The 130165-nt window shown below is 49.8% G+C and overlaps 6 protein-coding genes and 1 non-coding gene across 8 annotated transcripts; 4 read left to right on the top strand and 3 right to left on the bottom strand.

The window, feature by feature from the left end:
- The first annotated feature begins 13785 nt into the window (after window positions 1–13785).
- On the top strand, window positions 13786–13892 carry LOC130038642 (U6 spliceosomal RNA). The gene has a single exon (XR_008794746.1). It is a non-coding gene; the product is annotated as a U6 spliceosomal RNA (small nuclear RNA).
- A 13618-nt stretch (window positions 13893–27510) lies between these two features.
- NOTO (notochord homeobox) lies at window positions 27511–33354 on the top strand. The gene is made up of 3 exons (XM_056126479.1): window positions 27511–27793; window positions 30378–30592; window positions 33205–33354. Exons 1-3 carry the CDS (start codon window positions 27511–27513, stop codon window positions 33352–33354), a joined length of 648 nt encoding a protein of 215 aa, XP_055982454.1.
- Window positions 33355–35863: 2509 nt separating this feature from the next.
- On the top strand, window positions 35864–47678 carry SMYD5 (SMYD family member 5). The gene is made up of 13 exons (XM_056122508.1): window positions 35864–35991; window positions 40635–40743; window positions 41641–41780; window positions 42368–42489; window positions 42853–42922; window positions 43622–43726; window positions 44426–44488; window positions 44596–44666; window positions 45087–45193; window positions 45595–45651; window positions 46374–46468; window positions 47055–47125; window positions 47233–47678. The coding sequence occupies exons 1-13, from the start codon at window positions 35896–35898 to the stop codon at window positions 47366–47368; spliced, it is 1242 nt and encodes a 413-aa protein (XP_055978483.1). The 5' UTR covers window positions 35864–35895; the 3' UTR covers window positions 47369–47678.
- A 1207-nt stretch (window positions 47679–48885) lies between these two features.
- On the bottom strand, window positions 48886–53599 carry PRADC1 (protease associated domain containing 1). The gene is made up of 5 exons (XM_056122537.1): window positions 53443–53599; window positions 50626–50726; window positions 50078–50187; window positions 49652–49819; window positions 48886–49427 (listed from the first exon to the last, which is right to left on the bottom strand). Exons 1-5 carry the CDS (start codon window positions 53507–53509, stop codon window positions 49307–49309), a joined length of 567 nt encoding a protein of 188 aa, XP_055978512.1. The 5' UTR covers window positions 53510–53599; the 3' UTR covers window positions 48886–49306.
- A 1390-nt stretch (window positions 53600–54989) lies between these two features.
- CCT7 (chaperonin containing TCP1 subunit 7) lies at window positions 54990–71941 on the top strand. The gene is made up of 12 exons (XM_056122498.1): window positions 54990–55128; window positions 59515–59668; window positions 60977–61083; window positions 64275–64400; window positions 65272–65324; window positions 65961–66132; window positions 67293–67457; window positions 68053–68241; window positions 69518–69615; window positions 70023–70155; window positions 70622–70828; window positions 71555–71941. Exons 1-12 carry the CDS (start codon window positions 55123–55125, stop codon window positions 71774–71776), a joined length of 1632 nt encoding a protein of 543 aa, XP_055978473.1. The 5' UTR covers window positions 54990–55122; the 3' UTR covers window positions 71777–71941.
- A 4130-nt stretch (window positions 71942–76071) lies between these two features.
- On the bottom strand, window positions 76072–102755 carry FBXO41 (F-box protein 41). Its single transcript, XM_056122476.1, has 13 exons — window positions 102733–102755; window positions 84806–85856; window positions 82904–83129; window positions 82410–82477; window positions 81836–82194; window positions 81004–81245; window positions 80720–80835; window positions 80479–80631; window positions 80236–80331; window positions 78735–78853; window positions 78411–78569; window positions 76501–76616; window positions 76072–76345 (listed from the first exon to the last, which is right to left on the bottom strand). The coding sequence occupies exons 2-13, from the start codon at window positions 85687–85689 to the stop codon at window positions 76283–76285; spliced, it is 2601 nt and encodes an 866-aa protein (XP_055978451.1). The 5' UTR covers window positions 85690–85856; window positions 102733–102755; the 3' UTR covers window positions 76072–76282.
- Window positions 102756–111813: 9058 nt separating this feature from the next.
- On the bottom strand, window positions 111814–114365 carry EGR4 (early growth response 4). 2 transcript variants are annotated; one of them, XM_056122485.1, is made up of 2 exons: window positions 113917–114365; window positions 111814–113484 (listed from the first exon to the last, which is right to left on the bottom strand). In XM_056122485.1, exons 1-2 carry the CDS (start codon window positions 114356–114358, stop codon window positions 112163–112165), a joined length of 1764 nt encoding a protein of 587 aa, XP_055978460.1. In that variant the 5' UTR covers window positions 114359–114365; the 3' UTR covers window positions 111814–112162. The 2 variants fall into 2 exon arrangements, with proteins under 2 accessions (XP_055978460.1, XP_055978467.1); XM_056122492.1 differs by having other exon boundaries at window positions 111814–113481.
- Between the last annotated feature and the right edge of the window lie 15800 nt (window positions 114366–130165).

Raw genomic sequence — 130165 nt, 5'->3', positions numbered from 1 at the left:
CACACGGTCACAGACACACACACACACACACACACACACACACACAGACTCGCAGACACCAGCATACGGCAAGTGTGACTTCCACCAAGGCCTGCCCCCAGCCCTTCTGTAGTCTGAGAAGGGGGATATGTGTCTTTTCTTAGTTTGGAGTGCACACTGGATACTCCAGGTGGAAGAGGTGGGAACTTGGTGGGAGCTGGGGAGGAAGGGGCTGTTCATTGGGCCGACCTGCCCATTTCCAGGGCAGTCTCTTCTACAGCTGGATGGGATTGAGCAAAGTGTGTGTGTGTGTGTGTGTGTGTGTGAGAGAGAGAGAGAGAGAGAGAGAGAGAGAGAGAGAGAGAGAGAGAGAGAGAGAAAGGAGGGAGGGGGTGCATAAAACAGAAACAAATAAAGAGTTCAAATGTGAAACGATTAAAAAAATAAATCGAAGGGAGTGAGATAAGGCCGCCGAGCCTCTGCTCCCTAGTTAACATTCATTGGATTGAATAATCAGGCTTCATTATCTCAAATTGTCTGCATATTTGCCCTCAAAATGCTAATTTACAGTTGGCTGGGAGCAGTCTAGGCCTATTTTGACTAAAATATTATTTCACTTTATTGAACATTGTTCTTAGCTGTCGGGCATCTTGGGTTTGCGAGGGGAAGGAGCAGAGGGAGAGAGGGAAACATTTTCTATCAAAGCTCCGGCCCCGCTCACGTCTGATTATGGGCTCCCTGTTTTGCGTAGAAATGGCATTTCTAAGCCTCCCAGTAAAATTAGAGTCTTTATCATTTTCTGTTAGGGGATAGGCAGTTTATCATTAATCGCAGAAAAGAAAATAGAAGAAATAATTTTTTGTTGTTGTTTTACTGAAGGGGAGGAAAATCTTTCAGCTCTTTCCTCGCCCGCATGCAGAGGCTGCCCCCTACCTCCGCTCCTCCACCTTCTCCGTCACCTCCAGAGGTCCAGCGTCCTCTGCCTCTTGCCCTTCTCTGTCCTTCGGCCCCAGTGACAAGTCCACGGTCCCACTTCAGCCCTGGAGTATGACAGGAACTCCCTGGAAGCCAAGCAAGGAAGGCTGCAAGCCTCGTTGGGGAATTGGGACGGGGAGGCCACTCGGTCCCGGTCCAGCCGCCTCGGTCCCCACCAGAGCTCAGGGTTCCAGGCGCCAAGATGGGGCTCTTGGTGTTCGGTGGGGAGATCGAAGCCTTTCTTCTTGCCCTCCTACCCCACCCAGACTCTCGCAAATGAGGATGGGGCTGATGGATCCAGTGTCGTATGGGCCAGTGCAAGGCCAGGCCAGCCACAGGGAAATGGACTTAAAATCATCTTCATTCCAGTCCACAGTTCGGAAAGGCCAGACAGATGATGTTCTTGCAGATGACAATTTTTCAGAGGTCACCTTGGTGATTCCTGTCTCAGACCAGGATCGGGAGGGGTTATCCAATTCCTTTCTAAAGACCCATCTGGTGGGGGCGGGTCAAATCTTCTGCCTTTTTTGTTCTCTCCTCCCCCTGAGCAATGGTTCTGGAATCTCGGAAGGTTCTGGATTGCAGGGGGTCCTTCTGCCCCACAGTCCCAGCCAAGGAGAGCTAGGACCCGGGAGACGGCATGCCCCACCGGCTCCAAAGCCCCTCCCTGGTCAGCCAGCTCGGCCCTCTCCTTCAAGGTCACTTGGCACTGCCCAGCCGGAAGTAGAGATCCCAGGTTCACCCTGCACAGGTGGGCAGGTTGCACAGCAAGGTGGGAAGGGGGTTGAGGTCCAGTTCCTGTTTCCTTCCCCGGCTCCCAACTCCTGGCCCCATTATGGGGGATTTCGGGGTGCCAACCCCACCCATCCTCTGTGGGTGCTCTGCACCCCCTCCCTCACCAGGCTAAGGACAGCATGACGAGGGACTGCCTTGGTGCAGGGTGGGAGGGGGGTGGCATATGGGCTAACCTGGGCCCTTTGGAGCTGGCCTTACTTCTCTCCGCACCTCCCAGAGGACTGCGCTCGCCATCACTCTTCTGAATCTGACTTGAATTCTCTTAGGGAGAATTCAGGACTCCCCGCCGATTCTGCACTGTCCCACTGTCCTCCCATTGGTCATCGATTTGCTCGAGCGGACCCAGTAATGTGTCCATTGTGAGACTTGTTGTTACTGTGTTTGGCATATCGAATACATCACGGGGAGCTTGCCAGGCTTTGCTGTGCGGGCGAGATACTCTCAGTAGCTCGCCGGGCTCTCTGAGAGGGGCGCTGGAATCGAACCCGGCTTGGCCAGGCTGGCCGAGTGCAAGACAAACGCCCTACTGTGCTATGGCTCCAGCCCGATTCTGATGCATGCTAGATGGAGACTCCGGCTTGACCCCCCCCACCACATCCCTGCCCTGATCTCTGCCATACAATACAGGGGGCGCTGCCGTCTGTGTTCAAGAGGGTTAAAAACCTTCGAGATTCCGACATGGTCTGCCCCCTGCCCACAGCAATTAATTGATGCCCTGCCTGTTTCTACAGTCCTAGTGGTTCCTGCCATCACTCAGCCTCCCGACTTCCTGAGACCTTCTGTCTGCCCCAGGCTTGGGCACAGCCTCTCTTGCAGGGCTGAAGTTCACCGTGGGGCACTACCCCCACTGTACCCCCCAACCTCACCACCCCACAAGCATTTATTTACTTATCCATGACTGTTTGGGGGGGGTCACACCCAGCGATGCTCAGGGGTTCCTCCTGGCTCTGCACTCAGGAATTTCTCTTGGTGGTGCTCAGGGGACCATATGGATGCTGGGGATTGAACCTGAGTCTGTCGTGTGCAAGGCAAACACCCTACCTGCTGTACTACTGCTCCGCCCCCCTCAACAAGCAATTAGAACACAGAGTCATGATAGCCTGCAGGCATTCCAGCCACCTGGATCCCACCCTCTGCTTCTTGGACCCCTGCGGAAAGAGACACTGGGCCAAGCATTGCCCAGGCCCAAAGAACCCGCCACTCCTACCCTACCCCCAACCCCTCCACCCACAATGTTCAGTGGTTGAATGCCGGGTCCTGGCCAAGACACGGAAGCAGCCGGTTCCCAGCTAGGTGGGCACTCCGGGTGGTTGTCAATCCCACCCATTCTCTGCACCCCTCCTTCACCACACCTAAGGACAGTGTGACCTGGGTGAGGTATCTCATGTCCACTGCCTGGAATAAGCCTGGACAAATCTGCTGGAAGCCCCTCTCCCACCTCCACCTCTCACCATCTTTTCCGTGGCAATCTGGTGCCTTTTCCAGGGCCGTTCCCCGTGTCCACACTCCCCTAGTTCAGCCGAACCACTACTAGGGGGTGTTGGAGGGTCTTGACCACTTCCCCTCCAGGCGCCCGCCTAAACCTTTGGCTCCCGCCCTAATCAATGGGCCGCAGGAGGCGGGAGGGGTCCAGGCCGGAGGATTAGGGGCGAAGATGGGCAATTACAGCCCGTGGGCCACGTCCGGCTGGCCGGAGCAGCGCCTGCAAAGCCCCATTTCGGATGCGGCGTCTCGCTCATCCTGTTTGCTAGGGAGCCCGGTTGGGGGCAGGAAGCCAACTTGCAAGTGTATCAGAGATTAGGGCCGCGGGCGAGGGACGCTGCGCAAACACGGGGGGCGGGGGAGGGGTGCAGCGGAGCCCGGAGAGGGACCCCCACCGCCTGGCTTTCCAGACTGAACAGGAAGAAAGGAAGGAAGGAAGGAAGGAAGGAAGGAAGGAGGGAGGGAGGGAGGGAGGGAGGGAGGGAAGGAAGGAAGGAAGGAAGGAAGGAAGGAAGGAAGGAAGGAAGGAAGGAAGGAAGGAAGGAAATGGAAGGAGGAAGGAAGGACAGAGAGCAGAGAGGGAGGGAGGCAGGAAGGACAGGGAGGGAGGGAAGAAGGACAGGGAGGGAGGGAGGGAGGGAGGGAAGGACGGCGGGCGCTTGTCTCACATGCGGTCCAGCTGGTTCAATTCTCAGCATCCGGTATGATCCCGGCTGACCACCATGAGTAATCCTGAGCACCGCCAGACGTGGTACCCCCGCAATGATAAAAAGCTAAAGCGGGGGGGGGGGGGGGGGAGGGCTGGAGGGCTAGCACAGCGGGTAGGGCCTTTGCCTTGCACGCCGTCAACCTGGGTTCGATTCCCAGCATCCTATATGGTCCCCTGAGCACCGCCAGGAGTAATTTCTGAGTGCATGAGCCAGGAGTAACCCCTGTGCATCGCCGGGTGTAATCCAAAAAACAAAAAACAAAAAAAAACAAAAACCAAAAAAAAACCTAAAGGGGGTTGCCGTCTAGGAAGCCCTCTGTCAATGTCACGGGCACTGTGCAGGATGGGTGTTTTTGCTGTGTTACTGATGCCCACAACCGTGCTGCTTTTCCATTGTGGAGGAGCGGAGGGAGCCCGAGGATGCGAGAATGGTGTCCAGAACCCCCGGTGCTCGTCCTCTCACCCTCCAATCCAGCTGACGCGGAGCTCTCCCGAGCCTGGGAAGAACTGTCTGGGAATGGGGCTGGGAAAGGAGCCTCGGCGGCGGGGCAGTGCGCACCTGGGGGGCGCGGGGTCGCAGAGGAGCAGCCGCGAGCCGCATGGCGTGGGCGCAGCGCCCCCTGGTGTCCGCGCCGGCTCTGAGTCCGCTGCGGAGAGGACGCAGGTTTGGCCGGGATTCCAGACTGGTTCACAGTCTTTTTTTCTTTTCTTTTTTTTTTTTCGCTTTTTGGATCACACCCAGCGATTCACAGGGGTTACTCCTGGCTCATGCACTCAGGAATTACTCCTGGCGATGCTCAGGGGACCATATGGGATGCTGGGAATCGAATCCGGGTTGGCCACGTGCAAGGCAAACGCCCTACCTGCTGTGCTATCGACCCAGCCCCTGGTCCACAGTCTTAAATCAGATCTTCCGGGGCTCCAGAAGTTACTGGGACCGTTCAGGACTTGGGCACAAACTCCTTTTCTGGGCCCCCTGGACGTCCCAGCGCTGGCTTCTTTCACACCCTCAGCTAGATAGCGCTCACTTCTGCCCTGACCCTTTAACTCAGCCCCGGTTGATGCTGCCAAATCTTGCCCACGGACCAAGGCAAGTCTAGCTCCCCTACCTCTTCCTCCAGGAAACCGTCAGGTCCCCTGCTCAAGTCTATTTTGGTTTTGACCTTGGAGGGTCTCCTGCAAGTGCTTCAGAAATGTTTTAAATAGAGGTACAAGGTCGCAGTGTAGATAGTGCTTAGGGCACCATGAGGTGCAGGGACGGATATATACTAGGGCATGCGGATAGAGCATGGACACATGCTAGGGCATGAATACATGGTAGGCATACAGTTCATTGCTTCTGTATTTCCCCAGGCCTGCCCCCACCCCCTCCCCCAGCAGTAAAGAAGGGCCAGAGAACAGCGATGGTCCACCGTAGTGTCTCTCCTTTCCGGCTCCACATTCTACTGACGTCAGGCGACAGCTCCGCACCACCTCTCTGAGCTGCTCAGGGGTCTGCAAGTCAAGCAGACCCCAGACTTAGAGCGTGCTGTCCCGCCCTGGGCTGGGCTGGGTTACTGATATAGGAGCGAAGAACCAGGACGCCTGGTGCCCACTTCACACGGTATGCGGGCGCCCCCTGCCGTCCGTCTTTAGAAACGACATCTTTCTGCCACAGCCGGGGCCCCCTGGGTGCCTTGCTTTCCCTGGTCTGCTCCCTTGAAGGGACAGCATCCAGGAGGGAGAGACACTTTAAAACTGGGGGTGCCAATAGGAGGGAGAGAGAGAGAGAGAGAGTAAAGGGAATGTGCCTGCCACAGAGGCTGGGGGTGTGGGTGGGGGGGTTGGCGGGAGGGATACTGGAAACATAGGTGGTGGAATGGGCACCGATGGAGGGATGGGTACTCGATCATTGTATCACTGAAACGTTATCATGAAAGTTTGCAAGTCTGTAACTGTATCTCAAGGTGATTAATTTTTTTAAAGCCTTATTATTATTATTATCATTTTTTATTTTGGGGGTCACACCCAGCGATGCTCAGGGGTTATTCCTGGCTCTGCACTCAGGAATTACTCCTGGCAGTGCTTGGGGGACCATATAGGATTCTGGGGATTGAATCCAGGTCGGCTGCATGCAAGGCAAACACCCTACCCGCTATGCTATCGTTCCGGCCCCCAAGGTGATTAATTTTTTAATTAATAAAATTAAAAAATGAAACTGGGGATGCACTTCTGAATGGGTCCAGCACCCCCAGAGGATATCAGCCCAGCTTCAAGGAATCCTTAAACAACTTTCTTATTTCACATCATGTGATATCAGACCAGACTAGAGCTACATTTTCTTTTCTTTTATAAAAAATTGTTTATTTTTAAATTTTATTTTTATAAAGTTGTTGATAATAATTCATTACATTTACCATTCAAACACCAATCCCACCACCATTGCACCATAAGATGGAAGTGTGTGAAGATTGTTGTTTTTCATCCTGGAGCCATTAAGCCCTTGTAGAAGAGATTACAAACGTGTATATTAAACCTAAAGAAATGTGTGCTACTCTTGGTGCATCAGTGGGGTAGAGTACTAGAGGTCGCTCCAGGAATTGTGAAATTTAGAACACGATTATAGAGCAGATTCACCCATGGGTAAGGCCTATGTTGCTCTCTTCCAGGAGGGAGCTTTATTTCTTTTATTTCTGAGTCTCTGGATCTCAGCAGTTGATGATGAGATTATATGGTGCGGGGTGGGGGGGGGGAGGCAGTTTGTGGGTGTGACTGTGTGACTGCAAAGCTACTGGAAAACTTGGGAGGTTGGGGAGGAGGTTCAGTCTTGCTCCGAGCAAGCCTGGAGATTTCAGTGCCACAGGTCCCGCATACTGGGTTTTACTGCAGGTTTCCTCATGGGTGAGGCTCATCCAAGCCTGTGGAGAGTGGCTGTGAGCATGGTGGCAGTTGGGTTCTGGAGGTTTTTGGTTTCTGGAGCTCTGCTGGGGCAAGGAGGGTAACTCAACCTGCCTTCCTCCAAGTTGCCCCAGTGAAGACAGCCTGGAGCAGGGTCAGGACATTCTATCTATTTGTTTTTTAAATAACTTTATCAAGTCATTAGGTTAGTTACGGCTGGAGCGATAGCACAGCGGGTAGGGCGTCTGCCTTGCACGCAGCCAACATGGCCGACCCGAGTTCGATTCCTCCGCCCCTCTCGGAGAGCCCGACAAGCTACCGAGAGTATTCGATATGCCAGACACAGTAACAACAAAGTCTCCAATGGAGACGTTACTGGGCCCGCTCGAGCAAATCGATGATCAACGGGAGGGCCTTTTACTTTAGGTTAGTTACAGACATTCAATATTCCAACACCAATCCTATTGTGCCTTCCCATCACCATTTTTTCCAATTTTCACAACCACCCCTTGAGCCTGCCCCCGTAGCAGGCCCTCATTGCTTGTTATACATAATATATACATAATTTATACACATTTTACATTGCTTGTTATAAATAATTTGCTAAAAGGTAAAGGTAAAAGGCCCTCCTGTTGATCGTCGATTTGCTCGAGCGGGCCCAGTAACGTCTCCATTGGAGACTTTGTTGTTACTGTGTCTGGCATATCGAATACTCGGTAGCTTGCCGGGCTCTCCGAGAGGGGCGGAGGAATCGAACTCGGGTCGGCCATGTTGGCCGCGTGTAAGGCGAACGCCCTGCCCGCTGTGCTATCGCTCCAGCCCTTGCTAAAAGGATGATCAAAAAATGTTTCCTTAGAAGAAAGTTAGTGAAGACTATTGTATCTCACCATGGAGCCCTTAAGCCCTTGTATAAGAGATTACCAAAATGCTGTTACGGGTTAAGCCTTCGGTGTTGATGTTTTTGTTCCTCGAGATTGGTTGCCTTCTACATTACACCCCATCCAATCTGGTGTGCTACTCCCGGCTTATCATGTTATAGTTTGAGATGTTGCATGGCCGAAATCTCAGTCACGGCAGAGCTACATTTTCTGAGAGGAAGAGGAATCCCCACAATCTACTGATTTAAATTCCCTAGGCCACATAGGAAGAGCTCTGTGGAGACTGAGGAAATGAGATTCTTCCTCGCAAGCTAAGAGAGAGAGAGAGAGAGAGAGAGATACAGGCCCAATCTGTGTCCTTTCAGCTGCCCTCATGGTGAGCACCCTTGTTCTGTGGCCTGTTCTGTGGCAGGACCACAAGGCGCTGGTGGGACCCTCCCAGCCCTAAGTCAAATGTGTCCCCCAGGGAGAGTCATGCATCAGCACAGGAAAGTTCCAGAAGCAACTGCCCACCTCCACAACACACACACACACACACACACACACACACACACACACACACACTCCCCAGGCAGAGGCTGTGAGTTCCTCAAGGAGGAAGGAGCTCAGGGTCCAGGCAGAAGGCCTAGGCGGGGCCTGAGTCATATCCTTTCTGCCATGTCCTTGCTCTGCTACCCTTTCTGAGCCCCTAGTTCCTAAAAAAGTATTGATATGGGCTGGAGAGATAGTACAGTGGGCAGGGCACTTGCCTTGCATGTGATCAACCTGGATTTGATCCTTGGCATTCTATTTGGTCTCCAGAGCACCTCCAGGAGTAATTTCCAAGTACAGAGCCAGGAGTAACCTCTGAGAACTGCCAGGGGTGGCCCCCCGAGCCCTCCAAAAAAACAGAAAATTGGATTTTTATACAGATCATGAGGATTCTGTGCTGTGACTTTGTAGAAGATCCATGAAACCCTTAGATCCCCAAAGCATCTCCAGTTAGTCCCCAGTACTGGCTGAGAGTGGCCATTAGCTCTGAGCAGCCAGTGCTGTCTTTACTTCTCTCTGGAATGTTCTATAGCAACAAAAATAAACAAACCAGGCATACAATGCTTGCAAACATGGTGCTGAGCCAGAGGCAAGCAGAAGAATGACAAGTGCAGAATTATGCCAGATGTATAAAGTTTAAGCATATGTGGAAACACTTCGTGCTATGTGCTGCTTATGAATAATACCATAGGTTTAATTGTATAAGACAGGAAATAGAAACAGTAAGATAAATTAGACCAGCAGTTAGCTCTGATGAATTGGAATGGAGAAAACCAAAGGGGCAGCAAACATCTGCAAGTGCTTTTATTTAGCACAACAATGCTGCCGTGTGCCACCAGTGGCTCACACTTAAATGTGGTACAAACTATCACGCCAACATTGATGTATAATACAAAAAGCTAGTAGCACTAGCACTATCCTAGCACTGTCTTCCCGTTGCTCATCGATTTGCTCGAGCAGACAACAAATTGTGAGACTTGTTGTTACTGTTTTTGGCATATCAAATACATCACGGGTAGCTTGCCAGGCTTTGCCGTGCGGGCGAGATACTCTAGGTAGCTTGCCAGAATCTCCGAGAGGGGCAGAGGGATCAAACCCAGGTAGGCCGCATTCAAGGTAAACGCCCTATCCGCTGTGCTATCGCTCCAGTCCAAAAAGCTAGGAAGGTGGCAAAAGCAACAGTTGATAAAGTCAGATGGTGAATTCTTTAATTCCCTTACAGTTTGAAATATTTTATTAGAATAAAAAGAAAGGAGAGGAAAACAGTGGCCCACTTACTAGATCAGCCCACTCATGTACCGTATTGCCTTTGGCCTCATCCACTCACATTTTCCTTTTCAAACTTGAGTCCAAATGCAAGTATTCCCAATTCAACCTCGAGTCTAGACACTTTCCTGAAAGGAAGCTTCACAGAAGTGCTTCTCCAACATCTCATGCTCAAGGTCTCTCTAACTCCCTCTTCCAACTAAGTCTTGTAACTGGAACCGGGAGACATTCTGAGAGAAGCTATAACTGACATCTCATTGAACATTTCCATGCCAATGGTAAAGAGAGCTTTCAAACTTTTTAACAACCCAGTAAGACTTTCTAAAAAAAAAATCAACTTAAGAGAAGACTTTTTCCATCATCTCTGTGAAAAAACTACTGGAAGCAATGAAACTTAAATTCATCCAGCTTCAGAATGATACCTTTAAAATAGTTTTGAACAGATCGCATATCCTTCTCTCCCGAAAGGGAGCATAACATGACGCTCGCCATAACCATGCCGGCAGACCCCTCACCAGGCTGTTTCATTCAGGGCACCCTGGAGGGGGCAGCTGAGAACCCTCCCCGCCGCAGGGGACCCAGCCTCAGCAGCCGAAAACCTCCGGAACTTAACTGCTGCTATGCACGAGGCCGCTCTCAGCATGCTCAGGCTCAGGCTGAGCCTCGCCCACGAGTGAATCTATATCTGGACCACAAATGTGGACACGCAACACTTCATAGGACACACCCTACCCATACTCCAAGAGTATCACACCACATTTGATGGAGTTTAAAGTAGGAGGCAACCAATCTTGGAAATATTTTTTTTTTACAGATATATTTTTTTATCACTATCTATGGCACTGTCCTCCCGTTGTTCATCAATTTGCTTGAGCAGGCACCGGTAATGTCTCCACTGTGAGACTTGTTACTGTTTTTGGCATATCAAATACTTCACAGGGAGTTTGCCAGGCTCTGCTGTGTGGGCAGGATATTCTCGGTAGCTTGCCGGGCTCTCCGAGAGGGACGAAGGAATCGAACCCAGGTGGGCCATGTGCAAGGCAAATGTCCTACCCACTGTGCTATCGCTCCAGCCCTAGATAATGAAAATGAAGGTTGTCAGGTATATCCCTTTACCTACTTCCAGCACTCAGTTCTTGTCCACAGGGATCATTTCTATTATTGTCATACTGGTCCCTTCTCTATCCTAATTGCCTTGTGACCCTCACACACTTGCGGCAAGCTTCCAACCATTGACCAGTGTGGGCCCTTGTTTTTCCTGGTCTTGGATATTAGTCTCATACTATTTTTTTAATAGCCCACATAATTCAGGTTCTTTAAAAATGACTTCATTGTGTATAATTCCAAGGTAAAAGTGTACGCACACAATGTAAGATTCTTGTTTCACATTCATTAGCATTTTCTGATTACTAGGAATTAACTTTTAGAGAGATAAAATATACTTTACCCCTGTTTGAAGATTAACTACACACAGCAGCACACTGAAAAGTATGAGAATTTTGGCACAAAAATAACAAACAATACAAAATATATTATTTCCCTGCTTTGGGGCAAGGATTAGGGTTCAGGAAGGAAACACTTGAAATATGGTGGTGGAAAGGTGTAATGGTGGTGGGATTGGTGTTTGAGTATTAAATGTAATGAAACATTGTGAACTACTTAATAAAAATTTAAAAATTGTTTTTAAAAAAAGAAATATTTGGGAAATAACTAATTAAACTCACAGTTTTATTTACAAAAAAAATTTTTTTTTAACAAAATAGTTTTGGAAAAGCTCCATAACAGTCACAGTGTCTCTTGGTACACAGCTGTCCACAAGGTCATGAACAAGCTCACATTTGATTGTTTGTGGGAGGTGGCCGGCTTCTCGCTGGTCATCGGACATCAGCTCCTGGATTTTGATTGACTGCCAGTTCATCGTCACAGTGAGGGGAGAGTTTCGAAGAGCAGTCAGACTTCCCTCGGCACATGGGCACACGACACTTTGTGGGAAGATTGTATTTTCCGTCTTGAAGGGAAAAACTCTGAACATCTCCACAGGCAGCACACAGAAAAGCCATCTTGGTGCACAGTGGCTTTATGTTACTGACATCGACCACTGTCCCCCTCAGGGCAATGTATTTCCCATAGGAATTTGCTTGGACATTTTTGAATGAATGAATGAATGACTCTGCGCCAGGCTATGGGGCAGGTGAGAGCCCTCCGCGCCCCAAGGGACCCTACCCGGCAGCCGACCTCCACTACCCAACTACCGCCATGCTCTAGCTGCTTTCCGGACACATTATAAGACACTTCCTACCCATTTATGCCTCTCGGAGAACCTGACAAGCTACCGAGAGTATCCCGTCCACGTGGGCAGAGCTTGGCAAGCTCCCCATGGCATATTCGATATGCCAAAATACAGTAACGACAATAGGTCTCATTCCCCTTACCCTGAAAGTGCCTCCGACCGTTGGGAAAAGACAAGTAAGAAGAGGCTGCTAAAATCTCAGGGCTGGGAGCAACAGAGACATTACTGGTGCCTGCTCGAGTAATTCGACAATGAAATGACAGTGACACAGTGATACAGTGAAAAAGCCAAAGAGATAGTACAGTGGGTAGAGTATTTGCTTTGCAGTGACTGACTGGGTTCAAACTCAGTATGGTTCCCCAGATTCTGCTAGGAGTGATACCTGAGCACAGCCAGGTGTGACAAGCACAAAACAAAAACCATAAACATTCACACTATAGTAATAATGTTACTTAAACTACAATACAAATTTAAAATAATTTAAAAATCTCTGCCCTTGGGGGTATGGTGCCGTCAGCAGGTCAATCTGTACCTGTGAGGCGAGCACATCAGCAGCCTGATGGCGCCTTCAGACTTCCAGATACCCCCAAATTGCTGCTGTTCCTTTGGCCAGATCCCAAAAACTTAGGGCAAAGTTTACCAAGAAAGTAAACGGCCAAAAGTTAGGTATGTGAGAGACACACCCACAAACCACCTCCGGCTCAGCTATATAATTGGAGGCATGGCCTCTCTGGTTCCTGATTGAACCACTTAATGGCCATGATCCCAGAGACTCAGAAACAAATCTCAAAACCCAGCAGCTTCTGGCAGAAATGCATCCAGTCCCTGGAGTGGGTTACTGGTGCTGGGCAACCCAGGTGGGAATAGGTTTCGTGCCTTGGCCTATTCCCCCTGGCGGCCCAGTGACCACCATCCTCCAGAGGCCACTGGACAGTCAGGTTTGGGCCCGCAGTGACGAGATACACAGGGCCTCATGGGATGGGGGTGTAGCCAGCCCTTTCCTCCCCATCCCAACGAGACCCCAAGTCATTGCCCATGAATGGCCTCTCTGTCTCCTGATCAAGCTGCTTAATGGTCATAATCCCAGAGACTCAGAAACAAATCTCAAAACCCAGCGGCTTTTGGCAGAAATGCGTCCGGACCCTGCAGTAGGTTACTGTTGCCGGGCCACGCCAGGGGGGAAAAGGGTGTTGTCCCTCCGCCTGCTCCCCCTTGGTGGCTCGGTGGCCGCCATCCCCAGAGGCCACTGGACAGTCAGGCTTGGGCCCACAGTGACGAGACACGCAGGGCCTCACGGGATGGGGGTGGAGCCAGTCCTTTCCTCCCCATCCCAACGAGACCCTGAGTCACCGCCCATGAACAGCCTTTCTGGCTTCTGATCAAGCTGCTTAACAGCATGATCTCAGAGATTCAGGAGCAAATCTCAGAACCCAGCAGGTTTTGGCAGAAATCCCTTCAGATTTAAGTGTTAAAATTTCGGAATTTCAAAATCGTGTAGCCACTACTGCAGCCGCGTGACATCATATGTTATTCATAACCAGCAATAGAAAATAAATTGTCTACTGTTGCCTTTTCAGCAGATGAGTGTTGGGGTAAAATCTCAAATAATAATGGTGGGTCTGGTGTCAAGATATTGAATATGATCAAAGTAGAGAGAGAGTAATGTAGAAATCATTTGCCCCACAGGTAGGGGGAGGGTGTGGGATGGGGGTATACTGGGGTTTTTGGTGGTGGAGAATGGGCACTGGGGAAGGTACGGGTATTTCATTTTATGACTGAGACTTAGACCTGAAAGTTTTGTAACTGCTCTCACAGTGATTCAATAAATAAAATTATAAAAAATGAAAAAAAAAAGTAAGGTGGAGTTTATGCCCAATTCAATCAGCTAATCAGTGGCTGAATAAATAGCAGTACTCCTACATTAAATAAATAAATAAATAAATAAATAAAAATCTCTGCCCTTGAAGAGTTTACATTATTTTAATAATAAAAGAATAAAATTAGTGCTTGCTTTGGCAGCACATATACTAAAATTGGAACGATACAGAGAAGATTAGCATGGCCCCTGCGCAAGGATGACACGCAAATTCGTGAAGTGTTCCATATTTAAAAGAAAAAAAAAGTACAAAAAAAAGAAACAATAATATTAAGTAAGTAAATTATGCCTGCTAAGTAGTAAAAGGTGCTACAGATGAAAATCAGGACATACTTAGTAATAAGGAAGGCTAATGCCAAAGTAATTGGGTCAGAGAAGGCTTCCTTAAAAAAGATGACATTTTTTGAAGTTTAAGCATTTCAGGCAGAAAGAACGGCAAAAACAAAGACATTGAGCAGAAGTGTAACTGGCCAAGAAAGAACCAGAAGGGGGCTGGAGGGATAACACAGCAGGCAGGGCGTTTGTCTTGCACATGGCCAACCCAGGTTCGATTCCCAGCATCCCATATGGTCCTCCAGGCACCGCCAAGGTAATTCCTGAGTGCATGAGCCAGGAGTAATCCCTGTGCACTGCTGGGTGTGACCCCAAAAGCAAAAGAGAGAGAGAGAGAGAGAGAGAGAGAGAGAGAGAGAGAGAGAGAACCAGAAGGCCAGTGCTGGACAGAGTAAATAAGCTTAGAGAAACACGGAGTAGAACGCTTTACCTGGTCCTTACAGCTGGGGTCTTGCATGTAAGAGTGACCTGAGCTGTTCCTGCTTTCTAGAATCCCTCTGGCTGCTGGGTGGAAGAGAGCAGATGAGCAGGGGAGTGGAGAGGTTGAAACTGCGGTAACTGGAGCAAGACAGCAGAGGCCTTACCCTCAGTGGGATTCTAGGCGAGGCCTGCCTGGCTACATTTTGAAGACGGAGCCTTAAGAGAATCAAGAAGATGGATTTAACGTGAGGGAAAGAAAAAGAGTGAATTCAAGGATGATTCCAAGTTTTTTTGTATGATAGCCAGGACAAAATAAAATACCATTTTTCTGGGAAAGGAAGGATGGGGAGGAGTGGGGGGGGGACTGAGGAGGTGGTTAGAGATCCCCACTTACCATATTAATTTGCACAAGCCCAGTGCACTCCTCAATCTGTCGGATTCCAAAGACCTTTCTATGTTCCTCCATGCTGATTTCCCAAAGGAAAAAGCCAAGCAATAGGGGTCCTGTCCTTGTATTCAATAGGGCAGCATCACCCAGGAAAATTGGAATGGCAAGTACTAGACTGCAGCCCGGTTTACTGAAAACTGTCTTCATCTTCAAAGATTCATTCGTTTAGCTAACAAGCATTATCATCTGGCGTTAGTATTAGCCCATGAGATTCTGACATCAAAGAGTTCCCATTCTACGTGAGTCAGACCATGCAATGTGTTTTCGTTCTCTGCTCTTGTATAACAACCCTCCACCCCCACCCCCACCCCCTAAACTCTGTGCTTTAAAGAGCATCTTTTTTATTTGCTCACATATCTGGAGGACAGGAATTCAGCCAAGGCTCAGGTGGAATGTTTTTGTTTCATATGATATCATGAAGGGTGAAGATTGATGCCTTACAGGTGTGTAAGTTGTGTGTAAGCTAGGCAGTTTGAGAGTTCCCCACTTAGAGAGCACATTGGTTCAACAGTACACAGTTGTTTTGATGCACTTCTGTTGTTATCTTGAAACTTTACCTTTTTCGAACAATGAACCCTGTGTTTTCATTTGACACTGAGCTCTGCAAAATTATGCAGCTGGTTTCAGTTGCAATCAGATGGTTAGTGAGGTTGGATCACCCAAGATAGTTTCATTCACAGATCTAGTTTCTTGGACTAGGAGGGTGAGGGGGAATACAGGGAGCTAGTATAGTGGGTAAGGAGTTTGCCTTGCACATGGCTGAGTGTTTGAACCCCAGCATCCCACAGTCCCCCCAATCCCACCAGGAATGACCCCTGAGCACCACCTAGTATGGTCCCAAAACAACAACAACAAAATATATTGGTCTCAGCAGGCTTGGCTAGGAGGCTGAAACAGCTCTCATTCTCTCACCATGATGAACTTAGGTTTCTTCACACAGCACCTGGGTCCCAACAGCAGCTTCCTGTGATGGGGCCAGGTTGGAAGAGAACTGGTACGGGAAGGACCCTGAATGTCTTGGGATCCTCATTATCCTATCCAGGTGCAGAGGCTGTGCCTTGCCACCAGCTGGGGGTCTTGAAGTGGGGCAGGGGCCCCTGGCTGGCTGTTTGTTCAGCACAGAACTGAGGTTCCTGTAAGGAAGTGCACTTGTTTGTGGCTGCATTGATTTGTTTGCTGTTCACACTTGCATGGAGAACTGTCCCCTTGGAGTCCTGGCTTCAAACACAGGGGTGGGCATGGGAAGGATGAGCGCACACTGAACTCAGAGGATGCGGGGTTCAGAAAACAACTGAGAAAATCAACATCTATAAACATCTGATGAGGAGGAGAGTGGAGGGCTGGGCACCTCTAGAAGCTCAGTCCTGGGTCCTGCTTTACAGAGGAGAGCTGTGTTAGGGCTCTGCAGTTTGACCCTTGCTGTGCCAGAAAGGATTTGGAATATTATTTCCTCATATACAACCCCCCCAGAAAAGAACAAAATATTAATGTATGGATTAATGTCAGTATGAATGCCTCTTCTGTGATTCTGAACTATTATTGTTATTGTTATTATTATTATTATCATTTTGATTTAGGGACACATCTGGCATTGCTCTGGGATTACTCCTGGCTCTGCACTCAGGAATCATTCCTAGTAGGGCTCAGGGGACTAAATGGGACGCCAGGGAGGAAACCCAAGTCAAGTCATTTGCAAGCAAGGCAAATGCCCTATCCAATGCACTACCGTTTTGCCCATTTTGTGATTCTGATTTAGTTGATTTGGATGTGGCCAGGAATCTGGGACTCAGAAGTCCTGGGTGCTTTTACTATGTGACTAAGGAGAGAATCATTATTAGAGAAGCTCCCAGGCTCTCAGACATTTTCAGACCTTTTATCCCCCTACTGTTTTTGGGTCACACCAGCGATGCTCAGAGCTTAGTCCTGGCTTCACATTCAGGGATCTCTCCGGGCAGGGTTCAGGGGACCTTATTACTTCCTATTACTTCCAAACAGAAAGTAAAAAAGAAAACCAAATGGCAAGACAAGCAATGCAACTAAGGAAAATGTACCATCACAGACCCAATATCCCCAGCCTTCGTAGGTGGGGGAAAAGGCTTGCTGACCATCCCAGAAACCCATCTCTGGAAGAACTTCCTAAAGGGAACAAGGGAGACAATGAAAGGTATGGACTGGCAGGTAGGGGGTGTGAAAAGTCTGTCCTCTTCATGTTGCCCAATGGCACCCAACATCACGCTACCTGAAAAATACACATAGACATCCCCATTACCAATACCATAATTATTACCATACCACCACCATCATCCCTTCCACCATCACCCTCATCTTCATTATTACCCCTATAATCACTAAAACCATCATCACCGTCACCACCCACAACACCAAGACCAGCACCATCACTACCACAATCACAACCATTATCACCACAATCATCACCACCTACCACATCAACACCAACACCACCACCATCATCATCACCATCTCTATCTTATTCCCTTTTGAGCAAAAGTCTTTTTCTAGGTTTCACCTTTATGTTTACAAATCTCTTGGGAATTTCATAAACATCATGACTCTGCTCTTTGTATCTATTTTCATTTCAATAATGTCCTTAAGTTTCTGGACTCTCAGGCAAAGTATGAATGTTGATCATGATAAGCAGGGACATTTTAAATTTAAAATGTTTTGTTTGTTATATTTTGCAGTGCTGGTGATTACACTCAGGGCCTCACACTTATAATTAGGTAAGTACTCTGCCACTAAACTATATCTAAGGCCCAAACTCTGGAGGTTGATTTGTCTTGGGGGTCACTCAGCACAATGCTTGGAAGTTGCTCCCAGCAGTGCTCGGAGCCAATGCAGAACTGGTGAGTGGATAGGGGACTCCTTGATGTGAAGTTCATGCTTCAGTGCTTTGAGTTGTCTCCCAGCAGTGTCGATAATTTTGAAAATAATTAATATCTTTGCTCACTTCTCTGCTATTAGGAGTTCGGTCAGTTGTAAGTAGTTAGATCTAGCTGGTCCTGAAAAGGATGTTCTATCTTTAGCTTTTTTGGGGGATGGAGAGTTGGGTCACACCCAGAGGTACTCTCAGTGCTTACTCATAGCTCTGTGCTCAGGGACAACTCCTGGCAGTGCTTGGAAGACCATATGTGATACTAGAAATTGAACCTGTCTTGGCTGTGTGCTGAATGCAAGACAAGCCCCTTATACACTGTACTATCTTTCTGGCCCCAAGTATCCCTCTTTGTTGTTCATTTCTTCAGAAACTGGGGGAACAAGGAAGAAAAAGAATTCAATGCAGCAAATATGAGTGTGTCTACTGTGCTAGGCTCTGGGTCATGGCTGGTGAAACAAATGATCAACGTTGACTTGGATATTGGATTGTCACAGAGGGAAGGTGCAGAAGGAGCCACAAACTCAAAGTCTAGTACCCCGTTTGCCTATTGGTCAAGTTACTTCTCTTTAAACTGTGTTTCAACGTCCTTCCTTTTCAATACAGCCTCAAGCTTTCACTAGTTTGCTGCTGACCTCCCAACCAGCTCTACAGTACTTCAAGTAGGTAGGAAATACGTTAATCTCACTGCAAAGGGTTGCTTGCTCTGGTCCTCATCTTCATTCTGCTTATTCCTTCTTCCCTGTCTTTGTCTGTCCTTAAAGTGGAGTGTCCCCAAAGGATCCATCAGCCCTTCCCATTTTTCTCATAGCACCCCCATTCCACCAACTTTCAAGTCCCCATAGATTTTCCTCTTTGAAGTTACCTGCAAAGCAAATCCTCCTCCAAGGGCCCTTCCAATTGTGAGACCACACCCAGAAAAGCTCAGGAATAACTCTTGATTCTGTGCTTAGGGATCACCCCAGCGGTGCTCGGGAACCATATACATGCTAGAGATCAAACCAGTGGTGCCCAGCAAGGCAAGGCAAGCACCTTACCACCTGTACTACCTCTCCAGCCCAGATCCCCTGAAGTTCTAACTAGTTTCTATCCCCATCCTTTGACAGACTCTAACTCAAACTTCCTTTACTTTGACAGCTCCATCAGTTGTAGGTGAATCCTTCTCCTTCCCCCTCCTCCACTGTAAGATTGTGAATTCCTCGTGGGAAGAAACTGTATTCATCCCTCTTTTGTGCTCCTCATAAACTTAGCACATAAAAAGGGCCTCAAACAAATAGATGTTTGTTTGCTCCCACTTAATTAAAGAGCAAAGCAGTTCAGAGAAGGTCCTGAAAGCAGCATACATAAGCCAAAATTAGGAAACACAGGATAACTGCGAAGTGCAAAGTGGGTTAACATACATGGCGCCTCCTCTGTCACTGTGTGTCCTGGGGGTGGGGGAGAAGGAACAAACATCCTTGTTTGCTTTGAGCCTGTCAGGTGCAAGGGGGTGCAGAAAGGGTGAGGAGAAGAGGCACACGTGTGGGCTAGTGCTGAGCTAGCCAGGCAGGAGAAGAGGTGTAGGTCCTCCCACATTGGAAGCCCCTGGACTTCTCTTGCTATAGGTTGGGTTTGACATGAGGGCTGATAAAAGCACCATACATAGTAGCACCCAAACACCATTGTGTGAGCCCCGCACGACACACAAAAATTTTAAAGTTTGTTGTTTAATTGTTTACAATTTTGTGCCTTTTCCAATATAACTAATTTCATCCTACTGTGGTCAGAGTAGATCATTTATATAAAATCTACCATTTTGGGGTGCTAGAGATATCACACAACAGGTAGGTCACTTGCCTTACCAAAAAATAACACATTTCACTAAATGCCACATGGCAAGGTCATCTAAACCTAGGTGTGCCATTAACCTCTCTTGCTCTATTTACTTATATGTTAATTGGGGTGCTAATGCCTAACCTTGGGAACTTACCATCTAAAGGAGAATAAGTGGAAAAAAAACACAAAACAGATAATTATGTATTAAAATATAGTAAATTATGCACTGGAGATCTAGAGATAGAGTGGATGTCACACTCACACATATTTTATATATATATATGTGTGTGTGTGTGTATACATATATATGCAGTGGAATATGATGCAGCTTCAAAGAACCATGAAATCATGCAATTAGCAGCAATTTGGATGAAATTGGAGGATATCATGTTAAGTCAGAAGAAGAACAAATACTGGATGATCTCACTTATCTGTGGTCTAGAAGATAAAACAGGATGAGGGAATGCAATGTATCAAAAGGTGTATAGCTAGGTTATCCTGGTACCTAGAACTGGGAAGGTAAGAAATCTAGGAAGGAAAGAAAGAATAGGTAGACGGGAGAATACAGGGGCAAGGGCCAGGGTCCTCTAGCACTTGGGTGGTGTATATGTAGATACACACACGTAATATGTACATATCTAAACCACAGTGACAACTAGACTGAAAGCATGAAATCCAAACTACAACAACTAAACTTAAAAATGTCCCTGTCAAGGAGGCAGTCTGGCAGGGGTTGGTGGAGACAGGGTTTGTACCCGGAAGCAATGGTGGAGGAAAGTTGACATTGGAAGTTGAAGAAATCTCAATCTGCCAACAAGGCTCAGTTTGCCCTGGAGACAGTATCCTTTCTTTCTAGACCCATTTCAACTGCCCTCCTGCCATTCTTGAAAAAAGAGCAAACCAATTGATTGGTCATATATGTGAAGTGTGGGTGGCCTCCTCCATGTCAATTCATCTGTCTGTCTGTCTGTCTGTCTGTGGAGTCTTGAAACAGTCAAGCCAGAATAGGATCAGAACTAGAAATAATCTTCAAGTACAGACCTGGTCTAACCAGTCAACAAGTTGAGCAAACTGTATCCTTGCTGAAAAACCAAACAAAAACCAGCAATGTGTTAGCTACAATTTCCAAAACCTAAATGTTCCTTAACTAGAAAAATTGAGTTCTACCCACCTCAAGACCCTCTCCCCATGACTCTGGTGGCAGGCGGTGGTGGTGTCAATGAGGTGTTTAATATGTGGGTCATCGAGGGTAGCTTGTAAGATGGACATGCCACAGCATCTGTCTCTTTCATTCTTTGCAGTTAATTCTGCTGGATAAAACGTGAAAAAATAATAGTTAACTGATGGGACAACAGTGACATCAGTCAGGCAAAACCATCGATTGAATATGATGTGGTCTATTTCGTGTGGAACCGTCCACCGGGACACTCCCCTGTCCAATGTTTAGATTTGGCCTTCTGGAACTGTGAGTTACCATGGATGGTCTTGGTCGACATGATGAACTCAGACAGTCTCTCACCCTGTTCGTTCCATTCTAGGCCATGGGTCCCGATGTGGAGTTCTTCGGCTGATCTTCTCAGTCCTATCTTGGCATTAAAATCACCCACAATGATCTTGTAGAAGGTGTGGTCTTCTTTATAGAACTTCTCCAGCTCCATGTAGAACTTTTCATTTCTCCTTCATCATAATTGGATGTTGGTGCATAGACAATGAAGATAGAAACTGCCGACAGTGAGCCACATTTATTCAAATGTAAACGTCTGATTCGGGTTGTTAGGCATTTGAATGAATCAAGCTCATGGCCAAGTTCGTGTTGACAAGGACACCAACACCTTCAACACCTCTTTTATCCCATGTTCCGAGGAACAATTCTTCTCCAGTATCAAAAACGGTGTGATGAGATTGGTGCCTTCTTGTCTTGGTCAGACCAATGATGTCATACTTGATTTTTCGCGCTTGTACCATCAGGTCCTTGATGGATGCATCTGATGCTAGCGTACGTGCATTGAAAGTACAGATGATCATTTTTGTCTTCCTGCATTGTGGCAGCCTAGTTCGGCCTTGAGATTTTATCAGCCTCTCCTTCCTCATCCTTCTCAATGCTGCCATATTGATGACGCCTTCAGGGTCAGGGAAATGAAACCCATTGTAATTACTGGTTTTGGCATATCGATTACACAACGGATAACTTGCGAGGTTCTGCCATGCGGGAGGAATACTCTCGGTAACTTGCCTCCAATAGAGATAGAGGCTTTTGGGGTGGCCTCTAATCGCCCTTGTAGGTGTTCCTATGGTTCAAACCATATTTGAACCCTATCAAATATGGTACAGCAATTCTGGAAGATGGATATTAAGTGTCTTATAATGTATCCAGAAAGCGTCCTGTTGTCCCAAAATTCCAAATGGGATCGGACCACCATCTCCTTCGTGCAAAATTCTATTTCACAGAGCGGGGATAAAGGGCTGCAAAGTTTAAGAAAAGAACTCCGAGAACAACCACCAACTGGGAGCTCTTTGGCACTATTGCAGCAACATGGGAAATTACCATTGTCGACAACATTGATGAGGAATATGATTGACTGATTCAGCACCTCCATGATTGTGTGAGGAATGCCAAGGGAGAGATAGCCACAAAAAAAGCCTGTCTCCGAAAACTCTTGAGCTTATTTGCCAACATGGTTTGGCGCAAGCCTCAGGCAACCGCAAGTGAATGTCCAAGCTCGCAAAGCAGTGCAGAGATGCGATCAAGGAAGACCTCAAAGAGAGAAGAGCAGAAGTGCTGGTAGATGCGGCAGAAGCCGGGAAAAGTATTCATAACGCCCGCCTGTCCTTCGCCAACTACAAGACCAAGATGACTGCCCTTCGACATCCTGATGGATCTATCACATCTTCCAGAAGGGCAATGGAGAAGATTATCCATGACTTCTACTCAGATCTCTTCGATAGCCATGTCCACCCGCTGACATCCCAAATTCCGCAGGATGGATATGTCGTTCCCAATGTTCTCCCTTCCGAAATCCGACACGCCATTTCATCGGTAAAGAAACGAACAGCACCTGGCCCAGACAAGGTCAGACCTGAACACCTGAAGAACCTGCCTTCAGTACTCATAAGGTCCGTCAGACCTGGACCTTATGCAAACAGGATAAGAACGCTATTCGGGTCTCCCAAAGAGGAATTGAAAGAGCTATGCTTGAAGTATCACATTTCACTCAAATGAGAGAAAAAATCCGTAGTTCCGACCTCCATCGACGATCAAGAATCAGGGACGCTGTCTCGTTTGCCATCAATACACTGGCTCAGCTCTTCACACGCTACCTGTCTGAATGTAAGGTTCCGTCCCAATGGAAAACCAGCATGACTGTACTACTGTACAGGAAGAGAGACATCCACGACATTGGCAACTATTGCCCGATCTGCCTATTGTCTGTCATCTACAAGTTGTTCACTCGAGTCATCCTGAATAGGATTGGCAGAACACTAGATGAAGGACAACCATTCAAGCAAGCCGGGTTCCACAAAGGATTCAGCATCATTGACCATATCCACACGGTAACCAAGCTCATTGAGGTTTCTCAGGAGTTCAAGATGCCACTCTGTCTAACGTTCATTGATTTAAAGAAGGACTTTGATTCTGTTGAGACGGAAGCGGTCATTGAAGCCCTAGCCAATCAGGGCATTCAAACTCAATACATCAGTATCCTCCGTGAGCTGTATTACGGATTCACTACCAGGATCTCAACATTCTACAAAGAAGTAATCATTGATGTCAAGAGAAGGGTTCGGCAGGGTGATACCATTTCACCGAAAACTCTTCAGTGCCACCCTCAAGAACATCCTGCGACGACTGGAATGGGAAGGAATAGGAGTGAAGATAGATGGTTGGCAACTACACCACCTCCGCTTTGCTGATGACATTGTTCTAATAACAGCAAACATTAGCCAAGCAGCACAAATGCTGGCCGACTTCGACTGTGAGTGTGGAAAGGTCGAACTACAGCTGAATCTTACAAAGACAATGTTTATGAGAAACAGCCTCGTTCCTGACGCTCCATTCACTCTCAATGGAACAACCATCTCCAAATACAACAGTTATGTGTACCTAGGTCGAGGAGTCAACATGACAAATGACTTGGCACCTGAATTGCACAGGAGAAAGAGAGCAGCTTGGAATGCTTTCAAGAGCGTTGAAGAAATACCTAAGAGGATGAAGAACCTCCGGCTCCAGGCACATCTCTTTGATTCCACTGTTCTTCCTGCATTAACATATGCCTCAGAGACCTGGACCTTATGCAAACAGGATAAGAACGCTATTCGGGTCTCCCAAAGAGGAATTGAAAGAGCTATGCTTGAAGTATCACATTTCACTCAAATGAGAGAAAGAATCCATAGTTCCGACCTCCATCGACGATCAAGAATCAGGGACGCTGTCTCGTTTGCCAAGTCATCAAAAATCAGATAGGCTGGTCACATAATGAGATTTAGAGATGGCCGCTGGACTAGAGCCATTACCGACTGTGTTCCATGTGATGTCAAAAGACCACGTGGCCGCCCACCTACCAGATGGTCAGACTTCTTCATCAAGATCCTGAACGATCGGTTTGAGGCTCTTCGTTTTCCTAGAACGAACAGACGCCATTGGGCTACACTAGCACGTGACAGGGACAAATGGAGACATTACTGGCGCCCGCTTGAGCAAATTGACGATTAACGGGAAGTCAAGTGATCAAGTGATCAACTGATGGGATTATTACAAGAACGAAGTGAGACTGTATTTTTAATCAACTGGTAGCTAAGGTACATTGCCAATCCAATTGGCTTTATTGTGGTCACTCTCCATGGTGGAGGGACTGGTCTGGGAATATTGCATGCCTGGAACTCAATTATGAATAACTTTGTAAATTATGGTGCCTTAATTTTAAAAATCTTTAAAAAAAAACAGCACAATGGGGGCAAGAGCAATAGTACAGCAGGTAGGGTGCTTGTCTTGCATGCAGCTGACCCAGGTTTGATTCCTGGCATCCAACATGGTCCCCCAAGCACCATTAGGAGTAATTCCTGTGTATAGAGCCAGGAGTAATCCATGAGCATCACTGGATGTCATCTCAAAACAAAAGCAAACAAATGGCACAAATGGATCCACCAATGTTTATGAATCTTCTACCTTAAAATTTTTGTCTGGGGCTGGAGTGATAGCAGAGCGGGTAGAGTATTTGCCTTGCACACAGCCGACCTGGGTTCGATTCCCAGCATCCCATATAGGTCCTCCAAGCACAGCCAGGAGTGATTCCTGAATGCAGAGCCAGGAGTAACCCCTGATCATCGCTGGGTGTGACCCAACGGGCAAAAAAAAAATTGTCTTTGTCTTCTCTCTCTGACTTCAGGGTGCCAGGGTGTATGTTGTTGATTAGCCCAAGAATCTTAGTAGGTGCCTAAAGGACAGATTGATCACTTCATCTCAGCTTTATAAATCTGACCCATCTTATCTCTCACCGAACTTTTAAAAAAAATTTTTATTAGTGAGACATCATGAGGTACAGTTGTAGACTTACAAATTTTTGTGCTTGGGTTTCAGTTATACAATGATCAAATACCCATCCCTCCACCAGTGCCCATTTCCCACCACCACGGATCCCGGTATCCCTCCCACCCCCCACCCCCCATCCCACCCTGCCTCCGTGGCAGGGCATTCCTTTTTGTTCTCTCTCTCTCTCATACTGGATGTTGTGGTTTTCAAGAGAGGCAATGGGTGACAATCATGTTTGGTCTATAGTCTACCTTTAAGCATGCTTCTCCCATCCTGGGAGGATCCTCCCAACACCCTTTATTTGGACTCACCGAATTTTTTAAAGAAGGTTAGCCAGTTCACCTATTATTATAAATATAGCCTGTCTCCACCCAACCTTTGCTACCACTTGACTACAAATAAGAATGAACTACAACTTCATTTTTATAATAATATCATCAGTTAACTATTATTTTCTCACCTAAGAAATTATTCCCATTGTCAAGAAACTGAAACTTTGAAGAAGCCACTTATCTGAGTCACAGAAATGTTCACCAACAAAAGCTGAGATTTGAAGGTTATTAATTTTGAAATGCACATTTTCTGTCACTGTGCTCTATTGTCCCCAACAGTATAAACTGTTACCCTTAGGATCCCCCAATCCTTCCCCACACAAGTTGTACTATGGATCTTGGTATTGCAGTCTTGGGAACCCCTTCCTTTCAGGATCCCTTCCTCCAAGAGAAGCTGAGAAATGAAGGGGTGTGGGAGGATTTGGGAGTGAAGGAGAAGCATTTCCAGAACTTTCATCTAAAGCCCCACAATTCCCAGTGGGTCTCAGTCTCTCTTGTATTCAAATCCCACCCAAACCCCTCCCTGGGGTTTTCCATGGTGGTCCTTCATTCCGGACCCAGCATTTGGCCTAAACAAAGCAAAAGCCTAGTCCTGGGACCAGTGAGATCACCCATCACTCACTTCACCTGTGGTTTCAGATCTAGGATGCCTGGAGAGATGCACAGAAGGTCAGGCCGGTGTCCGCTGGCATGGGAAGGAGGGTGGGACAGATGCCCATCCCAGCAAGGGTCTTCACCCACCCACATACACACCTGGCAGAGGATACTTGTTTGTGGGTCCTGAACAGACATGGAAGCTTCCTGAACCTGAGAAGTTTTAGCGTTAGAAGTTGCTTTGGGGAGGCAAAGGCATTGGGGTCCCTTTGATTTCTGCAATCACGGCTTCATGCTCATTCTGTATGAGATCAGGTCTAAGTATTTTTCAAGCATCTCGGAGAGCCTGGCAAGCTACCGAGAGTATTCGATATGCCAAACACAGTAACAACAAAGTCTCCAATGGAGACGTTACTGGGCCCGCTCGAGCAAATCGACGATCAACGGGAGGGCCTTTACCTTTACCTTTACCTTAAGAAATGCACAATCCTAGCAACTTATAAGGAAGATTCTATTTTCATCTATTCTGCAGGTGAGGAAGTACAGTAAGTTGTCACTTGTCCAAGTGACAGTAGGTACTGACGCTCTCCCCTCAGGGCTATCAAAGTGTGACCAGCACCTACACACTGTGCAGTTTTGTAGGCCACCAACTCCTTTACACTGGCTTTTCTATAAATAAATGAGTATTTCTTATAAATGAGTATCTCTTATATAAAGAAATGAAAACTTATTTTTCTTTAAAGAAATGAATAGTTCTTTATGTGGAACCATTCCTTTTACTCCCTGACATCTTTTTGAATAGAGGAAGGATTTTTCCAGTGTGGCCGAGTTAATGTGGATGCAGTTGAAACTTGCTAAAGAGTCATTGGTAACCAAAGGCGACAGGAGGTGGAATAATTTTGTACATCAGCACCGTAAACTTTGAAACTATTTCAACCACATTACCTAAATTATTATGTTTAAAGCCTTTAAAAATAACATCACAAAACCTAATAAAATAACAAAACAAAAAAAAAATAGTCTTGAAAATGAAAGAAAGGAAAGGGAGAGAAAAGGACAGAAAAGAAAAAGAGTTGGTAACACAATAGGGTAACCAGGTAGGAAAGTGTGGGGGTGGGGAGGCAGAGTGGGAATTTACTTGGAACTTTGACTCCTCTGCGTCTTCTGCTTCAAAGAGAGCGCTCGGGACCACCTGCGACCCTTAGGGGTCCTTTCCCTGAGCGCACCAGGTGGCCAGTTTAAAGGCGGGAGGAATGAGTGGGGGGGGGGGGGGAACGCATCCGGGCCCCACGCCCCCCTTCAATGCCCTCAAACTGGGTGAGGTCTGGGGCAGACACCGGCCTCAGAGTCCTCGGACCCCCCTCGCCCCTCCCGCCCCGCCCGATTTAAACCCCGCTGGGGACCCGGGCGGCTCGCTCCGTCGTGCCAGATCCTCACTGGCTCCCGCGCCTTCCCGCACCGCCCTGAGTGCGTCCGTGAAGGGCTTTGCCATGCCCGTTGCGGGGCCGCGCGGTGTCCGGGCCCAGCCCCCGGGGTCCCCCGCAGCCCCGGCCCCGAGCGCCCGGCCCCGACGCCTCGTGTCCTCCTTCTCCGTCGAGGCGCTGCTGGCCCGGCCCGGCCCCCCCGCGCGCGCCGCTGGTCCCTGGACCGCTGCCCTCTGCGCTCCCACCCCGGCGCTGCCCGCCTACCTGGGTCTGGGTCTCTACCCGCCGGGCCCCGGGTGCCCCTTACTGGGGCTGCGCCTGGCTCACGTCTGCGGTCTCGGTGTCACAGGTAGGGGGATGGGCTGCGCTCGCGACCAGGGGTACGGAAAAGAGAAGTAAGTCCCCGGGACTTGAAAACCAAACGCGGTCGGGTTTTGCAAAAGGTCTGCCGGGCCTCAGGTTCCACGCTCGCGGCTAAGGTGGAAGAAGCGCGTGTGTGCTGGCAGTCGGTGATGCGGGTGGCCCCGGGGAAGAAGACTGCAGAGGTCAGCGGCGCTGGGTTGGTTTGCCCGGGAATCCAGCCCTGCTACTGGCGTCCTCTGCCCCGTGTCCCTTGCCTGCTCGGATAAACGTTTGGCGGCGCAGACTCTTGTCAGAGCCGCTCACCTTGGGGACTCAGTGGGAAAGCGACGCTGCGCTGGAGCCGGTCAGCGAGGAGCCGCTAGCAGGAGGTGGTCAGCGCCCCAGGCCCGGTGACCGCTTCCACCGCCCGTGTCTCCCCAAACTTAGGCCCCACACCTAGCGTTTCTGAGCTTGCTGGCTTCTAGGCTCTCAGAACTGGATCTTAAGGCCTCTTGACCTCAGGCACTTAAAATCCCTGTGGGAATTTAGCTTTCTTCTCCTGGCGAAGAAGCTTGTGCTGATTTTTGTGTTGGGCTATCTGGTCCGTGCCTCCCCTTGCATGAGAACAGGAGTTAATGCAAGTTTTACCATCCTGTACCTGGATCCTACGCACACAACTGCCTACTCCCTGGGCTCCCTATAACCTTTTAGCTGAGTCTTCTTCACACCTACCTGTGTTGGAGAGGAACCCTGGGCTTCCTACCCGGTGCTCAATCATCCCATTGCACCCAAGAGCCACTAGGCACCCCGACCCTCATTTTTTCCTACTCCCCCTAGGTCTGGGCACTTGCACTTCTTTATGTGTTCTCTCTCTCTCTCTCTCTCTCTCTCTCTCTCTCTCTCTCTCTCTCTCTCCCACCCGACCTTTGTTTTGGGTGCCATATCTGGCAGTGCTCAAAGGCTATTCCTGGCTCTGTGCTCAGGGACTACTCCCGGTGATGTTCCGGGCACCGTATGAGGTGCAAGAGATTTAACTGGTCAATGCAAGGCAAGTGCCTTAACTCCTGCAATCTCTCCAGTCCCTAGCTATCTTATTTTAAAGATAGATTTTTGCTTTCTTTAGCCACACCTGGTGGTGCTCTGAGCTTATTCCTGACTCTGTGCCCAGGGATCACTTCTGGGAGTGCTCAGGGGACCCTATGAGGTGCCAGGCATTGAACCAGGTCAATGTGCAGGGCAAGCACCTTTCTTACCCCTTGTAAGTAATGGAGGCTTTGAATGGAAATTACATCGACACCATTCAAATGTCAAGAGGTTTACTAAAGACATATGGAAAAAAGTTTCTTTGAGAACTCCTGCCCCCAGTGACCTGGTTATGCAACCCAGGAAGCAGCTAATGATTAAATTGCTCCAGTAGTACTTTATGTATATTTAATGCCGAAACACACATATGTATATATGGGTGTGTTTTTCCCTATCCCACTTATAAGACATACGGCTCTACTGTTAATTTATCTTGTATATATATATTTTTCATATCAGTTCCGGCCTTCTCACACCACAGAGTGGTCCACTCTAAGGATGACCACCATCATTTACTCAGACCCCATTGCTTCTTGTCTTTTGCTCTTATGCTCACCATAAGCCTTGTGAGCTCAGTGATTGGGTTATTGAACAGCCTGCTCTGCGTCTTACCCTTTACAGGTAGATGCCCACAGTCCTGAAGCCTCCCCAGGCTGATGAGACCTCTGGAGTCATAACCCCACATTTGCCTTTCCTCGGTCTGTGGAGACTATGTCGGCGTGCTTCCACCTCCCTTTCAAGTTATGTCTCAGGAACTGTCCCTGACGGGTGGCACTCTGTCTCCACTGGCTCCTGGCTTGGTGGGCAGAACAGTCTCTTCTTATGGGTTAGAAGAGGACACTCCCTTCTCCAGGTAGAGAAGCACCATCAGAATTGGCCCAAAGAATGTGGGCAGTATTTCACGTTCCACTTAACTCCCTCTGCTGGATGCCCTTGTTCACAGTACAAGCTATATAGTGGCCCTGTTTAATATCACCTCAGTGAGGTGGTGACCCTGTATAAAGCTGAAAGTTATTCCCCCCACCCCCCACTCCCATATGCATACAATGACCTTGGTCCTTCCCTGATTTATTCTTCACACAAATGAGAGGCACTTTTGGACATGTACCCAGTCTTTAACGTATTATCCCTTAAAAAATAGAGATTTTTCTGTTTGTCCTGGAACCATGCCTAATGCATAATAGGCATTAAACAGGTCTTTGCTGAATGTTGACAAAGTGTGAATCCAAGGAGTCCCTTCTCTGCGCCTCCTATGGGATTTCTTAAGTTGTCAAGGAAAGATGCGGAGGGCAAGGAGAGTGGCAAGCCTCTGAGAGACAGGGTTAGACCTCTCAGCTGGAGAACAACAGAGGCAGGCAGGCGGCATGTAACATTAGCCCTTCTTTCTCACTTGCTTGATTTCTCTGCACTCTCTTCCTACTCTGCCTCTTGCTCTGTTGCCTGGCCATGTGTTGGTTCTCTCCTCCAAGGATGCTCACTAACCTTCCCTCCTGCTGGTTGCTCTCTAGGCTTGGAGCTGACTCACTGCCCAGGTTTCTGGAGCCCCCCTCACTGGGCCTTTGCCCAGAACCTTCAGGAGATTGAGAAACCCCAAAAGAGAGTTCGGACTATGTTCAACCTGGAGCAGTTAGAAGAGTTGGAGAAAGTGTTTGCTCAACAGCACAATCTGGTGGGAAAGAAGAGAGCCCAGCTGGCAGCAAGGCTCAACCTCACAGAGAACCAGGTGGGAGTGGGTATACCTGCGGGGGTCCAGTCTACACTGGGGATGCCTCTGTGCAAGGCTCAGGTGGGGCTTGGTGGGGAAGACTTGGGCCCTCTTTACTTTGTGCCAGGCTTTTGAGGAGACAGGCACTAAGGCTCACTCCTGTATGTTGAGATAAGTAGTTCTATTTGAAAATCACATTATGGCACAGCACACAATGTTAGTTTAGAACCTTATAATAGATTTCCATGCTAAATAGGCTGACAGTGAAATTAATAGGCATTCAGGGATTTTTAGATATTAAAAATGGTAATTAACATTCCCTTTACCCTATAACCCCCTCCAGCTGCTAAACTATTCCTATACTCCCTTTTCAGAGGCAAACTTCTCGGGAGCTATGTTCTCTCCATATCCTCACTTCTCATCTACGACTTAACTCATGCCAACATGATTTCTTTTCATTCCAAGAAAACCTCATTGAGGTCTCTTAGGAGCTCTATGTTGCCAAAGTCAACAGATGCTTTTCTTTCCTCATTCCACCATACGCCAGCAATCAGGACAGTCGGTCACTCTTGTTGAAGATATTCTTGCTTTTGGCTGCCAAGAGCCACACTCTCGGTTTTCCCTTCCAGCTGTCTGACCCCATCTTCTCTATTCCTCTGTGAGTATACTCTTCTCTTTTTGACCTTGACATTTTCCACTCAACAGATGACATCTATACTCTAGATTCTTTTCTAATTTGTACAGGAAAACCCCATTGTATGGACTTCACATGGATGCCTTTTTTTTTTTTTTTTTTTGCAGAGGAGTGGGGACATGGCTAGGCCACACCTAGTCATACTCAGTGGTTACTCCTGGCTCTGAACTTACTCCTAGTGGTGCTCAGGGGACTAAAAGGGATGCCAGGGATTGAAACCCAGGCTGGCTCCATTCAAGACTGTATTACCACTATATTATCACTGTCCTGTTACACAAGTCCTCCACTTGGATGTCTTACTTCACATTTAAATTTCAATTCTTGAACTTCTCTCCTTCCCAATCCCCACTGTCCACTCAAAATACCTAGATATCCTAGATTCCTCCTTCTCTCACTCTTCCAAATCACCAGCAAGCAAGCCTGGTCACCTCTCTCTCTTAAATTGCTACTAGAATGGCTTCCCTCCTCTGGTACTTGCCCATACCACGTTCCACCAGACCCAGCTCCAGAACAGTCACCACAGTTGCCTTCCTGCTCTCTCTCTGCCCCCGCTCTCATCCGTGCTTCACTCAGTAATGAGACATACAATTCACTTGAGATGTAAATAGGATGATGTCACATCCCATTTTTAAAAAATTTTTATTAGTGAAACACCATGAGGTACAGTTGTAGACTTACAAACTTTTGTGCTTGGGTTTCAGTTATACAATGATCGAGTACCCATCCCTCCACCAGTGCCCATTCTCCACCACCACTGATTCCAGTATCCCTCCCACCCTCTATTCCCCCATCATTCCCTTTTGTTCTTTCTCTCCTTTGGGGTACTGTGGTTTGCAAAAGAGGCATTGAGTGGCAATCATGTTCGGTCTAGAGTCTACTTTCAGCATGCTTCTCCCATCCTGGGAGGATCCTCCCAACACCCTTTATTTGGTGCTCCCTTCTCTATCTGAGCTGCCTTTTCCCCTAGCGTGTGCGGTTGGCCTCCAAGCCATGGAGTAAACCTCCTGCTACTTATCTCGGCTATTCTTGGGTGTTAGTCTCCTATTTTGTTACTTTATGTTTCCCAGATGAATGCAATCTTTTCATGCAATCTTTTTTCCTTCATTTGTATAACTGGTGTGTTGATCACACAGACCTCCCTTGGCTGAAATGACATGTGTAAAGCACTTGAGGTAGGCGGGGGGCGGGGGGGGGGGGAGATGTTTCTCTTAGAAAGACGAGAACATCTTTCTCTCTGACTCACTTCGCTTAGCATGATACTTTCCATGTAGTGCCACTTTATCACATCCCATTTTAATGTTCTAAAGCTAATGTTTCTCATCCATGGCTTTCATAGTCCTAGGGTGAACTGACCCCCACAAAAACTCTCCTTCCTGCCCTTCCACCCTTTTCTTACCTTCCTGATGCTACCCTCCTCTCCTCTTTTCTTGTCCTGAAACACTTCAAACCTCATTCCACCTCGGAGCTTTCCTGAAGGTCATTCCCTGCCCTGGCCTGTTTTGTTTTGGCCCCACCAGGCTGGGCCCTCCACCCCTAAGCCTTGGCTTAAGTGCTGATTCTCAGTGAGGCTCAACCTTCCTGTTAATACTCCCCATTTGTATTTATGTATTTGCTTGCCTATTTTTAATTGGACCCTTCCCACTAGTTGGTAAGCTCCAAGAGGGAAGGGACCATCCCTCTATGCTCACCACTCATAGTACCATCACTCAGGGTGGTGCTTCATAATGTAACAGGAGCTCAGTAGGCACTAGTTGGATGAATGAATGGCAACTACAGTTATAAGGAAGAATGTCTGGGAGGCGGTGGGGGGGGGGGGGGAATGTTTCCCTTAGAAAGACGAGAACATTTTGGCCAGAGAGGGGTGGGCACTGTGGGAATGGGGGAGCAGTGGGAATGGCTGGTCCCATTCTGATCACTTGTCTCCACTGCTTTCCAGGTGAGGGTCTGGTTCCAAAACCGCAGGGTCAAGTATCAGAAGCAGCAAAGGCTGAAACTGCCAGTAGAGTCTGCCTTGAGTGCATCACCAGACGAGCCATCCAGCACCAGCATCCAGAGAGATGAAGACGCATCAGGCACGGACAGCTGAGGACTTGGACACAGCGCAGTGCTGGCTGTTTGGACTCGTTCTTCCTGGAATCACCCCCTGGATGGACCTCCCTGCCCCACATCCTAATGAAGAGCCTTTTCAGGGCCAAAGGGCACTGGAGGAAAGTGAACTGTCAAGCAGAGGCTCCTTTTTCTATCTGGACCCCTGGTAGCTAGAATGATGTAAGGTCAGAGGCAAAGACTTTAGCCTTCAACCCTGTTCTTACATAAGTTACTGGATGTCAGAACCTTTTTTCCTTCGTTTGTATAATTGGTGTGTTGATCACGTAGATCTCCTTTGGCTGAAATGACATCTGTAAAGCACTTGAGGTAGGCCCAGCACGAAGTGTGCAGTGGGTATTGAAGATGACAGGCCTTTCATCCTGGGGGATGCCAGCACAGCTCTGACTTCTTTAGAGGTTAAGGATTCCTTCCCCTGTCTATGAAGGAAGATGGTAGAGTTCAGAACTAAGAGGAGGGAAGGGGAGACCATTTAGCCCTCCTTCTCTCAGAGGTTCCTAAAGTTTTCTTCTTTGGTCTGGAAGGTCTTAGCCCCAGCTGTCTCTTGCAGCAGTCATGCTCTCTTGGTCACTCCTATTTCCTTCTTTCCAATTTCATACAGAAAAACTTGTTCTTTTGCAGGGCTGACATGTTTTCATAAACTTCGGTATTTATAAAAGTTTAGTTACCACTCCCTTTTGCAACCCTAACCTTGGTTCCTTTTTCCTTCCCAAGAATCTGCTTATTTTCTAAGAAGCAGTGTGTGTGTGTGTGTGTGTGTGTGTAGCATTTTTTTCCTAATAAAGCATTTGCCTTGCACATGGCTAACCCAGATTACATCAGCATTGGGTTGGGTTGGGCAGAGGGGCGATGTAGCCATACTTCTCTTATGTAGTGTCGGACTGAACCAAGGTCAGCCATGTGCAAGGCCAGCACCTTAATCACTGTACTGTCTCACCAGCTCCTCCAATGGCATTTTAAAGACATATCTCTATAGGGCCCAGTGAGAGTACAGCAGCTAGAATGTTTGCCTTGCAGGCTGCAGACTGAGGTTCAATCCTTGGCACCTCATAGGGTGCCCCAAACCCTGCCAGGAGTGATTCTTGAGCACAGAGCCCGAAATAGGCCCTCAGTATCACTAGCTGTGGCCCAAAACACAAACTACCCCCTCCCCCCAAAAAAACAACAAATATCATGCCCCACATTATAGGGCCAACCTCCACTGGAGGTATCCATTTAATCTAGGTCTTTTGGGTGGTGGATGAGCACGAGGTGGTGCTCTGTCACCCATTGGCAAGAGGGTAAGAGTTCCCAGCTGCTTTCCATAGGATTTTGTGGAAGAAGGAGCAGAGATCAGCAGCGGATCACCCTGACACCAGGCTACAGGCCTGAGGGAAGCCAAAGTCCCAACATCAAGAGCCCACTCTATGTCTGTCGGCAGGGAAATATTTCTGAGCCCAAAGTCAACTCTATTAATCAAGGAATCAATTACACTGTCTATTTCTCCCTCATCTCTTCCTCACTTGCCCTCTCTTTAAAAAGAATCAACAGAATCAACAGTACGTTGCCTACTCTACAGTTATTGGACTCTACCCAATCCCATATGTCACCAGAAAACTTAGCAAGTGCAGATACCTTTCCTTTTCTAGGCGCACAGAATCAATGGGGAGGAAAACACAAGGTCAAGCAGGGCTATGAGAATAGAAGTAATATGTCAGTGCTTTGCACTGTGGGGGGTGAGAACTGGGTCCAGGAGAGAACAAGCCCCCCTCCAGTTTGTCAGAAAAATATGCACATGCAACTCCTACACACAATTTCAGGGGCTCTCAGACTTGAACTCTGCTACGGACCCCCTCCCCGTCCAGGCTACAAGGTACCCAAAGTCCTGGGTAGTCTGAGAAAGGTACAGGTCCACCCTGACCCTTGGAAAGCCTATCTGCACCTCTGCCAGATGGCATCGGGTGAAGGGAAATCTTGTCCTGGCTCCTGGAGGATGGGCAGGTGGGTGAGCATCAGATACCAACCTACCCCAAGGTTGGTCAGCTGCCAACCTACCCCAAGCTGGGTCCAAGGTGCTGATTTCTCTGGTGCTCTGCATCCCCTGGACCAGCCTCCATTGACTGTGGAGCGCTCAGAGTGAGCACTTGACTTGAGATGGGCCTCTCTGAGTGGACAGAGACAACAAAAAAGCGCAAACACGAACTCACCCGGAGAAACACACACACGGGTTCCCAGGGACCTACGAGGCGTGAAACTAGGTACAGGCAGACAGATACAAAAGGAACACGGGGCGTGAAGAAGACACGAACATGAAACTGCACGGACCCACGAGCACAAAAGGCGGGCCCGGGCGACAGGAACGCGGAGCACGCCGATGCACCGGGACACGCGCGCACAGACCGGCAGGCTCCGGCGTGGGTCCCGCCAGTGCGCACGCCCACGCAGACTCAGACGCTCGCTCGCGCCGGGCGCGCGGCCGGAGGGGGCGGGGCCGGCCGGGTCGGGGCGGGGTCAAGGGTCAGCGAGCGGAGGCGCGCCCAAGATGGCGGCCTCCATGGGCGACGTGTTCTCGTTCTGCGTGGGCGTGGCGGGCCGGGCCCGGGGAACCGTGGAAGTCCGTTTCGTGAGCAGCGCCAAGGTGAGGCCGGGGCGGGCCAAGCGGGCCTGGGAGACAGCCCCGCGGGACCCCATTTCCCGAGCCTCGGGACGCCCCCCGCCGCTCGGACACTGCGGCCCGGGCCGCTGCGGGGTCTGCGGGCTTCCTGCGCACGTGCTTTGCGCTTAATTGCGGGGTGCACGGGGGCCACTGGGGAGTCAGTGCGTGGCCCCCCTCCCCGTCAGCGGCGCTTTCACGGTCCATCCAGGCGGGGGTTGAGGCGGGGCGGGTGGGGACCGGGCCTGGAGATCTGGGCCAAGGACCTAAAAATCTAATTTTGGCCCCGGGAGAGCTGGGCTAGGCGAGGAGGAGATGATCAGTTCCCTTGGGAACTGTGGTATCAGGGAGGGGAGGGTCCTCTGGGAACTTTTCTGATTGAGTTGGGGGAGGCGGGCGAGCGGGGAACCGGGGATCGTTGGATTAAGGGGGCCTTGGGGTGTGAATGAGTTTGGGTCGAGAACTGTAGATTGGAGTAATCTATCTACACTTACGCTTTGAAGCCTCCGAGGCATACACCGAAGAGTGGTGCTTTTGTTTCATTTATTAGCGTGTTTTTTTTAAAGTTCGTCGCAAAAATATGTTGGAAATGCGTGTGAAGAAAGGAGGTAAAAGTCATTGCGTCTCGCACTTGTACACATAGGTGAAAATTTAAATGACATTTTTAGAAACTGCTGTTTTTTTGACGTAGCAGTAAATCAATAGCAACAAACCTATTTACGCATGAATTTTTTAGAGCCGAGTAATGGTCTGTTTCATGGGAAGGCGGCTCATCCAACTCCTCACTTAGGAGCCCTTGTCTTTCTTTTAATCCCTGAGGTCATAACTCTGGGAGCTCAATTTCTATTGTACATTATCCTTTCTCTCCAGCACCAAGTATTTTCTTGCTTCATTCTGTTTGCCAGTTGATAGGTGCAAAATGCTGTTACTGTTTCCCATTTACAGCTCACTGTTTCCTAGCAAAGGATGAAGGAATGTTTATAGGTGTGGTGGTTTGGAAGTTTCTGTTTGTATGGTGACTGAGGTATGCTTGACTGTTGATGAAGATGTCTGTCTCATCCAATAAATCTTATTCCTGCACTCTTCGTCTTCATATTGATCCAGCTCCACCGCACAACGTATACTGGTGCTCTTTGCACTTCTGAGACCCTAGGAATTCCCTCTCCTTCTGTACATAAACCAGCCCCACTAACATTCTTGGTTCCTCACATCTCCATCTCCACCCCAGAGCCCCTAGTGCTCTTGGTTTGCTCACAACTTGATGGTCTCTTAATTGCATCACTGCCCATGTGCAAGGATATTATTCACCTTTACCTAGTGCCATCCCCCATCTTTCAGCCTCTCTCCTCTTCACTTCTTCCCTCCCATTTTGTCACCTCAACCAGAGACTTTCCTTGCCCAGCTGACCTGTCCAAACTGTCTGAAATACATTGGCTTTGGGGCTGAAGAGATAATACAACAGGTAGAGCACTTGCCTTGTATTTGGCCAGGTTCGCACCCCACCTGGTCCCTAAGCACTTCCAGGAGTAATTCCTGAGTTCAGAACCAGTCTAGCCCCTTTGCGTAGCCGGGTGTGACCCCCAAAACAAAACAAAAAACATTTGCTTTGGAAGGACAAGTTCGCTCTCCTCCCCACGCCTACACCTGAAAGAAGAGAGTCCCATACCCATTGATGTGATGAGGGATGTTGGGCTTTTCACATCTGTATTCATCAAGTGAAATTAGTTTGTGATTTTTTTTTTTTAACATTGTGCTGTCTTGCCTCGAGTACCAAAGACTTGGGCTTGCTTTCTATCTTTATTTCAAGAAGCTTTTCATTTTTCCTGTTACTGAATAAATAGTATGAAAATTGTTTGTTCAGTTTTGACAGTTGGCTTATGAAACCATAGATACTAAGGACCTTACTAGTGGGAAATTTTTGAACATTTTCTCTATCGTGTCTATAGACGTTGGCAGTAATGGTGTTCAAAGTTTTACCGACTATTAATGATAGAGACATGACCAGTTAACGGCAATGGACCGTCACTACCATTCATATGGTAGTGATCATATATGGTAGAGACCAACCCAGATGCCACACTGGCACTCACTAGTCAGATTTCAGCACTCCTTGTTAGTCTAAACTTTCTTCCTTTAGAATATCAGTTTTGATGATTTCTATTTTTCAAGAAAATCATCCATCTAATAAACATTTAAAAATTCACTGTGTAGTCATAGAATTTCTTTGTCGTCATGTTTTCTGTTGATTCTGTTCTGGAGCCATGAAGTGCCCCAGGATCAGACATTCTTTGCACACAACACCTGCACCACATTCCTGGCCCTTTACAGTTTTGTAGTTTTGTAATGGTCTTTAAAAAAAAAAATCAAGGGGCTGTAGTGATAGTACAGTGTTTAGGGTGCTTGCCTTGCATATGGCCAGCCAGGGTTCAATCATTAGTGCCATATGTGGTTCCCTGAACCAACTAGGAGTGATTCCTGAGCTCAGGAGTAAGCCCTAAGCAACGGCGGATGTGGCCAAAAAAAATTTTTGTTTTGGCTTTCAAATTGGTAGAAACAGAGAGATGGTACTGAGAACAAGGTATTTGCTTTTGTATGGCTGACCCTGGTTCAGTTCCCAGCACTTCATTTGTTACCCCAGAAAATGAATGACCCCTGAGCTCTCCCGGGTGATTCCCTCCCCCAACTTGAAAAGCTGCATAATTTGTGCCCTTTCTGTTCAGCTTCATTTTGTCCTGAGCATCTTTGTAATATGAATTAGAGTTGTGTTTCTTGCAAAGGAGATGAATGGTTTCACAGAGCAGTTCTACTTGTTTTTGGTTTTTGTTTGGGAACTACTTCAGCCACAGTGCTCAGAGGTCACTCCCAGAGGGAGTTGGAGGGGGCGCACATATGTTCATATGTTTCTTGGGCATTGAACTTGGGGCTCTAACAAGCAAAGCCTATGCTTGCTTCAGCCCTTTGAACTATCCCCTGTCACCACCATTCCGCTTTCCCCCCACCAATTCTGATTCCTTTTTTTGTTTGTTCGGTTTTTGGGTCACACCCGGCAGTGCTTAGGGCTTACTCTTGGCTCTGCACTCAGGGATTACTCCTGGCGATTCTGGGGGGACCTATAGGATACCAGGAATTGAAACGAGATCTGCTGTCTGCAAGGCAAGCACCCTTCTTGCTGTTCTATTGCTCTGGCCCCCCATCTCTGATTCTGATTCTTTATCCTTTTCACTACTAAGTATTTCTGCATTTGATCCTCCAGGTGGGGTGGGGGAGATTGATTAAAATTTAGCCGGATTGAGATGAGATCATCAGAGGTAACTTGCGCCCCCAGGATCCTATTTTTTGGTCCCATAGAAGAAAGCCAGATTTTCACATTCTGCCAATTTGGGGTTCAGGGGCTGCTGGCCCTGGGGGCGGGGCTTCCAGGAAGATAGTCAGTCTTGCGTCCCAGCTGTGCCCAGTGACTTTGTGCCAGCACCGGGCGCACTGTTATGAGTGCTTCCCGAATTGCTGTGTGACTCATAGGTTGTTCCGGGCCTGTGCTGGTCCACACGGCCCTGCTGCTCTGACTTTGGGGCATGCCCCTCCCTCAGCTAGAGAGTGCCAAGGCTAAAAGAAAACCCAGAGTGCTAGAAGGCCACGTGGCAGTCATTTTACTGCCATGTCAGCCTTTTTTCCCCATCTCTCCCTTACTGCGACATTTCAGTACTGACCGGGGGCACCATCCCTCACCTCTGCGAACAAGCAGTGAGAGTGAGTGCCTGGCAGGCCCAGCGCCAGGGCTCCCAAGTTGTCTCCTGAGTCCACTTGCCTGATGAAAGATGGTTAGTTTAGTGACTGTTTTCTCCTCCTTCATTCCCTACGGGCTGTGTATGGGGCTTAACACTAGCGCTTCTCAAACTAGAGCGTGCGTGTGAATCAGCCTCCCAAGATAGGCCCATGCTGCTGGGTAGTAAGGATCAAGCTGTCACAAGCTGTACCAGATCCTCGTGTCCTGAAAACTACCTGGTGGGTATTACAGTGTTGGCTTTTCATGCAGGAAACATGTACAAAGAGAGGCAACTGGCTTAAAGGTTCTCGGCCAGTTGGCGCGAGGTTCTAAGCCAGTCTAGACCAGTGGGTTAATCATGCTTTCAGAGTAACACCTGACAGTGTGTTGGGTGCCGGGTCCCATAGAGTGGGACACCCAGTGGTGGGACATCTTCTCCCCAAGCCTGGCCTGCTTTTCCCTGCAGGAAAAGTAGTGATGCTCCAGCATCCCTGCCAGGATCCCGGAGCCAGGTATGGGTGATGGGAGCAGCCCTCCCTGTCAGTACCAGCTCCCAGGAGGAGGCTCTAGCTTTCCCTGAGCCCCTTCTCTGGTCCTTCCAAAAACTCTTCCCTCGAGAAGAAGTCTGGGGTCCTGGATGTGGACGCAGTCGTTGGCTCTCCCAGGCCCTCTGTCCTGCTTCAGGAAACAGCGGAAAAGGTGCTTCCCAAGGAGGCGATTTTGGAAGGCGCTGACTGGCTCCATGACCATCCCACGAGGCCTCTGCTGAGAGGGAAGCATCTGGGGTGGAGATGGTGGCACATGGGAGCCAGTGGAACTGTGCCCTCCTCTCCTCTGACCGCCCTCTTATTTCTCTGCCCTCCAGGGAAAGGGGCTGTTCGCCACCCAGCTGATCCGGAAGGGGGAGACCATCTTTGTAGAGCGGCCCCTGGTGGCCGCACAGTTTCTGTGGAATGCACTTTACCGCTACCGAGGTGACCACCTGCCTGGCTGCTATCTCTGGGCCCCGGGTGTGGGAAAGAGCTGATCGGCCCCCGGAGACCCTCGCCTGGGACTGTGCCTCTGTCTCTCCGCATCTGGGCTGTGAGCCTGTGGTGGAGATGCTCTCGGGGAGGGTTTCCCTCAGGTGGAAACAGCCCGGCCCACGGGGGAAGGGAGTGGACCTCATGCTGAAGGGCTCTGTGCTAGAGCAGGGTCCCGAGAGGAGGCAGCATGCCCCTGGCCCAAAAGGCCGAGTGAGGGGTCAGAAGCAAGGAGGGTGGCCTTCGCCTGTGCCAGCCTTGTGCTTTTTTTTCTAGTTGATTTTTTTTTTGTTGTTATTTACATCTTTCTGAGGCTAGAGAATTATTGACATTATTGACAGGAGGGTGAGTTCCAGAATGTATGAAATCTCAGGCAGGTGAGGAGAGGAGCCCCATGGGCTGTCCCATTTAAAAAAAAAAAAGGCTGATAGGAGGGGTGAGGACTCCAGAGGCAGAAGATGGAATCGTAGACCTCAAATGTATGTGACACTCAGTCCTTTCATTCGGTAGCATGGTCAGTCATTTACTTGCTTTAGCAAACTTTTTGTGTTTTTTTTGGGGGGGGACTGGGGAGGGGGACATGGCACACCCAGCAGTATTCAGGGCTTACTGGAGGCTCTGTGCTCAGGGATCATTCCTGGCAAGCTCGGAGAACCTTACGCGGTGCTGGGGATTGAACCCAGGGTGACCGCATGCAAAGCAAAGGCCCTACCCGCTGTACTATTGCTCTGGCCCCAGCGGACTTGTATTGAGCACCTGCTGCTTGCCTGGTACTATCCTCACCCTGAGGGTACTGCTGTGGCCCCCACTCTCACAACACTGACCTCGAGGTGTTTGGCTCTCCCTCAGCCTGTGACCACTGCCTGCGGGCCCTGGAGAAGGCCGAGGAGAACGCTCAGAGGCTGACAGGGAAGCCTGGCCAGGTGTTGCCTCACCCTGAGCTGTGCCCGGTGCGCAAGGACCTCCACCAGCACTGCCCCCACTGCCAGGTGAGCGCCTCGGGAGCCCGGGCAGCCCGGAGGGAGATGACTGTGAGGACAGACCCTGCCAGGAGCCTTGAGAGCCACGCCTGAACCACACTGCCAAGGCTCTGCCACGGCTCCACTTTTACCCGCCTTGGCCCAGGGTTGCTGCCCAGAAACCAGGTTGGCCGGGAGCTGTAGCTCCTTTCCTGCCCGTGGTGACTGGCCCAGCCCGGAGGCGCCTCCCACACACGCCCAGAGTGCACTATACTCCTTCCGGCCCTCGTCCCCCTAAGCTGCCACTCGGGCTGTGTGTGGCGGGAACGCATTCAGTGGGGTAAGTTCCAGGCTGCGGAGGCAGCTCCAAGCGCTGCAGTGTCTGACTGTGTCCGGGAACCTCAGGTCCTATCCCCAGCACCACCTGGTCCCCCTAGCACTTTGGAAGTGTTGTTGGCCTCATCCCTCCAAAAATAAGGGCAGGGATGTGACTCAGGGGTGTGAACACCTCAAAAACACACGGTGGAGGTGAGTGCCTCACCAAAGGGCAGGTCTCTGGCAGCGTTTGTCTCACCAAATCTCACCAGATCTCAGCGCTGCCCTCCCCCTCCCCGCAGGTGATGTACTGCAGTGCAGAATGCCGGCTGGCGGCCGCTGAGCAGTACCACCAGGTCCTGTGCCCGGGCCCCTCCCAGGATGACCCCCTGCACCCTCTCAATAAACTGCAGGAGGCCTGGAGGTAGGTAACCTTTCACCTCTTCTTCCCTTCATCCTTCCTTGCTGCCTACCTGCCAGGGTCCAGAGGATGCGGCTTCTCTTCAGTTACCGTTGCCCAGAGGCTCCCTCTATTCGTAGGGCTAAAAGGGTCACGTAAGCCTTTACTTTAAACTGTCAATCCCACCCGCCTCAGCGTTTCCAGGTGGAGCCCCTGTGAAAGCCTACCGGGTTGTAAAATCCTGCCCACATCATAGCTTGTAACTTTCTATCTTTAATAATAAATGGGATCTATAAGAAGGCTTTTCTATAGCAGTCGAAGTAGGTTTCCAGTCTGGAGGGTAGGGAGGGAATTCCAGTCTAAACCTTTTTCTCCCCCTCCCCCCAGGAGTGTTCACTACCCCCCTGAGACGGCCAGCATCATGTTGATGGCCCGGATGGTGGCCACCGTGAAGCAGGTGAGCCCACCTTGGCCCTCCCCGGGGAGCTGACGCCTCATTAAGCCCTGGCTTTGGTCTCCCAGTCGTGGCCTGGGCTGGCATGCAGAGCCCCTCCTGGGCTTGTGAGGGGAGACTGGCTCGCTCCCTGGCCTAAGAGTGGCTGAGAGGCTTTTCTAGTGTATAGACCGTGATCTCTCATTGGGCTGCTTCTGCAGTTTACTAAGCACCTCCTTTTCAATTGTGCATTTCTCTTACATGGAGTGAATCTACTTTTGTTTTGTGAGGCCAACACCCAGCAGTGCTGGGATGGAGAGGTTGGGAGTTGCCCTGGGAGGTGCTTGGGGGACCATGTGGTGCTGGGAATTGAACCCGGGTCTCCTGCTACCAAATATGCACTCAGGCCATGGAGCTCTCTTAAATGTCCTTAAATTCTTGTGTAAGTATCATCACTCTTCAGCCACATTCTGATTTCCCTGGTGCTGTTCACTTAGCTAGCTTGGGAGAAGGTGGGTATGGGTGGGAGGGTGGGAGGATGTCCCCAGCAGGAATTGTCTCACCTCGGAGCTCTGTGTGTGTCCTGAGAGCAGAGACCTTGGGACCTGCTTCCCCTTCCATGTGGGTAGGATTGGCAGTAAGTAGGTGCCAGGACAGGAGTCCATATGAGCACTCAGTGTGAATGCGTGTACGTGGCCTTGAAGTATGTTTTGTTTATTGCAGGCTAAGGATAAGGACCGTTGGATCAGGCTGTTCTCCCAGTTCTGTAATAAAACAGCCAATGAGGAGGAAGAAATTGTCCACAAACTCCTGGGGGACAAATTCAAGGTCTGTCTTCTCTACTGCCCTTCTCTTCTTGTGTTCTGAGCTACCCGAGAGATCATCACATTTGGTCCCTTCCCCACCACTGAAAAAATGGGCAGCCTCTGATCAGAGAGCAGTCGATGCGAGGACTTAGATTCCTGCTGCTGTTTAACTCTTTGACCTAACATGGACCTAAAATCAAGGAGGCTGGGGGGGGGGGGTGCCCCAGTGTGGGAAAGCAGGACCCCGAGATAGGACAGCAGCAGGCAAATCAGGTATAGTAAGGAATGAAGGGTTGAGCATCCAACAGGGTCAGGAACAGTGAAAACTAGGATTGGCAGATGTCCAGGATGCCCTAGGACAGAAGGCCTCCATGCAGCAGCTGGCAGGAGGAGCAGGCAGGAGGGTGACCGGGTGTCTGGGCTGGCCTTCCTGTATGGAATTCAGAGGAGAGGAGGGACAGAGCAAGCTTAGAGGCCTGCAGGGTGGGGGTAAGGACGGACAGCGCTGGAAACGGAGGAACTGGCTGTCGCTGCCCTGGGCTGTGACATCAAGCAGGTCCTGGACTCTGAAGATGCCGGTTCTGTGGCTTCCCTCTGTGCCCGGGCAGAGCGCGGTCCCCTTCCCTTCCCTCTCCTCTCCCTCTGCATCTTCTGCACCCTGCCTGGGTGGTGATGGGAAATCCCTAGGGATGCACACCTCTCCCTGCTTCCCCCAAACCAGGGCCAGCTGGAGCTCCTGAGGAGACTCTTCACAGAGGCACTTTATGAGGAAGCGCTCAGTCAGGTGAGCCTGGGGAAGGGGGCCAGTGGCCTTTCAGGCACTCAAGCTCTGCAGGAGCCAGTGGCCGAGCATCTACTGAGCCTGAGTGCACATCTCTTTCTCACCCACAGTGGTTCACTCCAGATGGATTCCGCTCTCTCTTTGCTCTTGTTGGGACCAACGGCCAAGGAATTGGGACCAGGTTAGGAGAGAATATTCCAGAGCTATGGGGTTTATCCCTCTGGGGCCTGAATGGGAGATTCCACGGGGCACTACATTGCCCAGATCTTTTTTTTTTTTTTCCGGTTGTTTGGTTTGGAGGCCACACCTGGTGGTGCTCAGAGGTTACTCCTGCCTCTGCACTCAGGAATCACTCCTGGTGGTATTCTGGGGACCATATGGGATGCCAAGCTGGGGAATGAATCCAGGTTGGCTGCATGCAAGACAAACGCCCTTCCCACTGTACTATCACTCCCACCCCTGTCCAGGTCTGCTTAAGGCTAGAAGGGGTTGGTCTTCTGGGGAAAATGGAGAAAGAAATAGGCTTAACCTGCCTAGAGTTGGAGGGCCCTGTGAGCTGGGCCCCCTCCTCCCCAACCATGGCTGCCTGGGACGCCCCCAGCTCTCTAAGCCAGTGGGTTCATGCCTGTGATGCTCTGGAGCTGAAACCGCAGGACCGTGAGAAGCTGGACACCTTCATTGACCAGCTCTACAAGGACATCGAGTCAGGTTGGTGAGCTAGCGCTCTCCCCTTCCCTCAACCCCTCACTGCTGCCAGTGCCCGAGTTTGAAGCCAGACACAGCCTTCCCCCAGGAGCTGAGCTTGCGGTTGGGGAGTGGAAGCCCTGTGTGCCGGGGGAAGTTTCAGGTCTGGCTCCAGGGTACACGGATAAGAAATGGCCCTGGGATCCAGACACTCCCGGCTGGGGTGGGGAGTGGACAGAGAGTGATCATTTGTTACAGAAAAGCAGAACTCATGCCTTGAAGAAGCAACTCCAGGTAAAATAGTTGAGATTGGGGAGATTAGTTTGGTAGCATGGCAGGACATGGAGCCAAGGTCTGTCCTTGTGAGCTTGCTTTTTCCCACCTATAAAATGATAGAATAACACCCGCATGTTACTCCCTTCCAGCCACGGGCGAGTTTCTTAACTGCGAAGGATCTGGCCTGTTTGTGCTTCAGAGCTGCTGTAAGTGACTGCACTGGGGAGGGCAGAGTTCGTGTCTCTTAATGAACCTCTTGTAGGCCAGTCGAGTTGAGTCTTAGTTCTGGATTTCTTGGGATTCCCCTGAGCCCTTTCTATTGTATATGTTTTCAGTCAGTGGATTGCTCCTCCTTTAATATAGTTCTAAACATAAAGCCTTCCATGGAGCCAGGCCCTGTGCTGAGGCTGGGACATACCTCTGGTTCTTGAAAGGGGCAGCGTGCACTCTGCACCACCAACCCCCTGTGATTCTCAAGAGGGGCAATCAGGAGAGTGCTGGAGACCCTGGGGACCCCGGCAGGGAGGAGAAGCAGAGCCGGCTAAGACTGTCCGCTCTCTGATCCCTTGGTGCAAACGGTTGCTCTGCCCTCCTAGATTTGGCTCTGGGGGTGCCTGGCTCAGCCGTTAGCAGCTGTCCAGTAGCCCACCAGACTGAGTGAAATGGTTTGGCCTGGGCATCCCTTTGCAGCCCTGTTCCCTGCTTTGTGAGGGAACTTCAGGATCGCAGATGAGAACCAAGGCGCCCAGGGTGAAGCCATGAGGCGGGGCAAGGAGTGGGTGGGAGGCGCTGCTGCCCATATGCTGTGGTTTCCAGGAAAACACACTGCACAGGGGGGCAGGGAACCTGGCAGGCCCGAGGACGAGGAGAGCACTGCCGGGTTGAAGCTGTTCTTGCCAGCACTCATAACCTGCCTCTCGTGACCCAGGCAACCACAGCTGTGTCCCCAATGCAGAGACCTCCTTCCCAGAAAACAACTTCCTTTTGCATATCACCGCCCTGGAGGATATTAAGCCAGGAGAGGTGAGGGGGAGCCCAGGCACTGTGGGGGCGGGTGGGCCCTGGGCACTGCAAGGGATCAGGAGCACCAGTGGCTGGGCCCCCCAAGTCCAGACTGTTTGGGTAGAATCTCCACCTTCCTCGAACCAGTGAACCCATGGGTCTGCTCTAATCCCCTTTTTTGTTCAAAAAAGTGACACTCCAGAAAGCCTCACTCAGACCAGCTTTTTGAGGAGCTGGTTCTGGTCCCGGCCACCTTTTGCCTAACAGATGTGAAGCTTCTAAGGAACCTGGGCAGGGGGTGGGGGGTGGGGTGGGGTTGGGGAGGGAGGCTTTTGGTGGTCAGGGCTGTGTGGGACCAGGGTAGGTTTGGGGGCTCTGACTGAGCACAGCTCACACACGGCCTGCCTGCCTCTCGCACCTCCGCACACGCCTGGGCCTTTCCCTTTAAACCACCGCCCTTGGCTGAGTACCTCCCACGGCAGACACCGGTGGTCCCCCACCCCCCAACTGAGGGCTGGGAGATGGGGGACACAGCGCAGGGTGCCTCCTCTCCTCTTTCGGCGAGCACACACCTTTGTCCTTCCCCGCTCCTCTCTCTGCCCTCTAGGAAATCTGTATCAGCTACTTGGACTGCTGTCAGCGGGAGCGCAGCCGTCACAGCCGCCATAAGATCCTCAGGTGCCAGCGGGGGGCATCAGGGTGGGCAGCCGGGCGCCGGGTCAGGTCCTCTCTCCTGGCGGCCACTTCCCCTTCCACCCTCACCACTGCCCTCCCGCCCCCTGCAGGGAGAATTACCTGTTTGTCTGCTCCTGCCCCAAATGCCTGGCAGAGGCAGATGAGCCCAACGTGACCTCAGAGGAGGAGGACGATGACGACGACGAGGAGGATGCCGAGCTGGGGGATGAGATGACCGATGTGTGATGGTGCCCAGGCCCTGCGGGGAGAGTGGGCTTCTCCCGGAGAAGTGGCTGGGAAGGAGCCCCCCCCACCTCTCCTGTTGCCTGCTTTCCTTCCTTCTAGCTGTTTCTGCCGGAGGGGAGGGCGGAGGCTGGCCTCAGGCCCCTTGCCCCCTGCCTGGCCTCAGGCCCTGGTCAGTGCAGCTGAGTGTCCGGCTTGGGACCACCACTGAGCCTTTCAGAACTGCCCTCCAGCGCAGTTGACCCAGAAGTGAGTCAGGGAACCCTGTCAGGGCCCAGCTGTGTTTCTTCCACCTGGGGCGTCTCTCCACCTGCTCGAGTGGCCACTCTGAGCAGCCTGGCCTCACTGAAGAAGGAAGGGGGCGGGGGGCGCCCTCACTTACCTCCCGCCATCATAGCTGAGAAGGCAGCTGCTTGTCCAGAGCACAGCCGTGAGGGCCAGAAAGGAGGAACTGGGGGTCCAGGGCACCTTCCATGCAGCTTTGTGCTGGGGGGACGCGGGGCGAGCACGGTGACCTCTCTCTCCCCACCCCCCACTCTCCTGTTTGGACACCTGGGAGGTAGTGATGAACCCTGGTGCAGACTAGACTCTCGACTTTGTGCCTTGCCTCTGGCACAGTTACTGGCCCCTGAGGATGTGGGAGAGGCCTTCGGGGGGGTTCATCGTCCCTTCCTCACATCTGTCCCCAGTGCATGGCTGAGATAAGGAGACGGCAGGTCTGTGCTCCTCCACTCATGCTGCTCCTTGGGCCAGTTTAACCTGGTCCACGGTGGCTCTCCTGGCCTCGGGATTCCCACAGACGAGCACTGACAGTCTTCCAGGAGCCTCGGGGAGCTGGACCCGTGACTCCGAGATTAGGCTTGACTGTGTCCCTCTCCCCAGATTAGCACTGTCCCTCAGTCTTTGCTGTGAGAGTTATAACCTGTCATTCAGAACTCCCTCCCACCTACCTTGCGAGTCTGCCACATCCCCTCCATGGGAGAGTCTTCCCCCGGACACCCCCTGCCTGTCTGGCCTGTGGGTCTCGTTCTTCTCTGCCGTGACCAGCTACCCCTCCATCCCTGCCTGCCCACTGTTCTCAATAAAATGTGAGTGGTGACAGGCCTCCGCAGAAATGCTTTGTGGAGTGTGGCTTGGTTGGCTGTCGGCGCATGTAGTCGTCAGGTAGGGCCTACAGAGGGACAGTTGGGTGGGCCGGGGGGATGGGTGCTGCAGGTTCTGAGTGTGGGCTCAGCACATGCTTCTAAGCCTAAGAACAAGGCTCTAGGAAGCCTACTGTGGACCCCCTGTTCCATGGGTCTCCCCAAGAAACTGAATGGAGGCTTCCTGAGCACTCGACCAAAGGTGGTGTTGGGATCTGAGATTAGCAGTCGACACTGGCGCTAGAGGATCTAGCTAATCATCCCTCCCCCTGGGCCTCAGTGTCCTCCCCGCCAAACAGCATGAGCTCAGCTGACTGAGTCTGAAGGACTTCCCCCACCCCCGCCTCTGGTGCTTTGATTCTAGGACACAGTCGCAACCCTGATGAGAGGCTTTATTGCTAAAAAGAGGGTCATGGAGTCCCCAGACACCAGCTCCTTAAACTACTCCAGCAACTGCTGAAGGACATTGTGAGGTGACCCTCAGTGGGGGAGGCTGGAGCCAGGTGCGATTTGACAGGTCACCGATGACCCTCAGGTCACTGCCTTTTGTGTTCCAGATGCTAAACAAGTTCTGAGGTCTGGCTCTTGCTGCTTCTCTGAGCATGACAAACCCTGGAGAGCCCAGGAAAGGGAAGGGCAGCCCTGCTGCTTCCCATAGCCTACCCAGGCTCAAGCCTGTGTCTTCTACCTGGCTTCCCCTTCCCCAAATGCGATTTCCCAAAGCTCAGATGGCAGAACGCCTGGGTTTCCTTCTTCCCAGCCCAGAGTTGCTTATGGCTGGAATGTGGGCCCAACTCTTCTACCAGAAGGTCCAGGGCGGCTGCAGCAGCTCAAAGGTGGGGATGCTGGTGACATTGACTGGAATGGAAATGATGGCCCATGGCAGCCCATGCTGTTCCAGGGAGCGGCGGATCATGTAGCTGGGAGGGCATGAAGAGAGGTGGTGATGGTCATTTTCTCAGCATCCCATCATGCCCTGCTGTCCCCATCATCCTGGGAGTTTCAGAACCCAAGGGACTTTGGTTGCCCTCTGCCTGGGCCACCCAAGATGAGGCTGTGGGAAGGGACTGGTGATTACCCTTGACCTCCCCGAATCACGGCACCCAGCCCGGTGCTGATCCAGCGAGAGACAAGGAGCTCTCACCCATCTCGGCCGAGCAGGAAGAGGGCAGGGATGTCAGCTGTGCGCTGGGTACTGTCCTGGATCATCTCCACATAGAAGCTGTCATTGTCAACTGCGTTGTCAGAGATGATCACTGCCCGCCCGCCGTACTCCTGGACCACCCGGGTCTTGGAGAGGAAGGAGCAGCCCCTGGTGGGAATGAGACCAAGGAAGGAGGGTCCTAGCTACTATCCCCCAGACCATAGCCCTGGAAGGATGAAAGGATCATAGATACCTTTTTCTCTTTTTAAATAAGACTCTTAAGTAAATGGCCAACAGGCAAGTATAACCCTAAAACATTTCTGGAAGACATTAAGGAATCATTTCAAAGCATCACCACTCACACTGGTTGCTGAGTCTGCCTTCTCCCTTCTCCCTGCCCTCCCCTTGTGCCAATGTGCTCCTTACCCTCTCTCCACCAGAGCAATCTGGTCCTGGATGAAGAAACCGTTGCTGAGTTCCCCACAGGCCTCAGGAGGTTCAGCGGGAACAAGGTGGATCTGCTCATACCTTGTATGCTGAAAGACATTTTGGGAGGCAAGAATGCAAGGAGATAGGAGCTGACAATTCCATCCCAGCAGCGTGAAGGAAGCATGGAGTGCTGTCCAGGGGCTGGGAACTTGGGCATTTTTATTTTTTTCTGCACAAAGGCCTGCCCATTGTTCAACCCCACCCTGCCTTTCCACGGGACAGGGGAGTTGGTGTGGAGCCAGAGGGGGGACGTTATTTAAGTCACACTGTTTGGGGGCAGACCTAGTTGAACCCTTGTTTTTTCACTAACTTGGGGGCCCCCAAAGAAAAAAACAAGCTTCTCACTGGTGCCCAGGTGTATATTATCCTCAGGGGGCAGGTAGAAGCCCTTCATACAGATACTGACCGAAGAATGATTGGGTCACCTGGGTTTGGTAGGGAGAAGGTGGAGACATGATCAGAGATGGGGGACCTCCTGAACTTACAAAAATACCACCAAAGTCCTTGGCAGGTGTGGCTGTGAAGATGTATCGAATGTCCCCTGGACTCAGGACTTGAAAATATAAATAATCATGGATGCGTAAGCCTGAAAGAGAAAGGGTAATAGGTAAGACAGGCTCGGATTCAGATCTCGTTCAGGTTCAGATCACGGGTCACATGTCTTCCATTGACCTGGCCAGTAAATCAGGTACTCCAGGTGGGTGGGGTAGCTGGCCTCTGCCCTACAGAGAGAGTTGGTGAAGAGTTAGTAACCCTGAGATTTTATAGCTGCTGTTTACATGGGTAAAGCCAGGAAGATAGAACTCAAGTGTTCTGTCTCTTAAAGGTCGAGTCATCTTCGGACCTGAAAGCTTCAAGTTGGAGATGTGAGAGCCTGGGTACACCGTTGATTCTGGGTCCACTGCCACCCCCTAGTCCAACCACTATCCTTTCTAGTCCTGACTGGTACTGATTAACTGCTGTCTGTGCTCTTGGCCCTTAAAGTCCATGTCCATTCCCCAAATAGCCAGAGATCTGAGTATCTTTTTTTTTCTTTTTCCTTTTCACTCACCAGAGCTCCTCATAGTGGGGTTTAGGCAGAAATGAAGATAGCTTTAGGAGATTAAGCTCACTTGTCCTAAATGCTTTTATTTTCATCTAAATCACTCACCCATCTAGGCCCTTTGTCAGAGCATCAGAGCTGTCAGGGTTGCAAATTACCATGAAGGAAGGATTTGAACTCACCTCCTTGCACTTGTGGGCAAGTGCCTTAAAGCCACTAAGCCATCTTCCATGTTTGCCTTTAACTGTCTTTGTTTTGGGACACCCACCTTTGCTAGACTTACTCCTGGCTCTGAGATGACAGATCACTTGGTGGGTCTCAGGGGACCATGTGATACTACCCAGGATTAAACCTGGATTGGCTGCATGTAAGGTGAGCGCCCTTCCCACTCTATTAACCCGCTAGCAGTTCCCTTAAAATGTCTTAAAAGTATGGTCATGTTCATTTCTGTGGTTCTAGACCTTCTCAATGACTTCCCCTTGCATGTAAATTTAAATTTTAAACCATGGCTTAAAAGAGTGGCTTTGTCCAGCCCTCCACTACCGCTCCAACCACAGCTCCTCCGACATTCAAGCCACCCTGCTACCTCTTGTTTTATCACTCCCTGAATCTTTTTGCAAGCACGTCTCTCTGGAGGCTTCTTAATGCCTTCCCACCTTTCAGCCCTACCTCTTCATCTTGGTTCACTCCTACTTATCTGTGGGGATATAACTTCAGGCCAGAGAGACTGCTTTGCATGTAGGCAGCCTGAGCTCAATCCGCAGTACTGCATGGTCTGTCAAGCACCATTGGGTGTGGCTCCACCCAGCTGTATTCAGGGATTATTCCTGATTCTGAATTTGGGGATCACTCCTAGCAGGGTTCAGGAGACCATATGGGGTGCTGGGGATCAGCCCCAGGTGGGTGGCATGCAAGGCAAGCACCGTGGCCGCTTGTACTACTACTCCGGTCTCCCCCCAATTTTTTTTTAATGTACAAGCGATAGCACTAGCGGGTAGGACATGTGCCTTGCATGCGGCCGGGTTCGATTTCTCCGTCCCTCTTGGAGAGCCCGGCAAGCTACCGAGGGTATCCCGCCCGCACGGCAGAGCCTGCCAAGCTCCCCGTGGCATATTCGATATGCCAAAAACAGTAACAACAAGTCTCACAATAGAGACGTAACTGGTGCCCGCTGGAGCAAATCGATGAACAACGGGAGAACAGTGCTACATTGCTACATACTCTTTAAGTCATAAATGTCATTTTCTCAGAGACACGTGCCCTTTGATGGGCTCTCCCCTCATACCTCATTCACATGTACTTTTACTCCAGTGATAACTGTTAACATAATGTGTAATGATACAGAACTCATCATTATTTAATGCTTGTTCATAGCTTTCTTATATGCCATATCCATAGTACCTAAAATAGTGCCCAGGAAAGAGTGAAACGAGGGGGGCTGAGAAATAGTACAGCAAACAGGGCACTTGCCTTGCATAAGGCTGACCAAAGTTCAACCCTCAGTATTCTATTCCCTGAACCCCTCCAGGGGTGATTCCTGAGTACAAAGCCCTGAGCATTGTCAGGTGTGCCCCCAACCCCGACCAAAAAAAAAAAAAAAAGCAAAATGAATTAACTCCTATTTCCCACTCAACAGCACAGGGGAAAAAGGCAGAACAATCAAATTTGCTTTATGGGGAATACTTCCTCAGCAAAATGTTATAAGTTTCACCTAGGAAACCTTCTAGCCTTCTAGATTAACACTAAACTTTTCCTTCTTACACATATCATCATATCATTTGTCAGCCCCTTGTATCAACTGATCTATGAAAATTCAGGGTGGAGACAGCATTTTTGTACTTGTGTGGATGCAAGCTGTGTGCGTGCGCGCGCGTGTGTGTGTGTGTGAGTGATTCTGTCTGCGACTGTGCCCACAGGTAGGAAAGTGTGCTCCTGTACAGTACATGAGTGCTCTTGCACATTTCTACAGTTCGCACTATTCCCTAGTAGCCCGCTCAGCCGCCAGAATCCCAGGCAGTGGAAGGTGGCGTCCAGTGGGAGGTGAAATCATGCCCAGCTCTGGGAAGCCGAGAACTTTAGCCTCAAGCCGAGTCCAGCCCCCAAATGACTGGGAGCCAGCACCCACCGGCCCTGCCCTGCCCTGCCCTGCCCAGAACTGGCGGGGTTCCCCAAGGTGACCCGTGGCCCCCCAGCCCTAGACGCGCGCAAGCTGGACGGCTAGCCCCGCCCCCGCTGCGCAGCCCCACCCGATGCCGCTCACCATGGGCCACGACGCACGCGGGGAGCCAGAGCACGAGACACCACCAGCCCGCGGCGCCGGGGACCATCTCCAGGGCCCGGTCCGGCGCCGCGCTTCCTCCAGTCACCCCGGCCGCGCGTCGCTGTCTGGACTTCAGCCTGACAGCTGCGGTGGCCTCCCGCCCACAGACCCGCTCTAGCCTCCAGTAGGCGGACGGGACAGAGGCCCGCCGCTGATTGGCTCTGACGCCTGCTCACGTAACCACACTTCCCGCCCCTGCCGCCTCACCCACTTCCTATTGGCTGGGGCAAGTAGGGCCGAGGGTTGATTGGTGTATATTCTTAATACCAACTGCCAACCCGCCCCCGCCCCCAGCCTCAGCCCCGCCCCTGCGTTTCGCAGTTCGCTGTCGACCAGGTCGGCTGGACCACGCTCTCCGGTGGGCGGGCTGGGCGCTGTGGGAACTAACTGGAGGGTGCACCCAGGTGCCGCACGACTCGCTTCAGCAGCCGAGGGTCTAGCCGTTAGCTGTCGGGGCGTGGGCCGCGCTTTCCGGGAGGATGCTTCTTCCTTACTTCCCATGCTCCCCCGCCCCCGGCGGCGCTTTTTAATCTAACGTTCAAGTGGTTTCCCGCGCTCCTCATTCTATCCGTCCTGTGTCCAGTTAGTTCCACAGCAAGGGCATCCTCGAGGACTCGGCCTTGGCCATCGCAGAGCCAGGAAACCGGACGGTTGGGTACCCGCTTCTGTGCCATTCGTTGTCCAACTGTGACTTTGGATGATCACCTTTGTGGACCTCCTCAGACTCAATACCCTCCCCTGTAAAAAGGAGCTTGATGATAATACCAACGCTGTCGACTTGTGAAAATTAAATTAGATCACTCACACTAAGGAAATAAGATCATTCACATAATTACTTAACCTAAGCCTGTCTTACAGTTAACATTTATTTTATTTTTTTTTTAAGTATGTTTGTCTGGAGCTGGAGCAATAGCACAGCGGGTTGGGCATTTGCCTTGCACGCGGCCGACCTGGGTTCGATTCCCAGCATCCCATATGGTCCCCTGAGCACCGCCAGGGGTAATTCCTGAGTGCAGAGCCAGGAGTAACCCCTGTGCATCGCCAGATGTGACCCAAAAAGCCAAAAAAAAAAAAGTATGTCTTTCTAAATTTATTTTATTTTTTGAGTCACACCCGGCTGTACTCAGGACATAACCCTGGTGGTCGCGGGAGACATTCTGGGGTGCTGGGGATTGAACCTGGGCTGGACACGAGCAAGGCAAGAAAGCCCCTCATGCTATCTGTCCGGCCCTAAAAGCATATATTATTATACTCTTCGGCCTGGAATTCGGGGAGAGATGTAAAATAAAATAAGGTTAAGCACTGACACGGGTCTTGCAAGAAAATACACGCTATGGAAAACAAACAAACAAACAAACAAACAAACAAAAACCATGCCCGAGTTCGGGTGACAGAAGCCAAACACTCCAGACGGCCTCCCTAGGCCCGCCTCCGTCCCTTCTAGCCACACCGACTCTGTGGTAGCGAACCATAGAGTACCGGAAGTGGTTCTTCCTCTTCCTCTCCCGGGCTAACGGCTTCCCAGAGCTTCTGGGACCTTCGGCGGCGCGGGGCATTGTGGGCTTGCTGGGCAGCCCGGCCACGGAGGAGTGAGAGCGGGCCACTGCAGAAGCTTCCAAGATGATGGTGAGTGGCGGCTCGCGCATCCAAGACCATCCGTTGCCATCGAGGTCGTGGCCGGCGCCGCCTGGCTGTGGCCGGCTCGGGAGGGGCCTCCCCTGCTTTATTCATTCGTTTTTTTGTCCTGAAGCCTCTGCATTTCGGGACCCCGGCCCGCTTCAGTCTGGGTTGATCTAAACCCTCGAGGGGCCTTCGGGTGGGTGGGTGGGGGGCGGGGAGCGTGCTGGTCCGGCCGACTTGGGCGCTGCGAGCCCCACGTCGCTTCGGCGCCGAGAAGCCGCCGCCGAGACGGGGTGGTTTTTGGAGACCCCCCCCCGCCCCCCGCCCCCAGTCGGGGCGTGCGTTAGGCCCGTGCGGGTGGGTCGGCCGCTTGGCCGGGAAGCTCTGCTTCTCCTCCGGGTGCTGGAGGGTGGGGACTGGGCCAAGATGGACGCCGCGTGTGGCCGGGCCGAAGCCGCGTGGGGGCTGTGCCGTGGGAGGGGGGCCCCACGCCCTAACCCGTGCTCATCTCCGTCGAGACACTCATTCAGGAAACGCAGCGTTTCGCGCGCCCCTCTCCCCCGAAGGTGCCTTGCCCAGCTGGTGGTGGTTGGGGGGAGGGGGCTCAGCCTTTGACCTAGTCTGGCCCTCCAAAATGTGCCTTCAGACCCGGCTCTCCCCGCCCCCCCCCCCCCCCGTCCCTAATTCTGGGTCTGGCTTTGAATGGAGGGAGGATGCTGAGCTTGGCACGCCCCCCCCCCCCCTTCCTAGCCCAGCCCCTCTACTTCTAATAAGCAGGTACTTTGCATTGGTCCCAAGCTTCCCTTGGATTCGTAACCCCCTCCCCCTCCTTCCCCCCCCCCCCCCCAGTACCTGCCTAGCAGCCCTGTTGATAAGGAGGTATTTATTTGAGGCAAAACCTTCCCGTGCTGTTGGTGTCACTCACTTGGCCCTCTTCATCCTAGTGGGTTCTGTTAGTTTTCCTGCGTCCTGAGGCTTTCTCCCTGTCGGGGTAGCTACCAGACTGGCACCTGTAAGGTTCTGCAGCCCTGTGCATGCCCTGTGCATCCAGGTTGTACCCAGGAAGGAAGCTGGCGTTTGTCTGCCTCTGTTCTCTTTGAACCATGCCCTCACAAGTCTTCACTGTGTCTCTGTCACTGAAGTTATCTTCATCTGCCCAGTAGCCACATTGGGTAACAGTTGAGAGTGTGACTTGTCTCTGCCACTTGGCATGTGACTTTGAACATGTTAGTAACAGTTACTAAGTTAGTCTTGTAGAAGGGATAGCAATAAGAGATTGTTTGTGGGATGAAGTGAATTGCAGCCAGTGAAGTGCCCAGCATATAGTAGCCTAGTAAAAGTCAGCCAGTCTGCAGGATAGGTGCTTGGTTCCTCCACTGTCATCCATCCTCTCTGCCAAGGAGACTATCATGGTTTCTTTTAGGTGGCATTTGGAGGAATAAGGATCAGAAGCAGGGTTCTTCTGTTGAGTGGAAAAAAAAAAGAAAAAGCTCCACCATTGGGCTCCAGACATTGTGTTTGACTCTTTCTTGGTGTGTAGACTTATCTCTTCTTTATCAGAATGTGAAACTTCTATCACAGAGAATCCTTACTAGCCTCAAATTGATGCCTGGTATTCTAGAAGCCTTTTGACATTGAAGAGGTAATAAGAACCCCCTAAAAGCTCTAGTCCTATGACTTTGGCACAGTTTGTAGAGAATATATATCCTTGCCTTTGTAGGTTGAATTTGTTGCTGTCAGGCCCATCCTACTTACTCTTTTGTTGGGGTGACCAGGGGTCACACACTCATGAGTTTCAATGTGCTCATAATTGAATCTTGCCAGGGAGCTTTATTTTTTATTGTGATTCAGCAGTGTCACCGAATCATACGTGGGCGGGTGGTGGAGATTGAATTTAAGGCCTCAGACCTACAAGCCTTTACCATTGAACTATCCCTGGACCCTCCAACATCTGAGTTTATAGAAAAGCTTAATAGAAACTCTATGGTTTTTTTGTTTGTTTTTTGGGTCACACCTGGTGATGCTCAAGGGTTACTCCTGGCTCTGCATTCAGGAATCACTCCTGGAGGTGCTTGGGGGACCGTATGGGATTCCTGGGATCAAACCCGGGTTGGCTGCATGCGTGGCGGCCCTTCCCACTGCGTTATCACCACCCTCCTTAATGCAAACTCTTAAGGAGGAAGATCAGTAAGTTGAAATTCTCAAGCTTTCCATGATATCCCTGGCATTCTGTGTTAAGAAAGAAAAAAAACAGGTGAGATTGGTTAAGTAACTCGGGCACAGGACTTGGACTTTTGTAGCAGTGCCTGCTCTGAATGTGCAGCCTGTTTGTGGGCTTGTCAGCTCAGTCCAACCGTGTTGCCTTAACTTTCCCCATGGACTTACTCCTTTTCTGTAAATTAGGCAATTTACAGACTGTTTGCTAACCACTTCCAAGTGTTACTGCTTTGTACTTAAAAATTTACTGCAAGTTTTTTCCAAAAAGAAAAAAAAAGTGCTGTGGCTGGACAGTAGGTATGTCACTTGCCTTGCATGGGCCCAACCTGGGCTTGATCCCCAGCATCCCATATGGTCCCCTGAGCACCGTTAGGAATAATTCCTGAGTGCAGAGCCAGGAGTAAGCCCTGAGCATCACTAGGTGTGGCCCCCCAAAAAGAAAAGTGAAAGGAAAAATCCCAGTTCTGTTTTTATTTTAGGGCTTATCTCAAAACACTTGAGTTATGTGTAGCAGTGAATTTTCAGCAGCCAAAGCTAATGTACACACACACAGCCAAATTCACACATTCTGCAGGTTACCGTGATCACTTTTGGGAGACTTATACTTTCCACAGGATGGATAGGCGATGGCAATTAATATAAAAGTGTCCAGGGCCAGAAGAGGTAATAACAGTGTAAGGCACATGCTTTGCATACCACCATCCCCGGTTAGATCTCCAGCACTGGAGTCCCCCCTAGCATCACCAGATGTACCCTGAAGGTCTTGAACACTGCTGGGGTAGCCCAGGAAGTCCCTGGCATTGAGGCCAGCGCAGCACAGCATCCTCAGAGACCCTTGCGTTGAACTTCTAGACCACTAGGCCTGATTGTGGTGTGATAAGCCCATAAGGCTTGCGTGGTGGACCGAATGTGACTGGCAGGGGTCCTATTTTGCGGGGTTGGGAGGGGCAGCTAGAGAAAATAAGAGGTCAAGATGTTAATATGCAGAAGCATAGAGCGGTTTACTCTAAGGAGGAAGAGTGGTAATTTTCACACTTGGGGTTTTGTTTCAATGTTTTTCTTTTTGTCTGCACCCTTGCAGTGCTTGGGGGCTTTTCTATGCACCATGGGGATTCTCCCCACACTTGTCATGTCAGAAATGCTTGCCATTTCTACATAGGCTCCTGGAAACCAGTTAACCATTTAGATCCTTCATATTCTATTACCTGCGTTAATGTTAAATCACTTTTTCCTCAAATCACACATCATTTATATATAGAATTAGTATAGTCATTGTGCATTTTCTTTGGGATATTTGACTGGTGATTAGTTACCAGGAGCTTAGAGTCAAAGTGGGAGATGAAGACACTGCTGTATGATTTGTTGTCATTTTGCAAGGAAAAATAAATGTAGCATTTTCGCCTCTACCTGTTTTCCCATGTTCCAGATAAACATCGTTTATTGTAGTTCACATGTCTGGGCATCTTTTGGTGCTCTTGGCACCACATGGTTGGCTTCAGTTTTCCATCCCCCTTAGCATTAAGCCATAAGGGTGTGGGGTGAGAGAAGTGGCTGATTCGCTGGAAGGTATTCCTGAGCGTGATCAGCTGTTTCCTCCTGCATGTAATCGGATTGATTTTTTCAACATGGGAAATAGGGTCAGAATTTGGTAAGACTGTTCACCAGAGAATCATTCATTATTAGGGGCAGGATAGCTGGCTTCCAAGCAGGGTTCAGGGGTTTGTATTGTTTGAAGTGCTACTCAGCTCACTCTGTGAATGGTTCAATGCCAGGGTCTGGTGATGCAGCATTGTTTGGGACCAGTGGTTCAGGGGACCATGCAATATTGCATGCTGTGGATTGAATTTGATCCCTGCAGTGTGCATGGCATGCCCCCCTGATCACTGAACTGGACCCCCAGAGAATAGTTTTTTCTTTTAGATTAAACCAGTGCTTCTCACACAATTTTCTAGCAGTTCCTGTTAGGTATACTATAGTCTTGGCAGTGTCAGGGGATATAGAGTCTTGTTAAGGATTGAAAGGGGTAGACCATGGAGGAGAATGTGATTTTAAAAGGCCTTCAGCAATTTCTGTTCAGGGGACATACGACTCTTTTTTTTCCTCTCCCTTCTTCATTGAGCTTCGTTGTAATAGGTGTTTGTTAAATTTACTCAATTACTTTCTCTTTCTCTCTAGCCCACACCAGTTATCCTGTTGAAAGAGGGGACTGATAGCTCCCAAGGCATTCCCCAGCTTGTAAGTAACATCAGCGCTTGCCAGGTAATTGCTGAGGCTGTTAGGACCACACTGGGCCCTCGTGGCATGGACAAGCTCATTGTGGATGGCCGAGGTAAGTTTACAGGGTTCCTTGGGCCATTGTGCAGTAGAAGGGAACCTAGAGTGTTTGGGCTGGCAAAGGTTGGCATCAGAAATGTCTGCTGTGAAGTAGTTGCATTTCATACATTATTCTGAATGCTGAACTTGGAGGGACTGTGAGGGAAACTAAGCTTAGGAGCTGGCTGCCTTGCAGAGAGATTTAGTCAGAGTTGTCTATAGTCCTTTCCATTTAAGGGTGGTGGGTGTGTTAATGTGTCTGGCGTCACTTTGATGATTTTTGTACAGCTCAGCTATCAGTTCAGTTCTCAGCCAGGGGATATAGTGCCTCTTGGACCCTATGGTCCAGGAATTACCTGGATAACTCCAGTGGCTCCTAGGGGCCTCTCGGGCTGCACCTGGCAATGCTTGGGGGAGACCATGGGTGGGAATTAAGCACCACAGTTGGCTGCAGGCAAGCACTCTTAACTGTGCCCTGCACATACTCTCCCGTTTTAGTATAGTAGTTAACAAGTTGAATACTAGTGTATTGTGTTAAAACTATCAAGCACTGGGGGCCATATACCTGTGATGAAGAGTACACTGCCGAATGTGGTCTCCATAACAATTACAGAGCCCCAAAAATGTTTTTTGGGGATCCCTCCTAGTGGTGCACAGGGGACTGTTTCACTTGGGATCAAATTTGGTTGCACACGTGTAAGACATATGCCTTACCTCCTCTGCTATCTCTATGAGCCTGTCCCAAATGTTGAAATGGTTACTCATTCTCATTTAGGGAAAGACATGGTTAGTTGAAGGTACTGAATGAATAGATCCCTTTGTACACCAAGCTAGGTATTGAAAGATTAAATTAGGGGGCCAGAGTGATAGTATAGCAAGTAGGGCCTTTGCCATGCACACAGGCACACAGCTGACAAGATTTGATCCCTGGTACCCCATATGATCCCTGAGCATGTCCTCCCCATATTCCCCCCTCCCCCCAGTGATGCTAGGCACTGTTGGGTGTGACCCAACACCCCTCCCCCCAAAAAAAGATAAAATGTGTCCTCCCACTAGCCCCTTGGCCCATCCCAGTAAAGTATACATGGACTCCAGATCCACCTGGAAGATAAAAATTGTGGAGCGGGTGTGACACATTGCAGTGTGACAAACTCCATGGAGGTCTGGGGGGCTATTCCTGACACACTTGAGGGGCTCATGGGGTATTGCGATCAGAGCTTGTGTACCCACATGCAGAGTATCCACTTCAACCCTTTGAGCTTTCCTAGGCTTAGACAGAATTTTATGAAAGGATCTTTAAGTTTCCACTTTGAATTCTTTTAAGGCAAAGCAACAATTTCTAATGATGGGGCCACAATTCTGAAACTCCTTGATGTCATCCATCCTGCAGCAAAGACCTTAGTGGACATTGCCAAATCCCAGGATGCTGAGGTATGAAAATCAAGCCTATTTGTTTAAACAGGTTGAAACTTGTGATAACTTGTTCCTTTCCATTCTTCTTTTTAAACATTTTAGAGACAAAGAGATAGTACAGGGTTAAAGCCCTTTCCTTGCACACAACCAACCCTACTTTGATTCCCGTAGTGGTTGCTTAATGGTCTGCCAAACATGGACAGGAATGAACCTTGAGCACAAAACCAGGAAACAGCCCTGAGTATGGCACAAAAAAACTAAATTTCTTCTTTAAAAAAAATTATGACTGTAGCCAAAGCATATACTTCGCATACAGGAGCCCTGGGTTTGATCCTTAACTCTAATGAACCTTTGAGTGCCACTGGGCACAAGCCCCAAACAACAAGCTGGGTGTAGGCCTGGAGTACTGTTTTTGTGGCCTCCAAAAGAAAAAAACCCTTTTTTAATTTATATCTAATTATAATTGCATGGTTAATACATCTAAAAGTATTTAGATTAATCTGTACTCTTTTGGGGGGTGGTGGCGTCACACCTGGCAATGCACAAGGGTTACTCCTGGCTTTTCACTCAGGAATCACCCCTGGCGATGCTTGGGGGACCATATGCGATGCCAGGGATCAAACCCGGGTCAGCTACATGCAAGGCAAATGCCCTGCCCACTATACTATCACTCTGTTCCCTGATTATGTAGTCTTTTGAAATATGTACTGTTTCAGGGAACAGAGATGGTACAGTGGGTGTGGGTACTTCCCTTGCACAAAGTGAACCCAGGTTTAATCTCTGGTACCTCATAGTCCCCCCAAGCCCAGCCAGGAGTGATCTTTAGTGTAAGTCCTGAGCAATATCAGGTATAGCCCCCAAATAAAAGTAGCACTGTAACACTGTCCTTCTGTTCATCAATTTCTTTGAGCGGGCACCAGTAAGGACTCCATGGTGAGACTTGTTGTTACTGTTTTTGGCATATTGAATAAGCCACGGGGAGCTTGCCAGGCTCTGCCATGCAGGTGGGATACTCTCGGTAGCTTGCCAGGCTCTCTGAGAGGGACAGAGGAACTGAACCTCGGTCAGTTGCATGCAAGGCAAATGCCCTACCCGCCTCCAAAAAAAATGTTTGGTTCCATTGTATGTAGCTGATATCTTAGTATTGGGCCTGTGTGTTCTTTCAGTCAAATGAGTTGGTAGAGCAATAGTTTATAGTTAGTTACAGTATAAAATAAGGCTGAAAGGACTACATTTTCAGGTTTTTTTTTTTAACAGTGATTAACTGTTAAAGATATTTACTATTTAAAGATAATACAAGAATTCTCAAAACCCCAAAATACCCTGCCAAGACTTACAGAAGTATTCTAGAAATACTAGTAGATACTAAGAGATATATTTGCATTTTAGAATATTATAAATAAACCTAAATCTGTGAAGCTTTAAAGTGAGAAAAATGCGGATTCGATCTGTCAATGTCTTCAACAAAGGAATACTGACTTTCTGTCCATAACTATCAGCTTAACTTAGAAGCTTAAACTCATCTTAAACTCTTCTCAAGGCACTTTTCTTCCCTTGAGTATACATTATACTCTAGGCATAATAAGTTGAAAATACATGTCTTTAAAGCTAAAGGTTAAGTTCATTTTCTCCCATTAAAAATAGGGTTTAACCTCATGGGAAGGGGGGCGTTTCGGTCCGCCCTTCACGCCCTACCGAGGCCACCAGTTGCCCCCCACTAGCGGCTCTCCAGCACGGCCACGTCTCCAGAGCACAGAAACCAATTTCTTAACTATCTGACTTTCAGTAGAAATACTTCCAGGGTCAATAAGTAAAATAGCAGAAATCGAAAACCAACATATAATTCTTGAACCCAGCTGTAGAAAGCAAATCACTTCACAATGCATTTTCAGCATGTCTGATTTGGGGGGGGTAAACTCTAAATAATAGTGGTGAATCTTTTATTGAAACAATGAAAACAATCTAATGAAAGCAGATAGAGTGTTAACTAGAATTCATCTGCCCCACAGGGACTGGGAGGGGTGGGGGATGGGGTTTTATTGGGGTTCTTCATGGTAAAAAATAAGTTTTGGTAAAGGGAAATGTGTTTGATATTTGCATGACAGACCTAAACCTGAAAGCTTTGTAACCTTTCCCACGGTGATTCAATAAATAAATAAAAAAAAAAATAGGGTTTAAGCACCAGAGAGATAGCACAGTGGGTTAGTGCTCACAGCTGATCCCAGTTCAATTCCTGGCACCACATATGTTCCTCTAAGCCCTGTCAGGAGTAAGCCCTGAACACAGCCCTAGCCCCACTCCCCTCCCCTTCAGAAAATAAACAGAGTGCTTAAGTGCTGGAGAAATAACTCAAAGAGATAATAACCAAGGGAAAGCATGTAGTTCTACCAAGTGCTGTATATTATAACGGTTTATAATGGTTTAGTCCCCAGCACTTTTGGCCCCCTCAGACTTCTGGGAACAATTCCTGAGCCTTGAATAACCCCAGATATCACTGGGTGTACCCCCAAGCCCCCCTCAAGAGGAATGGATGGTTTCGATCTTTATAGAAAACTGTATAAGAAGGTTAGCAAACTGGTCATATTCCAAGTAGTGTTTAAAATATAGGGGCTGGGGTTGTACAGCAGATAGGGTACTTGTCTTGCACGTGGCCGACCTAGGTTCAATCCCTGGTGCCCATGTGATCCCCCCAACACTGCCTGGAATGATGCCTGAACTCAGAGGCTAGAATAGCTCTTCTGGGCACCGCTGGGTGTGGCCAAAACCTTCCTGCCCACCCAAATATAAAGGACAAGTCTTAGAAGATTGACTTGACTGGAAATAATTTTGTGAAGTTTTACAGATCATTATGTACTCTTATTTCTATCCTGTCTCTTACTCCCATAATTTTTTGTCATGTAATTATTATAAGCAGACTTGACTTTATCATAATGGTTTTTTACATAAATCTAGAATTGTTTTGCATGTTTGATTTCATATATGGAAGACAGACATTTGATGCTCAAGATAAACCTGAATGAGCTTGGATTGGGGATAGAATTTGTAGCCCAGGAGAAGAAAACTTCCATCTGTTTTCCTTCTACTTACTTGAAAACCTTCCAGAAAACCTTTTACACCCACTTAAACTGTCTGCAGGAGTGCCTAATAGAGATTTGAGGGATTTATTCCTGAACTTGAGAAAAAGTGAATTTCCTGTTACCCTCTTCCAGGTTGGTGATGGCACCACCTCAGTTACCCTGTTGGCAGCAGAGTTTCTGAAGCAGGTGAAACCTTATGTGGAGGAAGGTTTACACCCTCAGATCATCATCCGAGCTTTCCGCACCGCCACCAATTTGGTATGGGAGTATTGGTTAATTTGACTTAATGCCTGAGCGCTTTTTACATTACTCTTTAGAGCATTATCCTGTACTGTGATGTGGAGGGACTGGGAATAGACTGTCCTTAGTAAATATTTGACTAGATGTATTAACTTCCCTACAGCTTTGGTTATAGGGTAGGCTGTGATAAAAACCTATCACAGGCACTCAGTGAAAACTGTTCATTAAGTTCCTTCTGGCATAACATGAGACCATGCGTGTAATTTGGGGCAAGTCGGTTTTACTTTGAGGAAAATACCTTCTCCCTTAACTGTCTCTGTCTCTAGGGAGTGTCATTAAAATAAAATAATGTCTGAGAAGTCAAGCTTAACAGACGAATAATATTTTTAACATCTAAATTACCAGAAAGTTAGGCTTAATCTAGTGTCATGGTTTGTTTCTATTCGTTTTAAGTTCTGGAGCATCCTGGTGATTTTCAGAACTATACCTCTGCACTTTAAAAGTTTTCTAGATTACAGAAATTCATTTTTTTTTTAGTAGCTACAAGATGCTGAAATATTTTAATTGCTCTGGTAGAATAGAAATGCGTGAATTTGAGAATAGGCAGGAACACTTAATTGAGAAAGGCAGGAGAGATTATTATCAACTTCTAGTTTGTATTCTAACACAAGAGGCTCGGCCAGAGGGGCAGTGCAGAGGGTAAGGTGTTTGCCATAGTTCTTAGCCCTGGTTCTATCCCTGTATCCTCTGTCCTCTGAGTGCAGAGCCAGGAGTAACCCCTGAGCATCACTGGGTGTGGCTCAAAAACAAAAAAAAAAAAAGAAGAAGAAGAGGAAAAAAATAATAAAATTCTTTTTTAAAAATCTCACTCAGCTTTTATTCTTGACAGGCAGTTAACAAGATCAAAGAGATTGCTGTGACTGTGAAGAAGGAAGATAGAGAGTAAGTCTGTGGTGGGCTTTTCAGAGCCAAGACTGTAGGGCCAAACTGGGAACAGTAGCATGTCGCAGCTCTTCTGAGGGCTTATGGCTCTTGCTAGGTCCTTTGCTGTGCTCAACTCATACAAGAGGCAATAGATATTTAAAGGCCGTCATGGGGCCAGACAGTGCATGCTTTTAAAGGAGGAGCACCTGGGTTTAATCACTGTGGGGTAAGCTAAGTAGCCCCTAAGCACTACCGGCACCCAACCATACACACACCCTTAACAAATAAGGTTAAAAAATTGACAATTTTAAAAATTAAGATATAGGATCTGGAAAGAAAGAAAATTAGGATCAAGAGCTAAGGTGTTTTTCTTCCATGTGATTGACCTTAGTTCTATCCCCAGCATGGTATATGAATCCCTTAACACTGATGGATGTGGCCCCAACCACACGCAGCCAACGTCACTACTCACTTCACCACACACACACACACAAGGTTTTTGCCTGCAGTCATCATTTGTCACTGAAAATCTGCCCTGAAGATGTAGGAGATGAAGTTGGTGAGGGCTAGATTAGAGGCTAGAAACAAAACCACCTTCACTTTGCAACAGAACCAGACAAGACATCTGATGTGAGTCTCCCTCTTTTGTCTAAGGGAACAGAGAAAGCTGCTAGAAAAGTGTGCCATGACTGCTTTGAGCTCCAAGCTGATTTCCCAGCAGAAAAACTTCTTTGCTAAAATGGTTGTAGATGCAGTGATGATGCTCGATGATTTGTTGCAACTTAAAATGATTGGAATCAAGAAGGTGCAAGGTGGGGCCTTAGAGGTAAGTCTGCTCTTACACACAACAGGCTTCTGCTTTCCCCATGACTTTCGGGGAGCTTGATAGGGCAGGACAGCAGATACTGGACAGCAGTCAAAATTGAACTGTATTCCATACTCTACCACTCGCGCTCACTGTATTGATAGATTATGTAACTTCTGTATTTACTATCAGAAATTAAACTTGCTGATTTCAGAATTATATGACAGGGTAGGGCCAGCTCATAAATGACTCAGTGAATAAATCTTAGTAGTACTTTTAGCTGATATAGTCATTTACTTTAAATAGATAATTCTTAGTTCAAACTGTATTGTAGAAAGTAAAATCCACTCTCTTGGTGAGTGTATGTGTCCTTTTAGAAGTAATCTGCACCAATGGAAACTGGTTTGGTAAGAACGAGATCTAAGGGGTGGAGAGATAGTAAAATGGGAAAGGCTCTGACTTGCACACAACTAACTCAGGTTTGACCCCCAGTACTCCTAAGAGTGATCCCTGAGTGCCTTTGGGTGTGGCCTGAAAACAAACCCCAAAAAAAGATTGAGATCCAAGATTTGAGCCTAAATCTCTTAGAGTGTTCATCTCTCCCCCCTGAAACATTTTTAAAGTTTGTGCTGCTATTAAATCCAAATCACAGGAAGCTCAGTTATGAAACAAACAGTAGAAGTTAATGTTTTGAAAGATTGAGAAGTGGGAGGCCACAGTGATCCCTCGGGAACTGGCATGGAAGCTCTGATCCTTTTGTTCTTGTGGGAAGAGAAAGCAGCTCAGCCCCAGCACAGCTGCTAAACTCTGTGTTGGCGTATGTGTAGGTGTATGTAGTAGAAGGCTCTAAGATGTGGAGTTGGGACCAAAGGCAGGGCAAAGCATCGTGTCATGTTCAGGAATCCTTGTTCCTTTCCTGGCACCTTAGGCAAATACTTGCCGCCTACACCCTTAGCGGGTTCTCTGTAAGCTAGACTGCAAAGCTAGCCCAAATAGGCCTTGACTATACAATACAGAAGGGGCAACCCAAATAAGTTTTGTGTTACCTAGCTCAGGATAATGAAAAAGATTTTAGTATAACAGTGAAATAAAGACTTGATTAACCTGAAAGATCATGGGGATGGGGATTTGGGTGCTGGTTCATTTCATGCTACTGAACTGTTAAATTGTTTTCTGAACAGGAGTCCCAGCTGGTAGCTGGTGTCGCATTTAAGAAGACATTTTCTTATGCTGGGTTTGAAATGCAACCCAAAAAGTACAATGATCCGAAAATTGCACTTTTAAATGTTGAACTTGAACTGAAAGCTGAAAAAGATAATGCTGAAGTGAGAGTCCACACGGTTGAGGTAGGCCATCCCGGCTAGTCTTGATACTTAGATCCCCACTTGTGTCCTTCTTTACCTGTGACCTTCCTGAGTGATTGACCTGGCCCAAGGAGATTTCAGTAGGGCGCCTCCCAAACTGTTAGCCTCTGGCTCCAGAGAGGACTGTCAGTGCCTCACCACTGTACTGATTCCTCTTTGGGAACAGATACAGCTCCTTCCTCTAAGCTGGACCCCACACTGCTGGCAGGTGTGCTCCCCTCACTAGCAGCCCCAAGCCTGTCCTTGGAAGTAGCAGTGTCACTCCCCTTTGAGCAGGTGCTCTGGGACAATCTGTCCTTTACACTGGATGGGGAAGTGGTCCTTTCATAGGGAACTCCATGGGTGCAGTGTCTCAGAGTGCAGAAACTACTGAGTAGATGGTTTTTCATATCTTGGCAATGCCAACATTGGAGTAGCTTTCATACCTGGGATTACTCCGGGCCTCTGTATTTGAAAGTTTTTTGTGTTTTCTAAGATTATCCTTTTTAATTCCCAAAATCAATAGCATGTTTATTTTGGAGCTGTATTTTAGCTACTGTATGCTAACCTCTCTCCCGCCTTCTCTGGACCTCTTCAGGATTATCAGGCAATTGTTGATGCTGAGTGGGATATTCTCTATGAAAAATTAGAGAGGATTCATCGTTCTGGAGCCAAAGTCATCTTATCCAAACTCCCCATTGGGGATGTGGCTACGCAGTACTTTGCTGACAGGGACATGTTCTGTGCTGGTCGAGTGCCAGAGGAGGATCTGAAGAGGACAATGATGGTAACCACACTTTGACTTCCTGCCTGTCTTGGTGACTCTGGAAGAGTTTTCAAAAGAAAACTCTTTACCACTAGGGTGCTGTCACTACACTGTCAGGTTGGCCCATTGACCTTTGGCTGCATTTGCTTTGTGCTTTGTCTTCAAGCACTCCAGTCTTGCTGTGTATACTCTGTATACCTAATGTTTTAAAGTTAATTGGCACAGGATCAGGGAAGCCAGGACAGCAGGTAAGGTACTTGCTTTGCACACTGCAGACCCGGGTTTGATTCCCAACCCCCCGTATGGTTCCCTGAGCATCACTGGGGTGTGGCCCAAAACATAAAGTTACTTAGCCCAAATGGTAGCACAAAGGGCTGAACTGCATGCTCTGTTTACAAGTCTAGGGCTGCATGGTCTTCTAAGAACTGCCAGAAATTGCCTTCTTTTGGGGGGGGGGGGGGGGCTGCCTTTGGTACTGCTCAGACTTTACTCCTGGTGATACTCTAGGGACCATATTGATGTTAAAACTCTGCCTGGATTGGTTTGTGTGTAAGGCAAGAGGCACTATCTTGTTGGCCCCTCCATTTTTTTTTAACTAAAAACTAATAATACTAGGTTGGTCTGCCCAAGAAATAAGTCTTTTGTGTGAGGACCTAGTAATAATGCTATGGTCAGTTAGACAGGTTGATGTTTAATGCTTCTGGCCAGCTTTCCTCCCTATGGCAGGGAGGTTTTGGGCCACATCTAGCAGAGCTCAGGGCATATTCCTGGTCCTTTACTAAAGAATCGCTCTGGCAGTGCTCAGGGGATCGTATGATGTGGAAATCAAGCCCAAATTAACAATGCTGGTTGGGGATCAGACTGGGAAGGTCCCTTCAGCTATCTCTTTAGCCCCATGCCTATTGTCTTTTATATCTTACATGTTACATGTCTTAAATCTGTTGTGTGTGTGGGGGGGGGGGTTTGCTTTTTTGTTTTTTACCCTTCCAAGGGGTGGTAAGGAGTTCAAGAGAGTGATTCAGGGCTGAAGCAACAGCAAGGATAGGGTTTGCCTTGCATGCAGCTACCCAGGTTTGATCCCAGTATCCCATGTGGTTCCCTAAACCCCACCAGAAGTGATCTCTGAGAGCAGACGCAGGAATAAGCACTGTGTACCACTGGGTGTGACTCAAAACACAGAGACCCTCTTCTAGGTTTCTTGGCCATAATCATCACGGGAATTGGTTTTGAGACCAATGATAGTAGAAACAAACTTTAGGACTCGTGTGATCCTTCAATGCTTGCTTGTGCTCCTTAGGCTTGCGGAGGCTCGATACAGACTAGTGTGAATGCTCTGGGGCCAGAGGTATTGGGAAGCTGCCAGGTCTTCGAGGAGACCCAGATTGGATGTGAGAGGTAAGCCAGGTTCTGAGCTGCCAGTTGACTGAATGTATGGTGCCTGTCTGAATACAGCCTTCCTCCAATTTCTGGGTCTAATTGTATCCATTCTGTGCGGGTTTTTTTGTTTCGTTTTGTTTTTTGAGGCGTCACCTTTTTTGGGGATATATTATAGCCAAAGACCACTTCATGAATGAAGAAGTTCTGATTGGCTCTAAAATCTTATTCCAGTCTAACCTTCTGTAGTATAACTGCAGACTTTGCCAAGAACATGTCTTCAAGGGTGGTATTGGGGAAATTCAGGAACTGTAGAACAGCTGTTGAGTGTTGGGAGGACATGGCAACAAGGTTAAGATGCGGGGGGGGGGGGGGAGGTGGCAGCAGAAGGGAGTTCACGCACGCATGTGATTTGATCCTGGGTGCAGGTACAATTTCTTCACTGGCTGTCCCAAGGCCAAGACTTGCACCATCATCCTCCGAGGTGGCGCTGAGCAGTTTATGGAGGAGACAGAACGGTCCCTGCATGATGCCATCATGATCGTCAGAAGGGCCATCAAGGTGCGGGGCTCATGGCTACTTGATCTCGGGAGCCAGTGAGACCATAGATTTGTGTGATGTTTTCTGCCTTGTATAATCTTTTCTTGCCTGAGTGGTATATTGGTTCGAATAAGCCTCAAAAATCAGAGAAGCATCCTCATTGTTAAAATATATAGTGCTGTGCTTCCTTGAAGTCTATGACCTAATCTCAGGCAGTTCTGTAATCAGTTATCCTGGCAATTGTGCTCCTTGGGTTAAGTTGCAAGAGGGCAGAAGCCATACTGGTTACCGACTTGAAGTTATGATGTGCTAGACGAGGATGTGCCAGGGCATAGAGTGGGGGAAAGAATGTGAGTTTGGGGGCCTTGGTTTTTGGCCACTCACTTTCTGGGCTGTGACCAGAAACTGATGACCCGTGTTGGCCGCAACTGTAGGCTGGGCCAGAATCCTGGCCTATTGTAATGAACAATGGATCTGGTCTCTCCAGAACGATTCCGTGGTGGCTGGTGGTGGAGCCATTGAGATGGAGCTCTCCAAGTACCTGCGGGATTACTCAAGGACAATTCCAGGAAAACAGCAGCTGTTGATTGGAGCATATGCCAAGGCCTTGGAAATCATCCCGCGCCAGCTGTGTGACAATGCTGGTTTTGATGCCACGAATATCCTCAATAAGCTGCGGGCTCGGCATGCCCAGGTAAGTCCTCCCTCTCCTCAGGGTCCTGGAATTGGGTAGGTTTGAATGTGCTCTGCATAGAGTAATGGCTTGAACTTGTCTCAGTACCAACTGCCTGTTCTCCGCTGAGGGCAGGGTGAAAGCCACAGTGCCAGGAGGACTTTGGAGGTTCCTGTGTTGTGGTGCACTGGCTTGGCCACATCCAACTTGTGCCCTCTAGAACTTGGCACTGCCCCGTGTTTGACATGTTTGTAGTTAAGTGCCTGGTATCATGACTGTAGCATTCCAGTGAAAGACCTTATACCTGACTGGTACCATTGCTTTTAGTAAATCTTTGTACCTAGATCTTGGTTTTCTTATCTATGAATCTGGGGTTAATGGAAGCGGTAAGGTGAGGTGAGGTAATGGTGATGTATGGCATTGGAAGGAGTTTCCCCTGAGAACCATGGTTTTGGTGTGTAGCTTTCAGATGACAGGAAACGGACACTTCCCAAAACACAGCAGTGTTCCTAGAAGTCCAGAGCGCCTGTGTGTGTGAGGAGTGTGTTGAAAGTCTGAAAAGTCTGAAACTCAGCCAGGTGCATCCCCATGGCTTCCTGTTGTGGATCCCCAGATTCCATCTTTCTCAGGGGAATGCTGGCAGGTTCAGAAAGTCGGGGAGACGGGTCCTAAGAAACCTGGGCAAATGTTTGCAGGGTACCTAATTAGAGGACTTTTCTATATCCTTCCCCCTTGCTGTTCTTTCAGGGGGGCATGTGGTATGGGGTGGACGTCAACAATGAGGACATTGCTGACAACTTTGAAGCCTTCGTCTGGGAACCAGCTATGGTGCGGATCAATGCCCTGACTGCTGCTTCTGAGGCTGCGTGCCTTATCGTGTCGGTCGATGAAACCATCAAGAACCCGCGCTCGACAGTGGATGCTCCCCCAGTTGCTGGCCGGGGCCGAGGTCGTGGCCGCCCCCATTGAGGGGCACTCCACTCCTCCCAAGTGGCTGGCAGGCTGGCTCCAGGGTGTGCTTTTTCTTTTGGTTACGTGTTACAAGGAAAAGGGTGTGATTGGCCCACTGCATTCTCACCGGAGATTATTTAAATAAATCTTAGACTTAGAAATCACTTTGCAAATATTTTGGTCATTTAGCATTATTTATAAATGTATTGAGTGCTGCTCAGAATTTTTGTTTTTACACTGACTTGTCCTATAGGTAGAAGAGTGAAAATTATCTTCCCTCCTGTTAGTCCTTAGCAGCCTTTGGTAGATCGGTTGTCAAAGCAGAAGGACGCCTGACTCTACCAATGGGGAGCAGCACCAGCTGCCTTGCCCTGTCCAGAAATTTCTTTCTCTTTAGGTGTCTAGTCCCAGAAGTTTCTTCAGATGCAGGAGTGCTTTGTTTTCTTCTGAGATCATGTGGACTGACTGAGCCAGACACTGCTCCCAGGGTTTGTTTCTGGCTTTGAGTAAATGTATTGGATTACCTTATGTGCCCCTTCTAAGGCCACGTTCTTTGGGATGAATCTTTTGGTTTCTCTGACTCAAGGTCTTTTCCTTCCTCAAGCAGTTGAGGTAACAAGTCCTATTTTGGTGACTAGTGGAACTTTGGAATGACCAGTACAGATATCTCTAAAGTCTGAGCACCCCTGATTAGATCAACTAGAAGCAGAATGGGTGATGAGCAGGATTGGATGTGGCATCCCTCCTGACTTGAAACTGTAGGAGTGAGCAGTGGCACAGTGGCCAGGATGCCTGCAATGCTGCCAGTGCTGAGGTTGAGTCTTGTCACGTTTTCATCCATCATTCTGCCCTGTTTCAGAGTTCAGCTGCAAAGAGTTCTCACAACCACTTGCCATTAGCCTTCCCAAAGCAAATAGTCCAGTTCACCATCTTTTATTAGATACAAAGCCATAAATTCTTTGATGCCCATGTGAGTCCTTTTAAATACATACACTCAGGTACATTCGGCAAAGGGCATCTACAGATGACGTGAAGCAAAGTGCTGGGATGGTGATGCCTGGGTGGGGGAAGAAGTGGGGCCGGGGAAGGCCCCCTGGGGGCTGGAGGTACAGGCACCACTTCAGAAACAAAACCAAAAAATGCTCTCCACCCCTCGGCCTGATGTGCTTGGGGTGAGGGAAGCTGCCCCTCAAAGCCAGGCCTGCTGCAGGGAAGGTAGGGCCAGGGGCCAGTGGCAGTCCCTACCAGCACTGCTCAGTAGATGGTCAGTGGGTGCCAGCGTCTGTCTCCTTGGGTCTTGGCACCCGATTGCAAGAGCCCTAGCCACACTTCCCTGGGGCCCTGCGGGCTGTGGCAGGGGAGCCTGCCTGATTGTCGGGGTGGTCTTGGGACTGACCAGTATCCCAAGGGTTTGGGAAGGAACAGGAGCTGGTTGCCTTAGTTGGCCCTGATAGTCTCATCTTGACCCAATCCTAAACCTTATCCTCAAGCAAAGGACTGCAGATGAACACACTTGTCCAGGAATAAATACATACGCACAATACTCAACTATATATACAGAGATGCAGGCCCAGGACAAGGCTGGATAAGAACACAGCTACCAGGGGTGAAGGGAGACAGACCCGGGGTTGGGTAGGAGTTACACTCATCCGGGCTGGCCTGGCCCAAATCCCGCCAGCTTCATTAGCTCCTCTGGGCTTAGGTAGGCCCCACACCCACTCAGGTTCTTATCCCAAATCCATCAGGAGCTGGGTCTTTGGCACCAATAGTCACTCAGTTAAGGTTTTCAACTCAGCGCCTTACAGGGGCTTAGGTCTGGGACACTGACCTCCACTCCCTCAGTGGCCCAAAAACTAGACACCAGGACCAGAGGACCAGTAGAGGACAGAGCTAAACCATGGAGCAGCAGGCCACGGGAGGAGGCAGGGCTCCCCCAACTCCACCTCCCTTTCTAAGTAGTTCTGAGGAATGGGCTTAAAATCCACTGTCAAAGCCCTAGAAAAATGAGCTTCTGTGGCCCTTCTTTAGCCAGGGAAACGCCCTGGCTCTAAGCAGCCCACTCTCCCTGCAGGAATCTAGATGGTTCACAACATTCCCTTTGTTTCCTGCCAGTGCTGCAAGGCACACAGCAAACAGTCCTCTGGCTAGTGTTTGCAACCTGCCATGTGCCGGGTCAGGCTAGATGGCAGGAGAGGCGGAGTATCCCCAACCCCCGCAGGCCAGCCTGCCTTTGCTCTCCTGCACTGCATTTTGTTCCAAGAGCCCTCCTTGGGATGAGTGGTGCTTCCCGGGAGAGCAGGGCACTCCATCTCTGTTCACCAGCCTCAGCTCTAGCTGTATGGTTGCCAAAGGGAACAAATGGTACATTCTAGCAAACAAAAGCTCCCCACTCAGCATCAGGGCTCATTCCTGAAGATGCAAAGGGATGGGGGCAGGGGCTTTGCAAACTGGTCAGTTCTCGAGGCATGCATGAAGGCCAAAGCATGAGGGTCAGGTCTGCAAGATACACTCCTACATACCTTCCTACTCGGCTGAAAAGTGCAGGGCTGGGGATGGGAGGAGCTCCTGGAAATAGCCAAACCCACAGAGGGAGGGCAAATGAGGCAGCAGGGCAGCCTCTGCCCTCAGTGCCTGCTGGGATCCGCCCTCAGCACCGTTCCCTGCTCAAGCTCACGGCCTGTCTACACAGACCTCCTTCCCAGGGATTTCCCAAGGTGAAACTGCCCCAAGCCCCTGTACTTAGGATCCCAGGTTTCCTGGGACAGAAAAAAAAAAAAATCCCTCAATGGGCAGGTTCAGGCCAGGCAGGCATTCCTTTGTGCTTTGTCCAGGAGACAGGGAGGGCAGCACCTCTGGTCTTGGGGTCATAGGGCACAGGGGCTCTGGAGGGTGGAGAGAGAGGGCAAGGCAGACACTCGCCCTGAGCTGCCCGCTCCTGTGACTGGCCCTCCACCTCTCCTTGGGGTCCCCGGACATAGCAAAGTTGTGCTTCTTCCTATGGCTCCTTGGGACCAGGCTGGGGAGCGGGAGCTGATGGAGGTGCAGTCAGCTGCTCTGGGGAAAGGCTTCGTGCAGGACTAATATGGGCGTTGCCAACATGGTGCCCTTGGTATTTGGGGTTTTCGACAGGCAGGACCAGAGTAAGACCAGGAGAGAAAGTCATCAACAAACAGTGAAAAGCCAGGACCTCCCTCGGTATGGACGCGGGTCGCTGGGTTCACAGCTGAGCCCGTGGACTCCTGGCTCTGCCAGGCTTGGTAACTCTGGGCTGGGTCCTGGTGTCCAAGCCAGGTGGTGGCAGAAAACTGGGTCCCTGGAAAGGACTGAGAACTGGAAAACCCAGCCAGGACCAGCGGCCACCGAAGGGACTGGGCTGAGAGCAGATTCTGGAACTAGATCCAAACAGAATCTGAAAGCGCTTCCCCAGGAAAGATGGGCAGAACCCACAGTCTGCGACACTGTGGACGTTCTGAGAACAAGGGACACCTGAGTCTTTGGAGCCTTAATGCCAGGCTGGTCCTTTGGGCAAGAGTCAGTGAAAATGCCCACTGGGAACTCTGCCTTGGGCCCCGGCCCAGCCTTCAGCCTCATTCATGGAGCTGGGGACACCGCAGGGCAGGTCAAGCGGGGGACTCTTCAAGCAAACCAGTCTCACACAGGAAACAGGGCAGTGCGGTTACTCCCTCCACAGCCTTGGGGACCCAGGCCACACGTATGTCCCGGCACCTGGGCAAAACTGCTCTTCGCTGCCTCCTAGGGGCCTGGGACTGGAGGGAAACCAGAAGCATGCACCTGGTTGCTCGAAGTTTAGCTCTGGCTGCTGGGGCGTATGTGGTGGCCGAGAGGAGGGGTGTCTGCGTCCCTATAGCAGTAAAAATTGCGCAACCATGACAATTTTCCCCCTTGGAAAGGGCAGTCTCGGTATCTTGGGGAGAAGTTCTAGGTGAATGTTGTTGCCCTTCTAAGCCCACTCCCACCATCTTGCTGATCTCTTGCCCTCCACTTTCAACTGACCACATGCCTGGACACCATAGGCTTGTTCGTTTCAACCCTGGAAATGTGGACCCAGAGCCCGGGAGAACTGAATCAAGGGGGTGCCCCTCACAGAGGGCTGAGACAGGGCAGGGGGGGACAAAGCCCTAAACCAAGTCTAGCTACCTTGTGAAGGCCCCTAGCTGGAACCCAGCAATGCCCCTCCCCCGCCCCCACCCCCCACAGTGGGAGCCTTGGCCTGAGCAGCTGAGGAGACGGTCAGGCAGGCGGTGACACCAGGTGCTGGTGGTGACGTAGCTCCTCGCTGGCTGTGCCGGAAGCTGTCCCACGGGGGCAGGATCAGAAGGGTCCCTGGCCTGGAGCAGCAGTGCCCACGGGAGGTCCATGCTCCACATTGCAGGAGCTAGCCAGGGACTGTCCGCCCTTTGCTGGCAGCCAGGGATGACTCTAGTTCAAATCAGGGTCCCTCTGAAGGTCCAAAGAGAAGGCGGGGTCTGGGGCTGGCAGGGGTCCTGCCGCCCCTGCCCCGGGTTAGCAGCCACCTTCCACCTTGACGTGCAGGATCTTCGAGAAGCCGGGCCTCCGTCGCAGGGCCTGCAGGCCAGACCTGGGGTTACTTACCCGTTGGATCGGACAGGATGTGGGATCTGAGAACCCTCCCCCCCTCACATCTAGGTGGTCTCATCCCACATCCAGGCCACAGCCCCACAGAGATACTAGCTCGGGTGGCCCAGAACCAACTTCCTCACCTGGAGTTTTGTCACCATGTCCTCAAACAGCTTCTGAGCCTCAGGGCTGCTGGGCTCTTTAAAATAATCGGCGATCCCAATCTGGACCACAATGGACTTGAGGTTCCGGCAAATGCCTGAGAGGAAAGGGATGATGGGGGCCACATGATGGCCTGGGCAACAGAGCTGCCTCGGCTCCTATCATTAGGTCATGAAACTGAATCCTACCAAGGGGCCACCTGGTTGTCCACTGGGGGTGAAGAGAGACCCATGCCTCTTGGGGACTGCACCCAGACAAAGGGAAGGGGGCAGGATGGAGTCAGGCAGCAGAAGCTGCTGTGACTCTGGAGGGGTGGCAACATCAAGGACTCTCGAATCTTCCCTGGCAGAGGTCAATGAGCTGGGGCCGAGGCGCTGGGAAGCCATGAGAGAGTGGGGAAGGTGAGGTGGGTGGGTCTTGACTGAAGTACAGAGGAAGGGAAACTGAGCAAACCAGTCGGGAGTGGAGAGCTTAGGAGTTGGCGGATGCCCTGAAGTGAGGGGAGGAGAGCCAGGCTAGGAGGTTGAGGGCCAGGGCTGGGAGGTCAACAGTTCGTGGGCTGAGTAAGTACTTGGCTCCCTGGGCTGGGGCCATGAGGCTTAAGTGGAAGGAAGAAGAGGATCAATCAGGGAGTTATGTCACAGGGTCAGGGAACCTCTGACACTCAAATCACGGAACCCCGGGCCAAATGGTCCTGGTGAGCTCATTTGGGCAGGAGTAGCCGAGCTAGGCACCCATGTCCTCGGCAGAGGTGGACGGATGGCTGGGGGTATGGGTGGAGGAAAGGGAGAGGCACGACTGGCATCATAGGAGCCGCTGGCTGAGGCTGGGGGGAAGGACCATCAGGGAGGTTTCTGGCTGTGTGTTCCCCCAAATCTGCTCCTCCTCTGGAGGCTCATCTCAGGAAGGGCCAAGCACCCACCCTGCTGTTCAAGTTAGTTGTTTTGTTTTGCTTTTTGGGTCACACCCGGTGATGCACAGGGGTTACTCCTGGCTCATGCACTCAGGAATTACTCCTGGCGATGCTCAGGGGACCATATGGGATGCTGGGAATCGAACCCGGGTCGGCCGTGTGCAAGGCAAATGCCCTTCCCACTGTGCTATTGCTCCAGCCCCACTGCTCAAGTTAGGAACTAATTATAGTGCCCTGAACAACGCTGAAACCCACTGTCACTGTCACTGTCCTCCCGTTGTTCATTGGTTTGCTTGAGCAAGCCCAGTAATGTCTCCATTTTGAGACTTGTTGTTACTGTGTTTGGCATATCTAATACGCCACGGGGAGCTTGCCAGGCTTTGCTGTGTGGGCGAGATACTCTCAGTAGCTTGCCGGGCTCTCCGAGAGGGGCAGAGAAATCGAACTTGGGCTGGTGATGTTGGCCGCTTGCAAGGCAAACGCCCTACCCGCTGTGCTAACGCTCCAGCCCAATGCTGAAACCCACCGCCACTATTGATCAGATTATTATACCAGTCACCTGGAGAATGGCCTCGTGACTTTACACGTGACCTTAATCCTCCCACCTGCTCTAGAAGGCCAGCTCAGTCAGAGAAACAGTTACGAGGCACCCTGGGCAGGGTCAAGGCCAGCTCAGTCCTGCCCCTGAGCCTGTGCACTCTGAACCATCAGTTCTGCCTCTGCCCCGGCCAGGCGTTCTCTGGAAGAGGGAGGAGACGATGGAGAAGAGGAGTTGGGGGACAGATGTTGTTCCCCCACTCATATTTGTGGGTCTGATGTGTGCAGACCCGGGCCACAGTAATTGCAGATGGTACTGGCGGAAAGCCAGGGCGAGACCCCAGGACTGGTTCTAACTGATGGTGCTTCTTGCTGCCAACCCAGTCAGAGGTGACGGTTGGACCCTACCCAGCACCCATCCCTCCCACAGCCATCGCTCACTGTTGAAATGCAGCAGGGCCTTGGGGGTGACGGGGGTGGCTGTGAGCACGAGCATCTCCAGCCCCTTCAGGCCTTCGCGGCAGACCTCAGCTGCCACCTCCTGGGTGATCTCCGACACGTGGTCCAGCTCCAGGACCTGCAGCCGCATGCAGTTTCTCGCTGGGAAGAGGAAGGGAGAGGAGGCAGATGGTGACTCTTGCCTGGCAGGGTGCGCCCACCTACCCCCTTCCCAGCTGCCCAGCCAGCCCCCAGGATTCTACACTGCACGGCAGCACCCCATGTGCTCCCCACGACCCCCTACCCCCATCCCAAGGTAGCACTCACCAAGCGATGCCAGGCCTTGCACCCCGCAGCCAGCACCCCCAACCCCCAGGGCCCGGAGGTGAGGCCAACAGCGACCAATCATCTGCAGACAACGGTTACTGAAGCGCGTGGGCTGCTGGCTGGAGAAGGGGTGAACAGCCATCAGGGAGGTTTCCAGCTGTGCAGTACCCCAAATCTCCTTTGGGCTCATCTCAGGGAAGGGCTGACCAACCACCCAGGAACTCCTGACTCTGTTGTCTGAACAACTCTGAAACCCACCGTCAGCATTTATCAGAGGAGAGATAACTAGCCTCCCCGCCAATCATCCCCCAAGTGGCTGATGGTCCCCTCTCGTTCCCTTACTCACTCACTAAACAAACAGTTCTCTAGCGACCAGCAAGCCAAAACAAGAGAGCTAGAGTGTGGGGACGCATGGGTGACACAATGGGACATGGTCCCTGCACCGCAGGAGCGACCAGTCTGGGTTGGAGGTGGCAGGGCAGAGAACAAGTCTGAGCCTACTCCCACTTTTCAGACCTAAAACTCCTCAATGTTTGCACGTTTTATAGATAATATACAAAGAATTAGACCCTTGCAGCATGTTTTTCTGTTCCTGCCGCATCTTCCTTTCCACTTAGCTTTGGCTCACTCTTTCCCATCACTCGTACCATACTTGCTGATCCCTGAGACAGTCGCCCCTCCACGCTCATCCAGGCCACCGGAAGTCTGCCATGCACTGGGGGCCAGGGATATGGGCATGGAATGGTCCAGCCCTGGCTCCAAGAATGTGAATAAGGGGGCTGGAGTGATAGCACAGCAGGTAGGGCATTTGCCTTGCACACGGCCAACCCGGGTTTGATTCCCAGCATCCCATATGGTGCCCTGAGCACCGCCAGGAGTAATTCCTGAGCGCATGAGCCAGGAGTAACCCCTGTGCATTGCCAGGGTGTGACCCAAAAAGCAAAAAAAAAAAATGTGAATGAGCATAGACTGGCAGGTAGAAAACGATGGGCAGAATGCAGTGGGAGGAGAGTGGTGACACCATGTGGCAGGCACCCGAGGTGACCTGGGAACTGTTACAGAAGGCCCTTGCAGAGAGTGGAAGAGAGGGAGGGTATGAGGAACTCCCACCACAGCTAATGCTTTCCCAACAAGCGGTTCTCCAACGAGCGGTTCTTCCACACAATATCCACTGACCAAGGCTCCCTGAACTGCCTGACCTATGCCTGCTTCTCACTGGATGCAGAGGATGTTGCAGGCTTTCCGAACACATCCTCTCAGTGCCAGCAACAGTCCTGATGGCGTCGAGGGATTTGCTAACAGCACCTCACCTGAGCTGGCTAGAGTCACACACCGTGCTAAGAAAGGACATGAGTCCAGGTGGGAGGCTAAAGGCCTGCTCTGAACATCAGACCACACAGATGGGTGGGAGGGAATCCGTCTCCCCGCCAGCTTACGAAGTGGGCCTAGATCTGCTCCAACCCACTCCCCCACCTTCTTCCCAACCCACCCACCAGCTCACCAGGGGTGAAGTGGCGCCACCTGAAGGGAGACAATCTCTCTGCAGCCTGCGCCAAGAGCCCAGATGACCTCGTGGCCTACAGGGTCCGTGGCACTCCTGTCGAAGAGACAAACCTGGCAGGGCCCACTCAAGTCCTCTGCCCTCTTGCCTCACACCACAGAGCTCGTGGGTACCGTTGTCTGAGAGCACCCCCGGCAACAGCACCCCTTAAGGTCTGGAGGGGGGACGTCCCGGCGCACTCACCTGTAGGTGACGGCCTGCAGGGCGCGGCAGTAGCAACTGGCCAGCCAGAGCGATCGGTCAGTGAGGATGTTGGGGCAATGGGAGATGCGCAGGATCAGCAGGTTCCCCCCTGCCGCCTTCAGCAGGGACTCCAGCCCTGCTTCCAGGCAGCCCCTGGGGATGGCCACGAGGTCAGTGCACTGCCCGTGACCGCCTATTCCTCCTCCAGGAAGCAGCCCCTCTCCCCCGCCCCCAGCCTCACCGGGTGCTCCGGGCATACTCCTCCTTGCTCTCCTTCTTGCCCCGCTGCCGGGGCTTCAGGTTCTGCAGAGTCAGAGAGTGCGCCTGGGTGCACCATTGAGACAGCATGGCTAGGAACTGCGGGGAGAAGGTGGTCCTGAATATGGGGACGCGCTAGAGGAAGATCAGCCCCGGGAGAGCATGTTGGAGCCGCACGGAGCTGGGGTGCTGTGTGTGGTGGTGGTGGTGCAGGGGAGAGGGGTGGGAGGAACCACACAGGGCTGGGGGGTGGGCAGGGGCCGGCACCTTGGAGCAGACACGCGCATTCTCGAGCAGCACGCGGGTCCAGACGGCAGGGTGTCGGGCCACGAAACGCCAGTCGCGGCAAACCTCGGCAGCGTGCAGCAGGGTGCGGGTGTCCAGGTAGGTGAAGATGCAGAAGAGCGCGGCGCGCATCTTGAGGATCTCCGGGCTGATGACCTCGTTGGAGCGGGAGGGGCTGCCCCTCTCGGCACGCGCACCCCGACCACTGCCGCCCTCCGGCCGTGCTGCAGGACACCAGAGGGGCCAAGGTCAGTGGGGGCCGCCAGTGGCGGGGGGGGACGCGGTGTCAGTGGAGCACTGGGGAAGGGCAAGGAGAGACCCGTGCTGGGGGATCCAGCGACCCGGGAGAAAGAAGGGTGGCCTCGGGCTGCCCCTCGCCTAGATCACACACCCCCAAGTCTGCAAAGGAGAAAAGGTGACTTGCTGCGTGACATCCTCCATGACCAGAGTTAACCTCACCCACTGGAGGGGGCCTCGGGGTGCGTGTAGGGAAGGAAAGGGCTTCGAGGCTGGGTGCGGCTGGACGGGAAGCTGGAAACAGCCTTATGAAGAGAAGCAGAGTGGCGGTGGGGTACGGCCATCAGCTTGAGCCCCAGAGGTGCAGGGCCTTTGGGGGTGGGGGAAGAACTCTTAGGAGTCACTCTCGGTTACCCTCTTGTCTCTCACTGAGCCTGCCCAGACCGGAAGGGCTGGGGCAAGCGAAGGGAGGTCCTGAGGCAAGGGTGACGGGTGCCTCGGTCTGTGCACCCCATGGGAGAGAACATTCACCCTGCCCACCATCCACCCCCACCACTCCCTAACTCCAGGGACTCACCTGACAGGCGGCAGCTGCTCAACGGCCCCGACACAGCAGGCCCCGGGCGGGGGATCTCGGAGGGGCCCTCGGCCTCTGACTCAGTGGTTCGGGAACCCACGTCCGAGACATCCCCCTCCTCGCCTTCTGTGCTGTGCCGGCGGGGTCTGCGCTGCCAGTTCTGAATGGCCTGGCGCCGCAGGCCGGAGCTTCGCGGGGGCTGTGCCCGCTCAGAGCTGCCGTTCGCAGCCTGTGCCCGGGTGCCCAATCCCCCGGGGCCGCCGTCTTCAGGAGCCGCTTCTTCCTGCCGGGGCAGCTCCAGGCTGTCGCTGTCGTAGCAGCCAGAGCTCTGGGAGGCAGCTGGGATGCGGCTGGAGGCCCTGAGGTGGAATAGAACCATTGGCGGGAGGCAAGAGACACCTGGTCAACCCGGGCCCCCCCACCCCGGGCCACCCCCAACCGCCAGGCAAGGACACCCACTTGCCCCCTGCTTTCCCAAAATGCCCTCTGAGTGGAAAGGTGGACAGAGGAGACCCCAGGAGTGCTGGGGCCGGGAAGTGGGACAGGAGGTGCTTGATGGCGTGGGGCGGCTTACCCTGTGCCAGGAGAGGAGCCGTGCCGGGCCAGCGCGTACGGCACAGCGGCGCCCGCATGGTGCTCTCGCTGTGGGCACCCAGAGCAGGAAGGGAAGGAGGGGGGGCAGAGGAAGCAAGAGGAGGGGAAGCAGCAGGAGAAACAGGGCACACAACGGAGACAAGAGGGAGAGGAGAGAGAATAAGGGCAAAGGTTGGGAGAGATGGACAGACAGACAGAGAGGCCAGTTCCCCAGCCCCTCCCCTCCTCCACCTCGCACCCCAGACTCCGACTGGAGACTCCTGGGGTTTCATTTGCAGAGTCAGATCCCACTACGGCATTACTGCCTGGGGGTGTGTGTGTGGGTGGGGGGAGGCTGGCCCATGCCCCCCTCAGAGGAACGTCCTTCTTCTGGACCCCCGATCCTTCAGGGGACAAGAACTAGCAAAGGGAAGCATGGGGTTTGTGGGGGGGATGTGAAGGGGGCATCGTGTGAGGAGGGAAGTGGGCACTCACCATTCTGCCCGGGCCCCGGGCACCAGGCCCAGCGCCACTGCCCCCACCTCCACGGCCCAGGCTGGCACTGGGCGTGCTGCCACAGCTGCTGCTAATGACCTGTAGCTGCCGCTCAGCCCGGTCCGCCCGTTCTAGGAGCTCCTCGATGAACTGCTGGAGCCGCAGCTTGGCGCTGGCCTCCCGAGCCGCCGTCTCCTTCAGGAACTGGTCGATCTGCACCACCTCCCTGGGCCCGGAGCAGTCTCTTACCCCAGCGTCGGGGCCTGGTTGCCCACCCGCTCTCCGGGGGGGAGGACCCGGCCGGTGCGGAGAGACCCGAAGCACAGTTGCCCGAGGCTGTCTGCTCACGGCCACATGGGTGCGTGCAGAACAAGCACATATAGCAAACAGTGGCACACACGGAGAGGCAGGAAGACACTCTGGGACACATGCTCACACCTCACCCACACAGGCGCCAACACGCACCTAGACAGCTCTTTCCAAGCAAACGCCCAGAGAGCCTGTAAGCCACAGCTCATCCCTCCAGAAATACGGCACAGTCGCACGCTCACCTGGCCCCTGCACATATCTGAACACTCAGCGTTCAGGCCCGGGGGTCGACCATCCCCCAACACACTCACACACACACGTGCGCACGCACCCACACACACCCACACACACACACACACACACACACACACAGTCTGCAGAAACACTCTTGTGCAGAAGCATCCACACGAGGCTGGAGCAATAGAACAGTGGGTAGGGCGTTTGCCTTGCACGCAGCCAACCCGAGTTTGATTCTCAGCATCCCACATGGTTCCCCGAGCACCGCCAGGAGTAATTCCTGAGTGCATGAGCCAGAAGTAACCCCTGTGCATCACCAGGTGTGACCCAAAAATCAAAAAAAAAAAGCATCCATGCAGGGGCACCCACCTCTAGGAGCTTCATGTATACACAGCACACTTATGATCCCCTATCTACACCTAAATGAATTCAGAGTTGTTCATGCAGCCTTTCCACATTTACAAAGCACCCCATAGGGTACAGCAAAGGCCAAAGCAGAAAAGAGTCCCGGCCCACATGGAGATTATATCAGAGGGAGGTGAAGTGATTCTAAATTTGAAATGCTGCACCTGTAGTCTAGAGACCAGAGAAAGCACCTGGGAAGGAGCAGACAAAAATAATAAAAGTAAAAAAGAAAATCTTACGAGAAGATCCTGAAACCCATTGAGAAAATATTTCAAGGATGGGCTTGTCATATGCTGGCAAGGGACCAAAGTATGATGACAACTTTGACCTGGAACATATGGGTTGGGGGTGACATGGAGTGCAATGGCAACCGGGGAGTTGGAAGGGGGCACATGAGCAGAGTATGTTCAAGAGGGAAAGTGTAACCCAGCTGTGCTCAGGGATGACTCCTGACTGCGCTCAGGGATGACCCCTGGAGATGCCTGGCGGATAACACAACTGTGTGCAACACCAGTGCCCAACCTGATCCCACCATGGCACTACTACCCACTGTACTATCTTTCCAGCCCTGCATCAAGGAGCTTTCTTATAAGAAGAAAAGGGCAGAAGCTTGAGACAGGGTTTTGACAGATGGGAGAAATGACATTTGTGTTTTAGTTCTATGGTTGGGGCAAGTCTGATGGCAGCAGAGGAGTGAATTAAGCTTCGCTGCTCAAGGGAAGAGGATCGGGTGCCGGAAGGTGCTGGCCTGGGCTAGAAGATGGAGAAGCAAAGTAAGTCTCCACAGGCAGGTACAGTGCACCTCCGCACAGCCCGCACACCCTCAAGGCACTCCTGGCCCATGTGCATGCTGAAGACCAAAGACCAGCCACGGCAAGGCAGACAGCATCACACAGACACATTCACGGCACGCGCCTCCCTCATCCCCCCAGGCCCCTGCGGGCCACTCACTGCTGCTTGCGGCTCAGCTCCTGCTCCTTGTGCACCAGGTCCTGCTTGAGCGAGGCCAGGAGCTCCACACTCACGTCCACCTGGCGGGACAGCTCCGAGGCGCGCTCCTCCAGCTCCTCCTTCTCGCGCCCCAGCCGCGCGCTCTCCTGCCGCGCCGTCTCCAGCTCGGCCGCCTTGCGCTCCAGCTCGGCCTGCAGCCGGCCCACCTGGCCCGCGATCTTCTGCTCCACCTCCTCGCTCAGCCGCTCCAGCCGCCGGTCCACCTCCAGCTTCTCCAGCGCGCGGATCTTGAGCCGCGCCAGGCCCTCCTCGTAAGCCACGTCGGCCGGCGAGGGGGACGCGGGGGAGGCGGACGCGGGCCCGGAGCAGGGCCCCGGGCCCGAGCCCGGGGGCGGCGTGGAACACGCCGACGAGGCCACGGACTTGCGGGCGAACAGCTCCCCGAGCGGGATCTCGATCTCGCGCAGCGCGTAGCGCGCGGCGGCGGGCACGAGGCCCGGCTCGGCCAGCTCCTCGCAGGGCAGGCTGGCGGGCACCAGGTCGCTGGGGAAGTGGGCGAGGGGCGCGTGGTGGTGGTGGTGGTGCAGCAGGTGGGGCGCCGCGGGCGCCGCGCCCACCGCCTGCTCCTTGCCCTGGAACGACGTGCTCTCGAAGACCTCGCGCCGCGCGCCGGGCACGGCCAGCAGGGCAGCGGGCTCGGGCGCCAGCTGGAAGCCCGAGGCGGCGGCCGCCGCGCCGTCGCAGATGCTGTTGGTCTTGGACAGGATGTAGAGCGTCTCGTACGTGTGGCTGTACTCCAGGTGGGCGCGCAGCGACGACAGGCTCCGGAAGCGCTTGTGCTCCCCGCAGCGCGGGCAGCGGTAAGGCAGGTCCAGCGAGGCCATGGCCCCGCCGCCGCCGCCCCCGCCCCCGCCGCCGCCGCGCCCGGGCTCCACCGCGGCCGCCGCGCCCCGGTCCGTCAGCCCGGAGCGCTCATCGGGCGCCCCGCAGGTGAGCCCCCTGCGGAGTCAGGAAGGCTCGGGGCTTGGGGCGGCCCGGGGTGTGGAGGGAGCTAGGAAAGAGGGAGGCAGGACTCAGGAGGAGGCAGCGGAGGGGTGGGAAGCCCTTGCTCATCCGCCCCATCCCATGGGGCGGAAACGGACCCCCTCCAGGTAACCAGAACCGAGAGTCCGAGAGGGAGCGGGTACCCAGGGCCTGACTTCCCGTGCCAACGCTCCGACTTGACAAGAGAAATTAGATTTCTTCTGGGCCGGACAGAGGGATATGGTACAGCGGGTAAGGTGCTTGCTTCCCGACCCTGAGTTCGATCCCCAACACCTCATCTTGTCTCCCGAGCCCCATTCATCCCGAAGCAGCGCTTGGTGTGGCCCAGAATAAAAAACAAACGAAAAACGCCCTCAAGGTCTGGGAGGGAGATAGGCCTGGAGTACATGCTTTCCATGCAGCAAGCAGCTCTCCGCTATCTCCAAGGACCACGATTATTTGCCTTCCTCACATCTCTTCCAGAACAAACCTCCTTTCTTCCTGTTTTCACCTTCCTCTCCCACTATCAAGCCTCCCTCTCTCGACAGTTCATTCCCAGGTGCATGATGGGCACCCCAGAAACATCCTCTGGCTTCTGCTCTTCCCTCCCCTACCTAGTAGAATGCTTTTCCATTCATTGCTATTGTCTTCATTGCCTACAACGGAGCTTCATCCACCCTCTGCTGACACGATGTTCCCAAGTCTCAGGCACCTTTGTTCTCAGTATTCTTTGCCCATTTGGTGTTTGGTTAATGCTCCTTCCCAGTGTCTTCTGTTTTCACCGCCCTCAGCCCTTTCTTCCAGTCTTTCCCCATGCAGTTAGATTGTCTCCCACCCTGAAGCTGCTGACTTTCAGCTCTACCTCTCCATCCAGACCTACTCTAGCTATGTGATTATATCAGGTATCTCCATGCATGAGCAGAATCTGTTACCTTCCTTTGCCAGCCCACAACCCAGTCCTCCTGGTAAGAACTGCTTTGACCCTAGAGACACATCTTTCCCACTTTCTCCAGTTTGTGTCATCGATGGACCATTCCTGGGTGCATGATGGGCATCCCAGAAACAATTCCATGAGCCTTCACTCATAGAGTCAATAAGTTGTTTCTCCAGGACGTTCTAGGAACTGCTGGGGGAAGTCATCCTCTTTGTATTCAGACTCTTGTCCTGATGGGAAGGGAGGACCAGAACTTCAACTGTCTCTGTCTATTGGGAGAGACAACTCGGCATCCAACAAGGGGATGCAGCACCAATAGGAAGAGATTCCTCACAGATACTGTTTGATATCCCGGTCTGCTCAATTATATGAGAAAAAATCAATTCTCTTTTTGTTCACTTAAGCCAGTTGGAATTGGGTATAACACCCAACCAGGAAAAGTCCTAACCAGACATTTCAATCAGAAGTAGAATTTTTTTTTTCAAGCAGCAGACCTATGAAGACATTAGCTAAACTAAATGAGAAATAAAATAGTTCGGCCACTCACAGTGGGTGAGCCCTGCTACACAGCAGTAAAGTGGCTGATTAAACTGTCTCACCTACCACCTCTGGAATTCAGACGGTATTCTTCCCTGGGCAGGGGATTTAGGGACTCTAAGAGAAATGATGATGTTCCAGGGGTTTGGGGGGGTAACCTTCCCCATGGCTGTAGTATGATCCACACTGGCTGAAAGGGGCTCATCTGAAAGCAGAGAGGCAGAAAATGCCATTTTTGTCCAAATAAGCCCTTTCTGCCGGAGGGCAGCAAACCAATAAGACTGAGAGCTAATTAAGAGCCAGTTCTCTGCTTCTAGCTAAAGTCAGCTCAAGCGAGACAGAGTGGCTGGAAACGCGAGACAACTCTGGGCTCTGACAGGTTTTTGACTCTCCAGGCCCGCCAGAATTCCTCCTCTTGTAACCACTTCCCAGCTCAACAGAGCCAGCTGCTGCATTATAAGCAGCCTTCTCAGGTGCAGTTTGAGTGGTGGAGGGTGCAAATGCTCTGTTACTCACTCCAGCTGGGAGTTTGCATGGCCCTGTGGGCAGTGGCCCAGCCAGAGGCCACAAAACAAGGATCTCCCCGAAGGTAACTCGGAGCACCCGGACCTGTTGCTAAGGCACAACTCCTTTTTCTCCCCCAACGCTATCCCCAAGGACTTGATTCAAGAATTTTCACTTTCAGGCTAGGGAGAGAGCTCAAAGGGCTAGAGCACATGCTTCCTATGTGGGTACCCAATTCAAGCCCCAGCACTGCAAGTATTGAGCCAGGAGTAGCCTATGAGCACTGCCAGGTGAGGCTCCAAACACCCCATCCCCTAAATAATTATAACTTATAATAATTATTCTTTTCTTTTTTTTTTGGCCACACCCAACTATGCTCAGGGCTTACTCCTGGCTCTGTACTAAGGGGCACTCCTAGCAGGCTTGGGGACTATATGGCTTGGGTGCCGGGGATTAAACCCAGATTGGCCACCTGCAAAGTAAATGCCTATCCACTATACTATTGCTCCAGCCCCAAGAATTAGAATTTTCAGTGTGATATCTACTTTGGTGAATAACTAGACTGAACACAGTTATAGATTTCAAGCCTTTTAACGATGAAGAGAACTGTATTGACAGAAAAGATGACAAGCCTAGAAAACTCAGTCTCAATACCTGCACCAAAGGAAGGTGACCTCGTCCTTTTGCATGTGACCACAGAGCTTGAATAGAGGGCTGTTCTCTGACTTTATGAACTAGAAAACCTCACCCTTGCTAACTGGTTGAGCAAGTGGATTATGCTATGGACCTCTGACTTCTAATGATCACTGAGATGAGGAGAGCGATTTTCTTGATTACTCCTCTTCAACTGTAAGGTACTATTTGTTGGTTTTAGTTTGGGGACCATTTCCAATGGTGCTCAGGGATCATTCTTGGCAGTGCTCAAGAGACCCTATGAGCTGCTGGGGATCAAAACACATCAGCTGCATGCAAGGCAAGTGCCCTAGCCCCTGTACTATCTCCTGGCCCCCAGCAACTGAAAGTTTTTTGTTCTTTCAGCTCTTCTTTTAATACAACCATCATTGTAGTCTAGCCATAAATCAAAACACCGTAAGACTAGTCCAGTTATCAAACAGCCCATCACCAACATCGTGAGTTTGGACTAGATGTGGTAAGAACTTGGAACATCTCCTTCCAGAGATGGGACAAGTGTGTTGTAAGTTTTGGGGGGTGTTTTCAGGGGGTGTTATGAGGCATTGTGAGAAACAGGATTATGAGGCACTGTGAGAAACAGATAACAGTCTCAACGATCTGAGAAAGGGCATTTGTGTAGATCGTGGACAGGCAACAGTGGGTTGTTGTGAAGTGAACAATAATATTATTTTTTGCTGCCTGATTCCAGTTCCCCTTTGTGGGTAGATTACTTTTTTCCCCTTAGAGACACATTTCCTCCACTTTGAATCCAGGTTGTCTTGGGAGGCCTGACCACCCTCTTGCTTCAGGGGAGTACATCTGACATCACTCTCCTCACTCATCTCAGCGATCACTCAGGAGAGGACATTTCCCAGGTTGGACCGGTGCAGGTGCTCCAGGACCCGTGATCAGCTGATGGATTGTGAGCCTGGAGCTTCTCACAGCCATTTCTTGCTGATCTCTCTTTGGGCACCAACAAGGAAAAGAGAACTGATGACCTCCCTTGAGCATCATGAATAGTGTGCGCTTAAGATTTTATTTAGCCCAGTTTTGGCATGCCAGTTGCATGAGGCACCGAATTCATTTTGCAGCTTAAACAGTGGTTTTCAGCTAGTTAGGAGATGTAAGAAAGTCATGAACACGGGCTTATATCATTTGAATCCCTTTCCAATCACTATGAAAGACTCTTGCACAGTGGTCCAGGGTCAACAAACAAATGTGAGATTTCTCTCACCCACTGCTCAGGCATCCGGAGTTCCTTCAGTGGTGCTGGCCACCTTGATTCTGCTTTCTCTGCCAACTGTCAAGGCCTGCTGATTATGCTTTGGAATGCTTTCCAACCCAACTGTTCTCGCATGCTCTGTGTGCCTCTTAGCCATTGCTTTCTCAGACCTGATCTGCTGGCCCAGCCCTCAATCCTTCTGCTCTCATCCAACCTATAAAAGGCACCAAATTCCTCAATGTACACATGATACCTGCACCTTCAATGGAGACCCACTCTCTGTCTACTGCAGCCAAACTCCTCAGCTTCCTGGGTCGCATGAAAGACCAGCGTAGCTGGCGTTTTCACTTGTCTTTCTTTTATTACTGTGGTGGGACATTTTCTCCCCACTCATTTGTCTTTCTTTTTGCTGACTTGTGTTATGATGACTCAGTTTTATGTCTATGCCACTTTGCTCATTCTTACACTAAACACTCATCTTTCCATACTGCCTTGCAAAGACTTTTTAAAAAATATAATATTGGTTCTTTGTCTCGTATAGATTTGTAATTGCAAATATTTTCCCCAAGTGTGTGGACCGGTTTTTACTTTTGTTTATGGTCTTTATCCGTATCCTAAAATTTAAAGTTAGCTTCAGTAAAATATTTTTATTTTTCACTTGGTTATCATACTTAGGAAATCTATCCCTATCCAAAGATTATATGTAAGCAGATACTTATGGTGTTTCTTTTAGTGTTTTGTGTTTGTCTCTTTTTCTGAATGCAGAACAATTTTATTAGAGTTTTATTTATTTGTATGTTTTGACAATGGTGTTAAACCCAGGGTCACACATATACAAGGCAAATAATTACTCTACCTCTGAGTTGCATCCTTGGTCAAACTAAGGGTTTTAAACAAATGACCTTAATACTATAAACTGGAAATAGTTGGGTAGCATGCAAATCCTTCAGGCTGTGTGATTTCCTGTAACACACTGGATTGTTTTACTCCACTTAGAAATTTCTGGTATGCATGCTGAGACAAAGATTAAGAGATATACACCTTTTCATTATGAACATTTCTAAAAATATTTTAAAAATAGAATATGATAATGAACTACTAATTCATCATCTAGTTTCAACAGTTATCAATTCATGGTAAATTCTGTTAAATCATTCATGATTCCGTGCTTCAAACTTCCCCCACCCTACTTCTGAGAAGTGTGTGTATATGTGTATGTGTGTTTAGACCACACCTACTGGTGCTCAGGGCTTACTCCTGGCTCTGTGCTCAAAGATCACTTCTGGTAGTACATGGGGGATTATATATAGGGCTGGGGATCAAATCAGGGTCAGCTGCATGCAAGGCAAGAAATACTAGACTATCTCTCCAATCTTACTTCTGAATATTTTTGAGAAAATCCGATCATATTATTTCATCCAAAAATACCATAGTGTCTGTGTGTGTGTGTGTGTGTTTGTGTATATATATATATACACACAAACATACAGGGACTTAGGGCTGGGAATGTAGCTCAGTAGGACAACACTTGCCACTGGGGTGTGAGAACCTGGGTTCAATCCCTGACATCACTTTTAAAAAGAAAAAAGCCACAGTTTAAATTTTTGTTGTTAGTGGTGATGCTTTGGGTGGGCTCCCAAGTGGTGCTCAGGAGGCCTGGAGGTCTCTGCCAGTGATTCTTGGCCAACGTGATCAGCAGTTCAACATTAGGGCCCAAGGATGCAGTGCTGCCTGAGTCCAGTGTAGCCAAGAATTACCCAGGCCACACCAGCAATGCTCCGGGGCTTCTAGGGCTGCTTTCAGTGATACTTGGGGACCACATGGTGCCGGGGATTGAATCAGGGTCAACTACATGCAAGGCATGCGCTTTAACCTCAGTACTATCTCTCTGGCCCCTTAAATTTCTTTAGAAAAAACAAAACAAAACAAAACAAAACTTAGCTATTATCTTAACACCACCATCTGTTAGGTATTTTCAAATACAAAAAAAAAAAAACCCAGGATATGGACCTCAGCGGTGTTTTCAATGCTTTAGTTTCACTGGCAAAGATAACAAACACAAAAATGAATAAATACAAATTTAAAAGATTTAAGTCTTTTAAATCTTAAAATTTAATCAAATTTCAAAGATTTTGCATGGCACAAGAAACTCAGGCTAAAATACAAGACACCCTACTGAGTGGAAGAAAACCTTTACCCACAGTATGCAGATAAAGGACCAACAGCCAAGATATATGAAGCACTCACAAAGCTCAATAACAACAAAAGTTAATAATCCCACCAAAAACGAGGAGAGGACATGAGCAGACATTTCCACAAAGAGCACATATGGGCAGCCAGTCGGCATATGAGAAAGCGTTCATCATCACTTATTAGGGAAATGCAAATCAAAACAATAATACGGTATGATCTCATACCAGTGAGAATGGCATATATCAAAAATACTGGAAACAACCAGTGTTGGCGGGGGATGCAGTTTAAAAAGGAGCCCCCATTCACAGATGGTGGGAATATCATTTGGTTCAGCCTCTATGGAAAGCAGCCTAGAGATATCTCGAAAAACTAAAACTAGAGTGTCAGAGAGATAGAATAGGGGTTAAAACATTTGCCTTGTGGCAAATGTGGCTGGACTGATTCAATCCGAAGCACCACATACTGTCCACTGAGCATGGCCAGAGTGCTGCCTGAGCATAAAATCAGGAGTAAGCCCTGAATCCACTCTGCCAGGTGTGGACCCAACCCCCCAATTAAATTTAAACAAAAATTAAATATAAAAAAGGTACCTTGAGTTCCAGGGAGATAGCATAACAAACTGGGATACATGCTTTGTATATAGAAACCTAGGTTTGACCCAGTAACACATGGTCCACTGAATACTACCAGGAGTAGTGACCAACCCCATTACCCCCGCCCCACCTCCAAAAGAGTAGCTTCGAGAAGAAAATAAAAAAGATGGTTCTCTGAAAATACCAATAAAATGGTCTTATGGTAAACCTGTACAAAGGCAATTTTTAAAAAGAAAACAAATATGTAACACTAAGAATGAGAAAATGGATATGACCACTGACACAGAGAAAATATTTTCAATTTTTTAAAATGCTACAAGGTACAACTTGACCCACATTAAAAAAATTTTTTTGGATGAATTGAGTGCTTTTCTAGGAAAATATAAATGGCCAAAAGTTGACAAGAACTAGAAGCCTGAATAGACTAATCACGATAGAACGGAAGAATTCAGAGTGACCAGCGGTTTTATAAGAATTCAGTTCACCCACAGCTACTCAGGAGTGGGGTGCTGCTCTCACTGTTAGCCTTGGGCTTCGGCCCTGGGATGCCTGTCCAACTGGGGTCTTTCCCCCTCCCACCACAGGCCCTTCTGAAACACCCTTTGCCCCAATGCAAACCATACTGCCAGGCTCTGGAGTCAGCAGGGGCAAATACGTTGCAAGTAGGTGTGTGGATGAGCAAGAGAGAAGAAAAGAGGAGCTCCTGGGGTCCAGATGGTTCATCTGCTGCCAGCCAGCCCGCCCCACAATTTTCCTCCTCCCGCAGGAGCTGTGGAATTACTATGAATCACTCATAGGAATGTTTTTGCCTAGATGTACACACTTCTCAGCATAAATGTGAAGCCTCACAGGCTAAAGATGATGGAGGCAGGGGCAGGGAGAAAAGGAGAAAGAGATGAGTTCCCTATTAACCCCTCCTCAGGATCCTGTGAGGTCAGCACTGGAACAGAGAAGTTGCCTTTGCTGCCTTCATTTGGAGGGTGAAGAAGGAAGGGGATGGAGAAGTGGTCTACACGGGATAGTGCTGGTGCTTACTCCTGGCTCTAGGCTCACGTCAGGTACCTGCAAGTCATGAGCCTTTCCCACCATACATCTCCCCACCTGCCTTTGCCTTCTTTCAGCCCATCCCTCCCTTACCATCCTGCATCTCCTTCTCCAGTCGGAAAGGCCTGTCTCACATCTCCCTGCTTCCAAGTCCAGCTCAAGGTTATGGTGATGTTTGGGGAGAAGAACCAATGGGAGACTTTTTTTTTTCTTTGAAGGTTTTCAGGTGTATCTTAAGTCATCTCAAACAAGACCTACCACCTCCTAATACGTGTTAAGAACAAGCAAGTGTTGTCTCTGCTCCTGTCTACTGACCCATTCACAGGTTGGTTGCCAGACATGTGGAATCCTACATTTTCATGGCTTCAAACAACCACGTGGGCACTACCAGTCCCTGCAGTGGGCCTTAGTTTCTTTTCCTCCACATGTCCGCTTTACCTTCTGGTAAAGGCAACCCCTCATCCTTCCTTTGATGGGCGAGCCCTCCCCGCTCCGTGTACTGTCAGTCCTCGTGCTGGGACACGCGACCCTGGCCTGGCCCGTCAAAACACTCCCCATCTGCTAGGCCACAGTGTGGGTTCGTGCCTCAAGCTGAGCGGAGAGTCTACCACGGGAATTTACAGAGGAGACAGAAGAGTCCTCTAGTTCTCTGGAGTCACCTGGGAAAGAGAGGAAGCTCTCCACGGCCTTTTGCATCCTCCACTCACATGGGCAAAGTCCATTCATGGGAGGAATAAGTGTGGCAGCGTTCAGAGTAAGAAAGAAGCATGAGCCGGAGAGACCTCACACTGCTGAGAACTGGAGAGCAATTAATGCTCAAGAGCCATTCATCCCTTTTCTTCTTCTTCCTCTTTTTTTTTTTTTTTAAGGTCATAGCCAGTGGTGTTCACAAGCTACTACTGGTATATGCTGCTCAGAGGTAGCTCCCAGTGGTGCAGGGAGTTCAGGCAGTGCCAGGCACTGACCCTTGACTTCCCACATGCAAAGCATGTGCTCATCCCTTTGAGCCATCTCCCTGGCCCCTCATCCCTCTCCCTTTTAGCTTTTCGAACTGGTATATAGACACCCCTTTTTTTGTTTAAAATAGTTTGGATTGGACTTACGTAATTTGTGATTAAGAGTAAACATGCTCTTGGGACTGGAGCAATAGCACAGCGGGTAGGGTGTTTGCCTTGCACGCGGCTGACCCGGGTTTGATTCCCAGCATCCCATATGGTCCCCTGCGCACTGCCAGTGGTAATTCCTGACTGCAAAGCCAGGAGTAACCCCTGTGCATCACTGGGTATGACCCAAAAAGCAAAAAAAAAAAGTAAACACCCTCTCAAACACACACACGCATGCATGCATGTGTGCACACGTGTGTGTGTGTGTGTGTGTGTGTGTGTGTTTATGAATGTAAATTTACTTTTTGGCTTTTGGGCCACAACAGACATCAAATATATTTATTTATTTACTTATTTGTTTGTTTATTTATTTTTGGGTCACACCCGGTGATGCACAGGGATTACTCCTGGCTTTGCACTGAGGAATTCCTGGCGGTGCTTGGGGGACCATATGGGATGCCGGGGATTGAACCCAGGTCGGCTGTGTGCAAGGCAAACACCCTACTCACTGTACTATCGTTCCTGCCCCTATATATTTATTTTTATCTAGAATTCTCTCCTGACCATTATTTAAACAACTTCAGGAGCCAGAACTTCAGTACATCAGGCAGGACATTTGCCGTCCACGAAGTCGACCTGGGATAGATCAAATCCCCAGTATTATCATGGTCTCCCGAACTCTGCCAAGAGTGATCCCTGAATGCAGAGCCAGGAGTGAGCATCACTAGAAGTGGCCCCCCAAACAAAATCAAAACACAGACATGACTTCATTCCCAATACATTTACTGAGTGTCCACTGTGTACCCTGAGCTATACCAAGCACTGTGCTGGGTGTGTTGAAGGCAGCAAGACCCAGTCCCTATCTTCAAGCAGCTTGTGGTCTCCTGGGGCAGACTGAGGAGCTGAACGATACACTCTTGAGATAAAGGCTTCACAAGAGGCTGGCATGGGTTTCTGTACTTAATTTGAATCGGGGATGAGGAAACACCCGTGGGTAGCAGAACTGAGACTGAGTCTTGGAGAGCAAAGTAAAGTTGTCAGGTAGGAAGGCTGGTCATAAGACGGGGGAGGGGGAGAAGGGAATTTTGAGCATCAGAAGCAGCAAGCACAAAGGTTAGGAAGTGAGAAGGACCGTGTATCCTTCCTGGAAGGAAAATGTCAGTTCCTGGAGGGTAGAAAAATTGCCCCGTCTCTGCTACTTCCCCAAAACTAACAACAGTCCCTGGCCTTGGCGGAGGTGTTCCGCGATGGTGGAATGAATGAATGGCAAAGAGTTAAACAGATGTGCAGTTTAAAAAATGGAATAGTAGGCCAAGGTCAGGAAGAAGGCTCCTGGAATACTGCAAGTCACAATTATCAGCCACAGCAGCAGGAATGTGAATGAGGAGGACAAATGAGTGTGAAAAGGAGAGAGGAGAGCGGCCTGAACAATAGTACAATGGGTAGGACACTTGTCTGGTATGCGGCTGACCTGGGTTCAATACCTGGCACCCAATATAGTCCCCGGAGTCTGCTAGGAGTGATCCCTGAGTGCAGAGCCAGGAGTAAGCTCTGAGCACAGCTGGGTATGGCCCAAAAACCAAAACAAAAGGAAAAAGGAGGAGCCGGAGTGATAGCACAGCAGGTAGGGTGTTTGCCTTGCATGCAGCCAACCCGGGTTCGATTCCCAGCATCCCATATTGTCCCCCAAGCACCTCCAAGAGTAATTCCTGAGTGCAGAGCCAAGAGTGACCCCTGAGCATCGCTGGGTGTGACCCAAAAAGGCAAAAAAAAAAAAAGAAAAAAGGAGAGTGGAGAAAAGTTGGTGACTGTGGCAGGTGTGAGAGGGAAGACTTAAAGGTCAGGCTCAGATCTGAGGTTTGGGCTTTGGGGTAGCTGGGAATGAGGGTCAAGAAAAAATAAAATTAAGGATGGAAGGTTTGGGGAATATAGAGTTAGTGTGGTTATGGAGCTTGAGGAAGTAGAGATATCTGGTACATATTTTACAATATGGAAGAAAAATACAGCTTTAGAAGCAGCATAAAAAATAAGAGGGGCCAGGGAGGTTGTGCAGGTGGTAAGGAGCTTGCCTTGTATGCAGCCAACCACAGTCCTATCCCCCACACTACACTGTCCCCTGGGCACTCCTGGGAAGTGATCCCCAAGCACAGATTAGCCCGACTACCACCAGATGTTATCTCTACCCACCCCAAAATAAAACAAACAGAAGTGGGGCTAGGGATGTAACTCAGTGGTAGAGCATGTACCTTGCATATGTAAGGCCCTGGATTTGATTCCCAGCACCACATGGTCTCTCAAGCACCTTGAAAACTGACCCCTGGGCATAGCCGGTATGACCACCCCCCCCCCCTTTCAAAAGAAAAACCAATAAAATACCTTGAGAAACAAACCAAGTGGACAAGTAGGACCGAGAAGTGGGCACAGGGCCGTGGCTCATGTGGCGTTACATGTGTTGTCCTGGGTTCAATCCCAGGTACCACCAAAAATAGGATAAAGGAGAAACAGGCATGGGCGGAAGAAGAGAAGCAGCAGCAGCAGCATGGTGGGTGGGGGAGGCGGACCCCCGAGGGGCAGGAGAGGGAGAACTAAGATGTCCCTAAGCAGCAGCAGCAGCAGAAATGGAAGCTCTGTCCCGGAGGGAAGGGCTGAGCAACCGTGCAACTACGCTGACAACTCAAGTCTCACAGAGGTGGTCACCGTTCACTGCTGACTTGAGAGGGGTTGCTTCGAGGAACCTGAGGCATGTGGGCTGAGAGAGAGAGGTCAGACTTGGGTAGGAACTGGGAACGGACACACAGCATGCACCAGGCCGGGTGGAGGGAACTGCGGAGTCCAGATGCACGGTTTTGAGTGGTGGTGGGGACTTTTCATTTTGTTTTTAATGTGGTGCTAGGGATCAACCCTCACACATGCAAGGCAAGACAGAAGCAGTTTTTTTGGGTTTTTTTTTTTTTTTTTTGCTTCTTGGGTCACACCTCGGCAGCAATGCATAAGAGTTACTCCTGGTTCGTGCACTCAGGAATTACTCCTGGCAGTGCTCAGGGGACCATATGGGATGCTTGGAATCGAACCTAGGTCGACTGCGTGCAAGGCAAATGCCCTACCCGCTGTGCTATTGCTCCAGCCCCCAGAAGCAGCTTTTAAGATGAGGGAGCACGGAAAGCACGGTCCTCCCGTTGTTCATCGATTTGCTCGAGCGGGCCCAGTAACGTCTCCATCATGAGGGAGAACTGGACATAAATAAATGCTTCTCGGCGATAACCTCATTCTATCCCATACTGTCACTTTTTCGAGGCTAAGGCACAGATCACTGAAATTTATGGCTATTTATTATTGTTGGGGGGGGGCGGAAACTCTCAGTGGTGCTGGAGTGGGGACATGAGGTACTAGGATCAAACCCAAAGTCCTGTACATGCATGGCATGAACCCTCTGTAACCCCAGTCCGTGACGCTGCTTTTTTGTTGTCTTAAGTGTCTCTTAGAAGCAGTAAATAGGGCAGAAAGGATGGGAAGGATATTTCAGGGTAGGTGACTCAGAAATTAATTTGGCTATAATGAACTCAGGACAACAGTTACAACATTTTCAGTTCCCCATCTTGCCCGCCATCCTCACTGGGCATAACTGTCCCCAGGTTCTCAAAAATGTGTAAAGAGGCTGGAGAGATACTACAGTAGCTAAGGTGCTTGCTTTGCATGCAGCTGATCCAGGTTCAATGGCTGGTGACAGAAGTAAGCCCTGAGCACTGCTGGTTTGAGTAAAGTGGCTCAAACCCCTTTCTCCTCTCCCAAATGTGTAAGGGCTTTCCAGTTCTTATCAATGCCCAAGACATCTCTGAATTATTAAAATCCTGTCAGAGCTCAGATGTCACTGATTTTTTTTTACAATCAATTTTAGCATCTGAATACTTGACTGTATTGCTTTCTTAGACCCATTACCTGCCTTCTATTAGAGCCCTTCAGACCACGTCTAACTGGAGTCTGTCTCCTCCAGCTCTAAATGCTCACGCATTCTGAAAACATAGGTCCAGTCATGTCTCTTTCTTAAAAGAAATGCTCCAATGGCAGACCCGCTCCTGAGAGGGCCGGACACTGACCTGCTTTTAAACGCTGGCAAGAATCTGATCACCAGGGGCTTGGAGCAATAGCACAGCGGGTAGGGCGTTTGCTTTGCACGTGGCTTACCGGGGTTCGATTCCCAGCATCCCATATGGTCCCCCAAGCGCCGCCAGGGGTAATTCCTTAGTGCATGAGCCAGGTGTGCATCACCAGGTGTGATCACCCAGCCTTGCCAGCCCTGCCTTTTACCTCTGTCTCCCACATGCATCCTTCTGAGCCCTGATGGGCTAAGCTCCATTGGAAAGTGCCATGTGCTGCTACTGCCACAAGTATTGGCTTATGCTGGTCCCTCTTCCCAGGAAACCTTTCTCCAGCAGGTGAATTCTGCAGACCCAGCTCCACGTTCCCCTCTCCCGGCAGCCCTCCCTGGTCCTCTCCTTCAGTTCAAATCACCATGTTATTCCTTCCCACAGCTCAATAGGGCTGCTAATGGGTTAGAAGCTCTGTTTGCACATCTGATTCTGCCTTACACAGACACTGGTGGGCAGGGATGATGCAACAGTTTATCCTCACACTTTGCACACACAGGAACATCGGCACGTTCTTAAGGGAATACATGGAATCCAGAGTAAAGGGTTTACTAATTGATTTCATGTAACCAAAGTGATTCCTACCTCTCATTGTCATGAACATGGTGAGGATATTTCCATTCAATTAAACCCAAGAGTTACTTCAAATAACAAGTGTGTCTCTGGTGGTCACCCAGTGGAAGGTAAGAACTAGTAGAGTCTTCCTGATACTACTGCGCTAGCTGAGCTTCAAGGCTATGTATTCACCTGACAAAATGATGTCAAACGTAAGGCCCATGGGATGCAAAAATTAGACATGACAGTGATGCCCTCAAAGTGCTGGCACTCTAATCACAAAACAATGAAGAGTTACCTACTAATTTTCCTGGTAAGAAATCATGTTTCTCACTTAGTCCTCAAAGCAGTATTGGCACAAGTAGGTGCCAAGTGTTGCCAAAATGGTCTCATCTCATTTCATTCAGCATGATACTCTCTGAGGGGCAGACTTAGAATGACTGCACTCATTTGTTGAACATAAAATAGTATCAGACTAACACCCAAGGACAGTAGAGACAAGGTACAGGAAGATTGCTCCATGGCGGGAAGCCTGCCTCATGTGCTAGGGAAGAAGGCAGTTGGAATAGACTAGGGACAACTAAGTCAATGATGGTCGAAGGGATCGCTTGGGATAGGAGATGTGTGCTGAAAGTAGACAAAGGACCAAACATGATGGCCTCTCAGTATCTGCATTGCAAACCATGATGCCCAAAAGTAGAGAGAGAGTAAGAAGGAAGGTGCCTGTCACAGAGGCAGGGGGTGGGATGGGGTGGGGTAGCTAGAGGGATATTGGAGACATTGGTGGTGGAAAATGCGCACTGGTGGAGGAATGGGTGTTCGATCATCGTATGACAAACTCAATCATGAAAGCTTTGTAACTGTATTTCACGGTGATTCATTAAAAAAAAAGTCTCATCTCCATTTTGTGGTGAGAAAATTGAGGCTCAGAGTGGACCAAATCACTTCCCCATAACAAGTCACGTGACCATAGCAACTGTTGCTTTGATGGTCCCCAGAGCCGCAGCCTGCCCAGCATTCCTGCTCCAATGTGATCTCTTTCCACACTGACGTAAGCTTAGCCATATGGCTTACTTTGGCCAATGGGATATTAACAAGACTGACATAGGCAGAGGTTTGACCAACAGTTGTACCCAAAGGTTTATTTATTCTCCTGGAATACAACCTGTTGGGATCCAGCCACCACGTAAAAAAAACTTGGGATAAATACATGAAAGATCAGGGTCCATGTGGAGAGAGAAGTTAAAGGATGAAAAGCTGTCTTGATATTCTTTTCTACCTCTCAAATAAATGCAGCAATGTGAGAGGGACCCCCAAAGGTTGACTTCCACAATCACAGGCAAATCACTGACCATGAGAAAAAATAAGTTAAAACTGTTTTAAGGGCTGGGATATGGCTCAGTGATAAAACATGTGCCTTGCACATGTGAGGCCCTGGGTTTACTCTCTGGCACCCCTCACCCCAAAACACACACACACACACACACACATATACAAACACACATCAGAGCATAATTCAAACAGTGACAAACTAGGATTTGAATTTAGTACGGCCTGACTTCAAAAATCATGTTCTCAATTTCAATCTCACGTTCTCATTGGGAATAAAATGTCACCCTGTCAGGTCAGTCCATCTTGGCACTCAGTAAATGTATTTTTTTGGGGGGGCACATCTGGTGATGTTCAGGGCTTATTCCCAGCTCTATGCTCAAGTGATGGGGGTCAAATTAGAGCCCACTGCATGCAAGGCAAGTACCTTAACCTCTGTACTATCTCTCCAGTCCAGTAAATACTTGTTGAATGAATAAATAAAAGGTGTGGTGAGAGCAGAAAGGTAGAAAAATCTAGGAAATTCAAAGGGAGAACAGGCAATTTTTTTTTCACAACTCTCTCCTTCCTGTTACAAATATTCCAAAGATCAAGCCAATCTAGGCATCTCTAAGCCTTGAACAAGTGTGGATATCATTAATCTCCCCCCTCCCAGTCTTTCTCCTTACCCTTCCCCTCCCACCCCCATATCAGGGCAAAATTGAGAAGTTTGTCGGTTTCTGATGAGCATTTTGCAGGTACCCAACTCCCCACCAGGTCCCTGCTCTGTCTTTTCTTCTTCCCATTTGGCCTTCTGGGCCTGAGTCCTTTCTTCCCTCTTCCTCTATAAAATCCACATGCAGGAGAGGAGCAGCCATGAAGGAGGGAATTACAGAATGGACAAGGAAAACTGGGCTATGGATGGATGGATTTACAGGCCAAGAAAGGATGCTCTAGGCTCAACCAGTGTTTCAGGCACCTGCACCAGGAGGTGGGGCAGAATTTTAAGGATGGGCAGGCAGCAGGAGGTGGCCTTGTGAATGGGGAATTTTTTTTAAAAGCCCCCCAGCCCTCTAAAAATTCTCCTGCATCCCCGAGAAGCCGAGAGTGCTGGCAGGCTTGAGTTCCCACAAAATGTGTAGCTCAGGGAGTGAAGACTCACATGGGTCCATGGACGCACCCTCTGCTCCTGGCAGCGCGAGATGTCGCCTTTTCATGCTAAAGTCCCCCTCACTCCGGCAACCGGCAACAACACGCCCATCCCTCCCAAGGTCACAGGCCGGGCTCCAACACCTGCCACACACCCCCAGGAAACCAGCTGAGCCCCTCACTGCAGTCTCAGCCCTGGAGGAGAGCAGGCCCCACGCCTACTCGCAAGCAGACCGTGTGGGCAGTGCCCACAGGCAGCGGGTCACCCGCACACATGCAAAGCAATGCAGTGGGGCGCGCACCGCCACCTAGCCTCGCCGTGGGCAGTCACCCGCGGAGGCGCGGGGATGCGCGGAGCCAGAGAAACATGCGTGCACACATATGCAACACCCCTGCCCGTACAGGCCGGCACACGTGCACACCACCGGCAGGCACACACCCAAACCCTCCCACCCTCCTGACACCCGCACAGGTGCCCCGGCAGGCCCCAGCCCCGCCCCTCCCCCACCCCCCCTTTCCGAAGCAGGTGGAGAAGGGCTGGATCGGAGGGCGCCCTCCCCTCCCCCTGGCCTCTGCTCTCCCAGGTCCAGAGTCCCGGCGGGATCCGGAGCCCGCCCCCACCCCACCCCCCAACCTTGGCTAGGGGAGCGACAAGCAGGAGGGGCGGGGGGTGGGTGGAAGGAGGGGGTGGGAGATGGGGGGAGGGGAAGCCAGGCTTAAAACCCGATTCCAATTCCTCCCATTAACCCCTTCCTCACCACCAGCGTGGCATGCCCAGAATCCCGCGGCCTCGCGGGCCTCCAGGAGGGAGGCTGCGGGGAGGACGGCAGAGGCGGCGGCCCGGGAAAAGGGGTGGTGGGGTGCGGGGACGGGGGGGGGGTCCCTCCCCGCCGTCTCGGCCCGGGAAGCGGTCCCGCAGCGCGCGCGCTCGCGACTCGCCCTTACCTCCTGCACCCCGCGGCCCGCGGCTGGGGGGTGGGGTGGGCTGGGGGTGCAGAGGCGGCAGCCCCCCCCGCGTGCGCGCGCGCGCGCGGGGTCCGGACGCAGGGCCGCCTCGGGGCCTCGGATCGCGCCGCCTTCCGCAGCCTCGGGTGGCCGCGCCGCGCCGCGCCTCGCGCCCCCGCCTCCCTCTCGGGGCGCGGGCGGCCGCCTCGCAGCCGGGCGCCGCGGGGTGGGTGGGGGGGGGGACGACGGGGCGACGGCGGCGGGAGGAGGGGGCGCGCGGCACGGCGGCCGGGCGGAGGGGGGCTGCGAGGGGGTGGGGCGGCGCCGGCCCCTCCTCCGGGGCGGGCTCTGCTGCTGCTGCTGCTGCTGCGGGGAGCGGCAGATGCGGCCAGCGGCGGCTGCGCCGGGACCCCACGTTTTCCGCGGAAGGTGGCTCCGAAGGGCGGGGGAGGGGTCCGCGCCGCCGCCGCCGCCGCCCAGGGTGGGGTGAGGGAGGGGTGCAGGGACCGCTGGGGGCTGGGCGTCCCCCGTTCCCCGTCTTCCCGGCCGGGTCCCCGCCCCGCGTCGAGTGTCTGCCCGGGACACCTCCCGTTGTGGCCTCTGCTAAGTCACCCGGGGTCCGAGCCTCTCTAACCATCCCCCCGGGCCTTGGGCCTGGCGCTACCGCGGGCAAATCCTGGGGTAGGCGGGGGGACCCGAGGAGGCCGCGCGCTGCACAGCTTGGGCGAGGGGGGAGGTGCCTGGGTCCTTAAGCGCCCTCGTGGGTGGCGCCTGGCGTGTGCACGTGCGGACTTGGGGTCAAATGCTTGGTTTCCGGAGAAATCGCGTGGGGGCAGTGTTTTCTGGGCATCTCGAGGGATCCAGGGGAGCTGGGAATGGCTTCGGGCCAGGCGCTTTCTCGGCTTACCTTCAGGGTGTCATCTAGGAGTCCCTTCCCTGTCACAAACCCCATCAAGAAGATCTAGAAGAGAAGGAGGGCAGAGGACTCCCCCAGGCCGGACTCCTCCCTCGTCCTCTTGCACACCCACGTTACACTTGTTTAGGGGAGATGCCTAGCTCACAGCGCTGGAGTACCTTAGAGGCCAGACTCTTGGCTAAATGCCAGTCCAGCTGTAGAGGTAGGAACACTCTTGGCCCACCGAGGCCTGGAGGAAAAAAAAATCCTCAAGGCCGCAGCGGGGACGCTGGGCTTGGGGCTGTCCAGCCCAAGGCCGAGCTGTGCGTGGGATGAGGTTGTTGGTGATGGCATTTCAGGTGTTGAGAGAAGCATGGGCACCAAGACCATCATGAATTGCGTCCGGATGCAGCAGAGCAAAGATCCTGTAAAGCCCCAGGATTGTCCGATAAAGACAGAAGAGATTCTCCTCTGGAGCTACTGGGGGTGATTGTCAGGGGAGTAGTGTGGAACTAGGGATCTAATATGCAAAGCATGAACTTCAACCCTTTATGCAATCTCCCTGGTCCAAGGATTTTTTTCCTTTTTGGGTCACACCCACGATTCACAGTTATTACTCCTGGCTCTGCACTCAGGAATTACCTCTGGTGGTGCTCAGGAGACCATATGGAATGCTGGAACATGAACCCTGGTCTGCCGAGTGCAAGCAAGGCAAATGACCTACCCACTGTGGGGGGCGGTGCTTCCAATAAATGTTCAGGGTCTCCCAGGTGACTTCAGGTGACACTCTGCCTGACTAGCAGTTCCAGACTCAGCACAGTGCAGTTCTAGGGGCTACCGAGGCTTCCCCATGCATCAATTAGGGCAGAGAGAGATTGAATTCAGAATCTCAAACATGCTGGCACCCTTGAACTATCTCTCTGACCCCACAAAATCTTACACCTAGTGAATGAGAAATCACTTTTCCTAACATCTAAATGGTAACTGTTCTTTTTAACTAACTGTCAACCATCATACCAATTAAAACTTTTTTATTTTTTAAATCCTTTCTCTTCTGTCACTGCTGTGATGTCCCAGTGTTGTACTTGTGGTGGCGCTAGGGAATCAACAAATGGCAGAACTGCTGGGGTTGAATTTGAAGATGTGGGGCAGTGCCAGGGATCAGAGCTGAGGCCTGGTGACTGCAAGGCTGACCCTCTGCCACTGCGCAACAGTCCCAGGCTCTGTACTACTCACTTGAATGCATATCATGAATGTATGACTATTTTTTTTTTTGCTTTTTGGGTCACACTCAGCGATGCACAGGGGTTGCCCCTGGCTTTGCACTCAGGAATTACTCCTGGCGGTGCTCAGGGGGCCATATGGGATGGCTGGGAATTCAACCCGGGTCAGCTGCATGCAAGGCCAACAACCCTACCCACTGTGCTATCGCTCCAGCCCCAAGAATGTATGACTATTAAATTTACTTTACATTGGGAAATCTAAATTTCAAGCCTAGCCAACGGCACAGGTAGGATTTGAACTTAAGTAACCAAACCCCACAATCCAAACACAGTGCCCTACTGCTATCCCTTTGCTGTGGTAAATACACTGAGCCTTCCTGTGCCAAAATTCACCTACCTTTTCTGACAGCCAAAAATACCTGTATATTATCAGAAAGAGAGAGATAGACATAGAAAGACTGCATTCATCTGGGGAACATAAAGTAACAAAATAGGAGACTAACACCCAAGAGTGGCCGCGATTAGTACCAGGAGGTTTACTCCATGGTTTGGAGGCCAGCCACACATGCTAGGGGAAAAGGCAGCTCAGATACAGAAGGGAGCACCAAATAAAGGGTGTTGGGAAGATCCTCCCAGGATGGGAGAAGCATGCTGAAAGTAGACTGTAGACCAAGCATGATTGCCACTCAATGCCTCTTTTGCAAACCACAACACCCAAAAGGAGAGAGAGGACAAAAGGGAATGCCCTGCAACAGAGGCAGGGTGGGATAGGGGGATGGGGGGTGGGAGGGATACTGGGATCCGTGGTGGTGGGAAATGGGCACTGGTGGAGGGATAGGTACTTGATCATTGTATAACTGAAACCCAAGCACAAAAATTTGTAAGTCTACAACTGTACCTCATAGTGTTTCACTAATAAAAATTTAAAAAATACCTGTATATTATCTTGATTCTGCCTATGTTTATTAATGTATATCTTCATTCTGTGGCTTCCTGTAATATTTGAAAATAAACTGGGACATGCTTATGGAAATATGTGCTTGCTTTTGTGCATGAGAATGTGTGCATATACAAATATATATATACACAGGCATACTGAATGCATACATGCATGAAGAAGTACATGTAAGAAATAGCTGAGTACATGTTGGGTGTGCCTGTACTTCTGTGCTTATATGTATGTGCGTGTGTGTGTGTGTATGTGTGTGTGGTGTGTGCATGCTACATTTCACAGATACAGTTCCTACTTGGTTGTTATGGGAACCACCATTCTAAAATTGTTAAACCAAAACCCACTCAATGTGGGCCAGAGAAACCAAGAGAGCGAGAGCTGAGTGACAGACACAGTTGGGAGCCATGGTGGAAGCAGAGAACCGCAGGCTTAGCAAGAATTGGACAGGCACAGGTAAGCCACAAGATGGGGTTCCATTAATGGGAACCCAAAACTTGGATCAAGGCTTCAGTTCTGCTCCTTCCTGTCTCTCTCCTAGTCCTTCCTTCTTCCATTTTTCCAGCTTCAGGCTCTCCAGTCACCTTCCTTCTTCTTTACTCTTCTCTTTTCCTTTCTCCATTGAGGCCTTTAGACCTGTATTTTACAACCAGTCAACACAGCAATTAAGCACTAAGATATGTTGAGTGGTAGGTGTGGTGATACCGTGACCACACATGTGCATAAGACAAGGCCTACACCCTTAAAAGAATTCAGGAGTGGGAGGTTTGAATATTACAAGGGGAGGGAACAGAGAAAAGTGAGAGATGATAGAGGATAGAAGATTAATTGGGATCACATATGGAAGGTTTTCACTGAAGTGCATTTTTTTTGCAGAAATTTGCTGGAAGGTGGATACTGTAGTTATTATTCGTCGATTGCCTCGAGCAGGCCCCAGTAACGTCTCCTTCATCCTGGCCCTGAGGTTATATTCAAGGCTCTTTAGGAGAATGAGACCCATCATTGTTACTGGTACTTGGCATATTGGGTGCGCCACGGGGAGTTACTGCTCCTCACTGTAGTTAGTTTGGGATAAAACACCACTGATGGGGCCAGAGCAATAGTTTAGAGGGTAGGGCGTTTGCCTTCCATGTGGCTGACATGAGTTTGATCCCTGGCATCCCATATCCACCCTGAGCACCTCCAGGAGTAATTCCTAATTGCAGAGCCAAGAGTAGCCCCCGAACATCACCAGATGTGACCCAGAAAACAAAACAAAACGTCCCACTGTAGACGTTTCAGGGAAATTATACCAGTTTTATGGAATGGAGGGAGAGAGGATGAAAGCAGAGGAATTGCAGGAAGTGGTGTGGTATAGTTCAGGCTTGTCTCAATGAGGCACGGGGTTAGGATGAAGACAGAAGATCTAGCAGGGATTCCAGGTGGCTTTGCAGACTCTGTGCCCATATCCCATTCCATCAAGAGGCTTAATTCTTCCCCTTCTCTTCAGCACAAAGACTGTCTTCAGTAAGCCTGTGGCACTGACCTGTGAGTTGAGGCCCTCAATAATACTTGTAGAAAAAGTGGATATAAGGATACATGCACTGGTGTGGAACTAGAAAGCCCAATTCAATGCCCACTTTAGTCTTTCATCATTTGTGTTCCCTTAAAAAGAGAAACCCAGGGCCAAGGAAGATAGTTCAAGAGGTTACTGTGCATGCTTTGCATGCAGGAGTCCTGGATACCATCCCCAGCACTGCATCGTATAGACCACCAGGCCACCAAGCTCTGCTGGAAGTGAACCAAATATACACACATATATTTGTGTGTGTGTGTGTGTGTACATATAGTGAGAGACACAGAGAGAGAGACAGAGAGCACCAAACTTCACAGGGCATCAGTTGCCTCCTCTATACATTGAAAAATCACAAAGGATGTTTCTAAGGTCCTTCTAACCAAATGTTATTATGTGAATCTACATGATTTTATAGCTAAAGTGTGCATGTAAAATGGGAAAGACGGCATGGCCTGAGGCAATAGGCACAGAAAGGATAACTGTAGGAAAAAATTTTTTCAAAGGGGGTGCAAACCCAGTGATGCTCAGGGGTAACGCCTGGCTCTGCACTCAGGAATCACTCCTGGCAGTGTCTGGGCAAATTATATGCGATGTCAGGGATCAAACCCAGACTGGCTGCATGCAAGACAATCCGGGCTGGCTGCATGCAACTTGCTGTACTATTTCTCCAGCCCCTGTGGGAAAAATTCTAATAAAGGAGTTAACATCTTCTGGCTACAGTTTTAAGCAATATGGAGAATTAGATAATCCATAGACTTTCCTACTACAAATATGTGGACAGGTTCACAAAATAGAATAGAAATCCCAAATGCTTAACTGAGCCTGCAAGAAAGGAAAGAAAATTTATGAAGACCCAAATAAGAGAATTGAAGCCAAAAAATGGAAGCATGAGATTTGCCATGTGTAATCCCAAGAGGTTTGGGGAGGGAGTTGTTTCTGAGAATGTGTAACTAGTATTGTTTGAACTTGTAACACTGGCCTGATGCCAGAATCCCTAATCAAAAAGTTAACACAATGACTCATCTCCATCAGTTGATATTCCTTTTTTGTTTGTTTTTGAGCCACCCCTGGTGATGCTCAGCATTTACTCCTGACTCTGCATTCTGGGATCAGGCAGGCGTGGGGGACCATATGGGTGTCAGTAATCAAGCCTGGGTCCACCAGGTGCAAGGTATTAATTTTCTGGCCCCAATATTTCTAACATGGATAGTGGGAGCAAATACAGAGTTGCTCAGGAAAAAATACCCTTATCTCCAGCCACAGAGTACTGTGGCCTAGGTAAAACCCCATTGAAGATGAATTAACAAGTTAAATGCTGCAATACTTAAAGGACACAATGTGCCATGAATTAGAGTAGAAAAGACCCTGAATAACTTTAGTAAGTTACAGCCCACCTGGCCAAAGAGACAACTCAAGGGTTGACCACATGCTTTGTATGCAGGAGACCTGAGTTCAATCTTTGGCTCTGCATGGTCTCCCAACCACTGCCAGAAGACAACTTCAAACACAGCGCCAGGAGCAATCTCTTAGTACTACCAGGCCCTAAACCCAAAAGTAACTAAACAAAGTTTGTGTACATTTATCTTTTAAAAACAAACAAACACACACAAAACAGTATAGGGTCTGAAGAGGTGGAATAGGGGTAAGGCACTCGTGTGGGGCTTATCCTGTAAAGATTTGGTTTAACTCTCAGGTGCCACATATGGTTCACAGGCCCTCCAGGGATCAAGGAATCCTAAGTACAGAGCCAGGAACATACACTAAGCTCCATCTGGTGTGGCCCAACCCTCCCCCAGACCCCCAAATACAGTCCACCTGAGAGCCTGATGTGGTCTAGGCAGGGGTCGAAAGTGAGTTCCATGAAACTGTACAAATGTGTCTAGGTGTGTCTAGGGAACCAAACAAATGATGGCTACCACTAGCAGAAACTTGGTAGATGGGAGGATGATTTGGTTTCCGGCAGACTGCAGTTGAAATGGTGATGGGATACTGCGATGACAATGTTCATGAAGCTGCAGGTGGGCTGAGAGGAAGGCTGGCTCTGATGGCATCAAGGGAGTAGTGATGGCTGAGGCCTAGGAATAAATGTGATCTCTAGAGAGACTGATAGGGTAACAAAAGAGATAGGTCAGAATAAAGGCTAGGCATATATCTATGTTTTGAGAATCTGACAAAAAAACATAAAAAGAATCAAGCAAGGAAAATGTGCTCTGTTAGTACCCAGTTTTGTTGGATCCTGGGCTAGGGCAACTTTCTGATTGCTCCCCCCACCCCCCGCCCCGCCAATTGCTGCCCAAACATTCTCTAATGGAATCTCCAGTAAACAAAAGAGATTTCTCGAGGAATAATAGACCTTTTTTGACTTGGAGATCTTCAATCATATGGGACTCTGATATTGGTATTACTAAGAAACTTCTGAGTTTTTGGTTCTGTTTTTGTGTGTGTGCTGGGGATCCAACCCAAGGCCTTACACATGCAAGTTATGTTCTCTTCTGCTGCCCCACATCCCCAGACCTCTGAAGTTCAGTATTTTCATCAGTGATAAAGGGCTCAGGGGGTGTGAGAACAAATTGGGGTATAAAAAACTTATATTTATGTAATGTACTGATATAGACATAAACTGTTGGCCTTCTTTCTTTGTTCCAGCTGTGTGGTTTAGGACCAGTTGTTTGAAACATGGGCCTTTATGCTCCACTTTTTCCCTACTCTGCATGGAAAAGTGCTATGTCTATAAATGAAAGATGTGGTCCCTTAAATAGTAAGATAATGGATGTGGTCATTATCCTATTTCAGTGTATCTACAACTTATTTATTACAAGGTCTTATAGTCCATCATATATATATATATATATCTTAATAATAGGGGTACTTTCCTCAGGCTATTCTTTTAAAAAGTTAGCTCCTCTAGAAGAGGTAATATTGAATCTTATGCCACAAATTAATTTTTCAGATAGAAGATATTCAGCCATGTGAATATCTGGGGAGATATTCACTTAACATCTGAGGGAGGGAAATGGGTGGAATTCTTTGGCTTGATAATGTCTCTGGTCAGCTGAAGAGTCGAGGTGTGGGTAAGCACATCTGAGAGAGAAGGGGTGAAGAGGCCAGAGGGTCAGAAGGTGGGTAGTTGATAGGGCTGTCAGGTTTTCTTTATTCAAGGATACTTAGCTCCAAAGAGAATGAAGTCACCGGACAGTCCCTTTCCTTCCTGTGGTAGAAATTAATTGTTGTTGGGGAGGAGAGATCAAGTACATTACCAACTTTGAAAGCTCGGAGAGGGGCAGAAAGCTTTAGGAGTTCAGGAAGTAAAGAGGAGCTGGATTTCATCCGTTTCCACCTTTTCCAACACAGAATTATGCAGTCTTCCCCACCTTCCTAGCGCCATTCCCCTGATGCTACGAAGGGCTCACTTAGAAGGGAAGCTGGTGAAAAGGGGTCATGGTGGATGCATGCAGGGAAGGCTGGGTCCCACTAGGCCCTGACACTAGGCACTTCTCAAGACGAATTACTCGTAGACTAACGGAGCCTCTGTGACACCCTTGAGTGTTCACCAACAGCACTGACGCTCCACAGTCTTCTGCTGCTGACTAGGGCTCCCTCTAGTTGCTGAACCCTCTTTTCACTTCCCAGTAGGAAGTGTGACTCCTAGCGGGAGGTGACTCCTGGTAGGAAGCTTTCTCAAACTGTGCTGTTAAACTGAAGAGTAGCCAGGGGTGAGGGTGTTCATAATAAAAGTACCGGCTTTGCAGTGAGTGTTTGATGCTGTCTGTTCCTATGTGAATTAACCATTAACAAAACCTGCATTATTTCTCATTTTAAAAATAGACTATAAAGGCCTGCTACACTTGGGATTGTAAAGGTTAAGAAGGTTAATACAGGGGCCATGTTTAACACTTAAGGCTCTCCATCGCTCTCAAGTTCTGGAAGGACCTTGAGCCCTCAGGCCAACTGTGATTAAATCCATCCATCATTTCAGCACATATTTATTGACTCCCTCCAATTGTGCCACAGTGCCTGACAGCTGTGCAATGATTCCGTGAGGGTGGCATCTCCTTTCTTTCCTTTACTGGCATATAGTCTCCCGGGGAATGGGCATGGGGATGGTTGAGGACCTTGGATAGCAGATTCATAAGCTTTTAGCACAATAATTTTAATTGCAAAAATAAACAGTTTTGTCAACTGCTTGAGAGTAGCGTTTGCTTTACAAAAAAAAAAATGAACAACAACAGAAAGAAAATTACCCCAAAGCGAAACGTCACATCCGATGGCTGCTGGAAAGGACATGGCTGTACAAAGTCCCGCGCGAGACCGGCTCGGCGCTGCCCCAGCCTGTCTGGGTGGGTGGGTGGGTGGGTGGGTGGAGGTGTCTGGGAGAAGGGCGTGGGGCATGCGCCAGTTACAAGAGCCAGAGAGAGAGAAAGAGAGAGCGCCAGAGAGAGAGAGGGGGGGAAGAGAGAGAGAGAGAGAGAGAGAGAGAGAGAGAGAGAGAGAGAGAGAGAGAGAGAGAGGAGGAGGCTGTCCTTGGTCCCTACCTACTCCCTGGGTAGCCACAGAGAGCTTTCCACCAAGAGCGGCAGGCAGTGGAGAGACCAAGCCAGCCGGGGAGCTGTCCACGGAGCCGGTGCTGAACGGTGCGCGTGCGGCGGGCGCGTCAATGGATCTGGTAGCGGGATCAGAGACCGGCTCCCGGGCTCCAAGGGGTGCCAGCCAGAGAGAGGTGGGAAGAGGAGCAGCTAGGAGTGCGGGCCGAGTCTTCCCCGTGTGCGCCGGGCGGCGGCGCCCCAATCTGCAAACCCATCTCTCCCTTCTCACAGGGCGGCGAAGGAAAGCCCCAAGGAGTAAAAGCCCAGGCCTTTGAGCCGCTCCTCGGCGCGCGCCTTCTGCTTGAGGTGCACCTTGCTGTGCCGCTTCTTCTCGTCGCTGCGCGCGAAGCGGCGGCCGCACACGTCGCAGGCGAAGGGCTTCTCGCCCGTGTGGGTGCGCACGTGCGTGGTGAGGTGGTCGCTGCGGCTAAAGTTGCGCAGGCAGATGCGACACTGGAAAGGCTTGTGGCCCGTGTGGATGCGCAGGTGGCGGTTGAGCTCGTCGGAGCGCGCAAAGCTGCGCACACAACTCTCCACCGGGCAGGCGAAGGCCTTGGCGTGCGGCCGCGGGCAGAAGCAGCGCGCGCTGCACTTGCCGCCTCGGCGCCCCTTGCGCCGCGCCTTGGCTGGGGGGAACGCCGCGGGGGGTGGTGGTGGAGGCTCGGGCACGCCGCTGCTCCCGGGGATGTCCGCCACCAGAGGCTTCGCGAAGTCCGCCCCGGCGCCGCGGAGGCCCAGCGGGGAGAGCACCGGCTCGGGGCCGGCCAGAAACTCGCCACCGTCGGCGCCGCTCCCCCCGTCTGCAGTGGGAGGGGTCAGGAGCCCCGGGAGGCCGTCGGCGCCCTCCCCCAAGTCTCCCGGGGCCAGCGGGAAAGCGTCGTAGGCTGCCGGAGGGTAGAGTCTATTGGCCGCGCCGGCCGGCAGCTCTGCAGGACAGCTGATGGAAAGCAAGTCTTCGATCTTGGTACCCATCGGGGGGAAACGGGTTTCCGGGGCGGCCTGGAAGCCTCCCTGCGACCCGCAGTTCCCTGGGGCGCCGGTCGAAAGCAGCTCCCAGGGCGCATAGGGCCCTTTGAAGGCCGAAGCAGCGTCCAGCGCGGGAGAGCCCGGAGGAGCCCGGAGGCCAGGCTTGACGTCGGGCGGGGAGAGCTGAGGCTCGTAGAGGCACTGCGAGGGGGCGCCAGCGGACGACGAGGCCTCCCAAAACGCCTCGGGGAAGGCGGCCGCGCCCAGATCCGGGGAGTAAAGGTCCGGCGGAGCCGGCAGCAGAGTGTCGGAGCCTGCGGGGAAAGGGGCGTCCAGCGGAGACCGGGACGCCGACGCTGACGCCTCCGGGCCGGGGAAAGGCGCAAGGCCTAGGATGCCCGACATGAGGTTGAAGAGTGCCTCCGGGTCGTGCGGGTGTTCGGGCACGGCCTGGATGAAGAAGCTCCCGCTGTAGCTGAGGCCGGGAGGGGGTGTGGGCGCTGGCCCCTCCAGGAAGCAGGAGTCCACCAGGTCTCCCCCGGCGCCGCAGCTGCTCAAAGCCCAGCTCAAGAAGTCGCCTGCTGGGGAGGGCGCAGGAATGAACTCCGGGTACAGCCAAGGGCAGGCGCGGAGTCGGCACCCCCTTTCCCCCCAACACTCACGAAGCCCACTGACACAGAGAAAGATGCAGTTTGGGCATTCTCATTCTCCTGGAGCCGCAAACCCCCCCTGGACGCTCGCACAAACATGCACACGCAAAACACACGTGCACGGGCGAAAAAAATGCCTGGATGCACGGCGCAGGTCCCGCGGAGGCGGCCGCCCCGGTGGGGGGTGGGGACGGGGTTGCAATTGGGGTTGCGAATCCCCAGGACCTTGCAATCGACCCTACCACCCCACCCCCCCAATCCTTCACCTCCACCGGGCTCCCGCGTCCCGATCCCTGCGGCTTCTCTGGCACCGTGCGCCCCCGCGCTGTGCAGCCGTCTGAGCATCCCGGCTTCGCTCCTTACCTCCGGGGTAGCCGGCGGCCGCGGGCGCGTCCCTGGCGGGCGGCTGGGACAGTTCTGGGCTGGGTTCGGCGCAACAGCCCTCGCTGGACTTGACCAGGAGCGCGTCGGGGCCAGAAAACTCGCTCAGGTGGAGCATGGCGCGGCGGCTGCGGGGCGCCGGGGGCCTTTCCCGCTGGGCTGGGGGGCGCGCGGGTGGCGGGGAAGCCGGCAGTGGAGGCGCCCCGCGCCTCGCACACCCGGACTCCTGGGCTTCGGGTACCGGGCGCTCAGCTCTGGGGAGGGGGTCGGGGGGCCGCGGCGCCCTAGCTCGCCGGGACCGGTTTCGGGCGGCTGCACCTCGCTTCTTCAAAGCGCAGCCGGGCTCCCCCAAACCGCGGCGCCCCCTCTTATATAGCGGCGGCGGCGCTGGCTCCGGGCTTCCGACTCCCCGGGCCACTGCCATTTCGGGAGGCCCCGGCCCTGCCGCCGTGACGTAAATGCCCAAACATGGACACAGGATGTGTGCCGGGGACTCCCGAAAAGGAAAGCTCGGGCTGTGACGTCGCCGCCGCCGCCGCCGCCGCCGCCGCTGCCGCCGGGTCCGTGCCGCTGCGTGCACGAGCGCGCGCTCCGAGCCCCGTGCGCGCCGGGACGCGGGTTCGCCCAAGGGGCCGCCACGCGGCGTGGGGGTCCGACGTGCTGCGTGCGCGCCCCCCACTACGGGAGCTCGGGAAAGACTGCCTTGGGCCTTGGGATTGAGCGGTTTGATGCTGTCTCGTTGAAATCGCCCCAAGCCTCAGTCTTCTTACCTGTGAAATGGAGCTATGTTCGAGCGCCTTCCAAATTGAATTGGGCAGCAAAAAAGAGTCCTTGGGTATACGGGCAGCTAATAAACCATAGAGATAGTGCTGCTCTCAGGTCTTGGCTTATACCTGTGTGATTTTTCACTTTAAAAAATAGTTTTGGTTCCCACCCCCCTCCACCCCGGCCCCAGGAAGGATAACTTTATTTCAATTGAAAAGCACCGGTAAGTTAGCAAGTAGCTAACGCCGAGAGGGGAAATGTCTATCAAAATAAGATATATTCTAAATTGGAAAAATACGAATACATCACGGGTAGCTTGCCAAGACTTTGCCGTGTGGGGAGAGATACTCTTGGTAGCTTGCGGGGCTCTCCGAAAGGGGCAGAGGAATCGAACACGGGTCGGCCGCATGCAAGGCAAATGCCCTACTCGCTGTGCTATAGCCCCCAAGTTGGAAAATAAAAATTTCTCCCCAGACATCGTAATGACACCTATGTTTCTTGTGTATTCCTTTAGGGCAAAAAATTGTGCCGAAGCAAATACAACACTATTCTGTGATACACCTTTTCTCAGGGATGGGGGGTGGGGGGGTGGAAGGGATACTGGGATCAGTGGTGGTGGAGAATGGGCACTAGTGAAGGGATGGGTACTTGATCATTGTATAACTGAAACCCAAGCACAAAAATTTGTAAGTCTACAACCGTACCTCATGGTGTTTCACTAATAAAAATTAAAAGTAAAGTAGTCAAGGGGCCAGAGAAATAGTACATCCTGTAAGGGCTCATTCCTTGCATATGGCCGATCTGGGTTTGATCCTTGGCATCCTGTATAGTTCCCTGAGCACTTTCAGGATTGATTCCTGAATGCAGAGCCAGGAGTAACCCCTGAGTAGCTGGCCCAAAAACCAGAACAAACAACAAATTGAGAGGTTGCTCCCGAAAATTTTGGACTTCCCTTGTTCCTTCTTTTCTGAGCCTGTATTGTAATGCCAGTAGTCCATTGGCCCTCAATTCGAGCGTGTGTAGAAAGTTTACAATTTTTGCCAAGTTTGTAAATGAATGTGAATATGTTGTCACACTTGATTAAATAAATTTTAACGTAACTGTGGGATAAATTCTAAGGAGCATAAGTCTAGGTCAAATGGTATGTACAATTTGGCAAGTTGTCCTCCAGAGAAGTTTTAGGACTAATTTCTACTTTTCTTTCACCCAAAGGATACTTGTGTGTGTGGGGGGGGGGGGGCGGTGCACACCCAGTGATGCTCAGGGGTCACTCCTGAATCTGCACTCAGGAATCACTCTTGGTAGTGCTCAGGAGGTCCATATGGGATGCCAGTGTTTGAACCTGGGTTGGAGGTGTCAAGGCAAGCACCCTAGCCCTGTGCCCCTCAAAAGATACTTTTATAGGCATTCCTGAGCCCCACTCCCTCACTCCACCATCATTTTCATATAAATAAGTTTTACTTTAGGATAGTTCCAGAAATACAGAAGATATCCCTGGAATTAGAACCTGGAATTATTGAGTTTCCTTTGAAAAAACTCAAAGCAACAAATCATTCCCTGACTTTAAGGATGCTGTATCTTTGCCATAGAAGGGCAGCCTTCCTTAACACCAACAAAGAAGCTTTTCTACTCTGAATGAATCTCTCTTCTTCGGTTTTCCATTTTAGTTCTTCATCCTCTTTAAAATGTTTATTTTTTCTCAAAACTCGTTTAATTGATTTCTGGAGCACAATGAGGGGATTAAATAGATATATGACATATTTTCTCTATGAATAGAATCAATTTGTGGTACTCTGAGTGCTGGAATGTGGTGAGGGCAGGGCCGGGACCCCTTCCCCCACTTTCTTTTCTTTCCTAGAATAGAAAAAAGAGCCATTAGGGGAGAGGGGTGTTAGGCTACAGCACGACAGGAAGTTGATCTCTCAGCCTCTTTTATCCGCTGGTATCCACCATTTGAAGAGAATGACAAAAGTACCCAAACTTCTCCAGATTCTCATTTCACCTTATATCCATTATCCAAACATTAATTAATTCTTTCTTTTTTTTTTTTTTTTTGCTTTTTGGGTCCTGGCGTTGCATAGGGGTTACTCCTGGTTCATGCACTCAGGAATTACTCCTGGAAGTGCTCAGGGGACTATATGAGATGCTGGGAATCGAACCTGGGTCAGCTCTGTGCAAGGCAAATGCCCTACCCTCTGTGCTATCGCTCCAGCCCCCATTAAATCATTCTTTTGTTCAATTTCTCTTTCATTTTTGGGGGAGACCTGAGGTGCTCAAGGATTATTCCCAGAAGTGCTTGAGGACACCAGGCTGTGCTAAGAATCTAACCTGTACATCTTGCAATCAAAACATGTGCTCAGCCCTTTGAGACATCTCTCCATCCCCATTCAGTTTCACAATGTTCATTTATTCCTGAAGTGTTTACCAGGGGTCAGAGGTAGATTTTTTATTTTGTTCTACCCGGAGCCATCTTGATCCCTCGGTTCCCATTACTTCACCACCCCCTCCGGACAACCCTACAGGTGTGTTCACAGAATGTCATCACATAACCACCTGCAAAACATATGCTCACACACTCGCATTCATCTTGTCTCTCTTATCATACAAAGGTTTGCACAGAATGCTTCGTAGGCAACATGGATTCATATATGCCACAGAAACAGATATATTTTAGCAGCATATATGTTTGCATACAGAAAATGGAGAAACTCAGCACATGACTATATGGGTTAGATGCATGGGGAAATACTTCCCTTAAATAGGACTTCAGACCCAGCATTTGCGTCTAATCCAAATGCATCTCCAGTGCCAGGTAATCCCACAGCAGACTTTCAGGGCACACATGCCTCAAATCCACTCTGGAGGGGGAGTGGAGGGGTTTGGCTAGGCCTGGGTCCAGGGCTCCCCAGGTTGCCCCGTCGGGCCAGATTGGCCAGCCCCAGGTTCCCCATCCCTTCTGCTGCTCTTCCCTCTGCCACAGCATTCCTACTCCTTCTTAGTCATGGATAATTCCCCTATCCTCTTGGCAAATCTCCAGACCAGTGCCAGTTTCTGCCAAGGGCCATTGGGCTGTCTTTGTTAACACAAGGACCTAGGTTTCCACACTTCCTAACACCCATCCCTGTGTCTTCAGTACATACATACAAGATGGTTACTTCTAGAACGCAATTTGCAACTGCATTTGATTTGCTGAAGAGGAGGTAGGAATATAAAGGGGGAAGTGGGCATTTTGTAGCCCTCTCAGTACAGCCCCTCTTACTCCTACATTTTCTTATATTTTTTTCTCTCTCCACCTCCCTCCCTCCCTTCCTTCCCCTTCCTTCCTTCCTTCCTTCCTTCCTTCCTTCCTTCCTTCCTTCCTTCCTTCCTTCCTTCCTCTCTCTCTCTGTCTCTCTCTTTCTTTCTTGTTTGTGGCCACATCCAGTGATGCCCAGGGCTTGCTCTTAACTCTACACTCATAAATTACTCCTGGAAGTGCTCAGGAGACCATATGGGATGCTGAGAATAAAACCCAGGTCAGCCATGTGCAAGACAAACACCCTACCCACTGTACTATCTCTCTGGACCTCTTAGTTCTGATTTTCAATTACTTAAAATGAGATTTGGGGGGCCAGAGGTTAAAGCACTTGCAGTGCATGCAGCCAAACCCAGTTTGCTCCCTATCACCAAATCTGGTCCCCTGAGTATCAACAATAGCCACTCCTGAGCACTGATGAGTGTGACTCCACACTTTCTCAGGCAAAAGAAAGAGATTCTAGAGCTGCGAAGATGGTACAGTGGACGCTTGCCTTGAATGTTGCTGATCTTCATTTGATCCTGGCATTCCATATGGTCCCTTAAGTACTGTTCACTGCTCCCCAAAAATCAAAAGAAGGAGGAGGAAGAGGAGAAAGAGTTGGAGATGGAGGAAAAGGAAAAGGAGGAACAGATGAAGAAGAAGAAAGAGAAGAAGAAATAATTCTGGGAGTAAGGAGTGAGTAGACCTGGGCTTAATCCGCCCATACCACATGATCCCTCAGCGTGGAGCCAGGACTAGCCCCTGATTACCACCAAAATATAACCAAGGAGCGATGCTGGGCACAGATAGACTAAAGGCCTCTGTAAGGAATAAGAGAGATAAGCTTAGATCTGTGAGGTCCACTTTATTTATTTTTAAAGTTTTTATTATTTAATTTTTTAATTGAGTCACAGTGAGATACACAGTTACAAGCTTGTTCCTGATTGGGTTTCAGTTATATAATAATGTACCAACAGCCATCCCTCACCAGTGTACATTTCCTGCCACCAATGTCCCCAGTCTCCTCCTGCACCACCCTCACCTGCCTCTATGGCAGGCACTTTTCTACTTTTCTTCTGTCTGTCTGTCTTCTGTCTATCTCTTTCTTTCCTCTGTGTGTGTGATTCACTTTAATATGCAGTTCAAGTAGCACTGTAGTACTGTCTTCCCATTGTTCATCGATTTGCTTGAGCGGGCACCAGTAACATCTCACAACAAATTGTGAGACCTGTTGTTACTGTTTTTGGCATATTGAATACGTCACAGGGAGCTTGCCAAGCTTTGCCGTGCGGGTGAGATACTCTCGGTAGCTTGCTGGGCTCTCCGAGAGGGGCGGAGGAATCGAACCCAGCTCGGCTGCATACAAGGCAAACGCCCTATCCACTGTGCTATCACTCCACCCCCCCGCAATTCAAGTATACATTTAAAAATTTACGCAAGGGGAAAAAAGAGAAAACATGTATACTCTGAACTCTTTAAAAACATATTATTTAATCATCATAAAAGTTCAATAGAGTATGGATCTGAAGACCCATTTTGTAGATCAGGAAATTCAAAGAGATGGAATAACCTGAAAGAAGATGCATCTACCTCGAGCTGGGACTGAGTGGAAAGCCCAGGCTAGCCTATACCATAATATCGTGTAGGAAAAGATAATCAATGCTGTAAAGGACTTCCTACTCTTGCATGACTTCAGATGAAGGGTCTCTAGCTTTTCAGATAATATAATATGTGGAAAGTTGATCAACAGTTCTCCACTCCTGCAAGGATTCCTGTGAGTGATCACAGGGGAAAGAAACCCTCCAACAAACAAACTCCCCAGGAGCAAGGTGAGCACTGCTGTTGCTGTGGTGGTGAGAAGTTGGGGAGGTGGGCAGGTGGAAGGGAAGGAGGTGAGTGATATGACCACAGTGATAGTGAGAAGAAATTTCTGATTGGGGAAAGGTGAGGGGAAGAAAGCTTGGCTTCTCAACAAACACTGAACAAACAGTGAATGAATGATTGAACGAACAAATGTAGTCCTCAAATGTTCCTTTGATTTGCTGGCCACAGCCTGACCCTGTGGCTGCGGATGCTGGTGCCAGGGTGGATGAGAAGGAAGCTGCGAATTCAGAGAGGGGGGCAGGGAGGAGAGTGGGAGAGGTGCAGGCTGCCTCTCTTCTCTCTTCTGGGAAGGTTCCAGTCCGGTTCATCTTTCTGGAGCTGCTCCTGCCCTCCCCCACCATCTCCTCACCTTGATCTTTCCACTCTAAATATCATTGTGTTCAAATAATAGCGATATATTTTAAAAGACTCTGAGAAGACAGCTGCCTCTGAGTATTAATCATGAAGAGGCCAGCACTCGGTCTCCATGGTGACTCCTGACAGAGCTGAGGAGCAGGTCCACGTGCCACTTCCTAGGGCGATGCAGACGCAGGGACTGGCTTCTCCACCCTTCCCTTTCCTCTCTACGTCTCCCGTCTTTCATCCTCTCCTCCATCTTCTTTCTTCCTGCAGGATTTATTTAAAAGAGGGACAGAAGCAGGATGTAGTCATCAGACTCACAAGGAACAAAGCCAACAGGGCTGCCAGGGATGTGAAGCTGGGCTGCCAACTGCAGCCCTTGCAGTGCTCAGCTCCCCCCAAAGATCCTGATGGACCCGGAGGCTTCAGGGACCATTAGGGCAGAGGATCTCTTCCTGCGACTAGGGACCATGGTTTTTGTTTGTTCTTGGACCACACCCAGTGATACTCAAGGTATCACCCAGTGATAATCAGGGAGCACTCAGGGATCACACCTGGTGGGGCTCAGGGGACCATATGGGGTGCTGGTAGATCGAACCCGGGTCAGCCATCACATGCAATGCAAGCATCCTACCTGTTCTACTCTCTCTGACACCCAGCTAGGGACCCTTGTTAGAATCCTTTTCTGTCCTTACTTTTTCCTATCTCTGGTCAGCCACTAGTTTATGGTTTAGGTTATTATTATTATTATTATTATTATTATATTTTTTAAGGGTTGGAGCGATAGCACAGCAATAGGGCGTTTGCCTTGCACACAGCCAGCCCAGCCAAGCCAGGTTCAATTCCTCTGCCCCTCTTGGAGAGCCCGGCAAGCTACCGAGAGTATCTTGCCCGTACGACAAAGCCTGACAAGCTACCTATGATGTATTCAATATGTCAAACACAGTAACAACAAATCTCACGATGGAGACGGTACTGGGCCCGCTCGAGCAAATCGATGAACAATGGGAGGACAGTGACAATATTATATTTTTATTATTTTACTATAATTCTCACAAAAGGAACAGGCTCAATGGGAAAAGACAAAGATATTAAAATTTATGTGAGACAAGAGAGATAGTATAGCGGGTAAGTCACTGGCCTTGCATGCAGAAGACATGATTCCATTCCTTGCATGAAACATTGCCAGGGATTCCCCAAGCACCACCAAGTGATCCTTGAACACAGAGTCAGGAGAAAGTCCTGAACACCGTCAGGTGTGGCCCAGAATTTTTAAAAAATATTATAATGTGAACATTGAAAATGCTCTCTCTAGTCACATACACGCACACACAAAAACACACAGTTGCAGTTGATCCATATAGTTTTTGCATGTATATTATTTAACACTAACTTATTCAATCATAGTATCATCATCATTTTTCCTTGTGGTTTCAGGGATTGAACTTGTGATTTCTCATATTCAGGCACATGCTCTAGCCTTCTGAGCTTTCTCTCCAGCCCTCATACTATATATGCTCTTTTTTTTATTTTGGAAAGGGGACCATACCTAGCTATGCTTAGGGCTTTCTCATGCCAGGCTGTCTCAGGGATCAGTCATGGTAGGGCTCCAGAGACCATTCGGGGTATCAGAGATTGAACTCAGGTTGGCATCTTGTCCACGATGCCAAAAATAATATCTATTTTTCTGACCCTGTTCTCTTATAACTAGTTTAAAATTTTATCTAGAATCATTTTTCCCTCGTCATTGGGTAGCATAATCTATTGTGTTTTTAACAGCTATTTCAGAGTATTCCATCATATAATGTATATTATTTTTTTAACCTAATAGTTTCTGGTTTCACTATTATAAATAATCTGAATATGCATAGCCTTTTATGTACAATGAAGATGATAGTAAATAATACATTCCACTAGCTACTCACTGTCACTGTCACTGTCCTCCTGTTGTTCATCAATTTGCTCGAGCGGGCCCAGTAACATTGTGAAACTTGTTACTGTGTTTGGCATATCGAATACATCGTGGGTAGCTTGCCGGGCTTTGCCGTGTGGGCGAGATACTCCACTAGCTACCTTTTTTAATTTTTTAACCCTACCGGCAGTGTTCAGGAGTCATTTTCGACAGGATTTGGGGGGCCATAAATGGGGTGGTGGGGATTGAATTAGGATCAGCTGCCACAAGACAGACGCCTTATTGCCTGTACTATCTCTCCAGCGCTAGTTACCATCTGTGTGACACTCCATGGACACTAACAGATATTTTATGCACTCACCATTTGGCCTTCACAATTCCTATTTCATCAGTGGAGAAATTGAATCAAGGGGAGCTTAAGAAATCTGCCTGAGAGCTGGAGATTCTGAAGCTCTGTGTTTGATCCCAGCACAACCAACAAAAACTTGCCTAGACGTAACGGGACAAGTAACTGACATACCAGGATTTGAATCTAAGTGTAGGTTAGAGTCTAAGAATGGAATTAGAAGATCAAAGATTTGAGCACTTAAAATTATTCATACATCATACATACATACATCACCCAACCTTCCTCTACAAAGGTTATTCCAGGGCTAGAGAGAAAGCTCAATGCATTGAGCGTATGCTTTACACGGAGGACGCCCTGGTTTGATTCCCAGCACTGCTGATCCCGTCAGTGTCAGTACCACCACAAGTGACCTGAGTAGTGAGCTGGGTGCGGCCCCCAAGTACAAAGAGTGAATAGAGAGTTCGGTAGCTCTGCAACAGAACTGGAATCAGCATCAAGTGTGCTAATATACCTGGCAGATAATACATACCCATTTCATAGGTGTGAAAAAATGTAAGCGTTGAAAAGTCTCATCATTGTTTAAAATCACAGAACAAGCTAATTACAGAGCCTGGTTGGAATTAATTCAGATAACTCCCAGGCTTGAGGTCACTAATCCATGATCAAATACGCTCTGTCCTCTGTAGGTCGTGTTCCCTAGTTCAGCTTTTATGCGAACTGGTGCTTTTGAAATGTCTTCCACTCCATCCCTCTCCTGTACCAGAAACCTGCTGTACATCATTGATAAAGCCAGTTCTTTTCTGGGCTCCTGCTTGCTGCTGCCTAAGCAGGGGACCCCTGGGGCCCTCCCCCTCAAGCTCTCAACTGAGCAAAGTTCCCTGCTGGAGTCTTCACAAAGCACACTGCATGAATGTATGGGACCCATTGGTTGCCAAGCTTTAGATTATTCTAGGAAACAAATGCATTGTTTTGCTCTGGATTGCAGGAATTGCTAATTAGGGATTTTTATTTTGGGCAGTGTTCCTTGGAGCTGGCAGACAGATGGAGTAGGCGACTTGCTCCAGGGGCACTGTTCAGCAGGAGAACGATCCATTTCTGCCCCTGTTGTGAGAACATGGCAGAGCCCATTTCTGCCCAGGGCCAGAGGTAGAGGCCTCTGGGAAGTTTCCTGGTTTCTGGTGGTTTCCTTTCCTCTGAGAATGGTTCTCAAAACTCAAGCAGGTCAGTATCTTGGGCTCTTCGTGGCTCTCTTTTATCCTGCCTTTCAGCCAGAAAACTGTTCGGGGGAAGAGAGTGGTGGTATTTCCTGGGCTTTTTCTTCTTGAAACCTAGAGCAGGAGGCTGTTGATTTCAGCAGGCTTGGAGAGTGCAGAATCTGCTAGTGGTCCTGTGAGTGATTTTTTTTTGTTTGTTTATTTGTTTGTTTTTGCTTTTTGGGTTATGTAGTGGAGTGATAGCTCAGTGGTAGAGCGTTTGCCTTGCACGCAGCTGACCCGACCGACCCGGGTTCAATTCCTCTGCCCGGAGAGCCCAGCAAGCTACCGAGAATATCTCTCCTGCATGGCAAAGCCTGGCAAACTACCTGTGACATATTTGATAGTGCCAAACACAGTAACAAGTCTCACAATGGAGATGTTACTGGGCCCGCTTGAGCAAATCGATGAGCAACTGGAGGACAGTGCTTTTTGGGTCACACCCGGCGATATACAGCGGTTACTCCTGGTTCATACACTCAGGAATTACTCTTGGTGGTGCTCGGGGATCATATGGGATGCTGGGAATCGAACCTGGCTTGGCCGAGTGCAAGGCAAACGCCCTACCTGCTGTGCTATGGCTCCAGCCCCTGGTCCTGCGAGTGTTTGAGAAACTCTCAGCTCCTGGTTTAAGGGCTGTTTCATGGCTGCTGTGTTCCTGAGCTCACAGTGAGCTTTCCATTCTTCACCCAAGTGAAAAGAGGTAAGAAAAAAAATTAGGACTTACCCCATTTATTCCAGGTAACCCTCTACTCCCAGTGGGGCTATAATTGGGCCCAGAGCCTCATACATACAAAGTACTACCACTGAGCTACAAACTCGCTCCTCCATCCAAATTCCCCAGGTAATAAAGAAAATTTGTTTTTCCCTCTCCAAATAGACGTTCTGTGTTTTCTGGGATCTCTTTATATTGGTGCAGGGTTGGCCACCCTGACCTGAACCCCACAATCCTTGCTTGTTCTCATTTTACTAATATGTTTAGACATTCGTTGAGGACTCAGAATATCACTCGCTTGAACACATTTTTACCGAAAGGTGTGGTGGATGCACTGTGACCTTGAAGGAAGGCCAGGGTGGTTTGGGAGTCATTGAATGAAGCAGGAGTTAATCATGAAATTCACAGACGCCTTCTCCCAAGTGACATTCTGAGTGAGACCAGGAAGTGGAGTGAGTAAAAGTTAGCAAGAAAGGTTGTAAAAAAAGTAAAAGGAAAGTAAAGGTTGAGTGCAGAGAATGTTTTAAGCAAAGGCCAGCTTGTGCAAAAATCTAGAATGTGTGAGAAAGAGTGAGAAGGAGGATTCAGGAAAATGCAGAAAGTTCATGATGACTAGAACAAAGGAGTAGAAGAATCTAGAAAGAACAGGGGGCAGGCTGGAGAGAATGGCACGCTCAGGATCATAGAACACCTTTTAACATGTTTAACGTGTTTAGCTATCTGGAATTCATCCCTAGGGCAAGGCGCTGCCATTGTACATAGGAAATTTGGTTTTGACAATTGTATGGTGGGGAGATCAGCTAGGAAGCTGATACAGCAATTCACAGGGGAGGGGGCAATGAGGACTGATCCTTGGTGCCGGCAGTAAGCAAGGAGGCTTCAGGGTGAACAGCCAGTTAGGAGCTTGTGTGTAAGGAATATTTGAAGATTAGTTATTCATCAGGCTGGAGTCATAGCACAGCGAGTAGGGTGTTTGCCTTGCACATGGTCGACCTGGGTTCGATACCTCCGCTCCTCTCAGAGAGCCTGGCAAGCTACGGAGAGTATCTCACCCACATGGCAAAGCCTGGCAAGCTAACCATATTCAATATGCCAAACACAGTAACAAGAAGTCTCACAATGGAGACGTTACTGGGCCCGCTCAAGCAACTCGATGAACAATGGGAGGACAGTACAGTGCTATAAACTATACATTGGGCTGAAGGGAGAGAAAGAAATCAGGGTTGATTCCTATGTTCTACCATTTGAGCAGATTTAGGGAGAATTGGTAAGAAAAGCAGACTCCTCCACCATGAATATTACGTTTTATTTATGGAGCTCTAACTTGCATGCAGTAAAAAAAGCAAATTTTAAATGTACAGATTGATGACTTTTTACTCAAGTCAGAATATTTGCATCTCCTAGAAAGTTCTCTTGTGTCTCCTCCCGGTTAACAAAACCTTCTCTTTAAGATAACCACTTTTGGGGTTGGCCTTCAAGCCTGTGTTCTCTCTTGAACACATATCTTACTTGCTTCTCTTTATGCCTCTTTACTTGTGGCTTTTTCCACTCTGGAGAGGGCTGTGTTTTCTCTTGAATATGTATTTTCTCTCTCTCTCTCTTTCTACTCTCATATCTTTCTAAGTAGGTTCTGTTTAATAAAGACTATCTTGCTTCACTAAAAAAAATTCTTTTTAAAAAAAGAAGTTATTCAATAAATACTTTTGGGGCTGATGTAACAGTATATTGGGTGGGACACTTACTTTACATGTGGTCAACCTGGATTTGATCTATGGCACCACATATGGTCCCCCTAAGCCAGGAGTGATTCCTGAGCCAAGAGCCAGGAGTTAAGTCCTGAGCTCCACTAGGTTCCAAAACCAAAAGCAGTCAAAGAAGATAGTCACTTTTCTAAATTCTACCACAGATTAATTTTGCTGGTTCTCAAACTTCACATATAACTTAGAATTATTTAAATTAGTAGAATAATTTAGCCTGTACTGTCTTGCGTCTGGCTTCTTTTGCTGAGCACAGTGTCTTGAAGATTTATCCATTCCACGTTTTGCATGTATCAGTAGTTTATTCTACATTTCAAATCCCTGACTAATCCTTCATTGTTTGTATAAATCACCGTTTGTTTATTCATTAGGCAACTGATTAAGGATTTTTTGTTGTTTGCTGTTTTGTTGGTTTTAAGGAGAAGAAAATAAAAAATGATTTAAAAATGAATCACAGTGCAAAAGATCAGTTTAAATATTTGCAATCTACCATATAGCTTTTAATATATAAACAAAGCACAGATACAGATAGGAAGTACAGCATTTGCCTGGTATGTGTGAGATCCTCAGTTCTATCACCAGAACTGAAAAATAAATCATGAAACATGTAAACAAAAATGTATGGATGCAAGAGCTCATCCACTTCAGTAATAAACAATAGCAATACACTTAAGAATGTGCAACAGTACTATGAATAAAAGGAAAATTTTCCTGAAGGGTTTTAAAAAGGAAGCCAGCAGGAGCAGTGTTTCCTTGGAATTTCCTGAGATTCTAGATAAACCACTGTGCCAGAGTCAGTTCTCAGTGAGCAGACAGTGAGGAGGAATTAGGAGAACCAGGATTTAGAAGTAAGGCACATGAGAGCTAAAAGCAAGGTTGGCCAGGAGAGTCTCAGCCTGCGGTGCTCAGCCCACACCACCTCAGTCAACTCCCACATCCCACAGCTGAGTCAGCTCAGTGGCTGGTTAAAGGCAAAACCTGCCTTGAGAAAAGTCTGGTGCTGGAAGCAAGGGTCAGCTCCCTCTGTGCTCGGGCACTGGCTGCGGTCTTCCTACCTGGTCCTGGGAGGTGAGGCGAACATGAAAGGGGCTAACATCTGGAATCTCTTTTTTGTTTATTGGGGTTGGTTGCACTGGGTCCAGAGGGTACTCCAGGCTCTGTGCTAAGAGGACGCTCACAGAGGTCCTCAAGGGAAGTGCAGTGCCACAGACCGAACTTTCTCCCGCCCACTGAGCTGTCTCATTGATTGTATGTGCCAGCCCTGCAGTTCTTAGAGATAAACCTTAAGTTCCTTCCTGAAGGGAGATTAGAGGGGCTTACTTCTGTAGTTGCCATAATAATTGTGTATGTTTACTACAATTCTGATAACAACATCAATAGGTGTGGGTTTTTTTTTTTTGATAATTGGGGACCAGTTTGACAAATTGATTCTAAAGTATGTTTGGAAAAAATGTGAAAGAATAATTAAGCACCAAATGGGAGTTAATAATAATGAGTAATGCTCTACTAAATATCAAAACCTTTTAAAATAATATAATGCCAGAAGAAAGGATAACCAGATGGATCAGTGGAATAGTCAAGAAATCTATCTACACATATAAGGAATTCAGAATATAATAAAAATAATAAAAGTAAAATTCCACAGTAATGGCACAATTTTGTTTATTGGATAAATGGTATTGCAAGACTGAATAGATGTGTAGGGCAAATACACATATTCTGATAGTCAAAAGTTGATTTCAAATAAAGATAATACATAATAATAAATATAAAACTTTTAAAAACTAAGAATTTTTTCATAATATTTTTATAACATGAGGAAGGCATAAAATAAAATTCAGAAATTATATTGGAAAAAATTGGGAGATTTGTCTATGTGAAAATTTCATTATTTGATAAAAGCCATAAAATATGAATGCTTTAAAACCAAAACAAAGGACAATCTTAGAGAAAAAATGTCTCTCTATCTGCAATAGATATGTTTTAATATTGTAAGAATGTCTACAAATAATTATTTAATTTAAATAAATTTTTAAAAAATTTAATCACCCTAAGATACAGTTACAAAATTGTTCATAATTGGGTTTCAGTCTTGCAATGTCCCATCACCTGTCTCTACAAATAAATCTGAAGAGCCAAACCTATATAAAACCAGCTGAAGAGATAGATTAAAAACAATTTAAAGAGAGAATCACTGTCACTGTCCTCCCGTTGTTCATCGATTTGCTTGAGCGGGCCCAGTAACATCTCCATTGTGACACTTGTTACTGTGTTTGGCATATTGAATATGTCATGGGTAGCTTGCCAGGCTTTGCTATGTGGGCGAGATACTCTCAGTAACTTGCCGGGCTCTCCAAGAGGGGCAGAGGAATAGAACCTGGGTTGGCCAGGTGGGCCGCATGCAAGGCAAACGCCCTACCCACTGTGCTATAATAAATGTAAATTATAAAAGATATTTATATAAGAATATAAACAATATAAATAGATGAAAGCTTGTTCAACTTTATTGCTTAATCACTTAACTTCCCATTAGTCATCGATTTGCTCGAGCGGGCGCCAGTAACCTCTCCATTTGTCCCTGTCGCATGCTAGTGTAGCCCAATGGCATCTGTTCGCTCTGGGAACATGAAGAGCCTCAAACCGATCGTTCATGATCTTGACGAAGAAGTCTGACCATCTGGTAGGTGGGCGGCCACGCGGTCTTTTGACATCCCGTGGAATCCAGTCGGTAACAGCTCTAGTCCAGCGGTCGTCTTTAAATCTCATTACGTGACCAGTCCATCTGATTTTTGACACCTTGGCAAATGAGACAGCGTCCCTGATTCTTGATCGTCGACGGATGTCAGAACTCTGGATTCTTTCTCTCATTTGAGTGAAACGTGGTATTCCAAGCATAGCTCTTTCTATTCTTCTTTGGGAGACCTGAATAGCGTTCTCATCTTGTTTGCGTAGGGCCCAGGTCTCTGAGGCATATGTTAATGCAGGAAGAACATTAAGAGATAAAGATTTTTACTCCTCAGAGAGATAAAAGTTTGAAAGATTAATAATATTCAGCATTGGTGGTTAAAAATAAGAATGAAGTGGGGCTGGAGTGATAGCACAGCGGGTAGGGTGTTTGCCTTGTACGGGTTTGATTCCCAGCATCCCATATGGTCCCCCAAGCACCGCCAGGAGTAATTCCTGAGTGCATGAGCCAGGAATAACCCCTGTGCATCGCCGGGTGTGACCCAAAAAGCAAAAAAAAAAAAAAAAAAAGAAGTATATCTAAACACTAAACATAGGAAAATAATTCTGAACTTAGTCCAGTACTAAGTTCCTCCCCACTTGGGAGCTTCTTTTCTTCTCTCTTCTGCTTTCCAATAAACTTTTCTACTTTACAACTCTGAAAAAAAAATAATTCTGATGCTTATAATTATAGGTTGGAGCGATAGCACAGCAGGTAGGGCGTTTGCCTAGCGTGCAGCCAACCTGGCCAAGCTGGGTTCGATTTCTCTGCCCCTCTACCGCGAGTATCTCGCCTGCACAGCAAAGCCTGCCAAGCTCCCCGTGGCATATTCGATATGCCAAACACAGTAACAAGTGTCACAATGGAGACATTACTGGGCCCGCTCAAGCAAATCGATGAACAACGGGAGGACAGTGACAGTGACAGCTTATAATTATAAATCTTGTTATTAATATTTAAAAGCAACAGAACAAGCACCAGAGAGACAGTACAGGGGTTAAGGGGTTAGTCTTTTAGGAAGCCACCTTTGGCACCACTAGGATCAGCCCTTCAGCACAGAGCTGGGAGTAGGCCCAGTACTTCTGGGTATGACCCAAACTTCTGCCCCCCACCCCGCAATACAAATAAAATAAAATCAGCAGAATGATATGCATAGTATCCCATTTAAAAAACAATACATGGATTTTCTGGGTGTCTATGTGTTTGTATATGTGTAAAAGATAGGGCCTTGAAAGGCATACAACAAAGTGTTGGA

This window comes from Sorex fumeus, unplaced genomic scaffold (genome assembly GCF_029834395.1).
Source record: "Sorex fumeus unplaced genomic scaffold, SorFum_2.1 ptg000006l, whole genome shotgun sequence".
Taxonomy (NCBI): domain Eukaryota; kingdom Metazoa; phylum Chordata; class Mammalia; order Eulipotyphla; family Soricidae; genus Sorex; species Sorex fumeus.
The sequence above is the reverse complement of the archived record's forward strand: the minus strand, read 5'-3'. Positions and strand labels throughout refer to the sequence as shown.

Coding starts and splice junctions, on each gene's coding strand:
- SMYD5 (XM_056122508.1), top strand. CDS start 35,896: ATGGCGGCCTCCATGGGCGACGTGTTCTCGTTCTGCGTGGGCGTGGCG. Junction 35,992..40,634: donor GTTTCGTGAGCAGCGCCAAG/GTGAGGCCGGGG, acceptor TCTGCCCTCCAG/GGAAAGGGGCTGTTCGCCAC. Junction 46,469..47,054: donor AGGATATTAAGCCAGGAGAG/GTGAGGGGGAGC, acceptor TCTGCCCTCTAG/GAAATCTGTATCAGCTACTT.
- EGR4 (XM_056122485.1), bottom strand. CDS start 114,358: ATGGCAGTGGCCCGGGGAGTCGGAAGCCCGGAGCCAGCGCCGCCGCCG. Junction 113,485..113,916: donor GGCCGCCGGCTACCCCGGAG/GTAAGGAGCGAA, acceptor CGCCCTCCCCAG/CAGGCGACTTCTTGAGCTGG.
- FBXO41 (XM_056122476.1), bottom strand. CDS start 85,689: ATGGCCTCGCTGGACCTGCCTTACCGCTGCCCGCGCTGCGGGGAGCAC. Junction 83,130..84,805: donor GAGCTGAGCCGCAAGCAGCA/GTGAGTGGCCCG, acceptor CTCCGGGCCCAG/GGAGGTGGTGCAGATCGACC. Junction 76,346..76,500: donor ACATGGTGACAAAACTCCAG/GTGAGGAAGTTG, acceptor TCTGGCCTGCAG/GCCCTGCGACGGAGGCCCGG.
- PRADC1 (XM_056122537.1), bottom strand. CDS start 53,509: ATGGTCCCCGGCGCCGCGGGCTGGTGGTGTCTCGTGCTCTGGCTCCCC. Junction 50,188..50,625: donor AGGACTTTGGTGGTATTTTT/GTAAGTTCAGGA, acceptor AATGTCTTTCAG/CATACAAGGTATGAGCAGAT. Junction 49,820..50,077: donor ATTGCTCTGGTGGAGAGAGG/GTAAGGAGCACA, acceptor CATTCCCACCAG/GGGCTGCTCCTTCCTCTCCA.
- NOTO (XM_056126479.1), top strand. CDS start 27,511: ATGCCCGTTGCGGGGCCGCGCGGTGTCCGGGCCCAGCCCCCGGGGTCC. Junction 27,794..30,377: donor CTGCGGTCTCGGTGTCACAG/GTAGGGGGATGG, acceptor GTTGCTCTCTAG/GCTTGGAGCTGACTCACTGC. Junction 30,593..33,204: donor TCAACCTCACAGAGAACCAG/GTGGGAGTGGGT, acceptor ACTGCTTTCCAG/GTGAGGGTCTGGTTCCAAAA.
- CCT7 (XM_056122498.1), top strand. Junction 59,669..60,976: donor GCTCATTGTGGATGGCCGAG/GTAAGTTTACAG, acceptor AATTCTTTTAAG/GCAAAGCAACAATTTCTAAT. Junction 69,616..70,022: donor ACCCAGATTGGATGTGAGAG/GTAAGCCAGGTT, acceptor TCCTGGGTGCAG/GTACAATTTCTTCACTGGCT.